Below are 144,179 nucleotides of genomic sequence, written 5' to 3'. Positions count from 1 at the left end.
TATTGCTCTATGTGCTACTGCAATATGTTGTGAGGTTGGGAAACGCCCATGGCCAGTCTTTCAGGAGGGACTAAAGGAGCCGCCATCAATGGCCAGACAGGCATTAATGGCTCTTCAAAAAGAATCCACTCTCCCAGTGACTCCTCCGAGAAGTCACATACGCACGGAGGGTGGCCCAACCCACGTCACAGCAAGGATCTTTCTAGCAGCTGGAAGAAAGTATAAAAGAGGGACAGTGTCATCATCACCTGGCCTCTCTCATCCCCCATCTCAACACCTGGAAGATCGTCTGGAAGACAAAGACTTGGAACTAGGGAGATTAGTCCCAGGCTGGAAGGGAATCCAGTCTGTGTATTGAGGAACTGTGAGCTGCCCGTGACATCCTGCAGGGTGAGAGACTGCTTGAGTCACATCTTGCTTAGTCTGTTAAAGTTAGAATTTAGACTGCATTTCTATTTTATTTCTTAGGTAACCAACTTTGATCTGTATCCCTGCTACTTACAATCACTTAAAGGCGATCTTTCTGCTTTCTTTTTTACCTAAAACAGTGTGGTTTTGGTTGAAGTGTTTGGGAAACCTTAGCTCAGATTACAACGGCTGGTGCATGTCCACTTTCCTATGAAGAAGTGGCAAACTTATTAATGAGTTTGCACTGTTCAAGGGAACCTTGGTCAGTGTAAGATGGAATATTTCTGGCGTGCAAGGCTGGGAGCTGGGGTGACTGGCTGGCGTGTGGCTCTCTGTGTGATTCTTGAGTGGCTCAGGGAGTATTCATGCAAGTTAGCTGGGTGTGTGGCTCTACATGCAGATGGCTGAGTGATCACAGCACCTGGAAGGGGTTTGCTGCTTGTCACTGGCACAGCTTTGTGAGAGACACCCCAAGTTGGAGAGTTAAGGGGGCGCAGCTGTTCCACAGATCCAGGTTGTACCCCGGAGATCCCGACACACTTATTATAGAAGCTTCTATTACCTTTTGAAACATAAGATTGTAGCTCATTTGTGTACCTGTGTTTACCTGCTTTAATCTTGTAAATCACTCTTATTTCCTTTTCCTATTAATAACTCTGTATATAGGTTATTATAGGATTGCCTACAAGCATTGTCTTTGGTGTGAGATCTAAAGTGCAATTGACCTGGGGTAAGCGACTTGTCCTTTGGGACTGGGAGTAACCTGAATATTGTTGTGATCCTTGATGTAAGGGACCATCTATCACAAAGGCAGGCTCGCCTCGGTGGCAAGATAGATCAGCCTGTCTGTGACTCCATATTAAGGCTGTTATAGTGCCTGAGGAGTTTACACTTGAGAATTGGTTGGTGAAATTGAAGTATAGAACTCAGCCAATTTGGGCTTTGTGCCCTGGTTCTTAACGGTCTGTCCGGGAGTTGGTATTCACGCTCTAAAGCCACTGCAGGACAGCTTGACACCAGTCTCCCTGTTTTGAAAACTAAAACAAATGAATAAGATCCCCTGAAATAGACGGCAGAGGAATATCTTTAAACCTGCAGGTAGTTAGCAAACTTCACTTCTCCGGTGCTTCGCTTAGGGCTGCTTCTAATTGTGATTTAAAGAAGGGTCATATTTTAATTCAGCTGGAACATATTTGAGGCACTTGCTCACTGATCTGATGGCAGAACGGAATGGTAATGATAAGCTGGCAGTATATTAGCTAAAGTGAGGCCTGGTGACATTGAAGACTGCAATGCTAGCAAGCTTTCTTATGCAAAAAAGGAAACGCATTATGGACTCCTTTCCTTTCTAGTGCACTTAAACAATTAAAAAACTGGCTACTTCCAAACAGAAAATATTATTCTCTGAAGAACAGAAGAGTAGTGGAAAAATTCAGAGCAGGTGAGAGGAATGTGAAACACGGACACAAAAAGGAAAACAGCAAGAAGTGTATTAGTCGTCTCTTCCATAGCAAGGCGTTTCTGCTGCAGTTCTAAGGAAGCAGCTGTGTAGTCATTGGTCGGTGTCTCAACTGAGAATGTTTTGTGCAACAGGAGCTGCTCACATTGAACATCTGTTAATGGGCTAACACTCATAAAACCATCACTTCTCTGGGTCTGTCAAGGAAGGGAATACACAAATGTGCAGTAAGCCCCTAGTTTAACTGGCTTATCAAAGCAGATATTCCAGGCATCTCAGGTTTGAAACGAGGTAATAGTTTGAACTGCGGCAAGAATGAAACTGTCACGAGAACTTTTCTTTCCTCTCCAATACACTGATGTTATGTGTATTGAGCAACAACAACTAAATCCTACCACAGGAACTCAAAGGGATAGAAAAGGCACTGTGTATGTGTTTTTAGGATATGAAAATTAGCTAAATCATAGGCTGAGATTGGAAATTTTCTTCTTAGATCTCCTATTCAATTAAAAGAAAAGTCTCTGGATAACAGGGTAGGAAAAGGTTGTTAGTGTTGGTGTCCTGGCCAGATTTGAGGTTGGGCAAATTTCATATTGCCTATTTCTCACGCAAACTAGATTCCAGGTAAAATTCTCAACTGCACCATTCATGTTCAATGACACAACAAGGTAACAAGATCCAGTGGTGGAGATGGAAGTTAGAAAAATTCAAACTTAAAATAAGGTGCCAATAGTTAATAGTTAGGGTAATTAAGTATTGGCGCCGATTATCCAGGGAAGAAGTATGATCTCCATCTCCTGGCGTCCTTAAATCTTAAATAAATACCAGCCTGATGTCAAAATCACGGAGTGAAATTCCCTGGCCTATATTATGCAGGAGGTCAGACCAGATCAGTGGTTCTCAAATGAATTTTGCAAACTCAGGGTGGCTGCAGTTCTGACAGTTAAAATGTTATACTAGTGACAATCTCGTCATGTGGTTATCTGGAAGTGTCATGTAAATAAAACAATGAATCATTCCAGTATAAAGAATAAAGAATAACACATACTATTAACAATGCCAGAAAAGCAGCCCTCCTACACTGTTGTGAAATGCCACTGGGCACACCTTGGCTTGACCTGCTTTTGCAGGAAGTAGACCCGGTGGCTGTGGCTGGGAGCTTAGAGAAGGGGCTCCCTGGCCCTAAAAGTTGTGGTGGTCACACATGAAATCCTTGGTAGCCTCAGGCAGCCACCATGGCCACTCTTGAGAATCACTGGACTAGATGATCGCAATGGAGGTCTGGAGATCTATGGGGCAGATCCTCACCTGGTGTAAATTGTCACAGCTCCATGGAATCTATTAAATGGAGACACAACATTATATGCAGATGACACACTAGAGGCATCATGGCCAACACAATCTCTGCCTCACCTTTGCTTCATGCATCTTTTGAAAAGGACAAGTGATGGACCAAAACCCGGTAGGACCTTGCATGAGAGATGCCAAAGAGCATACCAGCTCAGTACTGCCCTCTGGGAGCTCTCAGAAATGAAGGAAGTGCCCTCTCAAGGTACTGATGACCCTGCCAGAGTTCAAAGGTGAGTCAACAATACCCATGGTCAACTATCAAAGATGGCAGAGAGATACAACAATATCAAGATGCATGCTTGATCTTCCACCGTTGCCATGGGTTCAGCTAACACAACCCATGCTATCTCCAATGTGTACCCTGGTCTGAAACTGTACCGAATGAAGCCAGAGAACTCTGGGGACACCAACACCTGGATTCTCCACTACATTGCACCTTGGGCAGTCATTAGTACTCGTGCAAAGTTGGCGTAAAATACTGCCATTCTGACTTAGCTGCACGTTGCAAAGGTGTAAAGATTGCACCAGGTGGCAAAGTGGAGCTGGGGGACAGCCATTCTTAGTTGAGGTGTGTGGGGGCCTTCAGTCTAGGGGGCAAACAAGACACCCCCTCCAATAGAAGAATACAAAACAAACCTGCTGAGCTTCCTCTCCCTTCCCAGGGAGAATGGGGAGTCAAAGTCATTTCAGCATCAGCGTTTGCATATTTATAGGCACCATTTGCAATGACTGATATTACTCCACGTCGATCAGAAACTTTAAAAAAAGAAAAACAATCTCTTACCGCTCTGCAAGACATTAACGGCAAGCCTTCCAACGGCTCATGACTCCTTAACTCCCAACAAAATTTCACTTACGCTCCAGATTAATGAAGGGCTTATAAATGTTTTACATGCAATGGCCATTGTGCCCTGCTGGAAAGCATCTATAGTATTTATTTACTTACATAAGATTGGCTCCTCTTTGGCCCTGGGCCCAAAAACAACAATCATCATCTATGGAGGTGGCTTTGAACCAAGCCATCTTGATGAAGCATTTCTCACAGCCCCATTTACAGCTGCCTATCAGCCAAAGTACCCAGCTACAAACAAAAACACCAGTATGAATTGCAAAAGCCACTCCAGCACATCGGAAGCCAGGTTTGGCAGAAAAATAGATACAAAGACATCTTTTGTGCTGCTGTCTTTTGGGCTCCTTAGTGAAAAGTGAAGCTTGCAGGGTAATTTCAAGCAGTGTAACATACTCCTGAATAGCTATAGATAACACGGAAAAGTCAAATTAAATGAGCTTGCTAATATTAGCAACAAAGGCATTCACGGCTGTGTTTGTTATTACTTGAGGCATCTGGGCTGAATATCTGATCCATTCCCAAATTGTACGAGTGGATAACAGATTCTTTTTTAAACTCTTCTATTCTGTTTCCGTTCTTATTAAAGCTCCTTGGGAAAAATGCATTTTATTTTCCATGAAACTTTTAAAAGAAAATGTTTGTTTTATCATTTTAGTCAAAGTTATGTGCAGAATTTTTCTTTTCTTTGTTTTCTTCAAAAATATTTTTTTTTTTTTTCAGTTTTCAGTTTTCAAAAATCAAAATAAATTCAGGTTTTGGTTGTCAAAAAACCTGGAAAACTTTCATTTATGTGGGGTTTTAGTTTTTCAAAAACAAAAGCCTGGATTTTTGAGAAAACTGGACATTTGCTCATAAAAATTTCTATTTGGTCCAAAAAGCCATTTCCCCTCAAAAAATAGTTTTGATGAAAAATTTGTAACCAACCCCCCGTTCTTATACTACACACACCACCATGATCTCTAGGGTCTTGGAGTCAGACAGTGTTACTGGGACTTGAAGGGCCTGATCCTGCCAGGTGCTGAGCTCCTCCTAAGAGGAGCTAAGCATCCCGAGCCAGACTGCTCACACGAGTAAGGCTAGCACAATCAGGCCAGTGTGTTGGATGTGCAAGGACTAAGGGCAGTTGTGGTGGGGAGCGGACTGGAAGTTAGGGAGCCGGCGCACAGCTCAGAGACCACCACAGACCATTGCCAACGGGTCGCAGTGCACAGACAAATGGATGCTGGCGAAATTATTGAGCACAGATGATGAGCACCAGCTCCCACACCAGACAGCCTGCCCTCGACTGACACAGGAGGGGCAGGGGTTAGCCCATGTTTCTGGTCACTAAATAAACATGAATGGAAGACACCCGGGGGGCAGAGGAAGGAGGTGCCATTTTCCCAGGGCCCCTTTGCTGAGTGCAATCAAACTTGCAAAGGATCCACCCCACACCTAGACTCATAAACTTTAAGGCCAGAAGGGACCATCGTGATCATGTAGTCGGACCAGCACATCTCAGGCCACAGACCCTTGCCCACCCACTCCTGAAATAGACCCATAACCTCCGGCTGAGTTACTGACGGCCTCAAATCATGGCTCCAGTTAGAGAGTCCGCCATTTATTCTAGTTCAAATCAGCAAGAGACCCATGCTCCGTGCTGCAGAAGAAGGCGAAAAACCTGACCTGGGGGAAAATTCCTTCCTGACCCCAAATATGGCACTTGGTTAGACCTGGAGCATGTGGGTGAGACCCACCAGCCTAGGGAAGAATTTGCTGTAGTAAGTCGGAGCCCTGCTGAGAGGCAGGGCCGGGGGGAGGGGCCGTTATCCAGCTATCCATGGAATCCCCCTGCCTTGCTGAGTGACAGCAATACCAGATAACGTCGACAGTGTCCCCCGGAAGGAGGCTGGATGTTACCCACCGAGCTCTGGAGTGAGCCCGGATACACAACTACACTGAATCCCTGTGACACGCAGAGAGGAGCTTTAAATTACCTCCTCTCTCAAGGACACCGGGCTGTGCTCAGAGGTCAGACAAGCAACATCTGCCTGCTCTAAGCACACGGCGTCTCTTAAGCCGGATGAGGCTGGAGAGGCTGGTTGCTGGATCAAAGGGCGGGGCGGGGAGGGGGGGAGAATACTTGCTGGGATTTGACAGGATTTTCTTCTTCATTTAGCCTATTTGCGGCTCTTCCCCCTCCCCCTTATTATTTAACTTAAAAGCAGCGGAGACTCCAGCAGCACAAATCCTTCGACTTTGGAGGAGGGGGCGAGATGATGGCTGATCATTTATTGCCCGAAAAGACATGAGTGAAGGAGGGAAGTCCCTAGGATGCTAGCGGGCCTGGAGAGGCGGCTGCATGGGGGAACCGCAGCTCACTGTGGGCTCTGCGTCCGTGTGGAAGGTCCGTGAGGTGGTTTGACACCCAACGCACCATCGCCACTAACTCCAGAGGCCGATAGAGCGCCATTAGCCCCAGCCCAGGGTAACTACACTAGGAAGCAACTGGGACTGAGATGCCAAATTCCCCCTTCCTTGCCTGGGGGGCAGGGAGGTTACTTGGCCTCTTTGTGGGGTGCAGCTCATTCCCATGGGTGCCCAGACCAGATGCCTCCTACTCTCTTCCCTGCCCCGCTCATTATATGAGCAGCCCCTGCTCTCCCCAAGAGGCAGTGACCGCAGTCTGAGCAGCGCTTCCTCCGCAGGGCAGTGGCTAGCAGGGGCGGCCTAGCCCATAATTATTGGCAAAGCAGATGCTTTCTTGGTTCCTGAGCCAGTTCCCGCCTCACCTGCTCAGTGCCCTGTATCCAGCTCGTTCCGGGTTAGCTCCCTGCCCGGCGTTCTCGCCCCTTGTCCTTGTTGGGTTTAAACGCTGAGGAAGCTTCATCAAGTACTGTACCTCCATTGCCTAAGCAATCGCTCGCTCCGTGCAAGGCACACTTCAGCCCAGATCCGGGGCTGTGACCGAGCCGAGTGTGGGGCGGCTATGGGGGGCTGGGTGCAGAGGGAGCTTTAAACTATCTTTAAGCACCTCCCCCACCCCCATCACGGGTCTGTATGGCCACCCGGCTGACTCTTAGCACCTTCCCAGGGTGCTCTGCTTCACATCCGACTGCCTCTAAGGCCCCGGGGAAGAGAGGAAGGATGGCCCAATGGTTAGGGAACTAGCAAAGGCCAGGCCTACACTAAAAAGGTAGGTTAGCCCAGCTGAAAAATCCACAGCCCTGAGCAACGTAGTTAAGCCGACCTAACCCCCGGTGTAGGTCAACAGAAGAATTCTTCTGCCGAGCTCGCTACCGCCTCTCGGGGCAATGGGTTAAGTACCACGATGGCAGAATAGTGAGTCTCTATGCCGAAGCACTGCACCGCTGTACTGGCTTAAGTGTAGACATAGTCTAAGATGCGAGAGCCCTGGGTTTACGTCCTGGCTCTACCGCCGACTGCCTATGGGGTGACCAGATAGCAAGTGTGAAAAATCAGGACGGGGGTGGGGGGTAATAGGAGCCTATATAAGAAAAAGACCCAAAAATCAGGACTGTCCCTATAAAATCGGAACATCTGGTCAGCCTAGGTCTTGGACAAGTCCCGTAGGCTCCCACTGCCCCTCTGGACAGCGGTGATAAGAGCACTGCCCCAGGGGCTGTTGTGAGAAAGGCTTTAGGGATTATGAGACTCGGATACTACAATGATGGGGGGATGTAAATTCCACAAAATAGGGGGCATCTTAGTACTTGGAGCTTGGTGGGGTGTAGATGTTCCCCATCATGCCCTCCTTCCTCTATCCACATCCCCTATGCCAGGGACTGGGGGGTGAGGGGGACCTAGGAGAGCCCTATGCCAGTAGGGAGCCTTATGGGTGTGCTTGTAAGTCTGCCACGTGTCACCCTGCGCGTGTTAGACCTTGAAAACTGCTTGATCTAGAGCGTATACTACAGGCTTCCTGGTGGGGTGGCTCTTCCCCCAGTGGCTTCAGCAGCACTAACAGAGCCATCCTTGATTCATAAATTTTAAAGCCAGAAGGCGCCTTTGTGATCATCTAGTCTGGCTTTCCACATCACATGTCACAGGCCATAGGACTTCCCTCAATTGATTCCTGCTGCAAGTCCCATAGCAGGGCTCAAACCAGAGCAGATCTCTTTGAAAAACATCCAATCTGGATTTTAAAATTGCCAGTGATGGAGAATGCAGTAAGTCCTTCTCTAACTTGTGTAAAAGTTCCCTGAATGGGAGACATTGGGCGTGTGGTGCTGGAAGTTCTGCTGGCTTCAGCAGCTTCTTTGTCAAATGCACCTTGGAAAAGTGTTTGGGTGGGGGAGGGAAACCAGGGTGGAGAAGTTTGAGTTTGCATTCATGAAAGTGCCGGCTTCAAACATTTCAAACCGCCAGCTCTCAAACTTCTGCCTTGGTTTAAAACTGTCAGCGTGGCCTCGCTTGCAAAACTCTCAATGAAATATGCAAAGTAGGCTGAGTTTGAAGTTTCTGGCTTCAGCCAATTTTTTAATTACAGGAGAACAAGATTTTTGATCGGAACATATGGGAAGAGTGGAGGTTGGAACTCAGCTTTAACAGAGAGGCGGTAGCCGCAAAGACTATAAATGAGAAACCCCTTTCTTCTCTTTGCATTCATGTATTGTGAATTCATTTTATTGTGAACAAAAATCGTTAATTAAAAATTCTGAAACCAATACTCTTGTTTCCCTTTCTCCCTTTGCACTGGCTCTGCCATGGCAGCTCTGTTACTGCAGTCTGCCTGGAATAAACTTGGAAGCTCCAACTCCCTTAGTGTATGAACGTCTTAGCCTCCGTTGTCACTGTTTATCAATGCTGCAGGGCAGCTCCATTCTTCACACGCTGTGTCAGATCCCTGGAGATATTTCGTTTAATCTAGTGCAGATTTTACCCGCTCTCCAAATTAGATTTTAGCAGACATGCTGCACACTGCTTATTAGCCACACCAACATGCATACCCTCCTGTGTGTCCAAGTTCACGCAGATGGAGTCCATTTCAATCTCTCCTCGTCAGGGACAGGAAGCCTCGATTTGGAGGACGTTTCTGGAGTTTTGGGTGTGTATCCGCTCTGTATACAGACAAACCTGCCATCAGAATGGCCTTAAATAAAACATGTGGTTTGCTGTGACTGTGCTGGATCCTCTTTTGCCTTTGATTTTGTAAATATTCTAGCACATGAGCCGAACGGCAGGATTGTTCACTCCAGTGAAGGTTAGAAAATCTTACGTTTTGTCTAGCACCTGTCACTGCTGCTGTAGGAGGGTGCACTCATCCCTGCCACGCCCCCTTATGGCTGGGCCTGGCATAGCAGCGCTTTCCTGTCTGGCGCCCCCTGCAGATAGTGGCTCTGGTCTTGCGATGGTCTACCTCTTCTTGCAACTCAGCCTCTGGCCAGGTCATGGAATCATAGAATCTCAGGGTTGGAAGGGACCTCAGGAGGTCATCTAGTCCAACCCCCTGCTCAAAGCAGGACCAATCCCCAGACAGATTTTTGCCCTAGATCCCTAAACGGCCCCCCTCAAGGATTGAACTCACCACCCTGGGTTTAGCAGGCCAATGCTCTAACCACTGAGCTATCCCCTCCCGTAGTTTATTCCTCAGCCTGTCCTTGCGGCTCAGTTGTCGGCCCCATGGTGGCCTCCACAGTCCTTGCAGCAGGCTTGCACGCCCCTTCCTCAGGACTGGTAGCCCAGTTCCCCCCAGCTGGATCTAATCAAGCCTGACACACCCTCCAGGTGGGCTCACAGAGCTCTCAGATGCCTGTTAACCCTTTGTTCACCTGTGTGGGCTAGAGACCCCTTCACAGGTATCTGTTCCACAGAATGTGAATTTTGAGTTTGAAAACATGAGTAACACACAAGCAAACCTGATTCATCAAATCAGGGAACACAAACAATATCATGTGATCTATCTGCCCAATCTAAACTAACCAAGCCAGCTTGAATTTCAAACATAAGATTCTCACTATTAATTGCTCATGAATAAACTACAGACTAAGAATTCCTGGTAGAGCTTGTTCCCCAATGAATTGTGGGTAGCAAATACTTTAGCAACTATCCTGAGCTGTTATTCGGAGCTAAGTCACAGGCTGAACAAGAGACTAAATGTGTTGATTAAATTACCTGCTGTGAATTATTTCCATGGTTCTGGTGCTTTTCCACAAGAAGAGCTCATTGATTATAATAAATATTTAAAATATTACATAGTTTGGCAATGTGAAAGACTATGAAGCACCTACTCACTAATGCAGAGAATCAGTCCCTGCTTTAGCGATTGCAATGCCCTCCTTCACAAGAGCCAAGTTCTGTTTCCGAGCCCTTGTTAGCACCTATGAAGTAAACTTTAAATGATTTAGAAGAAAGCCAGATTTTGCAAGAGTTTGCAGCTGACTCCATTGAGTTAGGTGGAGGTTATTACATGGGGCGTGTGCTGGGTAACGTTTTGGTAGAAAGTAAACAGTTCTAGTGGAGAACCAACTAAATTATAGTTCAAAAGATGACATTAGGTTCACCTCTTAGGCCAATGCTGAATCGTTCCTAGGGTATCATTTTATTGCTTTGTTCCATTTTGTTTTAAATGTCTCGTGGGATAGAGGCCATACAGTATGCAAAATCCTGGGGTTAGCTTTATTAGAACAACAATCAGCTCAAACCTTCTCCCCAGGCTTGGCGCCTCCTCAGGTTCCTCTTTTGGGACTGATCTGCCCACACCCAAGATCCTCTCTCCTCTAGTGAGTCACTCCTACCTCCATTGTATCCAGGTGGGCTAAAAATTCACCTGCTTCAGTGAGTCAGCAGAGTTCACTTTACCCTTTCCCAGTGATCAACATCTACTAAGAGGGTGGAATGTTTCAGGCAAACACAGCCAGCCTGAAACAGGCTTCCACCTTTTCCCTGTTTAAGTTAATGCTATAAAACATATAGATTCCACCCACCCCCTCGGCTGTTATATTTTTCCAGCAAGAAGAGGTGTATGGGGGATTTTTAAGCATCTCAGAGACGTCTTTGGTAATTGCTTCTTAATTACATCGCTGCATTTCTCCTTGGATGCATCCGACTGAAATCTGTATTCCGACCATCTGCCCCCACCTCTCGATGGCAGCTACTCAAATCAGCTGTTCCTTCAGTTCTCATTCCTATTAGGTTAACAATCTCTGCATCGTAGCTTTGACAAAAAGCTTTTGAACTACAGCTTTTGTTTTAATGACAGAACAGCATATGCTGTCACTCCTCCGAGCGCTCTCCTAAGCAGGGATAATGCTCTCAACTTCTTTTTTAAGTGAAGCATTTTTCCACCAACGGCCCTCTGTGTCCCAGCACTCCCAATCTCATTATCTTTCAGTGGCTGTGAAGGCAAACAAGGCATGGAGGCTGGAATGATACAGGTTGTAATGTAAAAGAGACAGTAACTAGCCCGTGACAGAAGTAGACATGAAAAACAGGATTGAAAAATAAGCAGAGGAGGTTCCTGTCAGGTGCTTTGGAGCAGATAAAGAAAATACACCAAGTGTATTCAGTCCAGACTCAGCATCCTTTTGCATTTGTGTTTAGACAGTACAATGAATGCCTTCATTATAGGACTCTCTGTATTTGTTGTAACAATTACTAGAGCTGCATAAGCATCTTGTCTGCCGTCTGGTGGATGGACACGAAGGTGCCCATATGGAAGGTGCTTTCCATATGCTTTCCACAGCCAAGGGTCAAACCAGGACCGTAATGGTCACAAATCTGTGTGGTGTGTCTTCCTTGAGTGACTCATCCGTGAGAAGATAACAGCTTGCCACTGCTGCCAGCTAATGGAGTTACTCCTTTAACTCAAGTAGCAGAGGTCTGTGCTGTAGCAGAGGTCTGTGCTGTGGGGTGAAAGTCAGGGAGGCAAACCCTGCTGATGACCTGTGGTGGAGGGAGGGGATGTTGTTAGAAGAGGTTTCTAGAATGGGAAGCTGATTGAAGGGATAAAATCAGTTGGAGCATCCTGGGGAGGAGGGTTGGGGGTGGGAGGGGGAATAAAGAAATTGCCACCCTCACCTCCTCACTCTTAAAGGTTGGCACTGGCAACTTCTCATCCAGGTGAGCCAAAAGGAGCTTCTTCCTGACTGGGATGTGCACGTTTACATCTCTCTGCTGGGGAGGTCCTCTAGTTCTGAGAGCAACTGTAGTTCAAGATGGCTGTCGCTCCCAGTTGAGTCACACACACTGTGCTCTCACATATGATTTTTCTTGTTTTGCTGTTTCCCTTAAAAGTGCAATAAGATTTCAGATTAGCTCAGAGCAGTGCGAACCAATGAGGATCTATCAGTCAAATCATGCATTTGACAAAGTGTGCCAAATTTTGCAAAGAAATCATTATATACCACCCATTATATACAGGCAAAAAGAGAAGGTGCCCGGAGCCTGGGATAGGCGATTTTCACTATTTCCTTTAAAAAAACCAAAGAAGCCAACAATCCTATCACATATTTTATATTTCATAGATTTGTGTTTAAATTGATGAGGACAAATCCACTAGAAGAATTTATCAATAGCATCGCTTTCCTTATTTATGCGGGACGTGCCCCCTTCCTCGGACTGGCAGCTGGCTCCATGCAGTTGATTTATTTTAGAAAAGGATTGAATAGTAGAAGAGTGAAGACAGATAGTTTGGAAGGCTTCCAAAGGCCTCCAAATGCCATGCTTGTTATTAGAAGAGAAGGAGAATCTGTAGGGCACCGGATGAGAAAGGACCAAGTCTTTTGGAAGGAACTGAATTACCTTCATCTGCTCTGACTACTGCCTGCAGCGTTGTCAGTGCTGCCCCATATGAAATAAATGAGTGGAAAACAAACTGGCCGTGGTTTTAAGCAAGCTCAGCCATGTGGCCAGCTGGAGTGGAGAAGTTCCAGATGTGCAGATGGATTAAGCAGAAATCAGTTCTCCTCCAACTCAGCTCTCCATGGGAAGATGCAGAAGTGACGTTCACATAACGGCAGGCCTTTATTCTCCGATCCCAGCACCATTCATCATTCACCTTTCTAGCATCATTCCCTTTAATACCCTTTGCAAACACCAACTAAAACCACAATGGATATGAGGGTCTGATTCCCCATGGGAAAGAGTGCTCAATCCTCCAAGTAAAAGGGTTCTTGGGAACTATTAGGGACAGAAATAGCAGCCCTTGCCATCTTCCTGTTACACCTTGCAAACCCCAAGTGTTCAGATATCATGTGTCAGGCTCCAAGAATTCATGACCTTGGCTTTAAAAAGTCAGACTGTAAAAGGGAATAGATTTGGGACCTTTTTATTGCCCTCCTGGCTTTGGAGTCTTGAGAGGTCACATTTTCAAGATTTTCTCTTCAACCACAAGAGATTCTGAATGGAAGATGTGATTCTCACATAGTCACCTGACTCCAGGAGCTGAGGATTTAAGAAAAACACCAAATGCTGTGCGACGTGTGATCAAATCGCAAGATTTGGTGACACTGGATGTTGTGTCTCCCTGGAAGTGGAGTCTATGAAGGCGAGCATAGACTCCCCCATTCCTTCTGCTCCTTTCCAGGGTAACTGGATTCTCTCCTGGCCTGGTGCTCGTTCCTGGGGCTATAGGTGACATGGGTTAAGTGTGAACATTTCTAACGTGATCAATGGCTCCATGTCTAGTTGGCAGCTGGTTTCAAGCGGAGTGCCCCAAGGGTCGGTCCTGGGGCCGGTTTTGTTTAATATCTTTATTAATGATCTGGAGGATGGTGTGGATTGCACCCTCAGCAAGTTGCAGATGACACTAAACTGGGAGGAGTGGTAGATACGCTGGAGGGTAGGGATAGCATACAGAGGGACCTAGACAAATTAGAGGATTGGGCCAAAAAAAACCTGATGAGGTTCAACAAGGACAAGTGCAGAGTCCTGCACTTAGGACGGAAGAATCCCATGCACTGCTACAGACTAGGGACCGAATGGCTGGGTAGCAGTTCTGCAGAAAAGGACCTAGGGGTCACAGTGGACGAGAAGCTGGATATGAGTCAACAGTGTGCCCTTGTTGCCAAGAAGGCTAACGGCATTTTGGGCTCTATAAGTAGGAGCATTGCCAGCAGATCGAGGAACGTGATCGTTCCCCTTTATTCGACATTGGTGAGGCCTCATCTGGAGTACTGTGTCCAGTTTTGGGCCCCACACTAGAAGAAGGATGTGGAAAAATTGGAAAGAGTCCAGCGGAGGGCAACAAAAATGATTAGGGGTCTGGAGCACATTGACTTATGAGGAGAGGCTGAGGGAACTGGGATTGTTTAGTCTCCAGAAGAGAAGAATGAGAGGGGATTTGATAGCTGCTTTCAACTACCTGAAGGGGGGTTCCAAAGAGGATGGATCTAGACTGTTCTCAGTGGTGGCAGATGACAGAACAAGGAGCAATGGTCTCAAGTTGCAGTGGGGGAGGTCTAGGTTGGATATTAGGAAACACTATTTCACTAGGAGGGTGGTGAAGCACTGGAATGGGTTACCTAGGGAGGTGGTGGAATCTCCTTCCTTGGAGATTTTTAAGGCCCGGCTTGACAAAGCCCTGGCTGGGATGATTTAGTTGGGGATTGGTGCTGCTTTGAGCAGGGGGTTGGACTAGATGACCTCCTGAGGTCCCTTCCAATCCTGATATTCTTTGATTCTATGATTCTCTATTTCTGCAAACCACTGCAGCGTCCTGCTTCTTACACTGCCCCTCCAGGTTTTGTTTCACATGTGCTCCCCATTCCTTAGCAGGCGATTGGGAGATGTGGGAAGAAGGGTGCAGGTTGGCTGGACGTGGCTCTGGGAAGGCTGTCCCGGAATGAAAAGGGCAGTGCTTGCCTTTCAATGGGAAGCTGCTTTGCCTGCCAGGCAGAGGGCAGCCTCTTCCTCCCCTGCAGGGGGATTCAGAGGGGCAGATATAAATCAACCTCACTTGCACCATTGAAATCCACGCAGCTCTGCCCAGGAGGAGGCGCTGGTGGCCAGAGTCCGTTTCTTTTGCAGGGGCTCAGAAGGAAGTAGGAATCTACCTGCTGGAAAGTGCTCAGCCTGGGATGCTTTGAAGGACGTGACTGGTACTGGCAAGCTGCAGGAGGCAGAGAATTGCATCAAGTGCTCAGTGCAGGCGCATCTGGCTGGCGAGCTAGAGAGAGACAGCACGTGTGTGTGTGTCCGTGCGCATGCACGAATCAGGTAACTTGCTCTGCGTCCCTCTCTCTAGGATTTGACTCCCTCAGCTTCCTCGCTCACTGGGCTCCAGAGTCACTTAACACTCAGCTCCCTGGGTGCCACCTCAAAAATCTCATTTCAGAGAGTCTCAGATGTTAGGCCCCAGAACACTGAAGAAGGCTGACCGTTCACTCCCCTTCACTAGGGGAGGATGTTGCTGTAGCCCTTTGTAGTGGCCAGGGAGGGTCCCTGGTGTGCGAAAGCCTGACACCATCTGGAGAGATTGAGGGGATTTCGCCAGGCTGCTCATTTCAGGTTTTTTACAGCATGAAATTAAACAAAGTAAATAAACCACAGCCTGGTTGAAGCTTTAGCCTTCCCAAGGCAGCCGGAATTGGACTTTAACAGGACAGCATCTTAATCACATGAAGCCCCCAGCCCACGCTGAACTCTCTCCCACCCAGAAAAGAGGTGTTCGTACTTTGGCTGGATTTCAGGGCAGCAGTGGGAAATGTAACCCCCAAGGAGCAAATGTCTCCCTGCCCCTGCAACACACAAGTTATCCAGTGGAGCTGCCAGGCAAACCGTGGTGACAGAATGCGACACAGCAGTTGCTCTCTAGTGGCTGTAGCCCATAGATGATAGAAGCCCAAATGCTATCATAGCTAAAGAAGATTCTCCATTACCTCAAATGGTAAAGGCCCGTGGCTTTGGGGCAGAAGGCCTTGAGTTCCTCCTCCACTTGCCACATGTGTGGATATAGGATCTTCTGGGTGTGCTACAGGATGTTTGTCTACATCCCTTCACACACCATTCAAAACAAAGGGGTGCACTGGAACTACTAATCAATGGGATACAGTAATAGCAGGGTACAAAATATATCGGAAGGACAGAACAGGTCATGCTGGTGGGGGAGTGGCACTATATGTGAAAGAAAGCGAAGAGTCCAATGAAGTAAAAATCTTAAATGAACCAAACTGTCCCATAGAATCTCTATGGATAGTAATTCCATGCTCGAATAACAAGAATATAGCAGTAGGGATATATTACCGACCACCTGACCAGGATGGTGATAGTGACTGTGAAATGCACAGGGAGATTAGAGAGGCTATTTAAATAAAAAAACTAAATAATAATGGGGGATGGTATTCACCCAAGAGTTCTGAAGGAACTCAAATGTGAAATTGCAGAACTACTACCTGTAGTCTGTAACCTATCATTTAAATCAGCTTCTGTACCAAATGACTGGAGAATAGCCAATGTGATGCCAATTTTTAAAAAGGGCTCCAGAGGTCTTCTTATGGATTGGTAACTGGTTAAAAGGATACTCCCAGCTGCTCAGGCATGCACCCCCTCTGGAGCATAAGCCCAAAATTATACCGTTGTGCGCGGCACAGGGAACTAATAATAATAATAATTAATGGAGATATCCCATCTCCTAGAACTGGAAGGGACCTTGAAATGTCATCGAGTCCAGCCCCCTGCCTTCACTAGCAGGACCAAGTACTGATTTTTGCCCCAGATCCCTAAGTGGCCCCCTCAAGGATTGAACTCATAACCCTGGGTTTAGCAGGCCAATGCTCAAACCACTGAGCTATCCCTCCCCCCTGTAAACTATACAGCGTAAGCTCATAAAATTAAGTACAAAAAATAGATTTTAAGTGATAGCAAACAGATCAAAGCAGATTACCTAGCAAATAACCAAAAACCGCAAACTAAGCGTAATGTACTGAATAGATTAGATATGAATAGCAGATTCTCACCCCAAGGGATGATACAAGCAGGCTGCAGTTTCTTAAGGGGCAAACTGCACTTGCTTTACAGGCTGGAATCCCCAGGCGGAATCCCCAGGTGTTTCATACACAGGCTAGAAATCCCCTTAGCCTGGGTCCAGCACTTCCCCCAGTTCAGTCTTTGTTCCTCGGGTGTTTCCAGGAGTCTTCTTGTGTGGGAAGTGAAGCGCACCAGATCATGTCACTCCCTGCCTTATATAGCTTTTGCATATGGCGGGAACCCTTTGTTCCAAAGCTTGGTTCCCAGCCCAGCCTGTGCAAAAATACTGACATCCAAGATGGAGCCCAGAGACATGTGATCTGGTCACATGTCCTTGTAGTGTCATAGCAGCCAGTACTCAGAGGCTGTCTGTAGCATTCTCAGGAAGGCTCCCTGGGTGGGAGATGAGCTTCTCCTAAAGCCTGTTGTTTTTCCCTAATGGACCATTGCCCAGAATAGGCCCTTCCCCACCCACTATCTAAACTGACAGCATCTTGTCTAGTGGGCGTTACCCAGGTGTAACTACATCTGAAATACGGATACATAATCAATATTCATAACTTCAGATACAAAAAAGATACATGCACACAAATAGCATAATCTTGTTAAGCAAATCATAACCTTTCCAATGACACCTCACATGACCTAACTTGCATAAATTATAATTACCGGTATGTCATAATCATATCACTGTGAAGAATATGGGGTGCCGTGTCACACACTCCTCCCCCACTTGCACCATTATAAAAAGCAGGACATTTTTTCAACTAGACACCTGGAGGAACAGCAAGTCCCCACTGGGTTATGTGACAATTTGTTAGGGTCTTGAAGCCCAAAGGAAATGATCCAGGGATGATGGATGAAGGTGTGAAGCTGAGTTGTCACTCCACAGCCGAGGCATTAATCAACTGTCAGGATTGCTAAAGGGTCCGGCTGGGAAACCAAGAATTGGGGCCAGCCGACTGCAGTTGAAGCCCCCACCCCAACATCTGCTGAAGAAGGAATGCACCATGGCACTCTGGGAATTCTCAGCATGATGAACAAGCAGCAATGAACAGTCCCTTGATCCCTGGGCAATCAGGCCACATGAAAGCCTCTTTCATTTGTTCAGGCCAGAGACAAATTTATTCATGAGACCCACTCGGCTGTCAAAAGCCTATAACTAACCGCATCCTACACACTCTGCCTGGGCTTGTGCCAGAGCTCCCGAGCCAAGCAAGCTCAGGGCTTGCAGACAAAGATCCGTGGCTGGAAGTTGAAGTTAGACAAATTCACCCTGTACCAAAGGTGCACCAAAGACCTCCAAGTGCTTTTCACAGGTAGGCAAGGATCGTTCTCCCCATTTCACAGATGAGCCAGATGAGGCACAGAGAGGTTAGGCTACTTGGCCAAGGTCACAGAGTGAGTCACTGGGATTTAACCCAGGTGTTTGGATTCCCTGCCCAGCCCACTCCCATGTCCTCTCCGGGAAGTATGGCCGTGTCTAAGGAGCTGTTGTTTTAAGGCAGCACAGTGAAACATCCATGAACCTGCCACTTTTCGGTCTTAGAGCAGAAATAAGGAAAGGTCAGAGTAACTTAAACACACAGCTGCGCTTTTACTGGTTATTAGGTGAGGGCAGGAGGACATCTTCCTCTGAGGCCCACTTAGCATGCACCCTGGGGCTAGCAGAGAGAGGCTACAGTTCCAAGGAAGGATGTGCACTCTCTGAAGCCAGCTCTTGCGCCCTCAAATTTTGTTTCTGCATCCACAAAGGGCAGAAAGATCCCTTCCAGCCTGAATGAGCCTGATTCTGATCTCAAGACAAGCGTGAATCAGGCAAAACTCCAATGACGTCAGCTAAGCCTGTGACAAACTATATTTGTGTATAAATCCCAATACGTAACTAAAAGCTGGTGTGAGATCAGAATCTGCCCGAAGCCTTAATTTAGCTGAAGATAACAACAGAACCGGAATGAACAAAAGCAACATTTCCCTGGGAGAGCACACTGTGTGCGCACCGTATTACTGGGAGTTATTGGTATTACAGTAGTGGCCAGGGACTAACCAAGATCTGGGCTCCATTGCGCTAGGCGCTGTACATAATAACAGACAGACCCTGCCTCGAAGAGTTTACACCCTAAATAGACATGAGAGACTCCGGGGGAGGGAAAGGGTGTAACACAAGCAGCGTGAGCAGAGTGCAAGTCTGCAAACAGCATGGTTGTGCCAAGATCTCTTTTGGTGGTGCTGTGTGGGAAGGAAGCTCCAGAGGGGTGAAATCATTTCTGAGTGGGGTTTTGTCAGGAGCAGATTAGCTAAATGGAAAGACTAGGGAAGGGAGGGAGGGACAGCAGCAAGGGCACAGGGAGGGAGGTCGAGGTGAAGAGATTGTGAGGGAGGCCAAGAGGATGAAGACAGAGCAAGCGGCCCATCAGCACAGAGGAGACAGTGTCCAGAGCGAAAGCTGTAGAAGGCAAAGTGATTGCATCAGCCGCGGCTGGGGGGAAGGTCCCTTCTTAAGCTGCTCTGCGGCTTCTGTCTCTGTCCATTGCCTGCAGTTTGTTTCCTTCGTTCCCCCAGCCTGCATATCTGCAGCAGGCTGCGCTGAGGTGAGCACCGGCGGGCTGCCCGCACCACTGTCGCATCTCAAACCCAAATCCCTGGCCACGTACCATGCCACAGCCAGACTTAGTTTCCATCCGAACTTTTAAGTCAGGTGGAGAATTACCCTCTGTAGTATACAAGACGCTAGCAAACTGTAGTCAAAATAAAGGCATTCAGGACCAGACTGTGCTCTGGGCACACTGGATTATTGACTGACGGCACTGGGTAAAGATTACAAAGCATCATTTATTGGGGGGCGGAGGGGGAACCTCTCCAAAGGTAATTTAGGGAATAAAATTAACAAACATGATCTTTGCCATGTTGGATAGCTTGGTTTACATTGCCAGTGTCTCGTAAGGGTAAAACAGGGGCCTGTGCAGTAGGCTGACTGCGACGGTGGTGAAATGGTCAGACTGGCAGCATGAACAAAAAGATCATCTCAAGGGACCACTTCGTATAATTGCCAGTTTGATGTCCTGGGTGAGAATGAGCCTGTGCTGCACAATTCGTGTCTGGATCCAGATTTCAAAATGAGCCCCAAATGTGGGTATTCTAAGCCGGATGTCTGGTTCAGCCCATTGTAGAGACAGGAGCCAGTAACGGAATAGTGATTGATGTGGAACCAGGTCTGGGCTCCCATTATTCTTAACATACCTTGGGGGTGTCTGGATTAGGGAATGGGGGCTTGGTTATGGCTATTATAAAATATAAAGGAGATCTCTGTGAAATTCTGATCAAAATCCAGGTTTGGGTGGTGAATTTGACCCAGGAGTTCAGGTCCAGGGATTTGACTCATGCCTATCTCTAGCTTCAGATTTTGTTCTGAAGATTTAACACATTTAATTTAATATCTATAGCTATGGACCCAATCCGGCTCCCTTTGAAGTGAATGGGATTTTGGCTTCAGACTTCAATGGGAGAATGGGAGCAGGACTCAATATTTACTGCATATCTATAGAATATGATATCTGCATCTTTGCACACACACTAATAACTAGAAAAAGCCAATTGAAAGCTGGGAGCTATATTGCGGCATCTTTAGGTTTCCCAACCCATCTGATATCCCCTGAGCTAGCAGAAGAAGCCTGACACTATCTCACTCTGGGATATTAAACTTCTCCACCAGATCAAGGGAGATTTGAAGCATCAGATCACCACAGCTGAGCGGTTTAAGTCATAAACCTCTGCTGAGCAACTGCCCTGAAGGGGTGCTGTCAAAACAGGGGAAGATTAGCTTGCATTTGACCGGGAGTAGCCTTTACTCAATACACAGATATTTTCTGCTCTCAGACACGCAGCTGAGAAGAATGTTTCTTGTCCTTACATTCTGGACCACGTGTGCAGCAGAGTGAATGAATTTAACAGACTTCCAGCAGCAACGGTAAAGCCCAGTAGCCAGACAAATGTCCAAACCCCTAAATGACCCAGAAGCCTGGATCATGGGAAGTTCTTTGCTGGAGGTCTTAGCATGAGCAGTGTCCAATGGAATGTGCAGCAAACTTGTAAATTCACTTGCCCAGCACCTGACCTGATCAAATGTGCCATGGGGAAAGGGCAGATCCTTCCCAAGAGGCTGCATTGTGCTCTTCGGAAACGACTTCAGCCCGATGGCATAAACACCATGGGCCGTTCCACACCCATACCCCATAGGGGGAGGCCAAGAAGATTTATGTAGGATCCCTACCATTTTGTGCCCCCTACAGAAGACTCCATGCTGACCACCTATCCAGCCACCTCTATGCGGAGCACAAACTCACTGGTTTTTCCACCAACAGATGAAGGCTGGGATTTGACCCTGAAAGTACAGTAATTACTAATCACCCTTTGTGAGCCATGGGGTGCATTCTGTATCTGTGACCCAGGCCTCTAAAAACCATCTCCTACGTCTAGCTCACTAGCCTGCAGCCATGCCACCCTAGAGCTCGATGCTGGCAGAGCTCAGGAGCTAACCACGCTCAGGCTTGCTCTATGATTGGATGGGAAAGAAAACCCAGGCTGCAGAATTTAGTGGGTGGGAGGCTGAATAGACGCTGCTCTGTCTGCTAAGTCATTACAGAATCAATGCCCCATCATGGCGCTAGAGGGAACGCTGTAATGCTAACAGCTACATTTTCCAGGAATGCGTAAAAAAGGATAAAGGACCTAGCTACCACTGATCAGTACCTATGTCCATGCTATTGCTTTCTTTATGGTGTGGCCCACAATCTGCTAGGCACTTCCCAGAATGCAGGTGCTGGGACAAAAGCCCCTAAAAATTACCCCAATTTCAAATGGATACAGAATTCGTTGGCACTTTCTGAACTAAGCTGTTCTGCACATGAATACAAGATTAGTTAGATCTCAAGATCTATTACAGAAGTTAAAATAAGAAGAGATTAACTTCCACACACTCATTTGTAAAGTGTTTTTTGGATCTCTGAAGATGGAAGTGGCTGTAGAAATGCAGGATGATAATGTCGTGTTTTTTTAAACAAGACTTTAACACGTAGCTGAAAACACTGTGCTCTTGACAGTTAGATTGGAAAAAAATTCAGAGGAGGAGGAGGGTAATTTAGAGAAAATGTCAGAGAAATACTTTATGATCACTTGCTAGCATGTACTGTGATTGGCTGCTAAATAAGGCTCCCACCCGGCAAAACACACACACAACTCACATGAAGAGTCGCATTGAACTTGAGCCTTGAGTTAGGCAGATAATGTACGTACCACTTGTGAACTGGAAAAGGAAATCAGGGTGCACAGTCGCCCCTCTGGCCTGCAAAACCATGTGTGCAGGGGAAGAAAATGGCATTATTCCATTGGGGTCAGGCTTTCCCGCTCCAATGGAACAGAGCACAGGGCCCACCCACAATCCCACAAATCAGACTCTGAAGGATGAGCAGTAGACCAGGGCCATCTGCTCCGAGGCCTTGTGTCTCTGAGTCCCTGGTGCTCCTCACCATGGTAGCTGAGCTCTCCACAAACAGCAATGAAATTAGTCTCAGAACACCCTGGTGAGGCAGAGAAGCATCATTATCCCCATTTTACAGTTGGAGAAAGTGAGGCACAAAAATAAGGTCAAGTGACTTGCCCAAGGTCAGACAGGCAGTCTGTGGCAGAGCAAGGCATAAACTCCAAATGTCCAGAGCCCCAGGTACTGCATTAACCATAAAACCACTCTTTCTTCCTCCTCTGGCATGCACCCTGTTTATCGTATTTCTTTGTCTCAGTATTTCTACTGTGCTACTCTCTGTGGTACCTAGGTACCAAATCCCTAAAGCCTTAGCCTCCCCCGGAAGGACCTCTATCCCAATCTCAATGTGGCTGCATTCCATAGATCTTTGTTCTTTGGAGAGGAATCTGCAGGAAGGAGAGGACACGTGTCTCAGGAACACGCCATGGTTGTGCAAAGGTAGAAAGGTAGCCATTACAGCTGGGTTGCACCAGGCAGGGAACAAAGGCCATGATTCTGCAAACACTTATGTATGCGCTTAACTTCCCACATGCGTATAACTCTGAGGTCAATGGGACTAAGCAGGTGCATCTCTTTTTGCAGGATCAGGGCCTAACCCTAGTTCTTTCGCTCCCTTTCTTGATACTCAATAAGATCCCCAAAGTTTGACCTCTGGAGTTTCTGTGACGGGGAAAGTTTCTCATGTCTCAGCGTATTTCTGCATCACATGAGGCAGAGACAAAGGAAGAGTCTGCCTGAAGGTATTATTGCAGCAAGCAGAGTAATGGGGCCATTCATTATCTTGAATTATATTCATAATCATTTGGTGATTAGAACACAGTCATAAATTAAGAACATTTGAACACCTTTCTAACACCTAGGGTGACCAGACAGCAAGTGTGAAAAATCGGGACGGGGGTGGGGGGTAATAGGAGCCTATATTAGAAAAAGCCCCAAATATCGGGACTGTCCCTATAAAAACGGGACATCTGGTCATCCTACTAACACCTTATAGTAAGTGAACTTGTTGGGAGTAACTCGGTTGTCACCTTAATGGGGTGCAGGGGCCAGCTATACTTTGGCATGGCATGGATCTCAAAGTATCTTGCCTCTTGGCAGGGACAGAAGAACTCAAATAAAACAACTGGAAGGACTGATTGGCCTTTGCTCCAGTTACCCAGGACTGGTGTGCTGCCTGCCCCCTCAATACTGATCAGGTTTATGCTCTGCCCTGCGAAGAGAGCTATAAAGTGATAGTTTAATAGCAATAAGGCAGCTCAATAATAAAAACTATTTCTGTAACGCCTTCCATCTCAGGATCTCATGGTACCTTGCCGACATTGGGCCCAGCCCTTCATCTCTTACTTTTGCGAGTAGCCCCTTTGTAGTCAGAGGGACTGCTGGTGTAACTAAACATTACTCGCACAAGTAAGGGGTGCAGGATCAGATCGGTTAATGAACTGAGCTTCACAACACTCCTATGAGGCAGCTACCAAGCAGTAGTATTCTCCCCCTTTTCAAGTCTGGGAATCTGCCCAGGGAGGAAATGTCACACACCAAGTCTGTGATAGAGCCAAGAATAAAATCTAGAGCTTTTAACTCCCAGCCCTGCATTTTAATTGCTGTGCCATAAATTAACGAGAGGGGATGCAAGAAGCATTTCCAGAAGCTTCATCCTCAGCTTGAGCTGAACCTTCTTTGACAGCGTTCGTTCCTTTCCCACACTCCTTTTTCATGCACTTCTGGGTGGGACTTGAAGTAGAAACACCAAACTGCTGCATAGAAATGCCACTGTGCCAGTAATAAACACAATGCTGGAAAAATCAGTCTGGGTTTGAACGCTGAGAAGAGATGAGCCCCAAACCAAACCTAGATCCACACCTCCCCTGACTCCCAAACTGGTGAAATTTAACCTTGGGTTCAGATCTATCATCTGAGTCTTAGACCCTCTGTAATTTGGGGGGAAGTTTTAGGTTGGCTCTTATATCACATGAACCATATTGCTGATCCCTAGGAACACGGGTAACACTGGTCTACAATTTTTGAGAAGTCGTCTGCTTCAGAGATAAAATGTGCTATTTATTATGTATTTTGATGTGCTGAAGTCAAATATGACAATTAAAGCAACTGATTGGCTACTGTTTCTAAGATATTTAAGTTTTTACATTTTATGTCTATGTATATTGTGTAGATAGTAGAGTTTTAATCATAAATTGTAAACCTAGGTCTTTTCATGTGTTTATGGTTGCTTTACATGATAATATTTCACCTGTCCTGTTTATGTAACACTTTAAAAATCAGCAAAAGGGTTATATAAATAAAATGTATTATGAAACAAAAGGCAAAAAACTATTCTGTACATAGTTTAGTCCTATTCAGTGTCTACTCGGCGCTTCTTGGCTTGTCTCTTGTATTCATTAAATGGAGCATCTCTTGTCACTGTCCAGCAATAGTCTGCAAGCATTGATGGGCTCCATTTGCCCTGATAGCGTTTCTCCATTGTTGCAATGTCCTGGTGAAATCGCTCACTGCTCCGCAGTTCGGTGGTAAAAAATCTAGATGAGAGTGCAAAAAATGTATCTTTAGTAACATGTTGCAACCAAGGCTTTTGTATGTCTTGAGGAGGTTTTCCACCAACAACCTGTAGTTGTCTGCCTTGTTGTTTCCAAGAAAATTTATTGCCACTAACTGGAAGGCTTTCCATGCCGTCTTTTCCTTGCCACGCAGTGCATGGTCAAATGCATCATCTCGAAGAAGTTCACGAATCTGAGGACCAACAAAGACACCTTCCTTTATCTTAGCTTCACTTAACCTTGGAAATTTTCCACGGAGGTACTTGAAAGCTGCTTGTGTTTTGTCAATGGCCTTGACAAAGTTCTTCATCAGACCCAGCTTGATGTGTAAGGGTGGTAACAAAATCTTCCTTGATTCAACAAGTGGTGGATGCTGAACACTTTTCCTCCCAGGCTCCAATGACTGTCGGAGTGGCCAATCTTTCTTGATGTAGTGGGAATCTCTTGCACGACTATCCCATTTGCAGAGAAAACAGCAGTACTTTGTGTATCCAGTCTGCAGACCAAGCAAGAGAGCAACAACCTTCAAATCGCCACAAAGCTGCCACTGATGTTGGTCATAGCTTATGCACCTCAAAAGTTGTTTCATGTTGTCATAGGTTTCCTTCAGATGGACTGCATGACCAACTGGAATTGATGGCAAAACATTGCCATTATGCAGTAAAACAGCTTTAAGACTCGTCTTCGATGAATCAATGAACAGTCTCCACTCATCTGGATCGTGAGCGATGTTGAGGGCTGCCATCACACCATCGATGTTGTTGCAGGCTACAAGATCACCTTCCATGAAGAAGAATGGGACAAGATCCTTTTGACGGTCACGGAACATGGAAACCCTAACATCACCTGCCAGGAGATTCCACTGCTGTAATCTGGAGCCCAACAGCTCTGCCTTACTCTTGGGTAGTTCCAAATCCCTGACAAGGTCATTCAGTTCACCTTGTGTTATGAGGTGTGGTTCAGAGGAGGAGGATGGGAGAAAATGTGGGTCCTGTGACACTGATGGTTCAGAACCAGAAGTTTCATCCTCTTCCTCTTCCTCGTCTGACTCAAGTGAGAATGATTCTGGTGCATCAGGAACCGGCAGTCCTTCTCCGTGGGGTACGGGGCGTATAGCTGATGGAATGTTTGGATAATGCACAGTCCACTTTTTCTTCTTTGACACACCTTTCCCAACTGGAGGCACCATGCAGAAGTAACAATTGCTGGTATGATCTGTTGGCTCTCTCCAAATCATTGGCACTGCAAAAGGCATAGATTTCCTTTTCCTGTTCAACCACTGGCGAAGATGTGTTGCACAAGTGTTGCAGCATATGTGTGGGGCCCACCTCTTGTCCTGATCTCCAATTTTGCAGCCAAAATAAAGATGATAGGCTTTCTTAACCATAGTGGTTATACTGCGCTTTTGTGATGCAAAAGTCACTTCACCACAAACATAGCAGAAGTTATCTGCACTGTTCACACAAGTACAAGGCATCTCTGCTCACTTTGGCTAAACAGAAATGTGTCCCTTTGCAAAATCAAACACTGACAAATAAGAGAGCACGACACTGTATGATTTCTAGAGCTGATATAGGGCAATTTGTTCAGCAGAGTGATGTAAGCTTCGTTATGATTGCATCATCCATGACTTCTAGGAATAACATGATGCAATTCATATCATGTATGACGCAATACCAGCTTCAGATTGCATCATTCATTGTTCTGCCTAAAAAGCAAGTACTGTCCAAACCCAGTCATAGATTTATTCATAGATCCAGTCAAAGATGTATTTTAGTCATTTCTGGTTTAAATTGAGATCCCTTCCCTTTATAACTCACTTATCCTCCGCCATTCCCAAGTCAAGGGTCGTATATACTGACCCAATAGCATATCTTGAAAACTAGAGCCAATCAACAATTTTAAGCATCATTTTCGTTCTCAGTGACCCAGAATTAGTAAAGTTTGACTACATTTATTTCAGAAGCGTTTTGGCTGTAGAGCAGTGTAACTTGCTCTTTTGGTCAATGTAACCAGGCCCTTCAGTTCTTTAAAGGATGCAAAAAACTCTCCTTCAAGTGCCATATTCTGCTGTCAGCTATAGTACTGTAAAGATAGCACAACTCCGCTGACTTCAGTGGGACTACTCCAGATTTACAGCAGTGCGTCTGAGAGCAGGATATGTCCACAGGAGCTGGAGCTGGAAGGGACCTAGGTGGTCATCTATTCCGTCTCCTTCCCAGTGCAGCGCTGTTCCCATTTTAACCACGAGGAGTCCGGTGGCACCTTAAAGACTAACAGATTTATTTGGACATAAGCTAACACAGCTACCCCTCTGATACTTGTTTCCATTTTGTTTGCTGATGTTTCACTGTTAGGATACCATCCTGATTATTAATTAATAAACAAACAAACCAACCAACACTAGTTCTTACCCACCACTTTTCATCCATCGTGCTCAAAGTGCTTTACAAAGAGGTTGGTCTCTTTATCCTCATTTTACAGACGGGGGAAACTGAGGCACAGAAAGGGGACGTGTCAAGACCACCCAGCAGGTCAGTCAGCCTAAATGTTCCCTTTCTTAACTGCCTCCCATTTCTCCTCTTTATCTCCATCCTTTACTCCTTCTAGTTTGGCAAATTGTTCTGCTCCTCTGTGGTGTTTACACCATTCAAATATCCGTGGGCTCTTTCACCGCGGCTCACCCTTCGCCATCAATTCGCTTAGATAGCCATATCTGGCTCTTTCAAACACTCCTTCGAAGTCAGTCCCTCTAGCTCTCTGACAATACAGGTGGTTGCTCTTTTCTGAACTCCCTCCAGTGTGTCAACATCTTTCTGGGAACGAGGTGACTAGTTTCGTGTAACTCAAGCAAGGTAGCCGGCTTCCCTAGTATGGGCTGTCTCAGATCCAGGGTGACGGGTTGTGTGGATTGCTAAAATTTCTGCTGAAATATCCCCTCATGAGAGTGGCCTGGATTAAGAAACCAGCTGCTCTGTGGCTGTACAGAAATGGATTCCCTAAACCTCTGTTAATTTTATTTATCTTGTTATTTGTTCATATATAAATTTACCTGGCACTCAGCCCTGGAGAGCTCTGGGTGCCTCACATCATAAAACAATATATCAGCAAAATCATCAATAGGGGAAGAACTACCCGCATGGGCACCAGACAAGCTGCCGCTATTAACTTCCTCGTCTGTGCCAGAGCAAACCCCTAGCATAGACACGCCGTATTAGCGTGGTTTGGATTTAGCTGCACCTCCAAGTTTGTTCATGATCGTATTATCTCAGGCTGCTTTAACTATGTAATCCTCACTGGAAGAAATAGATAAGAAAAGCTTAGTCAGTGATAAAAAGAGTGACACCAAGGACATGACTTAAAAGAGAGATAAAAGAATGCATCTGACTGCAGTATTTTATCGGTGAATACATCCGGGAGACACAATTACTTTCAAATAGGAGAATTTCATTGCTGAGATAGGGGCCGATCTCGCTAGCTGCCAAGCGCCTTCTAGAAGGTGCTAAGGTCCAGATCCACAAAGGGAGGCAGGCTTGTGATGCATATCTTCCCTGCCTGCCGGACTGGGGCAGCAATGCACACCCTGGAGGTAGAAAGTTAGGCACTAGGGAACTTTTACAGTGAAAAATTTAGGCACTGAGTGAGTTTAGCCACCAACAGGGGTTAGGCGGCATTAGAACATAAGAACGGGCCACACTGGGTCAGACCAATGGTCCATCTAGCCCAGTATCCTGTCTTCCAACAGTGGCCAGTGCCAGGTGCCCCAGAGGGAATGAACAGACCAGGGAATCATCGAGCGATCCATCCCGTCGCCCAGTCCCAGCTTCTGGCAAACAGAGGCTAGGGCAGCTGAGCAGGTTTCATGGACTGCAGCACCTAATTCTGGGATTTAGGCAAAGTATCATTGTGGATCTAGGCTTAATTGCCTTCAATTCCCCTTGGTTTAGCCCCTGTCAGGATTGGGCCCCTGTGGATTCCTGCAGACTCATGGTGTAAGAAACTGCAGCAGAATAACGTCACCCATCAGTCAGAATTAAAATTCTTGTTACAAACTCTCTGTCTATAAATGCCAAAGCCAATTTGGAGCGTAGGGGGAAAAGAATCAATAAATCTCTCTCTCATTCTCTAGCCAAAAACATAAAGTAAAATACAAAAGCCAAACTCAGGGAGCAGCAGAAAACAATCTTAATGAGAAAATGACTCGGGTGTGTTTACTACTAAAAGAATGAGCAACTACAGGAGTCCTTCGTGACCAACTGCGTTTGTATTCTGTGCTGATTTACATGCTGCATATCTGAGAGACGAGGGTGGGGGAGGTAATATCTTTTATTGGACTGACTTCTATTGGTAAGAGAGACAAGCTTGTGTCTCTCACCAACAGAAGTTGGTCTAATAAAAGATATTCCCTCACCCTCTTTGTCTCTCTAATATCCTGGGACTGACACAGACACCGCTACACTGCATGCTGCATATCTGGCTTTTACCCTGAAATTAAGTCCCCAAAGTTGTAGGGAACCACAGGCTATTATATACGGGGTGAAATTCATGTGGCCAAGGCAGCACTTAAGTGCCATTTAAGCCTTGAAATCAATCACATGATGGCTCCCTGCACAGGGATGAATTTCACACTGACTGAACTATGCCAGGCTGAATATCTGTACTGGATTCTTCAGACATTATCTTTTCCCTTCCTTCTTACACATTTTTCTGCACGTATCTCATTGCTGATTTGACAGTCTTATAGGCCACACCAGCATTTCCCTGCTGCCCCCATCAGTTTCCGAGGACAGCATTTAGGCTTTCATTAATAAATAATATACATAAATCTATTTTAAAATACTAATTTCCTACCTAGAGCTGCTGGGAGCATTTTGGACAAAACGATTTCTTGTCAAAACATGCTGTTCGACTGAAGCCAAACTGTTTTATGGAGATGTGTCGATTTCAGTGAAGTTTTCTCCAGGAATGCCCAGAAGGGACCCTCCGGTGCCGGAGAGAGAACGAGACCCACATTGAAAACCTGCCTTTTCCGTATGAAAACGGACATGTCGGCACGATTCTGTTTTGTAAAAACATTCACGTTTTTGCTTTCGCTCTAGTCCTGTTACAACAAGTCAAGTCCTTTGACTCCCTCAGGGAACAGATGGGCAGGATCCCCTGGGAGAATAACATGAAGGGCAAAGGGGTCCAGGAGAGCTGGCTGTATTTTAAAGAATCCTTATTGCGGTTGCAGGAAAAAAACATCCCGATGTGTAGAAAGAATAGTAAATATGGCAGGCGACCAGCTTGGCTAAACAGTGAAATCCTTGCTGAACTTAAACGCAAAAAAGAAGCTTACAAGAAGTGGAAGATTGGACAAATGACCAGGGAGGAGTATAAAACTATTGCTCAGGCATGCAGGAATGAAATCAGGAAGGCCAAATCACACTTGGAGTTGCAGCTAGCAAGAGATGTTAAGAGTAACAAGAAAGGTTTCTTCAGGTATGTTAGCAACAAGAAGAAAGTCAAGGAAAGTGTGGGCCCCTTACTGAATGTGGGAGGCAACCTAGTGACCGAGGATGTGGAAAAAGCTAATGTACTCAATGATTTTTTTGCCTCTGTCTTCACAAACAAGGTCAGCTCCCAGACTGCTGCACTGGGCAGCACAATATGGGGAGAAGGTGACCAGCCCTATGTGGAGAAAGAAGTGGTTCGGGACTATTTAGAAAAACTGGATGTGCACAAGTCCATGGGGCCGGATGCGCTGCATCCGAGGGTGCTAAAGGAGTTGGCGGATGAGATTGCAGAGCCATTAGCCATTATTTTTGAAAACTCATGGCGATCGGGGGAGGTCCCGGATGACTGGAAAAAGGCTAATGTAGTGCCCATCTTTAAAAAAGGGAAGAAGGAGGATCCGGGGAACTACAGGCCAGTCAGCCTCACCTCAGTCCCTGGAAAAATCATGGAACAGGTCCTCAAGGAATCAATTATGAAACACTTAGAGGAGAGGAAAGTGATCAGGAACAGTCAGCATGGATTCACCAAAGGGAAGTCGTGCCTGACTAACCTAATTGCCTTCTATGATGAGATAACTGGCTCTGTGGATGAGGGGAAAGCAGTGGATGTGTTATTCCTTGACTTTAGCAAAGCTTTTGACACAGTCTCCCACAGTATTCTTGCCGCCAAGTTAAAGAAATATGGGCTGGATGAATGGACTGTAAGGTGGATAGAAAGCTGGCTAGATCGTCGGGCTCAACGGGTAGTGATCAATGGCTCCATGTCTAGTTGGCAGCCGGTTTCAAGCGGAGTGCCCCAAGGGTCGGTCCTGGGGCCGGTTTTGTTTAATATCTTTATTAATGATCTGGAGGATGGTGTGGACTGCACTCTCAGCAAGTTTGCAGATGACACTAAACTAGGAGGCGTGGTAGATACACTAGAGGGTAGGGATCGGATACAGAGGGACCTAGACAAATTAGAGGATTGGACCAAAAAAAACCTGATGAGGTTCAACAAGGATAAGTGCAGAGTCCTGCACTTAGGACGGAAGAATCCCATGCACTGCTACAGACTAGGGACCGAATGGCTAGGTAGCAGTTCTGCAGAAAAGGACCTAGGGGTCAAAGTGGACGAGAAGCTGGATATGAGTCAACAGTGTGCTCTTGTTGCCAAGAAGGCTAACGGCATTTTGGGCTGTATAAGTAGGGGCATTGCCAGCAGATCGAGGAACGTGATCGTTCCCCTTTATTCGACATTGGTGAGGCCTCATCTGGAATACTGTGTCCAATTTTGGGCCCCACACTACAAGAAGGATGTGGAAAAATTGGAAAGAGTCCAGCGGAGGGCAACAAAAATGATTAGGGGTCTGGAGCACATGACTTATGAGGAGAGGCTGAGGGAACTGGGATTGTTTAGTCTCCAGAAGAGAAGAATGAGGGGGGATTTGATAGCAGCCTTCAACTACCTGAAGGGAGGTTCCAAAGAGGATGGAGTTCGGCTGTTCTCAGTGGTGGCAGATGACAGAACAAGGAGCAATGGTCTCAAGTTGCAGTGGGGGAGGTCCAGGTTGGATATTAGGAAACACTATTTCACTAGGAGGGTGGTGAAGCACTGGAATGCGTTACCTAGGGAGGTGGTGGAGTCTCCTTCCTTGGAGGTTTTTAAGGCCCGGCTTGACAAAGCCCTGGCTGGGATGATTTAGTTGGGAATTGGTCCTGCTTTGAGCAGGGGGTTGGACTAGATGACCTCTTGAGGTCCCTTCCAACCCTGATATTCTATGATTCTATGATTCTATGAACAAAGCGTAACGCAGGTTGGAGCCCGTTAGTGAGCCGCCATCAGCTGGGCAGCATGGATTGCTTTGGCACTAGGCACACGATAGAGTGACACTGTGGCCACGCTGAGTTCCGGGACACGGCTGATTACGGACAGGAAAGGATTACTAAGCATGGTGCTGAAATAATACATAGCACATACACACCAAGCCCCTTTCATACAGGGATCTCACAGAATCTCAGGGTTGGAAGGGACCTCTGGAGGTCATCTAGTCTAACCCCCTACTCAAAGCAGGACCAATCCCCAGTTCCCAAATGGCCTCCTCAAGGATTGAACTCACAACCCTGGGTTTAGCAGGCCAATGCTTAAACCACTGAGCTATCCCTCAAAGGACTTTACATGAATCCCCAGTGGAGTCGGTGAGTATGATTATTCCAAATGTGGAGCTGAGGAAAGGAGGCTTAGGAAAAGGTTATGTTGCGTGTGCTCAGAGCCTCTGGAAATCGAGGTTACCTGGGAAGTCTGTAGCCACAAGCCATCACTTCTACCCATACATAGCTCTCCTCACGCTGCTCCTGAGCTGCAGGTTGAGTTGCATGGTAAAGGCAAGACGCTGCCAATAGCTTGGCATGCTCCTGGCTGCCGGACTCTCTACACATACAATGATTCTCACTAACCCGCCAGCTGGTCATTTTGACAGGGGAGAACACCACGTCGGGTAGCCACCTGCGACCCACAGACCTCCTGATGCCAACCAGCAGAGGGCACAAGGGTGCAGAAGGGTTCGAGAGATCCCCTGGGTCTGGTATTTATGTACTAGCTCACCAAAGAGTGTCATGCAAGGTCTGTACTGAAGGCCCGTGTCACACTGGTCATCATAATCTTTGAGAAATGTCTGTGCAGATAATAGGTAAGAAGACACAGGTATATATTGGGAATTCTGTTTCTAAGGCCTTGTAGCTAAAGGCAGGTCACCCAGGGGTACACGCCATAAGGCATGTTCTAGCAGACATGAGGTGGGAAACTTATCTCTCTGGCTGACCATTGTGTGTCTGACAATGGAAGTCTATCTGCATACTGAGTCAAATGCAAATCAAGAGTTGCGCGCCTTCAGGAGAAGACATTAACAGGAGGAGGTGAACCATGAGGTGGGTGTCCCTGTTTGCAGATGAAGAACAAAGGCCTGGTCTAATATATCTAGGGGTGCAGAGAGATATCCTGGTTAGGGTGACCAGACAGCAAGCGTGAAAAATCAGGGAGGGGGTGGGGGTGGGGTAATAGGAGCCTATATAAGAAAAAGACCCAAAAATCGGGACATCTGGTCACCCTAGCCCTGGTATCCTTCCTCTGGGGAGACAAGCTGCCCGTGGGGTTGATCTTATGAAAGGAGGGTCTGAGCCAGCCTGGTTGAGAAACACTGAGAAGCACCTGATTAGAGGGGCGGGCAGCTAGCTAGATATGTTTAGGCCCTAGAATGCGTGTTACGATTCTGTTCTATATGTAACCCTTTGTTGCCAATATTTCTGTTTGCTGTCCTAGGAATCTCGGTTCACTAAACTCAGGATTGTTTTATAAACAAGCCTAAATGTCATGCGAAGCTGGGGCCAAAGGTGTAACGAGCGAGCTGGGGTGTATTGTCCCTTTGGGGACAGCAGGTCGGGCAACTCTGTGAGTGCCCAGTGCATGAGGAGCTGGACACCTAAGGGGGACACTCAGAGGACTTGGGGGGGGGGGGTCTGTGCCTCTCACTAACCCGCAGAGGGACAGTGCAGCCTGTGTTGCCTGAGAGGGGAGAGCGTGTGCTCTGTGTGACTGGAGGTGCCAGGGAGCTGCCCCCTGGCAGGCACAGATCAGGCTCCCTCATGCTAAGGGCAGGTGGTAGTGAGGTGCCTCCCAACCCGGGGAACCCCCGGGAAACGCCACGCCACCCCCACACCAAGGTTAAGGTGGAAAACACTGATTAACCTGCAGCCAGCTGGCAACATGACATGGACATAGATGCATAGCAATCTAAGGCTGGAAGGGACCATCAGATCTTCTAGTTTGATCGCCTTCCAAGCACAAGCCAGAGAATTTCACCCAAATACCACTGTCTTGAGTCCTAAACTAAAGTGTTTCAGTCCTCAGGAGACTGCCACCGGAGCGACTGAGGTACTCTGAGCTAACTCTGAGGAAACAAGTATCAAAGGGGTAGCCGTGTTAGTCTGGATCTGTAAAAGCAGCAAAGAGTCCTGTGGCACCTTATAGACTAACAGACGTACAGGAGCATGAGCTTTCGTGGGTGACATGCATCCGAAGAAGTGGGTATTCACCCACAAAAGCTCATGCTCCTATACATCTGTTAGTCTATACGGTGCCACAGGACTATTTTCTGAGGAACCAGTGCTGCTGCCAGGAAGACTGTGAGGAGCAATAGATGGATGAACCTTGTCATCTCGATCCAGAAGGATTTCGATCAGGGTATAGAACTGCGCGTTCTCCGCGTCGACAGATATAAAGAATGAAACAGAAGCGGATGATAAGAGATACAGTTTTCTATTATGTTCTTTTACATAACTCCTTTTTCATGTGCGTCATCGAGATTATTTCTGAGTTTTCTAATCATATACATTTCTTGTTTGTTGCACATATGTTACGGAGTCCAGCTGAGCGAAAGATCCTATAGAAAAGTGAGACAGTTTAAATGCTCCATCTTGCAGAGAAGCATAAAAAACCCCATACTTTAAGCCTTCTGTTTTTATAAAACATTCTGAGCCATATCCTCGCCTCCTGAGATCAACTCATAGGACACTTTCTTAGGCATCTCCACCTGGATTTGAAGCCAAAGTATTCCCAAGACAACATACTCTTGGGTGGTGGGGGCATCATGGATGTCCGAGCATGCCTGTGAGCTAGGTAAGTATTATTACTGTCATTTTTCAGATCAGGTGGTCTGGGGCAGACCGAGGTTAAGTGACTTGCCCAGGAATGTGCAGAAAATTAGTGGCAGACTTGGAAACAGAACCCAGGAGTCTGGCTAACACAGCCCCTGTTCACCAACAGAGGGGGACAGAGAACCCCTTCCCTCTCAAGCATCTGCCCCTTTGGAATTCTGGGTAAATAGCTGATGCCCCGGAAGCAGCTCTGTGGCTGTTCTTCCCACTGTTCACCCACAGATGGCAGCAGAGAGCCCTTATGCTCTATAGCTTCAGAGATAATAGGGTTCTCCTGGTCTGGCCGCCAGGGTGAATCTGCAGGACAGCTCTGCATCTCTACAGGGTCCAAACCCTGTGCCTGTGTCACATCAGGTTTTAGGGAGAGCTATTGATGTGGCTGAAAGGGGATAGCACAACAGGCTGCTGTTGAGGGTTTTCAGCTCATGCCCTAACTTCACATCACTAAAAAGATTTGGAAGAGGAGCCAAAGAAAGAACCACTCACAAGCCAAGCAGCGGGCGCTCCAGGCCTGAAAAGACCAGAGAAACTGAGTGTGATGTCAGCATTTGGAACTGGCAGACAGAGCTATGTTAGAGTTACACAAAATCCCATTTGGATACCATTGACAGGGGTGACTCTAGCTTTTTTGCCGCCCCAAGAACTGCAGTCAGGCTGCCTCTGGCGGCAAGCCTGCGGGAGGTCCCCGGTCCCGCGGATTCGGCGTACCCGCCGTCGAATTGCTGCCGAATCCGCGGGACCGGCGGCCCTCCCACAGGCATGCCGCCGAAGGCTGCCTGATTGCCGCCCTTGCAGGGACCGGCAGGGCGCCCCCTGCAGCTCACCGCCCCAGGCACGTGCTTGGAGCCGCCACTGACCATTGAGCTGCCTGGGTGCTCATCCCATGGCCCCATGTAAATCTGGGAGCCCGCTCCGCATTAATATGCCCACTTTCATTTTAAAAGGTAGCATAAAAAGCGACTGGAGCTGATAGGGGAAAAAGCCACCAAGGCCTGGGGGCTTCTCTTTCCTTAACAGTGCAAGGCATTGACATTGCATCAGGGCTGGATTAGGCAAAGCAGGGGGAGTGGGATTTTTTCCTTTGTTAGTAATGATGTTTGCAGGAAGGTAATAGGAGTTAAGCACTGTAATAAAAGATGCTACAAAAACGAGGCTCTGTACAAACACAAACACACTCAAAGACATTTTCACCGCAAAGATCTTACAGGCTAAGGAAGACAAGTGACTTTTGAAGGGTGAAAATATGGTGCTGGTTGGATCTGTGTGTGTGTGGCACATCCAGAGACTGCCCCTAAAGGGCACGTCTCCTGTCGTGGGAAGTACCTTGGAGAAGCAGTTGAAATGTTGTATCTCCCCTCGGTGAGAGAGGAAAACCGTGTACCAGCAACACTAGATGCTCTGTTGGTGAACTGAGCTGGGGCCAACATTATTATTCCAGGGACTCCTGTGCTAACCTACCAAGAGAAACAATCTGCAAAAGGTGCACAGACAAATGCCTTTTTAAAAGTTCTCATTGTGAATCAGTCAAGTTGGTGCCAGCTCTCCCCATCTACCCTTCAGCCATCGCTAACTGGCTGGTGCCTCAGAGGCATCATTGGAGAATAGGGGCTTGAGGAAGGATGCTATAGAAGAGAGTGGCCTTATAGATCAATTTGGGGCACATGGGAAGTCTGGGGCACCGTGCGTGGTTGTAGGAGAAGCAGACAAATGGACAGGGGAAGCTGGCATTTGGATAGATTTAGGAATGAGGTTGGCTATGGGTTTGCTAGGGTTACCCAGTGGCAAAGTTATTTGTACAATTAGCTGGTGAAACATTCATCAGAGAATTAATGCAGAATCCGGATGAGCATTTTTGCGAGGCTGTGACTGTGTCTGACGCTGTGGCAGTGGGGGGCGGGGGGAGTCTGGCCAGGAAATGTAAGGCTGACTTACTGCTGGTGGCTCAGTAATTGGTATTTATTGCTCGGAATGTGTTGCTAACACATAGGTTGAAGCCTGATATTTCCATCACTTGTTACTTCGCTCCTCAACTTTGCAGCGATGTCATGTGCCTTGTGCTTGTCAATTACCTTCCTGAGCCAGGATTTTAATGCATGTACAGTGAGCTTTAATGGCCTGATTTGTTTTCGCATTTGAAATTTTATGGTGACAATTTGGCTCCTAGGATTTTGGATGAAATTATGGCTCTCCTTATCCTGTGGCCCTTATTCCTTTACAGATTCACTGCTAAGACCAATCTCCCTGAGTCTGCCAGGGCTACACAGACCTGGCATGAGTAGGTGATTTTGCCCGGCCTCTCACCGCAGTGGCAAACTGCAGCCCCTTACTCAGGGACAAACTGCAGTCCTTTGGCTGGCCACTTCCCTCAGCAGCCAGTGGGGCAAAGAGGGGGGGCCCATGCCCACCCACTACTCTGGGCCCTGACCCAGGGACCCGATAGCTGGCAGGCGCTCACAATTCCTTCCCCTCTGCCGCTACCTGCTTTCCCTGGGCCACTTCCCCATAGCCCCAGTACCTCCTCAGCCCCTGTATCAAGGCCACAGTCTGGGAGCCAGCCAGGCTGGAGCGCCGCTTGCTCCCCTGCCCAGCACTGCTCTGTCCCAGGTCCTTCTCCCTCAAGCTCCAGGAGGAGACTGCACTCTTCTCTGCCCTGCAGCCCTTCTTATAGGGCCCAGCCTGGCCCTGATTGGCTGCTTCTAAGCCTTCCTCTGATTGGCTGGGTTCTGTGCAGCCACGCCAAGGGCTGCTATTAACCCTTTGCCAGCCAGTGAGGGGCAGCAGCCCTGTCATAGAACCCAATAACCTCACATCTAGAATTCCAGTTTCTTTCAGCTCTAGAGTCCCAGAAGGGTGTAAATTGTCCAGCACTGATAAATCAACAATGTCACAGCTTTGTCACACGGCCTGCTCTGTTAACAGTGTTGTCAGGAAAGGACAGGGAATGAAAGCAACAGAATTTGAAGGCACAGCCAGCCAGAGTGTACAACATGCAAGAAGACAGCTTGGATTCTATAGGAACATGAGCAAAAATACCAGTTGCTGACTTTACTGAAACCAGTCAGGACCAGGCACCGTAAATAAACCCATTTAAATGTACAACTAGACATAGTAACAGTCAGTGCTACACAGAGGTCCAGCTAGTTCTGCATCCTGTCTTTGAGACTAGCTACTGTCCGGGGTTCCCAACCCCAGTGGGTTGTGAACAGGTGTTGGGGGGTAGGTCATGACCACCTGAGCCTTCCTGAATTGCTCCGCGCGAGGCGGGGGTCCCTTCCTACATGGAAGATGGGCAATCCTGATATGGAAAAGATAAAGAAGCATTGTTCAGAGGTAGGTACAGGAACCCCCATAATAGGCTGCTGGAATAATACAGAGGGGAAGTTTCTTCCTATGCCTTGTCAGTTGGTGGTTGGTTTGTGTCCTAAAGCAGGAGAGCTTATATCTTTTTCCGTCTGTCAGCATACCCATGGAGTGTAACTGGAGGTTTTCATTATCCACATCAACATCCCTACTCTCATTTGGAACCATGCTAAGCTCTTTGTCTACTGTTACATACCATAGATCTATAGGTAGATACAGATTTGAGATGTGGAGATGGACATATATTGTAATTCAATAGCTTCTATGTGTCATATACTCTATACTGGTCAATGTGTCATATGCCCTATACTGGTCACACCTAAAAGGGAGTATCCTTTAACTCAATGAGTCCTCCACTAGAAACAGGGAAGGGCAGATTTAATATTCCAAGGAAAAACAAGAGAAAGAGCCTCCCCCATGTTGCCCACTTTCCAGACCTTCTTTATACATCATAAAAAAACAAAAAAGGCACAAACCCATTTTTTCCTATTTGCTGCTTATCTTTGATGTTTTAAGACCTCTTTCTAACCATGTTTGTCTCAGAGGAGGATTTTGTTTTCATAGAAATCTTTACTTAGGAACTATAAAAATAGTTCAGAAAAAATGTTTATTGCATGTTAAAACAGCAAAGAGGTCTTTCTAAAAATCATTTATATAGGTGCTTACTGTGTTTATTCTGCCTTTGGCCCATAAATTCATTTGTAAGCAAATGACTTGTCAAAGCACAGCAGATTTCTGATCTCTGGGAGTTGTCCCTAGTTGTGAGCGGAGTAATTACTTTGGGTAAATCATTTCATCTCTGATGGAGGAGAGTCTGTTATAGTCAGGGGAGGTTGTCTTCCCATCTGGGTATAGTTAATGGGTACTCCTGGTTAATACTAGCTGGTTTCGGCATTGCTTTCAGTTTTACTTGACATGAATGAGACAGTCAGAATAATTCTTATCTTAGTAGAAATAATGTGCCTCTATCTGTGTTACATAAAAGGTCTGACAGTCACTCATTTAACTACTCTCATGCAAAGTGCCAATTGTTGATGGAAAAAAATCTTTAAGGGCATCTTGTTATGTCCCATCAATTTGGAATCATTCCCTACCATATGACTTCCAGGGCTGGATTCAGTCTTCGTTTAACTGTCCAAAGGGAAGGGAACTGTCCAGTACTTCCTTAGGGAAACTATTCTACAGTCTAATGAATCTCGCTGCCGGGGTGTTTTTCATTACGTTCAGCCTGAATTTTCTTTTTCTTAATTTCATTCCATTGCTCCCAGCCTAACTCCTCCCGTTGTGTGGTGCACTGACTTCAGATAGCTGCAAACTCACACCAGCAGCCACCCCATCCCCAAAGTAGTTTTCAACTAGCTAAGCCATGTGAGTGGCATTTTCAAATTCCTTAAATAACTTTGGAGCAGAAGTCCCGTTAAAAGTCAATCATGCTATACATTACTATACCCTACTGACAGTCACTGGGACCTGTGCTCATAAGCCACTTAGGGTCTGTCTACACTGCAATTAGACACTTGCGACTGGCCAGCGCCAGCTGACTCGGGCTTGCAGGGCTCGGGCTGTGGGGCTGTTTAATTGCAGTGTAGACGTTTGAGTTCGGGCTGGAGCCCGAGCTCTGGGACTCCCAACTCGCAGGGAAGATCCCAGGCTCCAGTCTGAGCCCGAACATCTACACCACAATTCAACAGCCCCTTGGCCTGAGCCCAAGTCAGCTGGCACGGGCCAGCCGCGGGGTTTTCATTGCCGTGTGGACATACCCTTCGAGGCTTTGGAATATCCCACCCTAGCTCTTTTAATCCTTCCCCATAAATGCCTCCAGCCCCCTGATCATTTCTGTGGCTCTTCTCTAAACTCCATCAGTGTCTTTCAGGCAAAGGTAGCACTCAGAGTGTGCTCACAGCAGCCACACATGGCCTGCCCCAAAGCCCAATGAAAGGAGTGGAAAGAATCCCATTGACTTACTGGGCTATGGCTCAGGCCAGTGGAGAGGGAATGTAGTATTCAGTGTGTGTGAGCCAGGAGGAGTAAACTGAGGGGGTGATCTCGCGACCACAAACCACTGTGTAAGGGAGAGTGGGGGAGCACACACAATGCCTGCTTCTCCTCTCGCTTCGATCAGTTTTACACCATGTAACCCCACTGACTTCACTGGAGTTGCACCTGATTTACACTCCTGTATTACCACCCCGATTTCAGAGATGGGAACCTGAGGCACCGAGGATACATCTACACTGCAATTAAACACCCGTGGCTGGCCCGTGTCAGCTGACTCAGGCTCACGGGGCTCAGGGTGCGGGATTGGAACACCGCAGTGTAGATCTTCAGGCTTGGGCTGGAGCCGGGGCTCTGGGACCCCATCAGGAGGGAGGATCCAAGAGCCCCAGCTCTCGCTCGAGTCTGAATGTCCACACTGCAATTAAACAGCCCTGCAGCCTGAGTCAGCCAACCCGGGCCCGCCGTGGGTGCTTAAATGCAGTGTAGACAAACCCTGAGAGATGAAGTGACATGGCCACGGTCACACAGGAAGTCAGTAGCAGAGTAAGGAACTGACCCCCGGTCTGCAGAGTGACAGCTGCCTCTCCAGACTGGGATTCAGGAGATCTAGGTTCAGTTTCCAGCGATGGTACAATGATGTTTCCCTGTCTCACTGGGGTGTTGAGAAGAGAAATTCAGTAATGCGTGCAAGGGGCTTAGGTATTATGGTGATGGGCTATGTATATGATTGAACCTGTTTAGCTGTTATTTATTGTAACTCGTGTAACTTTAGTATGAACAATTCACGAAACAACAAAAAGGACATCATTGTGGAACAGTGCATGTACTAACCAAACCAACTTTGCCAGCAATAAAAGGGAGGAGAAACCATCCTTGTCGGAGTCTGGTTTTGAACGGTATTTCTTTATGGTCAGATGCTGGAATCACTGATGCAATGTGCTGACAGCACATAGCAAAAAGCAATCACTGGCTCGGCTGACCTTTCCTATACCATCAAATATAGGGAGGAAGGATAGCTCAGTGGTTTGAGCATTGGCCTGCTAAACCCAGGATTGTCAGTTCAATCCTTAAGGGGGGCATTTAGGGATCTGGGGCAAAAATCTGTCTGGGGATTGGTCCCCCTTTGAGCAGGGGGTTGGACTAGATGATCTCCTGAGGTCCCTTCCAACCCAGATATTCTATGATTCTATAAGCCTTAGAGGACAAAACACTTGCTGCCAACTGAATGGACTCAAGGACTTAAAATAAAAAAGATACCATTGATTCCCTTGCACAAGATGTGTTGATGGCCAAGGTTTTAGTGGGTCAAGGCTCTACTCAGTGGATAAAAATAGATGGGCAAATGCAACTGCACGTCTACTTACAATCAGAACTTCAGAACTTCTCATTTGCAGACTCAGTCATCTACTGATTTGGTTGGTTGGTTCTGCCAACTGCATACAAATGCTGCACATAATAAAATGGGTACCTCTGGCCACTTTTTTTTTTAAATGTGGTCCTATACAATCAAACTTTCATTTCCCCCCCATCCTCCATTTTCACTGTGTGCACATGCTCTCTATGTGCACGCACAGCTGGGCTGCGTATCTTGAACCAGAGAGATATTTACAAGTCTCCCTCCTGTTATACTTTTCCAGAAGTAGACATTTAACACATTCGAAGTAGAGCTGAACAGAGACACTGGAGCAGAACATTTCTGAACTTGGACAGTGTTTGAAAGCCAAACCTGGCTCAGAAGAAATTTATGAAAGGCCCCTATCTTTCCAATGGGTCAAACCAAACCCCCCGCACTTTGGGGTGGGGGCGGGGGGTGAACTCTGCAGCTGGAGTCCCTCTGGCCTGAGCCCATCTCGGGAATCATTCATCAAAAAGGGGAGTGGATTCAAAACGCAGGGCCTGATTTGAAGCCTTGTGGAAATCAGTGGGAGTCTGTGTGCTAACTTCAATGGGCTTTTGGAAACGGTCCATAATGAGAAACATTCCAGTCCCCTAGATCCATTCCACCCTCTCCGGTGGGACATGGCACCTCTCGCTCCCAGGTCCCTGGTGCAATCACACACATGCGGGGGGGCGGGGGGGGAGTTGGCTATTTGGGTGCGTATCACACTCTCCCGCCCTGCTCCGTTACACTGCTGTGACTGCCAGTGTAAAACCAGCACGACAGAGGAGATTTAGGACCCCGGATGGCCAAACCATCTCATAGGCTGCAGCCATTAAATAGGTTCACGGGAGTTCCCTGCTTGCTGATAAATGGCTCATCTGGGTGCTGTTGCTGTGCCTTTGCCTGAGTCCCTTTCCCGTGGCAGAAGATCAATTAATTTCACAAGGAGAGCTGGAAAGCAATGAAACCACCTTTGCCCAATTCCCCATCTGGATACCTGCACCCACCTACGCTAGAGATGGTGACACATTAATTGCTCGGAGAACACAACAACACAAGGCAATTAACACTTTTTATGTGCTTTATGGCTGCGGTGGAGGCTGTTTTCAGGGGAAATTATAACTTGTAGCCTCATGACTAGCATGAAACAAACTGCTGTCATCGCTGCATATATATTTTTCAGGTCTGGATAACAGCCTGTTCCTGTGCTGTCTCTAAAAGGGAATCTGGCTGTCTGACGGGGAGGCCCTGGTTTGGATGGAGGGGAATATTACAGGATCAGACGTGATCTACTTCCTAGCAAAACTAAGGATTTAAAGCAAACCAGAAAACTTTCAACGATTTACCAGTTCAAAGTAGGAGCGGTGCATCGCATGGTTAAGGCACTGGACTGGAACTCAGGAGACATGGGTCCACTTCATGGCTCTGCCACAGAATCCCTGCATGACCTTGGGCAAGTCAGTTAATTTCTCTGGGCCTCAGTTCCCCATCTTTAAAGTGAGGGAATCCACACTCCCTTTCTCCCTACTTGTCTGTTTAGATTGCAAGGTCTTTGGGGCATGGCCCATGCCTTGCCACGTGCACAGTGTTAGAGATGGGCCATGGGCAGTCAGGCCTAGTGGACAAGGTGAGAGCTGGGCAGCTGATCCAAACTAAGGGCTAGAGCCAGAACTGGAGCCAGAGCTAGGCTGAGGAAGCTGGAGCCAGGAGCAGGATGAGATAGCAGGAGCTAGGCAGGCCCGGGACTAGGAGCAAGGCTGGAGCAAGACAGGAACAAGGAGAGGCGTAGCAGGTATAGGGAGAATCACAGCCATAGAGGGCAAATGTGTTGAGCAGCAAGAAAGCTGCTGGTGCTGGAATTAAAAGACAGCCAGCTGCCCTTCCCGACCAATCAGTGGGGCAGTCAATCAGGTAGCCTGCTGCCGGCCAGCTGTGCTTGCTGGGTTGCCGGAGACTGACTCTGCTGCAGGCCCTGATCCCTGGCACCCGGGGAGGTCCTGATCCTGGCCTCTAGGCACCAGTGCAATGCAAATCACAAATAAAGCCGCCTATTGGGAAGGACAATGCTCCTGAGAGTGAAACAGTCTCAGCTATCCAATCCAGAGATCAAAACTCCACAAGCCATTACATTTTATAAAGGTCTATAAACAGGGATCTTAAGACAGAGCTCCGGGCCATATCTTGGATTAGTTTTAGGCGAAACACCTCATTGGCAATGCTGCAAAACTGCAGGCATGACATGGCCCCATGTAATTAATCCCATAGTAAATAACTGATTCTATGAATCAACCTTTCCTCCTTCCCATCATACAACCCCCGGCCGATTGCTATTTGCTTCCTTCCCCTCCTTCTTTGTCCTTATATTATCCATTTACAGCCCAGTATCATAGCACAAAATGGGGAGTAGTGTTTGTGTGAATACAAGCACTGCTCTCACCTTGACCCAGGTACATCGTGGTGCCAACGGGCAGAGAGCACAGGGGGTGCCGATAGGTTTACAGGGATCCCCTGGGTTAGATATATGCATAACAATTCACCAAAGGGCGGCATGTGAGGTTTCTGCTGAGAGCCAGTAACCCGCTGCTCATCACAATCATTGTGAAATGTACGTACAGATAATACTTAAGGAATTATGTGTCTGTACTGAAACTAAGGCAGGTAACCAGGAGGTTCGTGTCTTGGACAGGTTCCTCTGAAGCAGGAGGTAACAGACTCTCCTCTGTCTAGTTGTGTGTGTTTTGGGCATTGTGCATCTTGCAATGGATGCCTGTTTGCATACTGAGAGGAAGTGTACAGGGAGAAATAAACAGCATGATGGGATCCCGTTTACGAGTAAAAACAGTGGATGGCTGGTGTATATCTGGGGTGCAGAGATGCACTGGGATCTGTCACCGAGGAGGCAATCTGACAGTGTGACTTGTCTCGTGAATGGAAGATCACAGCCAAGCCTGGCTGTAAAATGCTGGAAGGACTTTGGGTGAGCATTGCTCTCTTACACAGGAAAGTCTCCAGTTAAGTAAGTCTAGGAGCTAGTATGTGTGGTAGGATTTTATTTTATAGCTAACCTTTCGCTTCCAATACTCCTACTTGCTGCCATTTGAACCTCGGCGCCTCGTTAACGGAGCGTATATTTGATTTCACTGTACACCTCTCTAAGGGCTGTGTATTAAGCTGAGGGGGAACTGGGAAGTTGGACTGTACAGCTTCTCTGGAAGCAGGGAATCTGTGAATTCTGCAAGTGTCCAGTAGCACAGGGGCTGGGCACTCCAGGGAGAGGCTCGCAGGGCTCAGGAGTTGGTATGTGCCTGTCGCTAACTGCAGAGAGACAGCAGGGTCTGCGTAGCCCGAGAGGGCAGGGCTTGTGTAGCCCGTGGCCAGCGAAGTCAGGGACCTGATCCCCGGCAGGCCCGGACAAGGCTCCCTCACGCTCAGGGCAGGTGATAACGATGTCCCTCACAACGCTGGGTACCCCGGGAAGTGTCACACTTGCTTTGCGGAGTCAGAAGCTCTTGTTATTCTATGCCTTTGGGCTTCATCTAACTCGAGTAATAATAATGACTGAGGGAGAGGAGACTTGGTCTAAGGTTGACACAGGACTTGGAACATCTGGGTTCTATCCCCAGCTCTGCGTAAACTTCGCCAGGCTGTGCCTCAACTTTCCCAGCTGTCAAATGGGCAGACGGATACCTACAGACCCGGCCTGACCTATTGCTGTGGGGCTGAACTCCAGGGTGTTTGTAAAGCATTCACGGCCTTGGATGGAAGATGCTTTGCAGGCCACTTTATTTGGATTGTGTGTGTGGAGCAGCTGTCTTTGTGTTACTGCAGATGTAGGACTACTCCTTGCTTAGCATCCTCACTCTGTGAAAATTCACTGCAGATTCCAAATGGCAAAACTTGTGTAATTATAACAAGGTTCAAAAGTCTAGAACTCCTGTGGTTCCAGGGAATGATTCAATTCTAGAAGCTGTGGGGTTCGAAGCGTTAAATTCTAAAATAAAAGCTGTTCCGTGACAGGCATGCTAGATGAAGGTTTTTATGCTTGTGTCATCTTTAACTTAATGGGGCAATGCTTTTATTTGCACATCCTACTAGGAGTCTGCAGTTCTCTAAGCAAAACATGATTTAGAAGGGAAAGCCTGTGAGCTTCCTAAGCAAAGCAGTTAGCATACAAATAGGAATCTATTTAATATATCCCAGTACCAGGAAGACACGGTGACTGGGGGGAGGGGATGGTCTCTTTTACAGTTTGCCATTTCTATTTTTCTTTTTTAAATAAAAAATACTGCTTCAGGCTTGCCAAGATTTACAAGGCTCACTTGAAAAGGTTTTAGTTCAACCACAAAAAATCATCTTTGAAAGCTAAAATTGAATCATTTCCAATCTGAGAATCCCCTGCAGGACATTAAGAAACAATGGGCAGGTCACTTGCTTAAGATAAATCTTTCACTCTCTGTGGCAGCAGAGTTGCATTTGTTTTCCTATCAGGAATCGTGGCCTTTTGGAGGGCCATATCGATTTCAGACAGATTTGAGAGAGAATAATGGCTGACTAAATATACCAGTGAGGGCAGAACCCAAGGACACAGTCCCCTTAAGGGAAGGGAAGCAATTGGGTTCGAGTGAGTTCAGCCTTAGGCGGGGGGACAAAATTCATCCTAGTTCAGAAAGCCAATATAGGGCACCAGGGCTCAGAGATATACAGGCGCCATTGAGTGGGCAGTGTTTGAGGATCTGGACCTAAAGTCTTGCAGTAAGATTGCAGGGGGAAGTCAGGATAGCGGGCGGCTGCTTTGTACAGATCCATTAGCCCGGTATTCCCATGCAGAAGTGGTAGGGCAGAAGCCCGTAAGTGGCGGTAGAGGTTGAAGGGTGGGGGGCTGAGTTGCATCCTGAAGCCTGACTGGGGAATGACTCACTATCCCACCCTCTGCCCAGCCTGGGCCCTGCGCCCTGGGGCTCTTCCCTCAGAGAGTTGCATCAAAGGAGCATTTTCCTGGAGACAGACTCATGGTTCCATGGCTGTGAGAAGCTCTGAAGTTAACCATACAGGAGCTTGGGGGATTGCAACCTTCTTATCGCTTCTTCTTTTACCAATAGATTTTCTTGCCCGGAGTTTTTAAGTGAAGAGAAACAACAAAAGAAAATACAACATTTCTCCCAGACACACAGTAAGTAGGGCAACCTAAGTAACCTCAGGGGTATTTCGGGAAGGAGAGGAAGAAGAAATTTAACAAGCACCAAGCCTGGAAGGATGCACTGAATCCTGATTTGTAAACAGCTGTTAGTTCTTTATCAGAAATGAAGGAAACTGATCGGGGGTTTTGCACAGGGTTTAACCATGCAGCCCACAGTCATCCTTGTCTGAAATGCAGAGGCATTGGCCACATACACCAGAAGACCCAGTATTGTTAGAATATGTTTTGGCAATGCTAGCAGTACTGGTGCCGAGTTTGTGTACCAGACACTGACTTGCGGGCAAGCATCTGCTTTTGACAGAACCTGACTATTGCTCACAGCATAACTTTTGCTGACTTTGATTCAGGCCTCAGGCCTTGCACCAGGCCCATGCTTCAGGATCTTTCTTTCTACTACAACAGGTAGTATATATATTGTGTTGATGTGGCCCACATAACACATAGAGAGCTGCATACGCAGCCCACAATGGTAAATAGGTTGAGAACCACTGGAATAGAGTGATGCAAAATCTCCAGACCTCCTGCATGCATTAACCTGGGAAACGGGATTTGTTCTGGCTCTAGTTACGAGACAAATGAGGCCGAACAAACCTGCTGGTGTGTGTGACCCTTGAGCTAACACAGAGGCTGGCGATGGGGAGGTGGATCTCAAATGCTGGGAGCTGGTCAAAATGTTCTCATCAAAATATTTTTCCAGGCAATAATGGCTTTTTAAAAAAACAGAAATGTTCATGGAAGATTTTATGTTTCTGTGAACAATTATTAGTGTGTATTATTGGTTTCCAAAATCTGAAATATTATCAGTTTTCATTTTTTTGATGCAAACCTGAAAAAAATTGAAGGAAATTTTCAGCAAAAGTGTTTTTTTTTTCTTTTTCACCTAAATTATTTTGCAGAGGACGAAACATCATTTCTCGACCAGTTCTACCCCTCCCTCTGTCATGGCCATGAGTTGAAAGCATGTTTTCTAATCCTTTAATCATTCTCAGAGGTCTTCTTTGAACCCTCTTCAATTTGTCAACATCCTTCTTGAATTGTGGGCACCAGGACTGGACACAGGATTCCAGCAGCGGTCGCATCAGAGCCAAATATAGAGATAAAATAAGCTCTTTTCACAGTGCGTTAATTGTCTGGAGTGGAAGGCTGCATGGCCCGGGCAGTCTAACCCACCCTCCAGGGAGTTTGTAATTGGACCTCGCTGATCTTCTCGCTACTGAGAATCGAACAGCTAGAACATTTTTCAAACTTTTCGAAAATATCAGCAAAAATCTTCTGGCCAAAGGTTTGTGCTGTTTCCCTTCCAGCATGTGGAGTGAGGGGAAATGTTTGACAGTTCAACATTTCATTAAAAATTTCCTGCAAAGGTTTTAAAATCTTCTTGCAAAAACTTGTCTGCCTTTCTTGCCCGGCTTCATTAATACAATCGAAGTGTTGTTAGGAGGCGGAGATTGGAAATGGTGCTTCTCAGCTTAGGGGGAAAGAGACATGCTCCGGGGTATGAAGGTGTTAATACCGGAGGTCTCAGGACATCTGGAATCGATGCTGTCAGTGCCAGTGTGGGGTTATCTAGTACAGGGAAAGCACTGGCCTCTCCTGTTACTACACAGGCCCCTCTGCTCCTGGCACCTGCCTGCGCCACCACAAAGAGAATGCAGGTTCCTACCCATGCCACTCAGCTTGTGGTGTCCTGTGACGCAGGGGATATGGGAATGGAGTCACCACCCCATACACAACCCCATTCAGCCCTCCATTTCCCTCCTTCCGGCTTTCCCCCAGGAGAAGCCAATCCAAACCCTGCCTGCTAACTAGCTGTAGAATATTCCTCGGGGTTGTTTTTCTGTGAGACAAAGCAAAGCAACCAAGATTTAGGGAGGCGATCTCTGCGGCTCAGGGGAAACATTCCGAAGATTAAATCAATGCTCTTCCCTCAGCTGAGCTTAGCACACAGCTAGTGCTACTTAACTCCCTGGCTGTCACACTCAGGTCTTTGCAGGCTGGCCACAGCCCATTCTGGCTTTCAGTTGGGTGCTTCTGGCCCTGTGGAAGAGCAAGCACCCTTGTCCAAGCCCCGATCCGCAGCACAGTGAATGGCAGGAAATTCTCAGAGGGTGGGTAATTCTGCAGTAGGTGGCACCAGAAATGTGTCAGGGAGTCAGAAGGAATTGGGAAGATGGACAATGACAAAGCCCCAAGCCTGGCAGAAGCATAACCCAGACCTAGATGTGCAAGGCAGGGCAGGAGCGGTGACTCGTGGTTTAGTGCAAGGAACAGGCGTAGGAAAGGACACCCTTGCACATTCTGTGTGTGTGCCTTGCACTTTTGCTGGTATGGGAGCCTGGAATGATTAAGGCAGGACTGTGCATGCCTGGCTCTTGCATGGTGCCAGGAGTGGAGGGCAGGTCCAAGGAATTTATCCCCTGTGCAAGAGCCAGACACAGCTGAAATCCTTCCTCCCTACTGTGCTGCGAGCACAAACCACACCACAGGGAGCAAGGCGGAGGCTGTGTCATGGTCCCGCATCCCCTCTACCGGCTAGCAGAGCCGGCCAGGATCAGCGACGGGAGCATGCTCCAGCACTCTAAGGGATGGTGCGCTCGGCTCCCAGAAACTCCAATAGGAACTGTTCCTCCGGGGGCACTTGGAGAGCGCGTGTGCTTTGTGTGTGAGTAGTAAATTCATAGATTCATAGATTCTAGGACTGGAAGGGACCTCGAGAGATCATCGAGTCCAGTCCCCTGCCCGCATGGCAGGACCAAATACTGTCTAGACCATCCCTGATAGACATTTATCTAACCTACTCTTAAATATCTCCAGAGATGGAGATTCCACAACCTCCCTAGGCAATTTATTCCAGTGTTTAACCACCCTGACAGTTAGGAACTTTTTCCTAATGTCCAACCTAGACCTCCCTTGCTGCAGTTTAAGCCCATTGCTTCTTGTTCTATCCTTAGAGGCTAAGGTGAACAAGTTTTCTCCCTCCTCCTTATAACACCCTTTTAGATACCTGAAAACTGCTATCATGTCCCCTCTCAGTCTTCTCTTTTCCAAACTAAACAAACCCAATTCTTTCAGCCTTCCTTCATAGGTCATGTTCTCAAGACCTTTAATCATTCTTGTTGCTCTTCTCTGGACCCTTTCCAATTTCTCCACATCTTTCTTGAAATGCGGTGCCCAGAACTGGACACAATACTCCAGCTGAGGCCTAACCAGAGCAGAGTAGAGCGGAAGAATGACTTCTCGTGTCTTGCTCACAACACACCTGTTAATACATCCCAGAATCATGTTTGCTTTTTTTGCAACAGCATCACACTGTTGACTCATATTTAGCTTGTGGTCCACTATAACCCCTAGATCCCTTTCTGCCGTACTCCTTCCTAGACAGTCTCTTCCCATTCTGTATGTGTGAAACTGATTTTTTCTTCCTAAGTGGAGCACTTTGCATTTGTCTTTGTTAAACTTCATCCTGTTTAACTCAGACCATTTCTCCAATTTGTCCAGATCATTTTGAATTATGACCCTGTCCTCCAAAGCAGTTGCAATCCCTCCCAGTTTGGTATCATCCGCAAACTTAATAAGCGTACTTTCTATGCCAATATCTAAGTCATTAATGAAGATATTGAACAGAGCCGGTCCCAAAACAGACCCCTGCGGAAACCCACTCGTTATGCCTTTCCAGCAGGATTGGGAACCATTAATAACAACTCTCTGAGTACGGTTATCCAGCCAGTTATGCACCCACCTTATAGTAGCCCCATCTAAATTGTATTTGCCTAGTTTATCGATAAGAATATCATGCGAGACCGTATCAAATGCCTTACTAAAGTCTAGGTATACCACATCCACAGCTTCTCCCTTATCCACAAGACTCGTTATCCTATCGAAGAAAGCTATCAGATTGGTTTGACATGATTTGTTCTTTACAAATCCATGCTGGCTGTTCCGTATCACCTTACCACCTTCCAAGTGTTTGCAGATGATTTCCTTAATTACTTGCTCCATTATCTTCCCTGGCACAGAAGTTAAACTAACTGGTCTGTAGTTTCCTGGGTTGTTTTTATTTCCCTTTTTATAGATGGGCACTATATTTGCCCTTTTCCAGTCTTCTGGAATCTCTCCCGTCTCCCATGATTTTCCAAAGATAATAGCTAGAGGCTCAGATACCTCCTCTATTAGCTCCTTGAGTATTCTAGGATGCATTTCATCAGGCCCTGGTGACTTGCAGGCATCTAACTTTTCTAAGTGATTTTTAACTTGTTCTTTTTTAATTTTATCTGCTAAACCTACCCCCTTCCCATTAGCATTCACTAGGTTAGGCATTCCTTCAGACTTCTCGGTGAAGACCGAAACAAAGAAGTCATTAAGCATCTCTGCCATTTCCAAGTTTCTGGTTACTGTTTCTCCCTCTTCACTAAGCAGTGGGCCTACCCTGTCTTTGGTCTTCCTCTTGCTTCTAATGTATTGATAAAAAGTCTTCTTGTTTCCCTTTATTCCCGTAGCTAGTTTGAGCTCATTTTGTGCCTTTGCCTTTCTAATCTTGCCCCTGCATTCCTGTGTTGTTTGCCTGTATTCATCCTTTGTAATCTGTCCTAGTTTCCATTTTTTATATGAGTCCTTTTTATTTTTTAGATCATGCAAGATCTCATGGTTAAGCCAAGGTGGTCTTTTGCCACATTTTCTATCTTTCCTAACCAGCGGAATAGCTTGCCTTTGGGCCCTTAATAGTGTCCCTTTGAAAAACTGCCAACTCTCCTCAGTTGTTTTTCCCCTCAGTCTTGATTCCCATGGGACCTTACCTATCAGCTCTCTGAGCTTACCAAAATCCGCCTTCCTGAAATCCATTGTCTCTATTTTGCTGTTCTCCCTTCTACCCTTCCTTAGAATTGCAAACTCTATGATTTCATGATCACTTTCACCCAAGCTGCCTTCTACTTTCAAATTCTCAACGAGTTCCTCCCTATTTGTTAAAATCAAGTCTAGAACAGCTTCCCCCCTAGTAGCTTTTTCAACCTTCTGAAATAAAAAGTTGTCTGCAATGCAGTCCAAGAATTTGTTGGATAGTCTGTGCCCCGCTGTGTTATTTTCCCAACATATATCTGGATAGTTGAAGTCCCCCATCACCACCAAATCTTGGGCTTTGGATGATTTTGTTAGTTGTTTAAAAAAAGCCTCATCCACCTCTTCCACCTGGTTAGGTGGCCTGTAGTAGACTCCTAGCATGACATCACCCTTGTTTTTTACCCCTTTTAGCCTAACCCAGAGACTCTCAACACTTCCAGCTCCTATGTCCATCTCTACCTCAGTCCAAGTGTGTACATTTTTAATATATAAGGCAACACCTCCTCCCTTTTTTCCCTATCCTTCCTGAGCAAGCTGTATCCATCCACACCAACATTCCAATCATGTGTATTATCCCACCAAGTTTCAGTGATGCCAACAATGTCATAGTTGTATTTATTTATTAGCACTTCCAGTTCTTCCTGCTTATTACCCATACTTCTCGCATTTGTATATAGGCATCTAAGATACTGGTTTGATCTTTCCTCCCAGTTTTGTCCTGACCCTCCTTTCTCTCTGCCAATATAGCCCACACTCCCTCTCGTTTCCGACCCATCTCCCAGGTCTCCATGTTCCCCACTTACCTGCGGGCTTTGCTCACCTGTCCCCGTAGAACCTAGTTTAAAGCCCTCCTCACTAGGTTAGCCAGTCTGTGTCCAAATAGGGTCTTTCCCCTCCTTGAAAGGTGAACGCCAAAGCCCTCCTGACGACACTATCTTCGCAGCCAGGCATTCACCTCCATGATGCATCTGTCTCTGCCCGGGCCCCTACCTTTGACAGGAAGAATCGAAGAGAAACCACCTGCGCTCCAAACTCCTTCACCCGTACTCCCAGAGCCCTGTAGTCACTCTTGATCCGCTCAGTGTCAATGAGAATCAACGGCACTTGGCACATAGAAAATAGCCATTAGCACTTACGCAATAGTTATAGAGCATGTCTAGGAAGCCTGTCTCTGGAAGATCTCAAAGCATTTTACAACCCATCCCCTGTGAAGTGGATAAGTGTTCTATTACACATATATAGACCCCATTTTACAGGTGGGCAAACTGAGGCAAAAAGGACTCAACCGAGGTCATGCAACAAATGAGTGTCAAACTTGGATAGCAAATGCTGGGGAGCTGCTCCTCAGTCCCCTCCTCCAACCACCAGGCCACACTGCCTCTCTGCCTCCATTGGCATCACCAGAGTCCAAGGAGGGACAGGGAGATGGGGGGAGGAACAGTTGGAGCAGATTGGGAAGCAGAGCCACAAACTTCTGTGCTGTAACTGATCCTGCCCGTCTGCCATCTCTGCCCCCACCCCCTGCCATGCCCCACACAGGTATGCTCCAGTAATGCCACCCCCTCCCCGCCAGTCCCTGGCAGACTTCAGTAACACTCCCTGGGCTCCAGGCCCAGTCCTCAGTCACTACACCCAGCCAAGGAACCATGTCTAGTTTGTCAACCTGGACTCTGAGCTGTTGAACGGGAGTTCACTGATTGAGGCATCTGCAACGGGAGCTGAGCTGTTAGCACCAGTCCCCAGCAGGGCTTAATTTATGCCATGGCTTGCCAGGGCTGAGCCCCGGCACCTCTGGGCTTGGCGGTTCAGAGCCCCGGCACCGCTGGGCCTGGCGGTTCATAGCCCCGGCACCTCTGGCCTTGCTGCATCACTTACGAAAGTTAAAAAAAAATTGCTTGAGCCGGGCACCTCTTTCATACCTTTTAAGCACTGGTCCCCAGTCCCACCGCCTAGCCTCTCCTGGCCCTTCTGGGTTCAGAAGGAGTGGGGAATGCGCTGGTAATTGCAGCTCTCAAGTAGTGAAGATAAGATCTCAGCTTTGGAGTCAGCGCCCCATGCCAGCAGTCTGCACGGATCACCAGCACGCCCTCATTTAAAAAAGGTTTAATAAAACTTTTCATATTTGAGATGTTAGGCTCTCTCGGTGCTGGCACTCGCTAGGTCTCGGCTGTGGAAGTTGAGGGAGTACGTTTAATCTGTCACCTATGCATCATTTCCCCCCTCGCTGTGTGCAAACAGACTTGGAAGAGATTTGCAAGTTTGAAAACAGTGCACATTGTAGGATACCTATGTCAGGAATCGCTTCTTCAAATGACTTCAAACTTTCTCCATAAACTCTACCGGGGCTCGGACCTGCCCTGCCATGTTTCAAACCAACCTGACTTTTTGTTTTGTTTTTTTGTGTTGATTTTGGAGGTGCTGCAAAATTCAGCTTTAAGGAGAAACTGCTGCCATCCTAACTATGGAGGGGGAAAGTGCCAATCCCCAATCACAGGACAAAACAAAGCCCAGTTCTGAATATCACTATACTCTGGAAAATGTTCAGATACTGCCCCGGGGGCTTGTCTCGGTTTATATTTTTAGTAAGAAAACCTGTGGTGTAAGTAACGGATGAATCTTTGTTCTGTGGACTTCTCCTTTAAATCGCTAAGGAGCTGCAGGCATCGGCCATGTTGTGTTCATAGGAGAATGCAGCAAGTTGTAGAGGAGATAAGCACACTGTGCTCTCTCACTCATCCTTTTGTTCTGTCTTGGTTTTGTTGTTTCTCTTGATCTAAAATAAAAGGACAACATGCTCTTTGCGTACAGGAAAAAAAACCCTAATGATAGAACCCAGATCCAAGGCAAGAATTTCCTTAAAAGTTTGGGAAATTAGTTAGTTGTGCTCATGGTTTGGTTGTTCGTTTTTTTCTGTTTGTTTGTTTATGATTACAACAGCTGTGGTAATTTTTCATGTATGTTTCCCTCCCCTCTCCCCCCACAGACTAGCCTTTATAGAAGATGTCTGTACTCCACTATGGCTCGTTACCTCTATTTCACAAGAGTAAGGGAGTTCTAGAACACAGTCCTTGTCAAAAGAAAAGAAAAAGAATGAAAGGGTCATTTAAATAAACAAGGACGCATTGGTTTTTTAAATGACGGCTGCTTGTTTTCTGAGCCAGGGTCATGCACAGAACCTGCATGTTATGCAAAAATTATAAATGCATGTTGGGTTGGCAGGCCCGATAGCAGTCCCCGGGGCAAACAAACCAAAACACGTCGAGCAGGAGGTAGCAGACTAGGGGCCCAATTCAAGCCTTCCTAGTAGTCAATCTCAATGAGAATGTTAAAGGTTGACAGAGAAAAGGGTGCCCCAGTGGCTCGGGCATTAGCCTGGGAGCTGGGTTAATTTCTCTGCTCCACCTCAGCCTTCTGGTGTGACCTTGGGCAAGCTCCTTAGCCCCTCTTTGCCTCAGTTTCCCCTCTGTGCAATGGGGATAATAGCATTGCCCTGCTTCCCAGGGATGAGGTGAGCATAAATTTGTTGCAGGTTGTGAGGTGCTCAGTAACTACAGAAAGGGGGGGTGGGGCATAGAAGTACCTGGACAAAAACAATTGCAAAACTCACATGGAAAACAATGTAATCAGCAAGTCTCAACATTTATATGAACAATGAGATCATCTGTAGACAGGATAAAATAAATTCTAGGACCCTCAGGGGAACCCACCACTGAGCAACTCTCCTTGGGAAGAAATTTCCCTGTGTACATAATGGTCCATTATAGAGTATCTTGGACCTTCCTCTGAAGCATCGAGCCCTGGCCACTGTCAGAGCCAGAAGACCGGACTAGATGCACCATTGGCCTGAGCCGTAGGACAAGTCTTACGTTCCCTTGTCATCTTGGAACCTTCCGCAGGAATGATCCAAACTTATTTGTAGGCTGACTACCAAGCAGCTTCTCAGAGAATCACGGACGTTAGAGACGGAGACGCCCTGTTCTCATCGAGTCTTCCTAGAGGCCAGTGCAGGAACCGACACTGTTCCATGCTTACAGGAGGATTCTAAGATCAAGGAGAACCTCTGTGCTCCATTTTGCTGCAGGGAAGGGACCACAAAGACAGCTACTTGTCCTCGGCCCAGCTGCACTGCCGTCAGAGCGCTCCAAACATGGCATGTGGTACAGTATCTTCTAGGCAATTCGCTCTAGCGCTTTGCTGTTCCGTACAGCCCCTCAGTCATCCAGCAAGCAGCTGAACTCAAGAGAGGCTTAGTATCAGCACAGAAAAATGTGGCTGTCTGGAAACAACCATTTGGACTGCTTTTATTCTGTGGATAAACTACAGATCTCTGCTCAGGAATAAGTAGATAAAATGTCCTGAAGAGAGAAGAAATGCCTTGGTCTTAAGAGGCAGATTGGTCTAGTGGATTAGGCATTGGTCTGGGACGGAGCAGACTCAGATCACTTTATCTCTCTGCCTATGATGCCCCTCCCACCTTTCATCTGCCTTGTCTAGTCAGGGCAAGGACAACCCTTCACTAGGTGTTTGTACACTGCCTAGCACAATGTGGGCCTGACCTAAGTCAAGGCCTCTAGGCCCTCACATACTAGAACTAATACTGATGCGTGTGTCAAAACGTAACCATTGTCACATTGGCTGGATCAATCCTCCGGGCCGGATTCCAGTCTCCTGCTAGTTTTACGCAGGGGTAATGCCATTGATTTCAGTGGAATGACTCCTAATTTATGCCAGGGTATGTGAGCTCTGAATCGAGCCCATTGCCTTTAATAGATCGACACCTGATTGACATCGTCATCACGAAGAGGGCCGTGAAGAGCAGAGGGTGGCTGCACACAGCAGTTCTTGCACTTTAATGGGAGCCCAGGACTGTAGGATCAAGGCCAAGGATTGTGCCATTTGTCAGATGATGTTTGCATGGACTCCTTACCCTGATGCCTCCCCTAGAAGGACTTTATTTCCGATCAATACAATCTGCAGTCACTTTCTATTGTATGCATCTGACACGAAAAGCATATGCCTTGCCGGCTGGAGTGAAATATTTCGTTAAAACAATGCAGAGGAAGGATCCCTTTCCTCGGCACGGTCGCTGAGAGAGGGCCTGTTGTGGGCATAATCCTTGCAGTGCTAAATACTAAATAGACGGAGCTTCTTAAGTCTCAGTATCACGCAGGTTTTCCAGACTTCAAATCATTCTTCTAGCTCTTTTCTGAACCTTTCCCAGTTTTTCCACCTCTCTTTTGAAGTGTAGACACCAGAACTGGACACCGTATTCCAGTAATGGTCCCACTAATGCCATATACAGAGGTACTGCCACCTCTCTACTCCTACATGATATTCCCCTGCTTGTACATCCAAGGACTGCCTTCGCCCTCTTAGCTCCAGCATCCCCCTGGGAGATCATGTTCAGTTGGGTGTTTACCCTGAGCCCTCAGTCCTTTCCAGTGTCTCTGCATTCCAGGATATCGTCTCCCATCTTGTGAGTGGGACCTACATTCTTTCTTCCTAGATGTGCATTTGGCGACATGAAAATGCATGTTGTTCAAATGAGCCCACCTCACCAAGTGATCCAGGTTGCTCTGTGTGACTGACCTGTCCCCATCATTATTATTATTAAACTGCTCATCTTGGACATAGACAACTGACACATCCGTGAGCATCCCTGGTCGTCTGCTTCTGTTTGGATGCTGGGTCATAGGTAATCTGGTCTAGTGGTCGGAGCAGGAGCCTAGTGATTGGAGCCAGAGGTCAGACCTGGAGTCAGAGGCCGAATGCCAGAACCAAGGGTCGAGACAGAGTCAGAGCCAGGAATTGGCGCTAAGGGCCAGAACCGGAGTCCGGAAAGGCAGGAGCAGGGCTGGTTCCGAGGCAGGTGCAGGCTGGGACAGGACTGGAACAAGGCCGGGTGCAGGGCAGGGCGTAGGCTGGAGCAGGGCTTGGAGTGAAGCAAGCACAGGGTGGCAGAGAATCTACAGGTGTGTGCGCTGAGCAGCCAGCAAGCTACTGCTGCTGCTGGGCTGAAGACCGGCCTGCTGGCTTCCTCAGCCCGTCAGGCAGGGCATCCCAGCAAACAGCCCAACGGAGCTGGGAGGCTGCCAGGAGACTGAGCAGATGCAGCGGCAGGGCCAAACTCCTGACAGTTTCCAACTCGCCCCATCCAAACCCGGAGTGTCCGAAACAAGCTAGTTTGTCCATGTGGGAGGGATGGTCTTATCCAAGCCTTCACTTTCCTTCTTATTTTCCTTTTTTGATATGAACCTCTTCTCTACTCGATGCTCCAGTGAGCAGCCACGCCAAGTGCTCTGTAAACAGCCCAAGTGCATCTAGGAGCCGCTTTAATTTACCAACCCTCCTTTTCAGTCGGGCGGTCGCTTTTCAATATCCCGCTGAGCGGCGGCGCGTTCGTTCTAGCAGTGAATTCCTCATTTTCCTCTGGCTCCACGTTCTGGTGTGGCTGACACCATATCTTCCCTGGGCACTCAGGGCCAAGTTACACCTGCCATGCACAGAATAAAATGGAACATGAAGTTTTCAGGCAGAAAAAAGCTTGCGATAGAATATTTGCTGCTGACTTTGCTCCAGGCCTTCCTGTCTCGCTCAGGATCAGCCCCGGAAGTGAGATCCAACCTAAATCTAAACACCCTTTGGAGTTGTCCAATTCCCAAACCTGGATCCAAATTTTGAAAACAGGCTCCTATCATTATAATTGAGCTAACCCAAAACCTCACACCAGGACCTGTCCTTGGATTTGGGGGTATGAAGTGTTGGTATGTGTTGTGAAGAGTTAATGGGAGAAACTGGGATTTTCCTCAATACCATCAGTGGATGCTCCCCATACAGGTACAAGTTAAACACAACAGGCCAAATTCATCCCAAGGGTAACTCCACTGATTTCCATGGAGTCACACCACAGATTAATATGATCCAGGAAATTAATTAGCATTTACTGATCACGAAGCACCAAACAAGCTGTCGATTAATGTAAAACAACATGCTGATTGACATTGGTCTCACACTGATGTAAATCAAGAGGATTTCCATTGAAAACCAGGCTCCAGGGTCTCTGCCCCACAGTTTAAAATCCAGAGCAGATCAGCCCACTCAGACGCCAAATACACTAGGTGACAGGATCAACTGGAGGTGGTAAAAAAAACTTAGTGCCGTTTCTGAACTGCTTCATGGAACAAAACTGTTGGAAGGAGCACAGACAGTTGTTTGACAAATGGAAAGTGAGAGGCAGTGTCCAGTATAAAGGAAGACATGGAAGAGGCTGCCAGGCCATGACTGAGAGAAGAATTAAAGGGGACAGTTTGGGACATGTGCTGAAGATGATAAAGACTCAAGATGGTAACGTTCAGATGTGTGATTTCAGGCTTAACGCAGGAGCTGCTCAAGTCCAGATGGTTTCGCCTTTCTCTGAGGCCCTTAAAGCCCACTGAAGTCAGTGGGAACCTTTCAAAACTATTTGAATTGCGGTAGCACCTAGGAGTCTTAGTCATGGCCAGGACCCCACTGTGCTAGGTTCTGTACAAACACAGAACAAAAAGAGGATCCTTGCTCCACGGAGCTCAGTCTAAATAGAAGACAAATGACAGCAGGTGGATGCAGACAGACGGATGGGGAGTCCAAGTAGACAATATTGGTCAGTATAATAGGCTGTGGTCTTGACCTTGGTGGGCTTTGGATCTGACCCCAAATGCCTGAGCAGCTAGTTCAGACCAGAGAAGTGGTAATTTACTGTCTAAAGCCATCAGGAAAAGTTTCTTTCTTGGAAAAAAAAGTTGAAAAAGTGACTAGGAACTGAAGTGGAAGAAGTTAATCGGGTGTAGAAAGAAAGTATATTAACATTTGTATTTGAGAGACAGGTGAGTCTCACCTGTACATTTTCCTTTACATCAAGAGATTAGAGCAAATAATGAAAAATGGGAAAAAACCCTGTTATCACGAGGCAATAGATGATGCACCTTACTCTCTACATCAGAAACACCAACCACTGGGGCTTGATATTGGCACATCCCAAAGAGGAAACTGAAATGTGCTTTTTACACAATCAAAATGTCGACATTGTCAATTTTTTGTTTGTTTTTGAAAAAAATAAACTAAACAAACCCAGCAACCAAACCCCTCACTTTTCTTCATTTACCCTCCAATTTTTTATTGAAAACATTATCTAAATGGTTATTTACAATTTTTGTTCACTAAAAGCTGGTGTTTCATTAAACAAACAAATTCAATAATCATTTCAATCACATTTTGATAAAAATTTCAGATAAAATACAGCTAAAAATCGTGGGTTAAGGAACAACTAAAACTAGCTCCATTGAGAACACTTTGAAATAAAGACAATTTCAAATTTCACATTTTTTCCTTGGAAATAGCTTTTCATTTTTCGACCACCAGTTAGTTCTATATGATGGGCAGGTTATAAATGCCTAAATGGAATCAACACGCAGGTGCCATCTAGAGGGCACTTTATGCATTACAGGTACACTCGATTGACAGACTTTGTTTGAATGGGAATTTTTTACCAGTTATACCAATAAGTTATACATGTATAATAATGCCAATAAAAAACACCAGGTGTAAACTCTTATTCCAGTATAACAGATTTTTTTCCAGCTTAGTTTAAATCCATTTCCAAGCAACATAGCCCATATAACTATGTAATTGGTTTAAATTCACATCTTAGGTTATACTGGAAAAAACCTTTCCTGTATACACAAGGTCTAAAACAGAATTGCTCAAGTGTAAATAAGTGGAGAATGTGGCCCAGCAGAGACAACAGGAACTCTCCAATAAACAGCCCTACAGCACCAATGAGTTCTTGCTGGAGATTCCCATTAAAATTGGAAGATAAATCCACTAAAGAAAGCTCCCTTAACTGGAACATGGGCAAATTTGTCACTGCATCCTTAACAAAGTCTCAGGGCCACAAATGGAGGCGAGGCCTTACAAAGCCATCCAGGCAAAATGAATCAATATTCAATTTCGCAAAGATAATGCATCAGAAACCCCCCCACACACACACACACATTTATCAGAAACTTAGACAAATACACTGATTACAGATCTGAAGCCAAACATTAGATGCCACAACCAGCTGCTCCGGCAGCTGTTGGATTTAACACAACTGCAGGTGGACAATGGATCACAGGCAGCTAGCCACACTACAATGTGATGTCAGCTGCTTCTAGAGCCCAGGGAGAAAACCCTCCCTCTGCTTCTGGGGATGTGCCAGCCCCATTTGACTGCAGAACCTGTGCAAGACTGGGGAGTCTACACAATGTTATCCACCCCCCTCTGCACACCTCTGCGTTTCATTGGGGCTTCATTGTCTTCAGTGGAGAGGGGTCTTTGCTACCTGGGACCAGCTCGAACGTCACCGCAGTGGATACATTGCAGTGTTCAGTGTCTGTCCCCTAACCCCCATCGCAGAGTCTCCAAAAGTTCCTTACATGCAGCCTATTGCCTTGGGTTAAGCATGCAGACCAGGTTTGTTCCCAGGTACCTTCAGTCCCAGCACATCTCCAACCCTGACATTACCATGTCACACTGACAGCTGAATACCGACTGCCCCTGCAGACCTGGCATGAAGCACAATCAGTCCCACTGGGAACTTGCTGTCCCATTATTTTAATTCACCGAGGAAGGCAGAACCAGCTACTAAAGTGCCGTCTCTTTAAAGGGACTCAGACAAGCTAAAAATCGTGGGTCAGATTCGCAAAGTTAGTTGAACCCATGTGCACATGCCTCACTTAAACCCACAAGTGCTACGTCTTGCATGCAAATCAGAGATATGGCCAGGTACGTCTAAGTGACCTTATGCCCAAGCAAATGCATTGATTTGAACTGGCACATCTCAGTATGTTTTTTAATGTCCATCTTGTATAAAATGTCATTATCCACGTCCTTTACCATTAAGCATCTTTGATTGCTAAACCTGAAAGATTTTTTTTAATTGTTCACATTTCACTCCATTCAGATAAGGAATCGTGACTGATGTGGTTTAATCTATTTGATCCTAAAGTGCACTAGTTAGAGTATTGTTCTGTTTGGATTTTAAACAGTGCAGATTAAAGTATTCAGAACTTCGAACATACTATTTGCTTTGGTTGGGTCTTTTATTTTAATGTCAGGGTTTTTCAAAATAAATTCTTTTATTAACATAGAAGCCCAGGTACCAATGTGATAGGTGCATGGTAGATTAACACACAATTAAGTTCCTTTAACCCTCCATTTTAAAAAGAAAAGAAGATATATTTTTGTTGTAATCTATCTGGCAGCGTCTCTGGAGAGATAGTGCCAGTCATGTATCTAGTCAATTTAGTACCCGCCTCTGCACCTCTGCCAGTTTGTGAGATTTAACTAACAAACAAACAAATCAGCTCTCTCTTTGGTTGCTGCTTGAAAGACCCAAACAGATAGGAGAAACTGACTAGAGTGAAACTGATTATGCAGCTAGTGCTGTCAAATGATAAAAGAAAAATAAACTGGAAAAAACAGAGCAAAATAATGGTTTCTCTAATCTGTCTCAGGGACAGCAAGCTTTAGGTTTTACTTGTAACAATAGCAGGTGAAACAAACTTTAGAAGGGAAGTGTGATTTCAAGTTCTCAGTGCCCCTTTAAATTGAAAGAAGAACACACAATTTTATTTTGCTCTGCACCAACACAAATACGTTAGGAAACGGTAGGCAAAGGATCAAGAACACAAAGAAACCTGGGAACGCTGATTGATGAGGGACAAATCAAGGGAGCTGTTCAGAGGACACACGTGTTTGCACTTTGTTTTGGGGTAGCTGTCAGGGGATTATTTTTGTATGTGCTCGGCTAGTGGCTCCATTAACAAGCACCATCAAATGCAAAATAGCTCCTTCCCCTCAGCACTACCCCAGCAGTAAAATCCACTCTCTCATCTGTCCAAAATGCCTTTCTTCTGCACCATCATCTACAGAAGCCAGTCACATAAAAAAAAAAAGAGGTCAGAGACAGAGGAATGAGAGAGAGGCTGGGAGAGAATGAAATTGAAGCTTCCCCTAGAGCTAGTTAATCAAATGAATTAGGATTTCCAATTTATGAAGCCATTAGAGCAAAAGCAAGCCTTGGCACCCAGGCATAACTGGAGGTTACATAACAAATGTCATTTGTACAGCAAGAGGATTTCCCAAGACACTTTCCTATGAAAGACTCTGTTCCCGAGCTACAGCATTTTAGCTGCTAAAGGAATTCTTATGAATTACATCCTGTCCGTCCAATTTAAGGCTGCGCATCACATCAAAGGATGTGCTAGATTCAACCAGGGAGAAAGAAAAGGAAAATGCTGAGTTACAGTTAGCACAGTTACCTGCATCTGCCTCCCCTCGGCTCCGTACAGTGCCAGAGAGCGTGGGCTCTAGTGCTGGGCAGAGCTAGGACTCCTAGGGTTTATTCTCACTTCTGCAACTGACTTGCTAAAACCTCAGGCAAGTCTCTTAACTACCCTGCAATTGAGTTAATTAATGATTGTGCAGTGCTGTGAGATCCTCAGATGAAAGGTACTTCCTGTATGTGCAAAGTATTGTATAGGGCTTGTTACCCTGTACTTTATGATGGCCTGTCTTGCTAGAACAAAGTCTACAGTATCTACTGTCGTGGCGTGCTGGGTTACAACCTGCTGACCCCACACATGGGGAAATGTGGAATTAAGCTGCGTGAAAACCAAGAAAATAAATTGTCCACGTGTAACGGGGAATAATATTATCACAACACAGCTGGTGGATGTGTGCATCGCCGCCCTGCCCTGCCCTCGGTGTCATGGCACAGGTTCTATAGACTGCCCACAGCTACTGGGGAGTCTCCTGTGTCCCATGTGACAAGGATCTGTGCTTTCTTAGCAGGAGGATCTGAGTTTTATCCCCACCGCCGCTGTAAATGATTGCACATGGTGCAAAACTGTAGGGGATCAGCCCCTGTGTGTTTCCCTATCCTTATTGTTCCGTACTGTATTCTGCACGCCCACCTTTGCACTATGCAATGAAAGACTAATGTTGCATAGCTTAACAAATGTGTAACAAACCCGTTCAGAGCCCTTCACAATCCAGGCTAACTCTTATCAGATGGGCACCCACCCATAGGTCATGACCAGACTTTTCAATGGTCTTATGCAGTGATTTTTTTTTAAAATTGAACAGTATTTGTTTGGGAGACATTTGCTTTTCCAGCTGGCATCAAGGATTAAAAAGAAAATATTTATCTAGTAAGAAGAGGCGAAGCATTTTTCAATCAAAGGCTGCACTGCTGTGTTTTCATTTGGTGCTGGTTGAAGTCTTCAGTTGCTTTGGTGTGGTTTGGGAACTTCACTAAAAGGCACTAAAAGCCCGATCCTGTAGCAAGTGTTACCTGAGGATGGGGTAAGGATGCCAGGGTCAGACCCAGAATTCAGGGACTGAGAAGCTATAGACCAACCATTGCATCACCCAGTTTGTGGCAGCTGCATAGAACCATGGGAAAGACATATGCTCTTTTCCATCCCCACAACCGGAGCAGGATGGCTTTAGGTTCTGAGCAAATTCAGCCCATCCAGTTGTATAGGGCTTTCAGTAATTATCATCAGAGATTATTTCATCTTCTAATAGATTTTGCACCTAGAAGTGATTTGGAATATTTCGATGAAATATTTTTTCATCAGAAAATGCTGATCCATTGAAACCAAAACAGTTTGTAGAAAGGATCAGTTTTGATGAATTTCTCATTTTAAAATTGAAGAAAAAAAAGTTTTGAAATTTTCAAAACTTCACATTTTGACATTTTAGAAATGAAAAAGTTCCGGGGTTTGAGTCAAAATGACTTTTCATTTAGATATTTAAGTTAATTTAAGGTAAAATATGTAAAGACACTTTAAAAGGTCAAAATCTAAACACAATGTTTTAAAATTATTGAATGAAATGTTTCAATTAATTCAATCTGAATTTTTTTCCCCCCCAAGAGTTTTGGTTTATGAAAATTTTCTGTCCTGAAAAGGGATGGGAACAAATCTTGAAATCTCAGAAATTCTTGCGGGATTCCCACTTAGCTCTGCTTACACCAGGACATTTTCTCTGACCTGCAGTTGAAACTTTCCTGTGCACAGTTTCATCCCATTCCTCCTAGTTATGACCACTTGGAACACACCAAACAATTCTTCTCTGACCTTGATGTTTACACCCAGCTTGCAATATATCCAGTTTTGCTTTAACAAATTGACTCTCTCTTTTCTCTGTAGACCAGGAGGCTGGCTATTCCATACATCAGTTCTCCGAAGGAAGGACATGCTCCCTAAGGTCTAGCTCAGAATCATGTGGTCTCGCGATCACATGCACAAAAGACCGTAGAATGCCAAAATTGGGGATGGAAATGATCTGCGCGTGCAAACAGCATATATGTGAAAACTGGGTTGAGTGTCCTTTAAAATTTGGCCTTCCTAGTAATTGCAAACTATAGTGTATGAGTCCTGACAAAACTCAGCAATATCGTACATGTTCCAGAATGGAAAACAGCAGTGAGCAGAAAGCAAGCCCAAAGGAAGCTGCAGAAATCGAATTGGAGACCAGGGTGCAGTGGCAAAAAGTCAGGGAAGCACTCAGAGGAATGGCCAATCTTCACTCATTTTTCTGGAATAGAATTAAGTGATATTAAAACTGGGGTGTAGATACAATGATGTCACATTAAGGTACAAGTGTCCGAAAGTCTGCTGGGCAGTCTGGCTCCTTGGCTCAAGTCCTGGGCTCCCATGATGCTAGTTTGGAAGGTTGATTTATATGCAAATAGATGATCCAAGTCCTAATGAGTTGGTCCTACTTTTCTACCAGCCAGGCTCAGCCTCTGAGTGCTCATTGGAACATAAAGAATAATGATGATTCTTCAGAATGGACTCTTTCTTTTCGTTATCCTTAGAAACGTACCTCTCTTCTAACACTGGGTCTCCTCGGTTCTTGCAGAGGGCAACGTTACGAGCTTGAAAATGACATGAGGTGGGAAAGATAAAATTCTGTCCCTCTGGATCTGCTCTCTACAAAACTTTTGAACCTGTAAAGCAGTTTCCCTGAGCTCTTGTGGAGCGCGGAACAGGTAGTGATGGAAGAAGGGGGAATGAGTAAAAATGGCAGGTGCTAGTGGAAATCTCTTCAAGCAATGTTAAAGAAAAGAGTTTGGGGAGGTGTAACAGGTTTGTCTGCTCCTTTCAGGCCATGTGGCTTGGTGCCTGCCAGCCCTGCTGGATCATCAGACCCAGTTGGGAAGGGGTCAGGTGACCTTTATAAAGAGCTGGGAGAGCTCAGCTGGAAAGGAGCTGCAGGAGGGAGATGGGCTTCTGCAGTAGGCCCCGACTCAGGGGGATTGAAGGGAAAGGGGTGTCCTGCTTTCAGCACGAGAGAAGCCAGGGGAAATGCCTCTGGGAGCCAGAGCCCATGGGGGGCAGAGGAACTGCTTTGTTTGGATATTTTGCCTACGTTTTGAGATGGAGCGAATAACCTACGCCCTAAGGGAAGGGCCTGACAGACTTGGGACGGGCACCGAGGCCTTCTGGGCTGGTGACAGAGCCCACTACCCTACAGAAGGGCACAACCATCATGTTTCAGAGCATGAGTCCATCTCTAGCTAATGATCAGGAAGAAACTCTCCCTGCATGCAGGCTATCCCATAACTGCAGGGTCTCTTGCACCTTCCTCTGAAGCAGCTGGGGTCGGCCTCTGAAGGACACTGAATTAGATGGACGTGTGGTTTGATCCAGTCTGGCAATTCCTGTGTTCTCATTTGAAAGCCGTTGTGTCCTCCACCTTCAGGCTCGTTGGAACTGGAAGCACTGAACCAGAAATTCCGTCCTTTACACGTAGAGGATGAGGATGGATGGGACTGATTTCATGAGAAAACCATTCTGCCAGCTACACGAGAGTGTGGACCCCCAGCCAAATGGGCAAACAAGGCAGCATTCAGCTCTTTGACAGCCTGCATTCCAGAGACACGCAGAAGAAATTTTTCCTCAGTTGTTCTCTGAACCTCAAACTACCCTTTGTAACAGGCCAGTTGGACATGCTCTTGGGGGGAAAATGGTTCCCAGGGAGAGCACACCTCACCCAGAAACCACCAGAACCCTGAAGAGTTCAGTGTGGAAACAGACCAGGTTGTTGTCCATACAGACGAGTGAATCTCTGGCTGTACAATAATGGACAGGCCTGGTTACTGTACGTTATTGCATAAGCTAATGGGGTCTGATCACAATCCCTCTTGCACGTAACTCCCATTGTAAGCAGTGGGAGTTTGCAGTGCATGAAGAGGGCAGGTTGGTAGAGCCCAGATCTTTAGTAACACGAACACACCATGACTGAGTGTGCCGTTTGGCCGGACAAGCTTTGATACTGCTCTAGTTTGCTCCATCACACAAAGATGGAACGTTATACAGAAGTAGCGACAGCACAGATAGTAACTGTCAATTCAGGCTAAAGGTACAGGATATGTTGGGGTTGTTGCCACCTTGGAGCTTTCTGATCAGAGCCGTTTGGGTTTTACAATAGGCAGGTGATTGCTTTAAAAGCATCTGTAGAAACATCCCCATTAAAAAAAAGGAAAAAGAAAAAGGTTTAAGCAAAATAGCCCAGCTGAGGCAATCCAAAAAGGAGACTGGGCAAATCAGCCATTATCTTATAGGGACACCAAGCAGAGTTTGATTTGCCAGAGGTGGAGTGGCGAGCTGTGCACCTCCAAGAAGAGACAAATGACCATTTAACCTTTGGGGTGGAAGAGGGACCAGCCCAGCTCAGTCCTCAGTCACAGACAGAGGAGGGATCACCATATAATGTTCTGTTTGAGCTGCAGTTTCCATCAGCCCAAAGCATGAGAAAACCCTAAAGCTTACAACCAAAATGAGATAGATAATGTCATCCCCAATGACACCAAAGAGCCTGAGGATTAAACCATGGGTCGTGCGGATGGAATCCCTCCTCTCAGCCTTTGAGATGGTCTTTCCAGGCTGACACAGAGAGCCAAACGGCAGGAGGTGAGAAGATTTTGCATTGGTGCTGCTCGTGTTGTACTTGTTTGGTGGACAGGCCTTCAGTCTTCTAGGCTCCGGTGCCTTTTCCCGGTGCTAAATTCACAATAAAGGGGGTGGAGGGGAATAGTCATGGGACAAATGCATGTGTCGGGAGGACCCTGCTTGGCTGGGGACATCCTAGCTCTTTCCATCCTGGGCATAAAGAATCGATTTCACTGCAAAATGTGAGTTACCGGTGCAGAAGACCACCTAAAAATAACACCGACAGCTCCTGACTGCCACTGAGCCAGAAACAGAGCCTGACACACAATCTTGTATTCCACCAGCAAGCCCGGATAGCACAAAGGGGACAGCAGTGAAGCTGAGACATAAATAGTGGATGACATTCTCCTTGCATTGTGCCCAGTAAATACGTTTGTCTCAGAAGACAGTCAGAGCAAGAGGATGTCCGTATCTTAATATTGATGGAGAGCCTGTTTGTGTCCCATACATTAGAGAAATTATTCAAGAACAGTTCATCCTTGTAAAAATATTACTTTTGTGAGGCTGCCAAGTTCAGCGAGCACTCGGGGTATTGCAGTTTAAAGTTGCTCGGAGTATGTGTTCAACTTGCAAACTTGCTTTCAGATAAAATGTCAGAGCCCGGCTCTGCACAATGGAGTTGCTGCCACTTGCTGCATTATCCTGGCTTCACCGCGCTCTAGAGATTCAACATCTCACGCTGCTTATCCTGCATCATCTCCCCATGACACGCTAGCTAGGCTAAGGCTTCCAAAAGTGACGAGAGGCTTCTGGGTGCCCGACACGACACTCTTCAAAGGGGCTTGATTTTCAGAGGACGGGTGCTCAACCCTTTCTGAAAAGCGCCCCTCTCTTTAAGGCATCCCAAGCTGGCACCCAAAAGCACTAGCGCCTCTTGAAAATCTTGGCCTACATAGTCCTTGTTGCTGATTAATAGATATTTAAACATGCCTTCAGAAGCATTGATGGGAGAGGACCAGGAGTCAGCATGAATGAGACTTTACAGAGAATTCCTGGCTGTTAATATTTGTTTATTTTAGCTGCCCATGGTGGCACAGTCATACTCCTCCCTCGTCCGAGATCTCAGTATGCCTTGCAAGCATTGATCCATTTGGACTCAAAATACCCCTGCAGCTTATGTAAAGTAGGACTCCCATTTTATAGATGGGGAAACCGAGGTCCAATGAGTTTGAGACCACTTGTTCAAGGACACACACAATGTCAGCAGCACATCTGGGAACGGAAGTGGCATCCCTGCCTCCCAATCCTGTGGCTCAACCACAACGCTGCCCTGAGTGGACACTAGGTGTGAATTTCTCTCTGGGATCTTGTCTGCCCTCTGGCATATCCCTGATCCTGGTGTCGCTGGCCAGCAACGGGCACAGATGTACCACTGCTGACCCCTAAGTGGCAGCAAGTTCAAGTCAGAGTTTGTATCGATTTAGCTAACCAGGATCCAGACATTCCCTCTACAGCGACAAGGCTGGATAAAGGAATGTCACACCTTTGCATACTGTCCCTGAGGCTGAGCGTGCAGCACTCGCTGCTGCAGTCAACGTGAGCTCTGTTCAGATGAGCTAGTCCTCAGGGGTTGCAATAAAAACATTAATGCCATCTCTGTTCCTCTGCCCCCCGTCCCCCAGGAGCAGTGGGTGGGTAAGGGCTGGGGAGAGAGCCCAGGCACGCATCCTTCTAGGTGAAAAATAAAGAGCTGAATTCACCTGAGGTGTTTCATACCTTTTTGTCCCTGGGGAGCAGTCTTTGTATAGTTCCTGCAACCACCTCCTCCCAATAGCAGCCGTTCCAGACATATGCACAGCTTTACAAACCCCCTCGTCATATGGTCTTGCCAGCACACTGCATCAGGCTACGCCGCCTCTCACCTGTGGGAGCTCCCAACCCATCCTTCATGTTCAGCTGCAAAGGAGGAGACAGAATTCTGGAGCACGGATGGCTGGCGTGCAGAGACCTATGGGAGGTGGCATCTCTAGGCGCTCTTGCTAAGGTCACCAGAGCCTCCTGTCGCAGGTGACACCTGGTTTATTTCTGAGGCTGCTTGAGATCTTTGTAGGGTGTGATGTGAATGGCTCAGCCTGACACTGCACTGCATTTCAAACTCAGGGCCCGATGCTGAGTTGCAGGCACTCAGCACTTCTCGGGCTCAAGTCCCAGTTCCGTCAGAGTATGTCTTGACAGCAAAAAGGGGGTGGTTTTCAATCTAGGCTTTTCTGGCTAGGCGACAGCACAGCCAGCGAACATGGCTTCAGACTTAGAAGCCTGCCTCTCAGCAAGGCTTTCCAAGCATGCTACGCCAGCTCAGTGGAGCTAACGCCACTTAGAAATACACTGCAATAGCCTCGGATTGACACGGCCAAGCCTCCCGCAAGAACTAAAGAGGAGAGTTTTCCCAGCACCGTGCACCACGTTAGCGGTAATGTTGCCTGGAGGCAGGCACAAGCTCAGACACTCTGGGACGGGCACGCCTGTAGTACAGGCGAGATTAGCGCAGATAAATTGAGGCCAGGTGGTGGTTCCCGCAGCTCCCCACATGTCAGCCCGTCTCAGTGTATGAACATCAAAGAACTCAATGGTGAATCTCTTAAGGCGATGAGGAAAGAGAGGGGCTGGGTTGGAGAGCCCAAGCCTGGGGAGGATCATGGCTCTTAGCCATGGGACTATAGGCCCAGAGCTCATAGGGACTGGAGCACCCGGCTCCCAGAGGCGCTGTCTTTTGTTTTCGCCAGTGGGTGCTTTCCACCTTCCAATTTCACTGGGCGCCATGTACGTGCTTCTGCCACCTACTGCTGGCTCGTGGGCGCTGAGCACCCCCTTATTTTTTTTTTCACTGGGTGCTTGAGCTCTGGAGCGCACACAGACTCGGTGCCTATGCTGGCTCCCATTGATTTCAATGGAAGTTAGGTGCCCAAATACCTTTGAGGATCTGGGCCCTAGGCAGGGCCGCCCAGAGGGGGGGGGGAGGGGGGGGCAAGTGGGGCAATTTGCCCCAGGCCCCGGGCCCCATAGGGGCTCCCATGAGAATACAATATTCTATAGTATTGCAACTTTTTTTATGGAAGGGGCCCCCAAAATTGCTTTGCCCCAGGCCCCCTGAATCCTCTGGGCAGCCCTGGCCCTAGGACTCCCCTTGACAGACCAGACCATTAGTCCATCACTCAGAGAGCTCATCATACACATAAGAACAGCCAGATTGTGTCAGACCAATGGCCCATCTAGCCCAGTGTCCTGTCTTCCAACGGTGGCCAACGCCAGGTGCTTCAGAGGGAATGAACAGAATGGGGCCATCATCAAGTGATCCATCTACTGTCAGCATCTGGCAATCAGAGGCTTAAGGACACCCAGGGCATGGGGTTGAGCCCCTGACTATCTTGGCTAATAGCCATTGATGGCCCTATCCTCCATGAATTTATCTCGTTCTTTTTTTAATCCAGTTATAGTTTTAGTCTTCACAAAATCCTCTGGCAATGAGTTCCACAGGTTGACTGTGCACTGTGTGAATAACCAAATAGGGTAGGGAGAGAGGACAAAACAAGGACCCTTCCTTCTTGGCAGCGCATCAGGTGACCTCCTTGTATGGTAGAAAGAGAAGTGAATGCTCTGTCATATAGCCTTCTTCCTGGAGATGACAATTATAAGATCGAGGCAATATTTTCAGCTGCTATTTCTCCCCGACTTAACACACCCAGTTAGCACCTCTGAGACACCATCAATCAAAACTTTTTAAAGGAAGGAAGAAAGGAACTTCTCTCTTTAGGCTTTATCAGTGAATGCAACAATATTCTTTTTGTTAGCTTGACTCGAAAAGCACATTATCATCATCTCTGAAGTGTTCACGTCAAAATTAGTGGAGTACAAAAAAGCTCAAATAACCACTCTCAGCTGAGCTATGAAAGTAGCGATTTAGCTCAGCCTGGGGCTAGCATGTATAATAAAAACAAACTTTCCCCCCCATGATGTAATGCAGATAGTCTTAATGGACTCCCTCCCGCCCCAACCCCTTTTACTTTTAACAGCTGCAGCAAAGCAACTTGCAATTATATCTTCAATTAAACATACTATGGAGCTTTTGGGGGTTCTGGTGTGGCAATGTTGTCTGGGCAATAAAATTGCTAGTGCTAAGTTAATTAAGTGATGGGTGCCAGATTTTAAGGGAACACAAAATAGCAGTGGAATCCCTGGATTTTCTCTCCAGATAAATTCCTCTTGCTGAAGTTGAAGGTGACATGGAAGAGAAACCATCAAAAGTTACTTTACTTGGTGGGGCCACATCAGGGGCTCTGCTAGATACGGTTAGGTTCTTACTGGGCTCAATCTGTCTCCCACTGAGGCCAATGAGGGATGAATCAAGCTCATAATGCGTAGTCTAGTACAATAGAGAATGAATCGGAAGACATTTATATTAGCAAAACTGATATAGGGGCTTTGGTACTCCAGTAGTGAGCATGGTATTAGCACTTAGAGAGACAGACAGATGTCTTTAACGATTACTTTACTCTCTGCCAGCCAGATCCTCCCTTTGTACACTGCTTCATCTCAACTAACCCTCCTTCAGGGAGTGATAGGGCTACTTCACTGCCCCAAATCTCCAACGAGACTGAAGATAACAATTTCCCACCATATTGCCTGTATCCCTGTCACCCCAGGCTGTGATCTCGTCTCTATTCTCTTACTATTGTGGTGGCACCAAGGGGCATGTCTACACTCCAGTGTAAGCCTGGGGTTTGGGGGGCTTGAGTCAGCTGACCCTGGGTTCGCGAGCCGAGGGCTTAAGTGTTACACTGATCGTTAGCCTTACATTAAGAATTTTCTAACCCGGGCTTCTGGCATCCACACTGCAGTCCACAGGCCTGAATCAAACCGGCCATATCCCACACTCCCTAGCGCCCTCCCAAAATGTGGCCACGACACATTCCGGGGAGCAGTCCAGACTGGTGAGGGGTTGTGTCACCGCCTGCCCTGCAACCTTGGGGGAGGGGTTTGGCTCAAACCTGAGCCTGACTCCGGGCTTACATTGCAGTGTAGACATACCCTAGAACGCCCAGCTTGATTGCACCCGGCACCATACAAGCATATAACGAAAAGTTGTTCTTGGTCTCAAAGAGGAGAGCACTAAAGCATATGTTTAACTGAAATCACATACTCAAGTGCTTTCTGGAATTGCAGCCTAATTAATCTTCTCAAGGTAATATCTTAGAGATATGGCAGCACAGAGCATGCACAGTCTGTTCTGCAACCTATATGGAAAAAAACCCAACTCGTTAAAAAATAAAAGCGACGAGAAATTTCCTTTCCTGTGTTAGTAACAAGCCCTGAGGATGTGAAAACACAGAATCTGGGTTGTGGATTTATTTGTCACTTTTTATGCTCTCCGTTTATTTTTTGCATTTTTCTCCACTCGGCCCATGAAATCAGATACATTGGTTTCCATTTAGTTTTTAGTCAGTTTCACTTTTTGGTTCTTCTCAGTCACTGTCAACATGCTGCAAAACATGGATCCCTAGATCTGCTCCGAACACAGGTACCTCCTATCCTGCATGATGGGCACAGGGTGGGGGAAGACATTGGGGTAAGCGGTCCTTATGTCACCGGCAACACACCCTCTCTTGCATCCCCTCATACAAGCATACATTTGAGAGGGTGGGGGGCAACACCATGGAAATGGCTGTTGTCTTGAGGCTGCTGAAGCAGCGTAGACTGGCTCCGTTGCCTCTCCTGGAAGCCCTGCACACAGCCCCATTGCTTGAGCTGAGCATTTGGCTCTTAATGAAGAACGAATGCAAAGGAACCAAGCTGTCAAATAAACGAACGGTAACTATGTCAAGGATGGAGTCAAAAGTAATAAGCCCATTGAAGGAATCGCTTTCTGCACCAATATGTCAATGCAGCACACTCTGTGGGGACAATTATTACTTTAATTCAGCCACACCATGCATTATTAATAGGATCTTCCAACCTCAAATCCCCAGGCAGTCTTAAAACAGATCTATGATACACTCCTCAACAGGAAATAGACAACCATTCATCATGGGTGTTGGACTGCACAGGTAAGTCAATGTCCCTTTCAGACTGGATTTGTTCTGGCATGCATACAAAAGTCCCACTCTCCCCCACTCTCCCAGCTCCCTCCTCCAAATATCCTGTCAGGTCAGGAGCAGCATTTCCATAACTCCAGCAAACAAGCAGGGAAACCACTTGATGGCTGCAGAAAGTTTCCAGGTGAGTCCTGCGGAATGCACCTGCTGCGCTGATGAAACATATCAGGTGTATGCCAGGAATCCAACAGTGTAAGCAGAATGGCCACAGAACAGGTGGTAACTTGGCAGATCGGAGGATAAAAGGTTAATAATTGTGAGGGGGGAGGGGAGGCTCTTTCATGCGTTTACTGTTGTTGAGTAGAAGTAGGAGCTTTGTACTTCCTCTTGGAGTTACTCCTTTACTTGTGTTAATACAAAGATAACACCAGTTTACCCAGTTTCTGATTTAAAACCTTAGCTTAAGTGTCCTGGCCAAATTCAGATTTGGGTAACTACATGCTGCTGCCCTAAATTCCTTCTGCAGTTTTAGATGCAGTAGCATATTTCTTTATTTCTTGTCCTCAGCTGTTGTGTAGTGTTGTTATATGCTGTTAAACTGCTGCCAGGTCCACTCCAGAAGTGGGTGCATTTCAGGAGTAAGTGATAGAGAGATGGGCCAGAGCTGGGACTCCCCATATTTTGGGGGAAGACAATTCTGACTCCAAACCAGGATCCAGATCCAAATTTAATGGCTGGCACTTATAGGGTAAAACAAAACCCTTGCTTCAAACACCCCAAATGTGTGTTTTCTTGGGGGGTTGAGGGAGAAGAGGGAAGGTTAGAGGATGAGGGATGTCAAACTTTAAATCCAGATCTCAACTCTGCAACTTGGGCTCATCACAAACTGTGCATATATTATGGCGCGCTTTAGGGTCTTCCCTGATGACGTATGAATCAGTTTTGACTGATTCAAAACACCGAACTGACCTGGTAAATGTAACCGCATCTGAGCCTGGCCTAAGAAATGCTGCCAAATGAAACAGGGTGACAGAATGTTTGCCATGATGGAGACGTGTGGTTAACGTGTTACAGAAAACCAGACAATTAGACAATATTAGCCCAGGTATAATAAAGGCCTTCATCAGAGAGGCAGGGGACAGCGCGTGTGCGTAAGGCCACAGTTGATTCTGACTGCTCTCAGAGAGGCTGCACGTGACCCCAGTGCAGTTCATTTGTCTAACGCATACAGCTGGCCTGAAAGACACAGTTGTCGAGCCGGCTTGCAGTGAAGGACGCCCCTTGCACTTCTGTTTGTTGCTGGGAAGTCTACACTATTTGACATTTGTTATCATTAAAAATGAGCACGGAAAGTTTCTGCTCACTGGGTTTAGAAGATTCTGGAGGAAACATTATGCGGCATGTAGCTCCGTTAAGAGGAAGCCAGGCACCTAATGTTAATGATACGTACAGCCACATTCAGTTCATTAACTCATCTTCAGCTCTTTTCTTTTACCGAACAGCTTTATGCTTTCTGCCAGTCCTAAGGGACAGATCAAAATTTGAACTAAAAATTATTATTATTTTTTACATCCTTCTCATGCCAGGGCAGAAACTAGTCTCTTCCATCCATTCGCTGTTGCTTCCATCTCCTCTATGGTGTTGAGATCCACAATTCTGCCCTCCCTGCTAAGGGTTGTTTCTCTGGGGCACCCTCATTTCCTCACACCAGTTGGCTTCCACTAGACAGGTTCTTGGGGGAGTCTGGGTGTTGGCACCTGGAGTACATGCTCCAGTTATGTCCAACAAGTCCTTCTAATTCTAGTGGAGACAAGTTGCTGGTTGGGACTTCACAGATCTCGCCATCCAAAACACACGATCTTTCAGAGACACTTGTTTTCAATGGCATCTCATTTCCTGTCTAACATTTGAATAGCTCTCCAGCTCTCGCAGCCGTAGATTCGTACTGAGATTATGTTTGAGTGGAAAATTTGGAGTTTTATTTTGGCACGCTCTTTAATTTCCATGCATTGTTGAGTTCAGCGAATGCCGTGAACACCTTCCCTATCCTTGATGTCACTTCTTTCCTGAAGTCTCTGTTGGCCAGGATGGTGCTGCCCAGGTAAATGAACTGTTCTACTTTCTTGATGTTTTTTCCTTCTGAAATCGCCTAAAATTTAGATTGCGTAAAAATAAATATAACATTAATATTAACATTAACAACTCTCAAAAACAACCCCCCCAGGAAAAATAGAGCCCTACAAGCAAATAAAAAATGTTCCCAGGATCTGATTTAATTACTATATAAAACATTTTTTAAAACCCTATAAAATCATTCCTTGCTGCAGCATTTCTAGCCAGAGCATTGCAATGTCGTGTCAGAGCTTGAAAGTGAAGCTGACGAGAAAAGGGCTATGAATTCAAAGTGAAACTGAGTAGGTCATTAGAATTATGCAAATGAGAGAGAAGCAAAAAATCAAAGACCATCAACAGTGAAAACAAATGTTTCTCTTTTTATAGTGTTAATAATCTAAGATGTTATTAGCAACCGATCATTTCTTTTTATTTAACTTTTTTTGGTAAATGGTTATTAAAGTATAATCAAACCCAAGCGTTAAAAACCCATGGAGTCAGACCCCCAGAATCATGAGATTGGCTTTATAAGTATGAGATTGAAAAGGAAACAATACATTTTAGGTTCTTTTTATTTGCATTTTGGGCGTTTAGGACGCATTTGGGTCACATTTTCAAGCTTTTCTCTGCAACCACATGTGACCCAGGAACCTTCTGATGCCAACTGGCGAAGGGAATGCATATGATTTCACAGGCATCCTATAGGTCCAATATTTACATAATAGCCAAAGGGCAGCATGTAAGATCTCTTCCAGCACTCAGTAATGCACTGGTTCTCCTAATCATTGCAAGATGGATGGATGGATGGATGATATTTAAGAAGTTATGTATCTGTACTGAAAACTATGTTCTTAAGCCAGGTCTTTAGGTGATAAACAGTTTCCACCAGGCAGAAGGCCATAGACACTTAGCTCTCTGGCAGCCCATTATATACTGTGTCTCACAATGTAAGTCTATTTGCATTACTGAGCCTGAGGCTAATGAAGAAAGTATGACATCATGTGAGAGAAGATCTGCGGGGGGGACGGGGGACGGACGGACAGCAGGGGGTATCCTGTTTATAAGTAAAGACAATGGATTTTGGGGAACACCTGGGAACCTTCACTGAGGAGATGAACTGCCAGCATGTTCAGTCTCATGAAAGGAGGGTCACAGCCAACTTGGCCGGAAAATGCTGCAAAGATTTTGGGTGAGCTTAACTTTATTAGACAGTGGAATATCTTGTTAATTAAATCTAGGCTCTAGCATGAGTTATGATTTTACCTGACAAGTAACCATTTGCGTCCAATACTTTTACGTGCTACTTCTCCAATCTTTCTACTTTGCTAAATAAACGTTGACATGATTTCACTATACACATATCTAAGTGCGGTGTGTGAAACAGTTGTATGCCGTGTGGTTATAGTGGTATCAGTCCCAGGAGATTATTGTCAAGGAACGGGCCACCCAAATAGCCCAAGAGAACCTGCTTCAATACAGAAATAAAACCCCCTCTGACCGCAGACACCTAGTTGTCACCTGCCACTCCACACTGGAACCCAGACAGGGTATCAGCAAACAACTGCAACACATGCTCTAGGGGGACCCCATCCTGAAAGAACTCTTTCCTGAACCCCCTCTTTTGGCCTTCAAACACCCCCCTGTGACACTGGGCCAGAAAGGGTTAAGCAACCAGCAGGCTAAATGACCCAAATTCAACCTTTAAAGTCATATTAGAAAAGTATATACATGGTAATTAGGGCCATTGCTGATAAATAGCTAACAAAGCCAGGTTAGATCGACTAGCGCTTTGAAATGTAAACCTGTATTGGCCACACTTCTTATTTCTAGAGCACCATAAGTTGGCACGATCCTCTAGAGACCCATAAAAGACAACGTCTCTACCCCATGCGCTTAGTCTTAGTCCCACTGAAGGCACGGCACGAAGGGATATGAGGAGTAGTAATGGTTTGAAAGATCAGGTTCTAAGGTCTGAGGGCTAATGGACACACCCCTACAGCTACAGCAATAACATAGCGCCGCATCTTGCACCAAGCTGAAGAGCTACTGCAGACATCTTGCACCCTGACAGCTTGACAGTTAACTTGGTTTTTCTAAGTGTATTTTTAACCTGACAGTACCAGACAAAAAAAGACTATTTTGGTTCGGCTTTGATTCCTGGGCGTTGTTAGACCTTGGGGGAGTGGAGAAGAGAAGAGAAGCTGCCCTCAAAGCCTTCTTTCTTTTGGGTTTATATCTACCAGCCTTGCTGCTTATCATTGCGCTATTTAACTCCCTCTCTACGAAGCAAAAAGGAGGAGAAAAAATAGACGTCGTCTAGCCGACCCTTGAACTCCTTTGTACGGGAGTCAGGCAGAGCTCAGACAGTGAGAGGGTCTGCTGGGATAAGCACCATCAAGTTGAGATACTTATTTAAGCTGGCCAAACCTTTTTGAGACTGAAAAATGGGGCTGGTTATCACATAGCAGCAGCCTATCTGGAGGGCTCTCTAGGCACGACAAACCGTTGTGTCCATGTACCCTTTTGCTTAGTCACCTTTTAAGAGATCTCAGAGCCAGCCAGCGATAGCCATAGGACAGGATAACTTTCCGGCTTGCAGCTACTGAATTTTCGCTCTGATTATATAATAAAAGGCATTCACCCATCTCAGTATTTATCTAGGTTTTGTCTCACTCTAATCTTATCCCAAGGTTATTCCATGCAGTCGAGGGGACCGTGCTAAGATAAAGGGGCACCCTTTTGGAATGTTACGCTCAGTAATTACCTGCTTTGGTGTCTAATTATGACCCAGCTACTAAGTCTCAAAGCAGGTCAGGGTTCAGCCTGAGTGTGGGGGAAAGATTGGGGTGGGATTAGTGCTCGTGAAGACCTTGTACCAAAATGCGTGACCCTCTGCTACCTGAGCTTAGGAGAGGTGCTCAGACTAACAGCCTCCTGGCTCGAATGGGAGGGCACTGATCATGATCAGTGCCTGAGAGGGCGAAGGGTGCTTAGTAGAAGACACCGTCTCCGTCCTGAGGAGGGGACAAGCTAAATTTCAGACATGACAAGGGAGGTTGGCAGAACGAGGGCTGTCGGGGGACAGACCATGCAGCTCCTCCTCTGTGGAGGTGTATGAGCATCGTGGGGGGGTTGTGTTCAGGGTTTCTGCTCGTTTCTTTTTATAAACGAGCAAAGATTAAGCTCCAGGACAGAATGTTGGAAACTCATTTATTGTGGGCCCTGCCAAAGGACTGAGAGTTGCCACGAGGGATTTAGAGACAAAATCGAACGCTGACCGAAGTCAATGAAAAGGCTCCGATTGACATCAGTGGGCTCTGGCTCGTGCCCTAGCGGAGAGGAGAGTTTGCTGGAGCAGAGCGAGAAGGGTGTTCCATGGAGAAGAAATTAAACGCATGGAAAACACGAACGCACACACAGAAGATGTGGGGGAAATGGACCAATGGGGCATCAGGGCTCTTGCTTTGGGCTCTCACTGCTCCCCTTGCTGCAACTACCCCCAAACCTGTTCCTCTTCAGTGCACTCTGCAAATCATTAGCAATGTCCCTAGACTTGTGCAGAGAGGGGCGTAAAGGGGAGAAGGGGCGGGGGTGCCAGGGGATTGGGTAGGAGGGTGGAGTTTGCACACTGGTTGAATTTGTAATTTTTGGTGCACATTTTACACACAAAGTTGCCCGTGGTCCCAGCGTGTGGGCGAAGTGACAGAGCTAGAGCCCTGGCTCCGAACATCCCAGCACTGTGGGGCAGCCGAGACCTGGATCTAGAGCTGAACTCTGAGGCTCTGGCCACTCTCTAGACTGGGTTCTTGTTTTATCCAGATTGGTTTGTTATTTGCTTCCGTGCCGTTCCTCTATTGTGCCGGATGCCTGCTCTGTGGGGAAAACCTCCGCTGGAATTTCCCAGTTTGGCTTCATGCCCTGATTTGGGAATTGTGCACGCTAGATTCCAATCTCGCAACTTCTCCGCTTCTGCTTGAATTAAAGCCCCGCTAGAGGGGATATGTTAGATCTCATCCGTTCCGGTGAGAGCCACAGCTGCCTCTTTGACCTTGTGTCCTGACAAAAAAATTCCCAGAGGTCCAGGTGCTTGCAGCCACTTATGGCCTTGCAACCCCCCATGCAGTCATTGGCCCTGCCCTGCACACAGCAAGGTCACTGAAGCAGTCAGTGCCAGGTCATGTCCTCTGACCTTCTCTCACTATTGGGCTTGCACCTTCTCAGAGGCAAGGCCACGTTTAGCAGCCTTCTCTTATACTGTTTTGTGCTGTGCTGCTCACTGAACTGCAATGAGTTTTTGCTGGGGGTCTCTACCTTGCCCAAACTACTGCAGAAGTGGTAAATGAGGGCTCCAAAGAGTCAGCGACATGCTGTTCTAAGGGAAATACTGGCTCCGGCTGAGTGGTTCTGATTCCTTTATTCATCTAACGGGCGCAGAGGGAGAGAAGAGGCTCATGGTGTTCCACACTTTTTCTAATTATAATAATTTTACAGCTAGCAACTGAAAAATCCCAAACCAGCTGATAGAAAATAATCATGTGTTCTACCTCGGTGTAATGCAGCCATTGCTGGGGTGGAGGATGACGGCCAACAACAGACAGCACAATAGCAGAGGGGAAAGACATTTTAGCTTTGGAGCAAACACCCACTCTTACAGCGCTGCACTTGCTGCGCTCAGGGGTGTGAAAAAACACCCCCCCCCCCCGAGCGCAGCGAGTGCAGCACTGTAAAGCACCAGTGTAATCAGCGCCTGCAGCGCTGCACGCTCGCTCGCAGCGCTGCAAGCTATTCCTCTCGGAGAGGTGGAGTACTTGCAGCGCTGCGAGAGAGCTCTCGCAGCGCTGGCGGCGCGACTACACTCGCGCTCCACAGCGCTGCCGTGGCAGCGCTGTGAATCCGCGAGTGTAGCCAAGGCCTTAGGAAAAGTGCCTTGAGTTTGTGAATGTCCACAGAGAACAGACAGGACCTTGGGTGATCCTGGGCCTAAACCCCCGTGGGACGCAGGGGCTGCAATACAGAAAGATAAAACGCTATGCTAGCCCTGTCATGTTTACAATCTGTGGGTCCAAGGAGTGCAGTGGTTTCAAACCTGAAGCTTCGACCTCTAAGCTATCTGCTCCTCTAGTTAATTGCTAGTCCTTTTTCTGCTCTGTTGAAAGAGAAGGCAATGCTCACGTATCGGGGAAGAAAATGAAAATGATCTGTCTGCCTGGCAAGGTGAGTCATTCACTTAGGACAGCAGGAACAACAATCTCTTGTGGCCCAGCATAGTGAGTCTAGGAGGGATCCAGTATCCACGTGAGTAAATATTTAGTGTTTTATTATGCCACAAATTAGGGCTGTGTTCCCTCCTACAGGGAATTAACTGAACGCTCTGCAGTTTTAGGGGAAGCCTTTTCAGATTTCTACTGACCAGACCTGCAATTACCCTGTCCCCATTTAATTGCTCAGTTTGATAAATAACACAGTAGATAGATTTTGTGTGTTTGACTGGTGGGTCTATAGGGGTGGAAGGATCAGATTTCTGCTACACATGCCACCTGGGGCTTTTGTGCTATTAATATTCCACTGGCACCTTGAGTTTCCAGCGGAGAGAGAGCACCCATTGTGCTAGGTAAGATTCAGTCCCTATTACAAAGAGCTTATAATCTAAATAGATAATACAGACAAAGGAAGCACGATTATCCCCCTTTTACAGATGGGAAACTGAGGCACAAAAAGATTAAATGACTTGCTCCAGGTCACACTAGCAGTCTGTGGCAGAGCCAGGAATTGAATCGAGGCCTCTTTACTCCTTGTCCAGTGCATTAATCTTTACCTGATTGGAAATGTACTATTATTTTTCCTCTATTTTCACTGTGTTTTTTACATGCTGGAAAAGGGTCCATAGACCATCAAAGAGATGCTCTTTAAAGATGTATTTAAAACCTAATAAATGTGTTGCACAATAATTTATTCTTGTAATTAAAAGATTTAGTAATATTTTACATATATTTAAACAGCACTTTCCCATGGAGTAAAATATGTTTCCGGCTTCCAAGAGTTCCTAGAGTAAATATCTCCAAGAGCACAAGTATTTGTATAAAGCTTGAATGCCTGTCTCTGCAGTGTTTCTATTGGCTAGAGGAGTGACTGGGAGCAGACTAAAAAGGATACATTGTTTCAACCATTGTTCTAGTCTGCACTTATCTGTAATTAATCCGAGGCAGAACTATAGCAAAAATCACTTTGAGAGCTACATAGAAGGGAGCTATGTGGAAGCTACTTTGGATTTCGTGACTAACTGTTCTGTTCATCTTTAATAGAGAGAGGCAGCAACTAAGGAGAAGTATTTGATAAGGAAATCCAGCTGAGAGGTTGCTGGTTTTTTTTCAGTCCATATCTTTAAATACTGTTTTACAGTCGATGGCTCCCTGTAGAGGTCCAGACTCACCCCTGCGGCGCCTCCTGCTGGTTACTCCGGGGAATCAGCTCAATCCAGCCTCCGGAGCGCCCGCTGCAAGCCGGTGATCTGCCTGTCCTCTTCTGGCCCCCATGTCCCTCCCAGGACCCGGTGCCCCTATTACTAGGATGCTGCTCCCTGGCAGTACCCAACAGATCTGGGTCTCCCCTTCCTGGGGAACCACCACCCACTGTCCCCACCTTGCCTCAGCACTAGGCCACTGCCAGTCACCAACTAGCCCCCACTCCCTGGGGCAGACTGCAGTATAAGCCACTCATCACTGGCCTAGTCCTGGGCTGCCCTCTGCAACCCCCAGTACCCCTTGGCCTCCTACTAGGCCACAGCCTGGGGCTATCCAGGCTGGAGCTCCCCAGCTCCTCAGCCTTTCCCCAGCCCTGCTCCACCCAGGTACTCTATGTCTAGCTCCCTGCAGCCAGGCCCTTCACTCTCTGAAGACAGAGAGAGACTACTGAGCTTCTAGCTCCCAGCCTCTTTATACCGGCCATCTGGGCTCTGATTAGGGTGTGGCCCAGCTGCAGCCACTTCCCCCAATCAGCCAGGGTTTTACCTTGCCCAGCCCCAGCCCTCTGCAGGGCTTTTCCAACCCCTCAGGGCAGGAGCGGGTGTCCACCCCGCGACACTCCCCTATAGACTTAAAAGGATTTCTAGAAAAGAGAGTGCAGGAAATTAAAAGAAAAAGCCACAGGAATGTGGAATTAGACAGCCTGAGTTTGTTAATTTCCATAGAGGCCTCACTGTTGCCCATCACACCAAAAACCAGCGCACGTCTCCTTCATGGCAGGAGCTGCACTTGCTCCATATCTCACCCCTACCTATGAAACCACAAAGTGTGCTTTCAGCATCTCTGAGCCCTCACAAACAGCCCCCAGGAAGCTGAGCCACCCCTCAACTACCCCGGCCACAGCGTTTGCTATATAACCTTGTGCAGCTAGCCTGCCCGTCCCCTGGCCAATCGCAGGGCGACAGCAATCATGCCGTGCAGGTGATCCCAGGCACTGCAATTAAGCCTAATCAGCTGTACCCTATAAATTAACTTCTAGAGCAACTTTCACTGTTGGGTTTGTAAATTTTGATTTTAAAAGCTAGCTAGAGAAAACCCAGCTCTCCTTCCTTCTTGCAGTTTGTCCTAAACAGCCACAAGCCAGGGAACACTTAGACCTACAGGGATCTCACAGACCTGTTTCCCTGAACCAAGACTCCTAATAAAACCCTGATTTCTGTGGCCCCGAGCCAAGATATTGCAACCCTCAGCGTCATGAGGCCGAACTTTTAGGCTCCTAGAAATACCACAGGAACACGCTGCTAGCCACAAAGCCTCCTAGGCTCCCTGAACAACAAGTACGGAGATACAGGCACCTCAGACTGCGATCCACAAAGCCGGCATGCTAGGGGGGGTGTAGTCAACGATTTTAGTTTATTGTTCATTTCTTGTGGGATGTTATGACTAACTAACTTGTTAGGACACATGTTCCTAGAGACTCTCAATCTGAAGCAAGGAGCAGAGGTGACTTTCTCTCTGTTCAGCTTGAAACTGTAGCCACTGTAGATCCAACCCACGGAGGTGTAATACCACATTGCTAACTTCTCTTTAAATAAAATAAAAGGCTCCAGTGGGGAGCCACCTAAGCTAGCCAATGGGCGATGCCGATGAGCTGGTGTGTCCAAAGCACCCTGCCCCTCTCTGGGAGTTCGGTGCCTAAGTCCTGGTTGCTGGAGGCACCTGGCTCTGTCATGATGCAGGAACCAAAACAGGGAAGCAGCTGCCTAACTCATATGTGGGGCCCAAGCCGGTAGGCATGTTCAGAGGCCTTCTAGCTCCATACAAAAGAGCTGGGAGGAGAGGGTTAACCTAGTGGTTTAGGGGCCTCACCTAGGAGCTGAGATATTCCCACCCTTCAAGACCTCCCCTCTGCTTGCTGAAGAGAAAGGATTTGACTAGGGACCCACTACCTCTCAGGTGAATGCAATAACCACAGAACTATAGGAAATTCTGATGCAGGGCTTCCCACAGTCTCTCCTGCTGTAGCTGGGTAATTGAGTATTTATTGGTCCTGAGAAAGAGCGTGAATGACTCTGTAGGCTACTGCAGTGTTGTTCTAGCCATGTCAGTCCCAGGATACTAGAGAGACAAGGTGGGGGAGGTAATACCTTCTGTTGGACCAAGGTCTGTTGGTGAGAGAGACAAGCTCTGGTGCTTACATAGAGCTCTTCTTCAGGCCTAGAAGGCTCACCTGAGAGGGGGCAGAGCCTGTTCAAATCCCTTCTCTCTAGCAGGCAGAGTGGGGACTTTAAATTAATGGAGATATCCTATCTCCTAGACCTGGAAGGGACCGTGAAGGTCATCGAGTCCAGCCCCCTGCCTTCACTAGCAGGACCAAGTACTGATTTTGCCCCAGATCCCTAAGTGGCCCCCTCAAGGATTGAGCTCACAACCCTGGGTTTAGTAGGCCAATGCTCAAACCACTGAGCTATCCCTCCCCTTGCTGGTCACCTACATCCCAGAGCAGTACCCTAATTACTGGGATAAAGGTTATAAGCCAGGTCCTTCCCCTGCTGGATGTTTTGTGTGGAGTGAGGGGGTCTCCGAATATGCCGACCGGATCGGGCTCTGCAGGCGAGACAGGTGCTCTTCCACTCACCTTCCCCGGGTACTTGGGTCGCCTGGAGTGAGGCAGCAGTGCCGATGCTCACAGGCAGGAACATTTGCAGTGGAAATGTCGGCGCTGAGTGAGTTTTGGTGCCTACGGGGCTAGGCAGCAGCAGCTGAGAGAGGTTTTGTGGATCACAGGGGTGTCTAAAAACAAGATGTAGGTGCCTAAATCTGGGGGTTGTGCACTTATGTGCTTTCGTGGATCCAGGCCTGTCTGTCTATCTAGGTTTTATCCATATTGGAGGACTGCTCTTACAGCTGTGCTGTTCTAGGGTGATTCTACAGAAGATAACTCTGGATTTACAGGGGTGGAAATCTGATTAGAATCCGGCCCAGTAATGGCACATGGATATCTTTGCATACAGTAATGTAGAATAGATAGGGAGAGGAGTAGGGCTGGGAACGGGGAGAGGGGGAGTGTCAAACATTTTAACAGGATCTTGGTTACTGAGGAGACTCAGAAAAAGCAAGAATGTGAAAATGGGCTGGATTCACAAATGACCCTTTCCTCCCATTCCTTAGCTATTGAAATCAGACCATTTGATTGATGGATGAACTTTCTATTGAGTGATTTAGGGGAAACAATCAATAGCTGGCAATTCTATGTGAAGCAATTCTAAGTGAATAGTAATAATATCAGGGATAACTTTTCAGACAACTTGTACAGCAGAACTTTTTTCTTGCAAAGATGTCAATAAATGCCACAATCTATATAGCCTAAAAGTCCACGGATGGTCTGTAATAATAGTCCAAACCACTGTCCCTGACAATGGAGCTTGGGGCCACTAGTGTTTTTGCAAGGGTACTGTAGGCCGGTTCTATTGAGGCTGGAGGGCTGAGTGCCATATGGAGACATCATTTTAATGCTTATGCTCAAGGAGGTGAATGCTGCTTGACTTCATTGTAGGGGTAATGTTGCATATTTGCAGTATACAGCTCCTTCCATCCAAGGAACTCGAGCACTGATTAATTCAGTGCTGCAATACCCCTCACAAGTATTAGCCTGTTTTAAAGATAAGGAAACTGAGGCAAAGAGGAGGGAAGTGACTTATCCAGCAGCAGACTGTAAGTCAGTGTTAGACCTCAGGTCCCTTGATGCCTTAGTCCCATTTTTAATCACTTGATCACTGATCCCCTGGCATCCCGTAACTGAGATGAGCAAGGAGTCAGCTGCTGCCAGCCTGGGAGATACTAAGCCGTACACGCCCTGCAGGGCACCACAGATTTAGCAGTGAATTAAACTCCTGAAGTGAAAAGCTCCCCAAACGCACTCACTGCGTAGAGTGGCTAGATGGGGAAAAGACCAAAAGAGGAATACAAATAGAAGGCTGAAATGGAACAGAGAGCGGAGAGAATGACACAGAAATCCTGGTAAAGGGAGCAGAGAAAGGGAAATGCTGATGAACAAATACGTGCCACACACACAAATACATGCCTGAGATTGGGTGCCCTGCTTAGGGAAGCCTATTTCCCTTTCCCTGGTGTACAGTACATGGCTCCTCTGGGTAGACGAACAGCTTTGGTTTTGTTTAATAATGAACGTATTTCCCTTGGAATAAAAGTGATTTTACATTCTAGAGGGAGGTAGATAACGGTTCCCAAAGTCAATGTAGTTTTGCAACCCCCAGGCGATAGGTTGACAGCTTTGCGAGATCGCCTACTCCACAAGTTCCCCTAATTCTTTGCACTTTGGCAGTGATTTCAGGTGCTGCCGCTCAGAGTGACACCTGCACCAGCCACCCACGGCGGTGCCAGCAGGAAAGAAGTGACAGCTACACATTTAAAGGGGGGAGAAGTGAGCAGTGGGGTTTTTTTGCAGGAAACAATGGTGCTCATGGTGCCCTGGCACCAGTAAGTGTCCATTCCAGGTTGGTGATCCTAGGAGATGATACGTTTTGAGTGCTCCTAAGGCAAATCCTGGAGTCGATCGTTACACTCCTGAGAGAAGCTCTTTTAGCTTAAGTGCTAAAGACTTTTGATTTTGGAGCTGATTCAATCCCCAATCCTGTCCACTTGTGGTTTAGCTGCTGGCTGTGTTGCCTGCATTTACAAAGCCACAAACCTGATATGCTGTGTGTAGTAACACTTGGAACATTTCTGTTCTTCGTTGTCCAGATACCCATCAGCACTGTTTCCCCTGGCCCAGTCCAACCAGAAATCCACCCTCCCAGGCCTTTTTATACAGTCTGGAGCAAGAACTTGGCTCCCTATCATTGCAGGTAAGTCTCCACCATCCTTCTTAGTCCATCAGGACAGAATTAGGCCCAAAGGGGATTTGCTTCTAGAGATTCTCCAGAAGCCAACTTTCCAAAACGCAGCTCCTGCTGATGCATCACACCAGCTCTGCTGACTTCCTTTAAAAGCCTGACCTAGGAACATAAATTACCATCAAGGCTGACAAGGATATACCCTTTGTGGCAATAACTAACGCCGCTGATGTTTCTTTGTACAGAACATCCTTTTCGCTTTGGCATTATGTGTATATCATTGAGATTATTAATGCATGAATCTCTCACTGATATTAATGAGGCTGATGCACGCATGCATGGAGGAATAGCCCCCTTTTCCTTGTGCATTTCCCACTCGCTCTGCAGTGATCAGATAGTGATCACCAGCCTCCTCTTTGTCAGGAGAAAGGGTGATTTGTTGCAAAGGACTCATTTCTTAATGTCTTCACTTTCAGCAGAAAGCTCAAAACAGCATTACTCATCCCTTATATTACAAGAAATATCCTAAAGAACAGTGTCTGCAGCTACAGCAGCCAGGATGGAAACACCTGTCAGGGATGGTCTAGATAATACTTAGTCCTGCCATGAGTGTAGGGGACTGAACTAGATGACCTCTCGAGGTCTATTCCAGTCCTACAATTCTATGATGGCCATCAATTAATCCTAATGCTTCATGGCACCAGCTGGAGTCCAGAAGGAATCTCTCTTCTATGACATAGCTATTGTAAAAAGGGGCATGGTATAGTGATTTGGTGACAGGAGGAGCAAAGGGAACCATGCTTTGACATATCTAGCATGGGCCACTGCTGAAGACGAGCTACTAGATATTACAGCAGACAGTCATAGGCAATCCAAAGAACATTAATACAAATAAAGTTAATATAATCTTCTCACCCTGTCCTCAATGCTCCGTCCTTCATAAAGCAATCCTAGAATTCAAGGTCAATGTTATTTTTTTTATACAGGAGATTACTGCCTTTGGCCATTTTTTAAAGGCACAGACTTGTTCTAATGTGTTACGTTAATTACATCTAAAAATATTCCCAACATTTTTCCAAAACCTAAAGTCCAAGCTCTACTTTGCTTCAATGAAACTTTTTCCAGAATAAGGACAGAGGGTACGTCCAGACTACCCGCCGGATCGGCGGGTAGCGATCGATCTATCGGGGATCGATATATCGCATCTCGTCTAGACGCGATATATCGATCCCCGAACGCGCTCCTGTCGACTCCGGAACTCCACCAGGGCGAGCGGCAGAAGCGGAGTCGACGGGGGAGCTGCGGCTATCGATCCCGCGCCGTGAGGACGGGAGGTAAGTCGAAATAAGATACGTCGACTTCAGCTACGCTATTCCCATAGCTGAAGTTGCGTATCTTACATCGTCCCCCCCGCCCCGCAGTGTAGACCAGGCCTCAGTGGTAGCAGGGTCAAGCTCGCCATCACTCCAAGTAAAAGATGCTCATCTATTCCTAGCACACTGAGACGTTCAATAATTCCATGCTCTCATGGAAATGAGAGTCTCACAGGAAACTCTCTGCCTTTAGCTCCCTTCCACTTAAACCAAAGATACTTTTTGCCTGGGTGCCTCAGCTGATCTCCGCTGCACCTATGAGTTCAGGAAAACGGTGTGACGGTTCTCGGTGCACCCAGGACTGTTGTTACTCCCTGCTTCTTGCAAGAGGGAGTCTTTCTTGTGGTAGCTCCCCTGCCACTCAAGCATACATCTCGCAATGATTACGAGTTTTGACAAGTTATGAGCTTTCTGTCAATATCTTCTATGTTACTCTTTTGGGATACCCTGTGCTTGTTGTAGTGAGTTTGTCAGGTGCGAGGTGAGAGCTGTTTGCAGAGAACAGGGGACCCTTTGCCAGGAGGTCTTTGTGTTGCAAGTGGATTGAATCCAGGCAGATGGGAACCACGTTCCTCAGAGCTATGGCATGGTAAGATTCAGGGGCTATTTAGAAGCCTGAATCTGGATGCACTGCTGGGTCAACAACCCTCTCTGAAGTTCAGCTCACGTGCACATCCTGGTTTACTTGTAAAAGTCTTCCAGTTGGGGCACTGATCTGCTCATTCATTTTCAGTGGACAAATGAGTCCTTTGGAGCTACCATTTCTCATGTTCTGAGTCCTAGCCGTCGGCCTGGAGCTGGAAAGGTTTTGCAGTTTGCTTGGTGCATGACTCAGATTTTATTGGCACTGTAGCGCTGCAGTTAAATACTTAAAATAATTTTATAGTGCAATTGCTAAGTGACAATCCTGGAGACTGAGGTCCTTGATTTATTCACAGGAAAGGTACAACACAGGTGGAAGTGCTGTAAGCATCACCACTTCTCCCAAACCCAACCCTCATTGCTGTGCCTTTCTTTTGCCCCGGTGGGACCATCTCTAAGGGGGGAAAGGAAAGTCTGGTTTCCATGCTGATCTCAAGACTACAACAGGGTACCAGTTAGGATAGCAATTTATATGATGCAGACAATTATTCGCTGGGTGCTGTATTGAAACAAGCACCTAATTCCCCACAGATATTGAACATACCCATCAGCAAGCAACTTGTGTCATTCTGAGCCTGGACTGGATTCAACCTAATGAGCTAGAGGAGAAAGGATGTGCATTCCACCCCCCAGTCACCAGAGCCAGCCAGTGCTCCCAGAACGCACGGCTCTGAGATACAGTCACAGAGTGTTCAACCCTGAGCCGGGGCTGGGAACCCGGTACCGTAAGATAGGAGGGCATACAAGCTGTGCTGCATGAACTACTCTCCTCCCCACAAAAGGGTTGTCCTCCATTAATACAATTAATGACACAGTAATATTGGTTAGTGTATCCTAAACTAATTAACTATCCAGCAAAGACTACCTATGGAGATTTAAGCATTAAAAACAGGCAGCCAATTAGAAAGCCCTGGAAACATTTTGCAATAACATTTCTAGGGCCATTGGCCAACTGTTCAAATGTGCAAGTCTGCTGATGTATGTCAAAGCAGGATGAGAAGGAAATTATGTGGAGCAAATAGTGTATACTAGAGACCGATTATTATTGGTACCACAGAGGCCCTATTCACTACCAGAAAGAGAGATCAACCACCATTACAGAGAGAGAGAATTAGAACTGGTCACAAGATGGTAAACATTTTCCATTAAAAACATTAAAACGAAAGTTTGGTTGTTTTTTCCCAAAAAATTCAATTTTGGCTGTTTTCATTGAAAAATGGGGACATTTCTAAAGACGTTTAAATGGTAGTTTAAAATAAAGATAATTTTTCATCAAAAATGTTTTTTTTAATAGAAAGTTTTGAACAAGTCCAGCTACACCCCTCTTGAACCCGGTCTGAATTCTAGTCTACACTAGAATTGCTACAGAGGTGCAGCTGGCAGATGCTCTTTCTATGACGACAGGAGAGAGCTCTCCCGTCGGCATAATTACTCCACCTCCCCGAGCGGCGGTACCTATGTCGGTGGGAGAGCGTCTCCTGCCACCATCGCGCTGTCCACACTGGCGCTTAGGTCAGTGTAACTTACGTCGCTCGGGCTTTTCCACACCCCTGAGTGACTTAAGTTATACCGAAGTAAGCGCTAATGTGTACAAGCCCTAATGCCATGTGGTCTTTGAGGGATTTCCTTGGACCAGTTCTAGAGGCATTGCCCTTAAGCTCTGCACTACAATGCAGTTTTGTAATAATGATGTGATTATGCAACCCACTGGTCAGCGTGTGACATCTCCCCTTATGTGCCTGAGCCACATAGGACACAAGTCTGTGACAGGCAACAGCAGCAAAACTTGGTTCTTTAGCTCACGCGGTAGAGACTGCTGCTTTCAGCTTGGTTCAATCCCAGCGATAGCCAAGCCCCCAGCCTCATTCATGCAGAAGTTGGGTGGTGTGCAACGAATGACAAAGGGGCTTGTGAACAACAAGGCAGGGGCCTCGTGGATCGGTGTCCTATTGTTGGTCAAATTTCACAATGTAAATCTGGTGTAAATCTCACCAGTAGAAGTGAGAGGATGTAGAGGATGAGTCAGGTGTCTGAAGGTTACCATGCCCACTGGGAGGATACAGCCCCAAAGATGTCTTGTCTGCCATCTGGGGGCAATAACTAAGCCCCCCGCTGACTAGCAAATTACTTTTGCCTGACCCCCTATCAAATGTCATATGAATATGGGGTAAGTTGGTTGAGCGTTCTCATAAGTAAATGTCTTTCTTCTCTCCATGTGCAGTAAATGCGTGACAGCGTCTCTCCAAGCTAATCTGTTGGCTGTGTCAATGGGATGACCCATTGCTTAGACAAACAGCTGCCTTTTTAACCAAGGATTGAATAGGTCTTGAAGAACAAAGGACTTTTTTAATCTTTACAGGTGGTCACTCCAGAACTGGACGCTGGTGAGGCAGAATGGGGAGATTGCACTCTGTCTTCCTAGACTCTACCTGCTTTTTGGGGAAGGAAGAAACTTTATTCTCCACAGTTCTCAGTCCAGCCCTGAATTCACTATTAACTAAGTATCCACATGTCTTTCACTAACAGGAATGGCCGGCAGAAAAACAAGTTAGCAATTCCTTGAGACAACCTCATCTACCTCCTGAACTCTGGGCTGAGCAGTCATCAGTTTTGCTGAACATAGAGGGGAACAAAGCGAGTCCCAGAAGGACAGCACAGGCACTTCTCACCACCTCTCTCTTTCCAGTAGCCCCTGTTGCATTCTGCTCTTGGACTCGGAAGCAAGGGAATGGGAGTTTACGAGAACATCCAAGAGCAGAGCTGGCTGCAGCCATGCATTTGCTGAGCCAGGAGAGAAGAAAGACTGGACCAGGCTGTGACAGCTGCCACAAGAGGCTGTTGAGTCCAAGACTTTAGTAAGGTTCAAGGAGGGATTGGACGTTGCTACGGATAACAAGGCCACCCAGAGTTATAACAGTTAATGCCGACAAAGAGTTCTGGAAGAAATAAAAACGTCCTGCTTCAGGTTTAAAACCAACACTCACGGCAGGCACATTATCCCATATCTCCCTACTGCAGGGTTTTACACTTTCCTCTGAAACATCTGGTACTGACCACCATGAGAGCCGGGATATTGGGATACATGTAGCACAGGTCTGACCCAGTCTGGCAATTTCCTGTGTTTCCTATGAGCAGCAGCCAGGCCCAGAGGTCTGATTCCCTGACAGCGGATGCAACAGCTCCTTTTGGCTCCGTGTCATTTGCACAAGGTTACGCTCCTTTATACAAATGCAATCTGCTTTGAATGACATTCCAATTCAGCCGCCAGCTCTCACTTGGTGTGACTGGAAGATGCAAATCAAATAGCTTGTGTGACTGATTGGCAGAGATGTGCGTGACTTTTCCCTCAGAAGGTTGAAATGGGGAAGGCTGCATTTCCCACCCCCCAGCATCTCCAGGGCATTTTCCATAAATTTTGCTCTAAGTGAAACTGTCATTACAGCATCGTGTCAGAGAGGCTGTTAGAAACGGAAGGTCAAAGGTCAAATTTAGCATGCTTACATCACTGTGGCCTCACTGATGGTGGTTTTGAATTGGAGATTGGGAATCAGTTTAAACCAGGGTCTAGCTAAATCAGTTGGGACCTTTTTAAAAAAATGATTAACCCAAAGCATGGAAAGTTTTAGGGGAGATTTTGAGGAAGCTTAGAGTGTACATAAAGGAGAGACTGATAAGGGAAGTTGGAGTATTAACTCGAGGTGATGCAGTTATAAATTCACACTCTCCCTATCTCTTTCTTGGATGGGTTATTACAACAATCAATAAATAAAACTAAAGAGATGCGACAGGCTTCCAGGAAGCATTTCACTTTCAGTTCAAGAGCAGTAGCCTCAAGCTTCTCCAGCTGATTTTTAATTAAAAAGTGAAAGCCCTTTGACTTTTTCATCTCTGAAGAGCGGGGAAGAGTTTCAAACACACAAATGGCCATTCGGCACCCAAAGCCTTTTGAAAGTTAATAGGAGTCGGATCCTAAACCCCTCTGATCTGGGCCTTTGGAAATCTCCCTTATGCGCTGTCATGAACATACAGCTAAGGGTAGCATAAAATCCCTCCTTTACCTGTAAAGGGTTAAGAAGCTCAGATAACCTGGTTGGCACCTGACCAAGAGGACCAATAAGGGGAGAAAATACTTTCAAATCTGTAGGGGAAGGTTTTTGTTTTGTGTTCCTTTGTTCTCTCCGGGTCAGCGAGGAATCAGGGAAGGGATATTTTGGGGAAACAGGAACTCCAAGTGGTCCTTTTCCTGAATCTTTGTCTAACTCACTTGGTGGTGGCAGCGATACCATCCAAGGGCAAGGAAGAATTTGTGCCTTGGGGAAGTTTTTAACCTAAGCTGGTAGAAATAAGCTCCCTGAAGCCACCAGCCTCTGGCAGCACAAGCCTGGCCAGGCCTCCACGGGCCCTTATGCTCCATACAGGTAGCGTTACCAACCCCCGAGTCCTCGGAGTGGTCCTGCAGTGTCCAGTCGGCTCTCGACTGAACACTCACAGAATGACCAGACCAGCTGTTCCCAAAGGCACAGGACTCACCAGCTCGTCACAGTCACTCAGGACCAGCACTTTGCTTAGCACTGCAGCTCTTACATATACTTACAGTGAAATCGAGAGTACGTGTATTATCAAAGGCTGGAGATGCAAGTGATGGTGAGTAAGAATATTGGAAAGAAATGGCTACATGCAAAACAAAATCAGAACAGGCTTTTTAGAGACTAAACTTAACTAACAAATTATGCTCGACTAGGCTAAAGAAGCTTATCTCACCCACAGTTCTCGCCAGCATTTTCAACCAAGCCTGGTTGAGATCCCACTTTCATAAAGCAAATTCACTGTCCGTTTACTTCTTATGTAAGGGATGCCAGGGTGTTTTCTCTCCTCCCCCCCTTCAAATACAGTAGAGCAAAACTTCAAAGTGCACCTGAAGATAAGGTTCTCCCCCCCCACACACACACACACACACCCATGATGCTTTTTCAGGGTGCCCAAAACCGTAAGCTAGGGTTACTTCTCTGTCTCCGCAAGGGTGAGCTTTGCTGGGACTTAGCCTGCGTGTCAGCGTCCTGCCACACCCGTCTGTCTGCCGCACCAGCAAACTCCTCCAGCCTCTGCCAGTCGAAAGCTTGCAGGGAACATTCAGTGAACTCAGAGATGTCTCCCTGCAATCTCCAATCCCTCTCCCTGGCCACTCACAGAAATTATTACATCCGCTGTCTCCAGAGAGGCTGAGTGCTCACACTTTAATTCAGGATAACAGCGCTGAGAGGTTTTACTGTAAACTCAAACCAAGTGTATTAACAGCGAACGGAGGTTTAAGTGATACCGAGACGAGACAGCAGAAACAGAAAAGGGTTACAAACAAAACAAAATAAAACATGCTCTCCAGTGTCTACGACTTAAAGTTATTAAGCTACAATCTTCACCTAACCAGTTTCCTCACTTACATCAAGCTCCCAGCATCTCCAGCCCTTCTGGCAAGAGGATCAAACATTCGCAGACTCAGAGGGTGCTGTCCCCTTTCTCTCCTAAGTGGGGGATGGAGCTTAGGTCATGTCTACTCTGCAACTAGACGCCCACGGCTGGCCCGTGCCAGCCGACTCGGGCCTGCGGGGCTCAGGCTGCGGGGCAGACTTCTGGGCTCAGACTGGAGCCTGGGCTCTAGGACCCTGTGAGCTGGGAGGCTCCCAGAGCTCCAGCTCTTGCCCGAGCCTGGAAGTTTACACAGCAACGAAACAGCCCCGCAGATGGCACGGGCCAGCCGCAGGTCTTTCTTTGCTGTGTAGACAGATCCTAAGGGGTTCTCTCCCATTCTCTGTCTTCTGCTGAAACGCACCCCCAGGTAAGGTTCTCCTCCCCTGCTGTTTCCCCGTTGACTCGTATGTAAATGTAACTTCCATTGTCTCTGGCATCACCTTGTTCAATTTACATTGGAGATGGACCAAACAACTTTCCTTTGTCTAGGGCAAACTTGTTTATCAAATTTGCCCCCAAAACGTATTTTAAGAACATATTTCCAGGATACCTACATAACTCTTTACACACCAGCTGTACATACCTCACACAATTACATTAATGATCAGCATGTTATCAGTTTTTACGTGATCCCTTACAAGTCATGGTTTGGCTAAATATTCATGACAACAGTGTGTGCCCTTTGCCAGTTGGCATGAAGTGGCTCTGAGGGTCACCCCCCTACACACACACACACACACAGTTTTTCTCTTCCTATTAGTTTCCTTCTGAAGGTCTCACAATCCTTCATTTGCATTCAGTTCGGACTTGATAGGAGACCCGTTGTAAACAAGACACTACTCAGTTTACATGTAAACGGATGGATAAACTTCTCTTGTCTGACAGGAAACCTCTGTCACCTCTGCTGGTGACCAATCCCTATACACAGACTGTAAGAATACATTTTCAATGTATATAGACAACTCCTTACACAACTGCTGTATGTGCGTTTCACAGTGATAGTGGTGACCGATGTGATGCGTCATTTATTTGCGACCTCATACCAGACTTGGGTGATTCCTGGGAAGTGGTTCCTGGGTCTCTTAAACACACACACACACACACACACACACACACACACACACACCTCTATACACGAGTGATTCTAATCTCACACTGTAGCTGATTCTGCTTGATCCTGGTGTAAATCAGGAACAATTCCACTAATGTCAATAGTCAAATCCATGTGTGATCAGTGTAAGATCAGAATCTGGCCCACTGACTTCAGACTGCAAATGTATGCCACTGTACTGTATATGACGTCAGAATCAGGCCCACAATAACTATGTTAAGAGCATAGATGAAATACAACACACACACACACTGCATTGTGTATACTCAGCAATGAAAAGCTTGCAGTTGTCTAGTGTATCATTCCCTAGGAGAGCAAACTCCCCGCCGCCCCAGCTGGCTATAGACCTACAGCTACCTCCTGGCTCCTGAGTTCTGCCCCGTGTCCCTGGGAACTCCTCCAGTTGCATGAGCATGCAGGTGATAATAGATTGGCAGACACACGGCAGGGGCTTTGCCTCCTCTGGGAGCTGGTGACTAAAGTCTAGAAAGACTCAGAGCCCTGTTTTCTAAGTTAGTTTCTTGGCGCTAGATGGGGAACCCCTTACTCACACGAGTAATCCTGAAGTCAGCGAGGCTATGCATGAGAGTGGGTTGGAGGAGCGGACAGGTTGCTGATACAGAGCAATCCGGATCACTTGGTACGCTGGGCGAAAGCAAACAGTATGCATTTAACTCAGCCAAATGCAGACATCGATCTAGGAACAAAGAATTCAGGCCGTTCTTGCAGGATGGGGGACTCTATCCTGGGAGGCAGTGACTCTGAAAACGATTGGGGAGGGGGAGAAATCGGCTGAACATGAGCTCCAGTGCAACGCTATGGTCAAAAGGGCTAATGCAATCCTTGGATGTATAAAAGTGGGAATCTGGAGTAGGAGTGGAGAGGTTATATTATGTCTGTATTTGGCACCGGTACAACTGCTGCTGGAATCCTGTGTCCAGTTCTGGTGCCCACATTCAAAAAGGATGTTGTTAAATTGGAGAGGGTTCGGAGAAGAGCCATTAGGATGATTAAAGGACTGGAAAACCTGCCTTATAGCGATAGACTCCAGGAGCTCAATCTGTTTAGATTAACAAAGAGAAGGTTAAGGGGTGAGTTGATCCCAGTCTGTAAGTATCTACATGGGGATGAAAACTCGGATAAAGGGCTCTGCACGCTAGCAGACACAGGTATAACAAGATCCAATGGCTGGAAGCTGAAGCTAGACAAATTCAGACTGGAAATAAGGTGCACTTTTTTAATAAGCAGGGCAATGAATCATTGGAGCTGCTTGCCAAGAGCTGTGATGGATTCTCCAGCACTGGCAATGTTTAAATCAAGAGTCAATGTTTTTCTAGAGGATCGGCTCTAATTCAAATGAGAATAAATTCAGGGCTATGTCCTGTCTTATGCTGGAGGGCAGACTCGATGCTCGCAGTGATCCTCTGGGCCTCAGTTCCCCATCTGCACAATGGGGATAGCAGCATTGCCCTGCACCACAGGGGTGCTGTGAGGATCAATACACTGGGGAGTGTGAGATACTTCAGCAATGGGGGCCATATATACACCTTAGATACATAAATCTATCCAGTTTGGACCCGAGCTTATGTCAGTGCACGGAGATTCCAGCCCATCACCCCCAACCTCCCTAACTGTCCCCATCTCTCTCCAGTCCACCTTCAACCTCCACGCAGTGGATCCCTTCTGTGCACCACTCCCCCACTGCCCTGAGACTCCCCCCACCCCATCCTCAAAAGCCAAAGCAGTGGCAGAGTGCCGGTTTGGCCTGGCTCCCGCTGCGGCTTCTTTAAGATTCTCCAGCGTCCTGGGGCGTCCCCATTAATCTTGTGCCAGAGAGCGTCACGCAGCTCAGACGGGAAAGCCCCAGTTTGTACCAGATATGAAAGGCACATCCGACTGACCTAAAATCTTTACTGAATGTCAAATTCCTCTGGCTCCTTCCCGCCCAGATCATGATTTGGAATGCATCACTTGCTCCCTGCCAGAATTAACCTATGTTAATCTTTCGATCATCTCCCATGCTGTCCTACCTTACATCCCCTTTCCAGCATTTTCTTTAATCAATATTCCCGCCAGACACACTAAGTGCATTTTTTATAAATAAACCTGTACCTGGTACCTAGAAGATCTGACATTCAAACAAACCAAATGACCTTCTTTGGCTAAACAATGGAAGAGGTTTGCCTCCCTTAGCAAATACTAAAAGTATCAGCCATCACCAACACAAGACACTTGTATTTTACTTTGATTTATATTTAATGTGCATTCACTGCTTGTCAGAAGTGCTGCATAGACAGCCCTGGAAACTGAAAGCCTCTCCACAGAGCAGATGTACCACAAGCGACGGCAATGCAAGATTTCATGGATTTTAGGACCAGAAGGGACCTCCACAGAAGTTTGACCTTCTGCATCACACTGGCCAGAGAACCTCACTCAGTGATTTCTATATCAAGACCATATCTTGTGGTTGAGCTACAGCATATTGTTTAGAATCACTCAATCTTGATTTAGAGACTCCAAATGATGAAGGATCCGTCACTGGATTTTGTTTTGCTGCCTTCTGCTAAATTAAAGAGGCCTCTACTACCATCAAATCAACACTGGATGTTTTTCTAAAAGATACAGTGTAGGCATTATTTTGGGTCAGGTCTCTGGCCTGTGAGAAACAGGAGGTCAGACTAGATGATCACAATGGTCCCTTCTGGCTTTGGAATCTATGAGTGTGAGCACCAGAAATCTTCTCCCCTATAGGTATTTGTAGATCATGATAAAATCACCTCGTAACCTTCCCTCTCATAAATTAAATAGATTGAGCTTCTGAGGCCTCTAACTATAAGGCAAATTTCCAGCCCTCAAATCATTCCTGTAGCTCATTTTGGAACCCTTTCCAGTTCTTCAACATCCTTTTTAAAGTATGGACACGAGAACTGGACATACAATTCCAGTAACAGTCTCACTAATGCTAAAGACAGAGGTTTCCCACAATGCCCCGCTCATGTGCCTCAGTCCTGACCTACAAACGCCATCTCCAGGGGGTCTTCATGCATTCCTCGATGGAGATGGAGACCAGACCATGGCTGGATCTGGATCCAAACTTCAGGCCTTGCCCCTTTCTCTATAATGTGCTGAACCCAACCAGGACCTGAACACCCTGGGACTTCGGATCTGGATCAGAGCTTTGCAGCCTGGATCCGTGTCTATTGCCTGGCCTTTCTGCTGAGACTTCCAACAAGGGGAACCAATTAGTGCCAGTAATGTACGTACAGGTGCAATGGATGGGATGCTCTGGGGGAACGGTACTGAAACCATCATTCCCTACCAGGAACTGCACATCACTGATCAGCCAGCTGAAGGTCATAACTTTCACTTACAAAATGTAAAGTAATGCACATTGGAAAAAATAACCCCAACTATACATACAACATGATGGGGGCTAATTTAGCTACAACGAGTCAGGAAAAAGATCTTGGCGTCATCGTGGATAGTTCTCTAAAGATGTCCACGCAGTGTGCAGAGGCGGTCAAAAAAGCAAACAGGATGTTAGGAATCATTAAAAAGGGGATAGAGAATAAGACTGAGAATATATTATTGCCCTTATATAAATCCATGGTTCGCCCACATCTCGAATACTGTGTACAGATGTGGTCTCCTCACCTCAAAAAAGATATTCTAGCACTAGAAAAGGTTCAGAAAAGAGCAACTAAAATGATTAAGGGTTTAGAGAGGGTCCCATATGAGGAAAGATTAAAGAGGCTAGGACTCTTCAGTTTGGAAAAGAGAAGACTAAGGGGGGACATGATAGAGGTATATAAAATCATGAGTGATGTTGAGAAAGTGGATAAGGAAAAGTTATTTACTTATTCCCATAATACAAGAACTAGGGGTCACCAAAAGAAATTAATAGGCAGCAGGTTTAAAACAAATAAAAGGAAGTTCTTCTTCACGCAGCGCACAGTCAACTTGTGGAACTCCTTACCTGAGGAGGTTGTGAAGGCTAGGACTATAACAATGTTTAAAAGGGGACTGGATAAATTCATGGTGGCTAAGTCCATAAATGGCTATTAGCCAGGATGGGTAAGAATGGTGTCCCTAGCCTCTGTTCGTCAGAGGATGGAGATGGATGGCAGGAGAGAGATCACTTGATCATTGCCTGTTAGGTTCACTCCCTCTGGGGCACCTGGCATTGGCCACTGTCGGTAGACAGATACTGGGCTAGATGGACCTTTGGTCTGACCCAGTACGGCCTTTCTTATGTTCTTATGTTATGTTCTTAAAATGGCATGGGCCAGACTGAGCCTCTTTTCCTTTCTTCCCTTTTTAAAAAAAAATTCCTCTGCAGGTTTTTTGCCACCACAATCACAGGGACATCGCTCTGGGCTGGCAGTCACTGACCAGGGATCCATCTAGTTCATTATCCTGGTTCTGACAATGGCCAGTAATAGGAGGCAGTCCCAGCTACTTCAGAGGAGGCTGGTGCTCATTGAAATTTCCTTCCTATCCCCCATTAGTCAGAGATTGGTTCCTGCCCTGAAGCAGGGGAGTTTATATCCTTCCAAAACTCTTGGCCTGCAGGTTTTTCTGTTTTCCATAGAAGTATCCGAGTGCCAGAGAGTATCCAGAGAGATAGTAACTGAACCAGGCAAAGAAGAGAAATGTTCTCTAGTGCGTTCTCAACTCCCTGAGCCATCCAGCACCACCAGAGGCCTGCCATTTCATCCCAGTTTCACCAGAACAATGGGCGGCACTCTTCCAAGCAATGCCTAGGGAACAGAAATGGGAGAACAAAGAGCCATGCAAGCCTTGCCTTGCCTTCTGTCTCTATATTACTAACCAGGGCGAGAGACTGGCTGGCTTTTCACTGCCCCCACCCTGACGTCCTGAGAAGCATCTAGGGGCTTATAAAAGTAGAAGACCTTCCTTCATGACTGGGCACCATGAGGACTGTATAGCTAATTCCAATTCACTACTATTAGGGAAAGAGAGCTGTTGCCGTCTAAACTAATAAGGAGATTTTTCACCATGTCATTTATCTAGTGGAAGGAATTGTAAAATCGCTCCGTGACAGATAGCAGTGCTGCTGGAGTTTCCTTCGTTTGTCATTGCAAACAAAAGAATCTCAGCAACCATAAAATTAACTTCCTCCACACTGCAAGTGCTCAGCAGTGAGATGAACCAAATTTTCTGCTAATTGAATGCACCGAGCTAGTTATATATTCATACTGAGCCGGCGCTTTCACCATCACTGAGTTCTAGCTCTGCAGGGAGCCTTCAGGAGAGCAAAACGTTACACCTTGCAACAACATTGACTTTTGCTAGGCTCAGTGGGTGGGTTGGCATTGCAACCAAGATAGCTAGACACCAGCCAGAAACAGAGGTGTGGTTTGAAGACAATAGTGCACATTCTGAAAATGCAGTGTTGCCACTCTTGGATTTTATCACAAGTCTCGTGATTTTTAGTGTTTTTCTTAAAGCCCCAGCTGCTGAAATCATGATTCTGTATGAGAATCTCAGCTTTCATTTTTTTTAAAAAGTAAGTTTCTTGCCCTCATGGTTTGCAAAGAAAAGCTTGACTCCATGAAGTAAGTGGATTCTAATGTTTCAAAACCAGAAAGCAAAGCAAAAGAACCCAACTTTTTTTTTTGTTCTTAAACTCATGAGTTTTAGGCCAGTATGATGATTCCTGGTGCTCAGACACAGGATTTTGGTAGGCTTGGTTTTGGCAATACAGGATCTTATTTTGGAGGGGAGGGGAGGGTGTAGCTAGGGTGGACAATGAACGTATGCAGCAGGAAGTGCAGAGGCAGGAGGAAGTAGAAATAGGGAGAGACGGGAAGAGAGAGTTTAGAGATTCTCAGCGGGAGACACTGAATCCAGCTCCATCCCCTGTGCTGTTGATGGAGTAATTAAATAAAAGCATTTCACCCAAACCTGAGAGTCCCTACATCCTCAAGAACTCAACAGCTTGGACAGACAAGAGGCCATAAATGCAGCATCCTGACACTAGCACATGGCAAACGTGGCATTTCATACACAAAGAGGGGAGTTAAAACACAGGCATGTGAGTCAGCACTCTACCCCCTCTTTGACCCATTATGGACATGTCACTTGACCTCGTAACGAAGGAATCTCTAAACCGAAGCCCTGGTTCCCGCAGCTGTACGATAGAGATCAGAATACTTGCTCTGAGCTTAGCAAGCTCTCAGAACAGAATTTGTGTTCATCAGGGAAGAAAGGACAGGGTCATTTACTGAGAAGGAAGCTGATTCCATGAATTTGCAGCTACTGCTTACATAGTGGATGTGCCTTCTGCTGGCCCTCTGCCCAGAGATTAATTTGACCCTGAATGTGCAAGCACTCTGGTCATCCTGAATCTGCTCAGGCTTCTGGAAATGTTTTCTTCTGCGCATGCATCCCAGGCGTTAGTTTAGTCACTCATAACAACATAACGTTCGCTTATTTCAATAGTAGCTCCTATGTTAGTAGCTTGCTACCTCACCTTACCCTTCCTACATCACAGGGGTGTTGTGTGCTCCTCACTGTAGTATATAGGCAGCACACTGCCAGTAAATACAAATGGATAAAGGATGATCAAGAAGTATAAAATATTCTGTGTGATTAACTATTTTATTTTATCTAGCATCAGAGCTGCTCAAATGTCCCTAATATAGTTTCATTGAATTTTTATTTTGCAGTAAAATGACTTTCAGCCCTACTTGCCTTCCTCAGAGCTTAACAATCCAAGTCCTTATTCACTCCCCTATGCAGAACGTCACCTAGTTCCCATCCCCCAAGCTTAGGCATGTTTTAACTGGTTTCTGATTCACAGTCAGGGGCCTGGTAATTATGCAGTTCTGACGGAAACCCTGGATACCCGCACAAACCTTGTGCCTTGCTCAGGGCATCTCAGTCAGAGGTCAACATTTATTCCATGCAAGGGTCTCCCCATGGGGAAGTGGGTGCTGCATCTCAGACATTGGCAGGGATTTTGAGGCAGTGAATCCAAGAACCTACTGACTTCACCCCATCTCTCTCTCCTGCCATGAACCCCTCCTCAAGGAAGACACAAACCAGGACCCTACAGTGTGCTGGAGCCATAGAATCCTACTGCCTGGCTTCTTCATGGCCTTACTCCCATGTTATCTGAGTGCCAGTTCCTGATAGAGATGTTGAGCATGAACATGGTGCATGTCCAATTTTTGCAGGTGCATCTTGGGATGACTTTGAAAACTGGACTCCTAGGGCTGGACGGTGAAACCCTCACACTGGTGAGCTGATACTCACAGGGGCATATCCCTTGGCTACCTTCCTCACAGACTGAACATGCACAAGAGCATCACAATCTGGCCCAGAATATCTTTCAGCCTGATTACGTCCTCATCCCCTTTTCCCATGCGGAATACAGTACACAGTCCCGCACGGCTGTAAAGCAGGACCGGGAACCCGGGATATGTTTTATTGATTTGACATGTTATCTTTCTAAAGCAGCCAGATCACGTAGGTTCATTATACATCATTCAGCAGTTTTAAGACCTTTGGGAGCAGATTTCCTTTGTGAGAAGATTAACCAATGCAGAGAGGAGCTTGGCCCTCTGCAAAAGGATCTGTTGTTGCTGTAATCTCTTTGAGGCAGAGACTGTAGGTGCTGACGTCTGGTCAGTACCTTGCACATGTTGGGAGCTACCAGAATACAAATTCATAATTCTAATCTTCCTAACAAGATTCAATTTTCTAGGCAAAATGTCTACTTCTTAGTAACAAGTTCTCTTTGGACTTCTACTGCTCCTTTCCTCCAAGGATCGCTTTTTACAATGGTAAACTGAGACAATTAGCGGTTAAGGCCTGAATGCACAGAAGTGCACCTCAAATACACAAGCAATCATTTGTTGCTGGGACCTGGTCTTTGAGTTGGCTGCTGTTCTAACATACCAAGCTTTCATGGTCTCCCTGCAATCAAATAAAGTAGAAATACACAGGAATGACCCTAGCAGGTGTCCTCCTAGTCAGTATTCAGTCCCATACAGTGGCTGTACCAATACCTATCTCATAGAGCTGGAAGGGACCCTGGAAGGTCATCAAGTCCAGCCCCCTGCTATCACTAGCAGGACCAAGTACTGATTTTTGCCCCAGATCCCTAAGTGGCCCCCTCAAGAATTGAACTCATAACCCTGGGTTTAGTAGGCCAATGCACAAACCACTGAGCTATCCCTCCCCCCAGCTGCCTCAGAGCCAGAATCTCAGCAGTAGGAAGTTCCTGGGTAACAGCAGTGGCTGGCCCAAGATGACAGTGGCTCAGAGAGCGATGATGGGTAACTGCCTCTGCCCCACCTCTCCAAAGGCCCTCACCTGCGGGGTCCTGCAGGGATCCCAAGCACTGGGAGATAGAATGAGCCAACGTGGGCATAGCCTCCAGCAGTGTCCCAGCCCTCGGCTGTCCATCCGACTCTCAGCTGGTGCAACCCCCACCATGACTGTGCTGCCAGAATGCCCACGAGAGATCAGCGCTTGGACAAAGAGCAGCCGGCTCAGGCTGAAGTGACACTGATTGGAAAGGGGCAATGCCTTGAACAGCTGCCAAGATGTTGTCTCCCCCCTCCCCTGACGGCTCGCAGCCTCCATTCATCAGAGCGGTGCGAAGCCTCAGGGTCCCATTTGACTCCTCGCCAAACCTGGATGACCCGGGAACATCCGTTTCCAAATGTGCCTTCTTTCACCTCCAGCCTGCCAGGAAACTTGGTCCCTTCCTCCTGAAGGAGGGAATCTCTGACAGCTCAGCCCACCCCTTCCATCAACTCAGTGGGAAGAGCACCACCTCCTGAGTCACTGCTCCAGGAATTCCTCGGCAAGCACCCACCGCTCAGGCCTTCCCCGGCTTAGTGTGTGAGAGCAGGGAAGAATGATCAGGCCTTCCCCGGCTTAGTGTGTGAGAGCAGGGAAGAATGGCAGAGCCGCAGCAATCCTCTCTGCCGTGTGCCAGCTGATTAGCTGGCTGTCAGTGCAGCTTTCCCTTGACTTCCCTTCCTTTATGCAGACAGGCAGCAAACCCCTGCAGTCGAGGTGAGGTCTGAAAGGCAAGGGGGAGCGACGGGGCTTGTTTCAGCACGTGCCTGGGCTGTATTAGCTGGGTTCAGAGCCTCTCTAGGGCAGCTGGCGAGGCAAATTGAGCCGCGCTCAAAGAAAACCGCCTCCAAGCTGCAGCCAAGCTCCCCCTCCCAATACTGGAGCGTCCTAGTAGCTCGGTTACTCTGGCAGAAGCTCTGCACTCAGACGTGTTTCCAACATACAGGCTCAGAATTTGGCCTTCGTTCTCCTGTGCAGCTTGGGGAAGCAGCTTGACAGTGGCTGCCAACCTACCCCCACCCCCCCAAGGTTCAGTTTAGCCGCAGTTCACAGAAAGGAAAAGCGAGCAGAATAAAATCCGGGGTTGGTGGTGGGACAGGGTGGGGGACCCGAAGGGGTTGCTTCTGTTCCGTCAAATGTCTGCTGGGTCTGAGGACCCAATACTCTGCCTGTGCAGTTTGCGCAGGGTCTGGCTGGCTGAGACAAGCCGCTGGAATGGCAGAGCTCAAGCTGTCTGTTCCAATGTGTCAACCGTGAGGTGTCTGAGTCACTCCCACACATGTCGTGTGCTGCTGGGATCATGCCAGGCAGGTCTCACCTCTCCCTGCTCCGCTTCACCACCTTTGCCATCCTCCCTAGCAATGTCATTCACTGCGAAGCCGGGTTAGAGACTTGTTACATTGCAGTGCATCGGGGCAGGGAAATAAGCAGCTCGTCGGCTTTCACGGCATGGTCTGGCTCTGTGAAGACTATTGCCTTTAGCACAAATGGGTCCCTGTTTCTCAGACTGTCTGAAGTTCAGTGTTAGGATATTTATGTCTCCTGCCACCACAGTAACCAAGCAGAGAAACAGGAGTATGGGTATGTGTGGGAGGGCTGGGAGGTGGTGGAATTAACATGATACTCACTATAAATACTAATTTATAGCCTCTTCCAAGAAGGAAACCTTTTCGGATTCAGCCCTTCCTAGCAGAGATGAGTCCAGAGCCCTCGCTCCCTGTGACCTGCACACTTTGGAGTGTTTGAAATCTAGAGCCCAACTTTTTAATTTGGCCAGAATCTCTATTTATGAACCAGAGGGGTGATCCTGTAACCCTTGGCAACACAAGTTGCCTTCATTCCCCTGAGGAGTGGCATTAAAGTCAATGGGGTACTTACTGCTCACCTGCATAGGGACTGCACGCGTGAGCAAGGCGAGCAGGCTTAGCCTCAGAGGCAGCCTTACATCATTTCTGTCCCACCATACGAGAGTTGTCACGGCCGAGCAGGTGCTTGAGAAGTGACTGGCTCTCATAAACTCAGAGAAACTCAGAGAGGAAAGTATAGAACAATGCCACTGACTTTACATATTGAACAGCTGGGCTGTGATAGTCAATGGAAAAGGGCAGAGAACCTGTGTGTATCCTGGTTGAGTATCAGAGGGGTAGCCGTGTTAGTCTGGATCTGTAAAAGCAGCAGAGAGTCCTGTGGCACCTTATAGACTAACAGACGTATTGGAGCATGAGCTTTCGTGGGTGAATACCCATGGACATGCATCCGACGAAGTGGGTATTCACCCACGAAAGCTCATGCTCCAATACGTCTGTTAGTCTATAAGGTGCCACAGGACTCTCTGCTGCTTTTATCCTGGTTGAATCATTCCTTATTATGTGACGAAGGACTGGATGAATCACTTGAGTTTCTCATTAAGGTTCATCGGGAATTAACAGGACTTCACTGTAACCCAGATGCTGAGCGTCTCTTGGTAAAATTATATATAAACAGCAATAACATCTACTATAAGGGTCAAACTAATAGATGGGGGTAGGCTTCATTTTCAATACACAGCAGCTGTTGCTATAGGGGGAGTGGAAAGAGCTAAGCAAGGCCTGAAAACTCAGTTATGTTGTCTGGCTTTTGGATGCTCTTCCCTTCTGGCTCCACTTTGCTCCACACTGATAACATCCTTTAACCCACAAGCTAAAGTCATTCATCTTCCGATGCCAGCTGCTGGCCACTGGGAATTGGCCACTGCAAGCAAAGAGGCAGAGTCTTAGCAACCCTCCCTCCTGTAGCTGTTTTCTCCTCTCTTCCGCCCAGGTGCCCTCCCCTTGAGATCCAGGAGAGTCCCCCGGGTGGCTGAGAGGCGCCGAACTGGGCTCATGGTGTAGCCCTGTGGGTGAAAGGTGCTAGAAAAGGGAAGGCGCTAGAGGGCGCCGGTTCAGCCTTCATACCCTGCCACGCCTCCTGGACTGTGTTCTGCCTGTAGCTGCATTTTGCAAACCCAGAGTCCAGGTTGTGTGGGTGTAAAGGGAGGGCCCGGAGTGGTGCTCTGTGCGTGCGCGTTGGTGTGTCCCGTAGAAAGGGAGAACTGGGCCCGGAGTGGTGCTCTGTGCGTGCGCGTTGCTGTGTCCCGTAGAAAGGGAGAACTGGGCCCACAAGCTCTGCTCCCAGTTGCACCAGCGTATGACGGGTCAGCCCGGTATAACTCAGCGCATAAGCTGACCCTTGCTTGTAAAGGATCCTGGCTTTGCCCTGTTTAATACATGGAAATACTCACTGGCAGCAGGGGCCAGCAAGTCATTTTAGAACAGCCTACACATTTCTCTCTCTTCTGTCGAAGGCAGCTGGTTCTGTGTGTCTGTGAGGAGGGGAATTAGCCCCCTATTTTTAATGCATTTATTTTCCAGTTCTCACCCTCCTCCCCACCAAAAGGAACTGAACGTCAATGAGTTTGTCATTTTTCTTTTGAGTTCTAAGATCTCTGGGGCTGCGGCAGAGCCGCTGCTGGCGTGACACACAGCAATCCCAGCACCATTCTTGCAGCTACCCTGATGAAATCCTGAGCAAATTAAGTCAGCCAACAAACTCCTTCCCCGGTGCCGAGCGGCCAGAAACCATTAGATAATGAAAGGAACAGGCGAATGGGCTTGCTCATGGAAATCTCTCAGACATTCTGCCTCGGAGACACGCCTGGAAGTGTGACCCCCAGAGCTCCGCCAAGGGAGGGAGGGCGATTACTAATAGGAGCTGGGCAGCTGAAAAGTAAATGCAGCCGAGGACCCAAACCCTCGAGGCTGGAGCCCCTTTCGGGCTCAGACAACGGCCACATTCTTCCCTCACTCGGCGTTTCAGGCAGGTGCAGCTGTGCCAATTTACACCGGTGTTGGGGAGAGGAAAATCAGACTCAGAATCCACCCACCCCACACAAATGAACAGCTCTTTCCACGCTGAGAAAGCCACCTTCTGCCTCTGCCTCCCGGGCATGTCTCCCGCTTGCCAGGGCCTCCATTCTGTACATGCCCCAGATTCCCCCTAGAATTCACGGCAGGACACACAAAGACGGCAGGGTCAGCTCCCCAGTTTGTCCTCCTCTGCCTCTGCTCACCTCCTAGAATGTGCCTCCTAGAGCATCTCTTGGCGAGACCCCCGTTGTGGGGAGCGTGCTCCTGACTACGCAGAATGGGGGGAAACCCGCTCTGTGGCACCAGCCTCACTCTTCTGCCTCGGCTCTATGAATGGAGAGGTGAGGATCTCAGCACCGGGGGTCAACTGGGGAAATCTCTGGGAGGGTGGATCCAATGGGGCTGAGAAGAGGGCCTTGGGGCCCAGGAGCCAGCGTGGGTGGATTCCCTTCCCCTTCCTCAATAAGGACAGTTCATCCTGCCCCTTCCCTACCACCACCTGCATGAAAAATATTCTTCTGCCAGCCAGCGCCCGGAATCAGCTACAGGGTGATACAGGCAGTTACAAGAAGCCAGGTATTTTCTTTCCTTTCTGAGACCTGCTGTGAAAACAGCTAGTGGCCAAGTTTGCTTATCCACAGGTTGGGCCTCTTAACTATGTGGTGCCACTGAGCTGTCATCAGCACCTCTCCCTGGAGCAAATGAGAACAGGTGTGAAAGATGGAAGCACCAGCTGCAGTAACCCTGCCAGAAAGTCACCCGGTATCACACAGCTCATAGCTATCGATTGAGTCGGAATCAGGGAGCTGTCTGACAACAGGTGCTGGCAACCAGCAATGCTGCCTAACTCACCTTCCAAGGGCAAGCCTGGAAAACAATCTTTCCAAGGTGCTGCAAGCACTGATCAATAAAGAAAACAAAGTGTTGTGTTGCTCCCCTCGTCCTTCTCTGCGTCCCCTAGCTCCGCTCACAGGAGAACATGGTACATCACTGGACAAGGTACATTTTGCAGCACAATCTGTCATGAGGACTGAAGAGACAGCAACAACAGTAACACTAGGGCAGCAGCTGCAGCCACAAACAACCGGGGAGACCTCCCTGGTGGGCCTCCCAAGTTGGGGGGAGAAGCTGGTTGGTTGGGGAAGAGATCTGGAGAGCACAGCAGGGTGAGGACTAGGCCCTATGGTTGAGGGAGGTATTCTCAGATTGAGACGCAGCCTCACACCAAGCATTGTCCAAAACACACTCCTCTAAACCTGTGATCAGGCAGGGCCGGAGTGCCAGATGTCTCGATTCCTAAATGAATAGCGGGAGGGAAGTGAAGAGTGCCTGGAGGTATGGCAAAGAAGTGCGCCAGCGAGGGAAAGATCTTAGCAGCTGGCGTGACTGGGATGTGGCTCAGCATCCCAGGGCAGGTGGCCAAGGCGCCCTCACTGCAGATATGGACCAGGAGGGAGGACGCTCGCTGGAATGATCTAGAAGCCAGTCCTACAGTGAGCTCTGCACAGACAGGCACCTACACCTGTGTGGAGGTCAGTGCAGGACCGGGGCCATACTGGTCCTGGTCCTTCAGGCTATCGTGGTTCACACTGGACCCCCCCCCCAGCCCCCATGGTCTCTGGTGGCCTCGAGTCATTATTATTTATTTGGATTACAGCAGCACCTAGAAGCCTCAGCTCAGGGCCCCATTGTAGTACGGGCTGTAGAGACCCACAGTGCGAAACAGTCCCTGACCTGAGGTGCTCACAACCTAAATACAGGACAGACCAAGGGAAACACAGACACGCAGCATGTTAAGTGACTTGGCCAAGACCAAGCAGCAGAAACTGGGACTATAGCTCAGATCTCCGGACGGCCAGTCCAGTGCCCTGTCCTTGCACCTGACTAGCTAAGATCTCATGGAGCTGTTGTGTTTTGAAGACTTGGAGGCAACATTTCACTTGGTAATTGGATGGAGACTGTGATGTCTGTCACCGCGAGTGTGATGAGCTGTCACTCCAGAATCTCTCACCCACACTAAGCTAAACAAAGTCCATTATAAAGGAAGTATATAACTTGGTACCATGGACACGTACCTACTGCCCTGAACGATGTGCGAGTTCAGTAACCACAGCCCCAGGTATAGAAAGGCCTATTCTTCCAGAAAGTTCAAGGCAAAGTGAGACAGTTTCTGACAGACACGTTTTAATTTTAAAAACATAACAAAAATCATAGAATCATAGAATATCAGGGTTGGAAGAGACCTCAGGAGGTCATCTAGTCCAACCCCCTGCTCAAAGCAGGACCAACCCCAACTAAATCATCCCAGCCAGGGCTTTGTCAAGCTGGGCCTTAAAAACCTCTAAGGATGGAGATTCCACCACCTCCCTAGTAACCCATTCCAGTGCTTCACCAATCTCCTAGTGAAAAAGTTTTTCCTAATATCCAACCTAGACCTCCCACACTGCAACTTGAGACCATTGCTCCTTGTTCTGTCATCTGGTACCACTGAGAACAGCCGAGCTCCATCCTCTTTGGAACCCCCCTTCAGGTAGTTGAAGGCTGATATCAAATCCCCCCTCATTCTTCTCTTCTGCAGCCTAAACAAGCCCAGTTCCCTCAGCCTCTCCTCGTAAACCATGTGTCCCAGCCCCCTAATCATTTTCATAAATATATTCTCTCGCCATGCCCCCACCTGCCCTTTCCTCCTAGCTACACAAATGACAAGACAAGCTCAGAGAGAGACACACCTTCACGATGAATGAGGAGTTCAAGTGGAATAAGCATAAAAGGATTTTTCTTTATCTGTAAAAAGAACAGGAGTACTTGTGGCACCTTAGAGACTAACAAATTTATTAGAGCATAAGCTTTCGTGGGCTACAACCCACTTCTTCGGATGCATATAGAGTGAAACATATATTGAGGAGATATATATACACACATACAGAGAGCATGAACAGGTGGGAGTTGTCTTACCAACTCTGAGAGGCCAATTAAGTAAGAGAAAAAAAACTTTTGAAGTGATAATCAAGATAGCTCGAAGAAGTGGGTTATAGCCCACGAAAGCTTATGCTCTAATAAATGTGTTAGTCTCTAAGGTGCCACAAGTACTCCTGTTCTTTTTGCGGATACAGACTAACACGGCTGCTACTCTGAAACCTTCTTTATCTGTCTTATTACTTTAATTTGGCCCCTAACAGAAAGTCCAAGAAAGACAGAAAGAAACCTCATCAAACGGCAGAGTGCTTGACAGAAGTTGACAGGACCGCCTGGTTTTTAACTGTCTCTGTCAAGGGCTGGAATGCTTTCTTTCTATTGTTGTTAGGAAGTCAAAATATCCTCTGTCCTGCCTCCATGAGAACTCCCTCTTCCCCAAAGGCTTGAAGCTGGAGCTGCATTTCCCAGCATGTGACACGTACACGGGATGTGTTGTGGAGAGAAAAGGCGGAGAAGAGAAATTAGGGGGAATCGCAAGGCAATTGCATAGCAAGACATATGCAGTCTATGGTAAAAATTATAAGAGGACTCCATTGGTAGGAGCTCCCCACCCAAAGGAAACAGTTTTTCACAACCAGGCCTTCCTTGCAGTCCCATACAACTGGTCTGCTTCTTTTAATAGTGCATGTTAAAAAAATAGGGAAATTTTCTTTTTCTATAGCATCTTGCCGCCTCCCCAAAAAAGTCAAAGGAAAAAGTCGAAAGGAGGAAAAGGACGACTAATTGCTGGAATTGTCTGACTGAACAAGTCAGCTAAGATTAAAACAGGCAAAAGAGAGACATAAAATAGACACTAGCTCTTTCTCGCCACCTTCAGGGATAAAAACCTGGACGAGAACGACAGTCCAATATCAGAGCAGTGCAATATCACCTATTAGCCATCTCAGAAAAAGTTGACTATCCACTAGTTTGGCAATGACATAGATATTTTCCAAACCACAAAGTCAGAACCCGATTCAAAATTCTGCAAAGCTTAGGTCTGGGGTTTGAGGCATTATCAATCATAGCAGCCACAAGGCTACTGCAGCTTGGCCAGGGTGACCAGCCAGCAGCACCGGGATCAGAAAAGTGAAAAGGTTTTAAACCTCCTTTGTGTGTGCAGATGCACACACTCACACGCACGCACACCAGGACATGCTGCACGTTCAGAGAGAGGGCTTATCAATCCCTCCTTAACTAGTCATGCTAAACAGAATCACAGAAATGTAGGGCTGGGAGGGAACTCGAGAGTTAATCAAGTCCAGGCCTCTGCGCTGAGCCAGGAACAAGTAGACCTAGACCATCCCTAAGCAGCACCAGACCCCACCAGAACAATAGAAGCAAAACCTGCAAACATACCTCCATTGCTACAATGACCAACTCCCTTCACAACACACCTTTCAAGATCCGTGGGTCCTACATGTGCCTATCACAACATGTGCCGTACCTTATAAGAACAGCCATACTGGGTCAGACCAAAGGTCCATCTAGCCCAGTATCCTGTCTTCCGACAGTGGCCAATGCCAGGTGCCCCAGAGGGAATGAACAGAACAGATAATGATCAAGCGATCCATCCTCTGTCGCCCATTCCCAGCTTCTGGCAAACAGAGGCTAGGGACACCATCCCTGCCCATCCTGGCTAATAGCATCCGAAGAAGTGGGTTGTAGCCCACGAAAGCTTATGCTCTAATAAATTTGTTAGTCTCTAAGGTGCCACAAGTACTCCTGTTATTTTTGCGGATACAGACTAACACGGCTGCTACTCTGAAACCTGATTGATGGATCTATCCTCCATGAATTGATCTAGCTCTTTTTTTAACCCTGTTATAGACTTGGCCTTCCCAAGATCCTCTGGCAAAGAGTTCCACAGGTTGACTGTGCGTTGTGTGAAGAAATACTTCTTTTTATTTGTTTTAACAAAAGTGCACTAAATGCCCCAATAACAACAACGTGGGTGAAACCAGACAATCACTGTTCTCTCGAATGAACTTGCAGAGGAAAATAATAAAAGAGAAAAACACCCTATCACCCGTGGGTGAACACTTTTCCCAAAGCAATCACTCCCTATCTGGTATCAGAGGGGTAGCCGTGTTAGTCTGGATCTGTAAAAAGCAACAGAGAGTCCTGTGGCACCTTTAAGACTAACAGATGTATGGGAGCATAAGCTTTCGTGGGGGAATACCCACTTCGTCAGACCTACCTGACCTCTCAGTCCTCAGCCTCAAAGGAAAGCTGCACAACACCTTCAAAAGACAAGCCTAGGAGCTTAAATTAACTACTCTGCTACATACTACAAATCATGGACTGAACAGAGACACTAGATTTATGGCTTATTACAACAATCTGTAACCTCTTTTTGTCCTGTGATTACAGGGGTGTTAACGAGCCACTTCACTTTGAATGGTCCCTTAGAATATGTGCTAATTACTTATGCTAAACTATCTGCTCCACCTTGTAATTTGCTGTGGCACTCTGAGGCCTTGGCTACACTGGCGCTTTACAGCGCTGCAACTTTCTCGCTCAGGGGTGTGAAACCCGCCCCCCCCCCCCCCGAGCACAGCAAGTTACAGCGCTGTAAAGCGCCAGTGTAAACAGTGCCCCGGCCACGCTCCCAGCGCTGTAAGCTAATCCCCTCGGGGAGGTGGAGTACCTGCAGCGCTGGGAGAGAGCTCACCGCGACCACACTCGCACTTCAAAGCGCTGCTGCGGGAGCGCTCCCACGGCAGCGCTTTGGAGTTTCGAGTGTAGCCAAGCCCTGAGTACCTTTCTCACCAACAGAAGTTGGTCCACTAAAAGATATTACCTGACCCATCTTGTCTCTCTATTATCTTGGGACCAACACAGCTACAACAACACTGCATAGACCATCCCTGACCGGTGTTTGTCCAACCTGTTCTTTAAAACCTAAAATGGTGGAGATTCCACAACCTCTCTTGGAAGCCTGTTCCAGATTAACTGTCCTTAGAGTTAGTTTTTCCTAATATCTAACCTAAATCTCACTTGCTGCTGATTAAGCCAATTACTTCTTGTCCTACCTTCAGTGGACATGGAGAACAATTGGTCACTGTCCTCTTTAGAACAGCCCTTAACATATTTGAAGACTTATCAGGTTCCCCCCTCAGTCTGCTTTTCTCAAGAATATTTTTTTTTAACCTTTCCTAGTAGGTCAGGTTTTCTAAACCTTTGATCATTTTTGTCGCTCTCCTCTGGCCTCTCTCCAATGTGTTCACATCTTCCCAAAACTGCAGCACCCAAAACTCGACACAACACTTCTGCTGAGGGACAATTACCTCCCGTGTCTTACACATGGCATTCCGTTACTACACCCCAGAATGATATTAGCCTCTTCTGCAACTGCATCACATTGCTGACTCATATTCAATTTGTGATCCACTACAACTCCCAGACACTTGCTAGTAGTACTATTGCATGGCCAGTTAGTCCCCATTTTGGAGTTGTGCATTTGATTTTTCCTTCCTAAATGGTGTACTTTGCGCTTGTCTTTATTGAACTTCATCTTCTTGATTTCAGACCTGTTCTCCAATTTACCAAGGTTGTTTTGAATTCTAATCTGTCCTCCAGTCTGCTTGCAGCTCTCCCATGTATAATACTCCAGGAGACTTCCTATTTTAGCCTAGAGGATGTGAAGTCAGGAATCCTGGGTTTTGTTCCCAGATTTGTCACTCATTATTCTGTGTGTGACCTTGAGCCCCAAAACAGCAAAGCAGTTATGCTTTAAAAAACACGTGCTTACGTGCTTTGCTGGATTGAGGTCTTGATCTGTCTTTGACTCAGTTTGCCTGTCTGTACGAGTATAGCTCCATTAAACGTTTCTGGATTACTTTGAGACCGTAACCTCAGAGGAGTTATAGACATTCAACATATTAGCATTAACTGCTGCCTGAAAAAGAGAAGGATGCCATTCCAAATTATGAGGCAGACAGTTCAGGGACATGTCAGCAATGGGGGGAAATACAGTCTGTCCCCAGAGTTTTTTAGGAAGCCCTGCTGTCCATAGGTACTTGTATCGTTTTCTAACCGTATATGGGCCATGTCTGTTAACCAATGTGTAACTCAGTGCACAGGAAGAAGTTATGCTGGGGGTTGCTCAGAAACTCGACACGTTTTCAACTTGCAATGTGAGTAGCTACATGCACAAGGTAATTAGTGTAACGTCTGAGAACATTTCCCATGCTGAGGGTGGGCTGGATGCATTCATTTACTGTTGGCTTCTGCATGCCACAGCAAACCCTCAAATGTAAACCTCGCAGAGCTGAAATTCCGGGGGCACAACCCACACTGGGAGAGTTACGGAACCCTTTAATTTGCAGGAGAGGCCGATGTTTCCAAATGAAGAGAGTGTCCTGAAAAATCCTGCCACCTTCTGTCAAGGAAAAGCCGAAGAAACTAGAGGGGAAAGGGAGTGGATTTGACACAATCCTTCCATTTCTTTTCCCCGCGGAGGGAGGTTTCTGTTCTAAGTGGCGGTGGTGGGAGGGGAATAGAGGGGCTGTCACGCACTGAAAGTGGAAGTCTCATTTGCACAACAAGAGCCGGGCTCAGTAGTAGTGCAGCAATTCAGCCTTGAGAACATGGAACATACAATAATACTGCATTGCACCAGGGATTGCATTCGAGAGATAAGTGAGGTACGGATAATAGACAGCTCAGGCTAAGCAGGGGCCTGACTCCGGATGGGAATAGACTTTCCAACTGTTGGCCAAATAGGAAAACAAACTATCAAATCAAATCAAATCAAATCAAATCAATATCCCCAGAAGAAAATAGATAGAATTTTGATAATGCAATTATTACAGCAGTGCAGGAAGCAAAGAAGAGCAGCTGGATGCTTTGATATGGTTAGGTTCCTATCAATGTAGATGTTGTTATTAACGGCCTGTCCTACTAAATACAGTTGTGGCAAGAGGAGGATTTATTTTTTAACCCAAGCACACAGATATATGCATGCTGTGTTGAGGGCCTGATCCAAATCCCACTCAAGCCAATGGCAATCTTTCCATTGACTTTGATGGGCTTATATTAAACACTTATTGATCATAACAGCACCCCCAGAAATCTTTTTAGAATGCATAATATTTATATTAGTCTTGCTATTTATTGATATGACTGCAGCACCGTGGAGCCCCAGTCAGTGAGCATGACCCCATGGCACGGTGCGCTGTACAAACACAGACCAGAGAGATGGTCCCTGCCCCAGGGGACTTACAATCTGAGTAGAAGGGATGGATTTACGCTGACGTTGTTATTCCAACTCACCTGTAGAGGGAATGCCATTGAGCACAGAGCTCTAGAAACAGGTATTCCCAGGCAATGCATCATAGAATATCAGGGTTGGAAGGGACCTCAGGAGGTCACCTAGTCTCACCCCCTGCTCAAAGCAGGGCCAATCCCCAAACAGATTTTTGCCCCAGATCCCTAAACAGCCCCCTGAAGGATTGAATTCACAACCCTGGGTTTAGCAGGCTAATGCTCAAACCACGGAGCTACCCCACCCCCCCCAGGCTCCCCTGGACATGTTCATGTGGCTATGGGACAAGGAGCACCCTCAGCTGTGTTTTTGTAATGGACCCCATGTGGGCTGCAGCAGGACCTGCCGAGTGACAGTATGAACCACTCAATCTTGAGCTGAAGGACGAGATCCCTTCACCACCAGCTGTATGAGACTTACTAGCCTGGTAAGTGCATAAGCTACTGAAGGGAGACAAAGCCCCTGTCTCCTAGTGTGGAGACTGGTCTGGGAATCAGGAGACCTCAGCCACTTCCCCCTGGGGACAGCCGGACTTACTGTTGTAGATAGACCAGACCAAATCATCTCATAACCATGTTAGGTGAATCATGCATGCAAATACTCCTTCCCTTGACAAGTGGGTGCACAGATACCTGATCTGTATGAAAAGCCACAGTAATTGTGCGCACATATTAGGTGTGCAATTGCACAGCTCTTCTATGAAAACAGTGACACGCTTTTCTTTATTAGTCTGACTCATAATGATTTTGTGACTGTTCTGACAAGACTGCGGGGCAATCCATCTGATGAAATACTAAACCTGATACAAGGAATTACATATATAACCTTTTAAAAACATGTTTACGATACCTAAGTCTGCATGGATCTTATTTTATAGCACGTGCCTCGTAAATGAAGTGCCTGACAAGCCCATTAAATGAGTAAAAATAAGGTTCAACTGTGGTAAAATATGACAGCCATCAGTTTTGCTAAAAGAATGTATTTGGTACATGAACAATGCTGCTTGGTGCAAATGTATATTATATTGGCAGCACTCCATGCTGTGAAATTGCCTGACATTAATGCCTGAGAAAGGAATAAGCCCATTACCACAATACTGTGTATTGAGGAGATGTCTTTAAAAGGCCGCCACTGTATTACTAGGTGATAAACCCCATAATCTAATTAATTCTGTCAGCCAGAGAACTCTACGCATCTTCTCCTTCACCCAGAAAGAAGAATTTATTGTACATCCCTTAAGCTTATTAGTAAATATTTTGCCTCCCAACTCAGAAGAGTTTTCAGAACCCGTGCAGCTGAGAATTGTTGGTATGCCAAAGAAAATGAATCCTTAAAGTTACAGGCTGCTTATCCCTCCCCCTGTCTTCTCTGGAGATGCATCGTGATACTGTCACTTATGCTTGTGGAGGCTTTCAAGTTTCTGCTTCTCCCCAGCCCCACCACACCAAACTGTGGCACCAAGGGCCTGCGACGTCCACTGACTTCAGCGGGATCTGGATCACGTGGTAATCTGGGCTCAAACAAACATGCATTTTAATATGGCTAAATGTAAATGGAAACATCCAGGAACAAAGAATGTAGGCCAGACATACAGGATGGGGGACTCTATCATTGGAAGCAGAGACCCTGAAAAAGGTGTGTGTGTGTGTGTGTGTGTGATCAGATGAACATGGGCTCCTGGTGCGACGCTGTGGCAAAAGTGCTCATGTGATCACTGGATGCATAAACGGAAATCTTGAGTAGGAGCAGAGAGGTTATTTTACCTCTGTATTTAGCACTGGTGCGACCGCTGTTGGAATCCTGTGTCCAGTTCTGGTGCCCACTATTCAAGGAAGATTTTGATACATTCGAAAGGTTCAGAGAAGAGCCACAAGAACGATTAAAGGATTAGAAAACGTGATTTATAGTGATAAGCTAAATAGATTGAGCTCCTTGAGTCTAACAAAGAGAAGGTGAAGGGGTGACTTGATCACAGTCTATAAGTATCTACATGGGGAACAAATATTTAATAATGGACTCTTCAGTCTAGCACACAAAGGTCTAACCAGATCCAATGGCTGGAAAGTTGATGCTAGACAAATTCAGATTGGAAAGAAGGTGTAAATTTTTAACAGTGAGGATAATGAACCATTGGGACAATTTACCAAGGGGTGTGGTGGATTCTCCATCACTGGCCATTTTTAAATCAAGAGCTCTGCTCTAGGAATTATTTTGGAAAATTCTCTGGTCCGTGTGATACAGGAGGTCACACTAGATCAGAGGTGGGCAAACTACGGCCCGCCCGCGGGACCCTGCTGCCCAGCCCCTGAGCTCCTGGCCCGGGAGGCTGGCCCCCAGCCCCCCACCCCGCTATACTCCCCCCCATGCAGCCTCAGCTCGCTCTACTGCTGGTGCAATGCTCTGGGTGGCAGCACAGCTGCAGAGCCTGGGCCTGACCTGGTGCTCTGTGCTACACCATGGCGTGGCTGGCTCCAGCCGGGCAGCACGGCTGCCTGTCCTGGTGCTCTGGGCGAGGGCAGGGGAATTCAGGGGGGTGGTCGGGGTCAGAGGTGTGGATAGGGGGTGTGGCGATCAGAGGGCAGGGAACAGGGGGGTTGGATGGGGCAGGGGTCCCGGGGGGGGCAGTCAGGAATGAGAGGAGGGGTTGGGAGGGGTGGCGGGGGGCAGTCAGGGGCACCTAGGGGCGGTCAGGGGACAGGGAGCGGGGGGGGGGGAGATGGGGCAGGAGTCCGTGGGGGGCCGTCAGGAGGCGAGAAGCAGGGGGGGTCGGATAGGGGGCAGGGGCCTCCCCTAACCAGCCCCCCATACAATTTTGGAAACCCGATGTGGCCCTCAGGCCAAAAAGTTTGCCCACCCCTGTGCTAGATGATCACAGTCGTCCTTTCTGGCTTGGGAATCTACATAGGCTTTTACACTGGCCCATTGTACACAAAGCTTTGTACACAAAGGCAAATTTCACCCTAAATGGCTTACTCCAGATCGCTCAGTAAGCTGGTGGCAGGGTGGAGAACAGAACCTAGGACTACCGAGAACCTGTTTGGTGCTCTAACCACTAGTCTATCCCCCCACACTGATTTTCTAACAAGGACCACAGAATAAGTTAATAATAGTGACGAGCCTGAGAACTCCATTTGCGGGCTCCCTATAAGTAGCCATCTATTATGAACGCCATACCCTGGAAACAGAGCCATTGAAATCTAGAGATAAAACTGTAGCAGCTTTATCCCAGAGAACTGAATAATCTGTCTAATATAGTTAATTTGGTAGTAAATCAATGAATCACAAGGAATAAATTTGAAATATTACAGGAGAAGGGGACAAGCCACTATTGATTTATAATCTGTAAACAACATGCATCTTCCAGGAGTCAGCAGGGATGCATTTGCCGCTTGTGATGGTGTGTCATTGTCTCGGAGCTTTTAATTCAGCTCTTTGACCAAGTTCTTTTCATTAACCGCACACTCCCAGCCGGAGCAAAATGAATCACTCCTAGTGCTCAGAGAGAAAATTAACCCCCACAGCACCTTCCCCTACATTTGTGTCCCCTCCTGCTCCTTCAGCTGCCTCTTCCTTTTTATGTGTGACTACACGTCAGCAAAGCCACCACACCTAGAGCACGTTGAGGGTAGCATCAGCGGGCTAACCTTCAAGCACCCAATGCTCAATCCCGAGTGCCCCCTTGAGTAATGGGTCCATGCCTGTGAGTAAGGGCTGCAGGAGAGCTACTTGGAATCACAGCTCTGAATCTTGGCAGGCTCCACTCAGCCCTTCATCTTGAAGTCATTGTTTGTAGGCCTGGACTGACATTAAACATGTGGGAGGCCTTAATTTTTGGAAGACAGGATTAGGGAGGTAAATAGATCAGCAGGCTGAAAACAGAATGTTTGTGCTAACTAAGATAGGTCAATGGGTCAGCGAGCTAAGAGACAGAATGAACTAGCTAAGACAGGGGAATGGAATACCCAGGGCCGACGAGAGGGGGAGAAGGCGGTACAAATTACCGGGGCCCGGCGGTCTGGAAGGGGGCCCGGGGCCCGGCTTCCCCAGCTTCCCCCTCCTTCCCCCCCCCGTCGTTGGCCCTGTTTAGCCGGTCCACCCTTGCTGGGGGGCCCGAAAAAAAAATTTTCACCGGGGCCCGAACCCGCTCTCGGCAGCCCTGGAATACCCATTTGCAAAGAACAAGATGGCAATGGACAAAATAAGCCGGGAATGTAAAAATAAAGCGTAGGTTGAACATGGACTGTGCGAGGACAGAGCATGCAGTACAGGAACCGGTTCCTACAAATTGACCAAGCCAATTCCAAACTGTGTAATGCAATGTATAATAAATGCAATGAAAGGTGTAAATGTAGATAAAGGGAGAGGATTTCTATGTCATGTGAATCTGTAATGTACCCTGCATCCGACCCCTATGCTTCAGTCCGATCACTTCAGCGTGGCTTTGCTGGATGCCACATAAAGGAACCCGAGTAACAAGAGTGGCGTGGAACTGAGTTCTTGGGGATCTGAGTGGAAGAGGTCTCAGGGGGAACCCCAACAGTTACGAGAGCCACAGGGACTTTTTTCTCTCTCAACAGAGTTTGGACAAAATGTGCCTTTTCATTGAAAAAGAAAAATTTTGTGGAAAAATGTCAATTTCGGTTACGCTTGCTATTTTTTTGAAGAAAAAACAGCAACAAATTTTTAACTGAAAAGCTTTTTTAAAAATGTTTTTGACTTTTATTGAAATGTGGGACATTTTGATGAAAATATAAATAATTTTTTTCATTATTTCCCACAAAGAATAATTGGTACCATTCAGTTTACTACCTTGGGAACTTTTGAACAAGACGTGCTCTGAAATGTTACTATACCATAATGGCCCCTTCTTACTGTCTGGCTCAACACTGCGTGTTCAGAGTCAGACCTGCTGACATTAGTGACTAACTATATTTCTACTACTGCAGACAGCCCAGGAAAAGTGAGCTGGATTCTATCCTCCTTGTGCCTCACCCACAGCATTGTATACTGAGAACCAGTCAGTTGCACCTGTGCAAACCAAGTATCATAGAAATGTCAGGCTGGAAGGGACCTCGAGAGATCATCGAGCCCAGCTCCTTGCACTAAGGTAGGAACCAAGTACATTTAGACGATCTGTGACAGGGCTTTGGTCCAACCTGTTCTCAAAAACCTGCAGCGATGGGGATTACACAACCTCCCTTGGAAGCCTCTTCCAGAGCTTGCCCACCCTTATAGGTAGAAAAATTTTCCTAATATGTAATCTAAATCTCCCTTGTTGCAGATTAAGCTAGTTACTTCTTGTCCTACCTTCAGTGGACTTGGAGAACAATTGATCACTGTCCTCTTTAGAACAGCCCTTAACATATTTGAAAACTGTTATCAGGTCCCCCCTCAGTCTGCTTTTCTCAAGACTACATAAAGCCAGCTTTTAACCTTTCCTCATAGGCCAGGTTTTCTAAACCTTTTATAATACTTTAGCTGTCCGCTGGACTCTAACCAATTTGTCCACATCTATCTTAGAATCATAGAATATCAGGGTTGGAAGGGACCTCAGGATGTCATCTAGTCCAACGCCCTGCTCAAAGCAGGTCCAACACCAACTAAATCATCCCAGCCAGGGCTTTGTCAAGCCTGACCTTAAAAACCTCTAAGGATAGAGGTTCTACCACCTCCCTAGGTAACCCATTCCAGTGCTTTACCACCCTCCTAGTGAAATAGTGTTTCCTAATATCCAACCTAGACCTCTCCCACTGCAACTTGAGACCATTGCTCCTTGTTCAGTCATCTGCCACCACTGAGAACAGCTGAGCTCCGTACTCTTTGGAACCCCCCTTTAGGTAGTTGAAGGCTGCTATCAAATCCTCCCTCACTTTTCTCTTCTGTATACTAAATAACCCCAGTTCCCTCAGCCTCTCCTCATAAGTCATGTGCCCCAGCCCCCTAATCATTTTCGTTGCCCTCCGCTGGACTCTCTCCTGGATTTGTCCACATCCCTTCTGTAGTGGGGGGACCAAAACTGGATGCAATACTCCAGATGTGGCTTCACCAATGCCGAATAGAGGGGAATAATCAATGCTCCTACTAATACAGCCCAATATGCCATTGGCCTTCTTGGCAACAAGGGCACACTGCTGACTCATATCCAGCTTCTCGTCTACTGTAATCCCCAGGTCCTTTTCTGCAGAACTGCTGCTTAGCCAGTCAGTCCCCAGCCTGTAGCGGTGCCTGGGATTCTTCCTTCCTAAGTGTGGCACCCAGATCTGGATGCAGTACTCCAGCTGAGGCCTCACCAGTGCCAAGTGGAGCCGGACAATTACTTCCCATGTCTTACATGCACTTCTATTAATACACCCCAGAGTGATATTCACTTTTATCTCACCTGCATCACATTGTTGGCTCACATTCAATTTTTGATCCATTATAACCCCCAGATCCTTTTTGGCAGTACTACCGCCTAGCCAGTTATTCCCCATTTTGTATTTATGCATTTGATTTTTCTTGCCTTAGTGAAGAACTTTGCATTTGTCTTCACTGAATTTCATCTTGTTGATTTCAGACCAATTCTCCAATTTGTCAATATTGTTTTGAACTCTCATCCTGTCCTACAAAGTGCTTGCAATGACTCCCAGCTTGTCATCATCCACAAATTTTATAAGCAAACACTCCACTCCATTATCCAAAGCATTAAAGACAATATTGAATAGTACTGGACCCAGAGCTGACCCCTGTGGGACCCTACTAGATACGTCCCCAGTTTGACAGCAAACGACTGATAATGACTCTTTGAATACAGGCTTTCAACCAATTGTGCAACCACCTTACAGTAATTTCACCTAGACCACATTTCTCTAGTTTGCATGGGGAACTGTGTTGAAAAGCCTTACCAAAATCAAGCTATATCATGTCTACAGCTTCCCCCTAGGCACTAAGCCATTAATCCTGTCAAAGGGAAATTAGGTTTATTTGGCATGATTTGTTCTTGACAAATCCATGCTGGCTGCTCCTTATAACTATATTATCCTCTAGGTGCTTACAAACTGATTGTTTGATAATTCCTTCCAGCATCTTTCCAGGTATCGAAGTTAGGTTAACTGGTCTATAATTCCCTGGGTCGTCTTTGTTCCCCTTTTTAGAGATCAGTACTAACCCTTCTCCAGTCCTCTGGGACTTCACCCATTCTCCATGAGTTCTCAACGTTAATTGCTTCCAACTCCAAGATTACTTCAGCTAGTTCCTTAAGTGTTCAATTAAGTATTCAATGTTATAAGCAAAGTAATACACCTTGCATGGAATAATTTGATCTACTCCTACACTGTACTTGAGTACTAAAGTAACTTTCAACTCAGGAAAAGGCCCCAGCATCACTGTCGACAGCATAACATGCATCAATGGTAAAAACACAAATCTTACGGTATGCCAGGGAAAGGCCTAGAAAACACAGACGGCATTACACAAGACAATCGTTCACTCTCACACAGATAACCGGCTTCAGCACTTGGCGCTGTACAGCACAGAACAGAAAGACAGTCCCTGCCTCAAAGACCTTACAATTTACATCAAGAAACAGATGGATACCGACGTATAGCCTGGACCTGTACTGAAGATGGTTGGGGTTGCACAGGTGTGGGTGGGAGGATGTGCACAGAGGGCATAACATGAAGTCAATCGAGTTGCACAAGTGTTCTGAGAGCAGAATTTGGTCTGCAGAACCTTTCTTGCTGGGGATGATGTAGGAGAAGAAAAAGACCCAGCTTGACTCCCAGGTTCAATGTGCAGTGCTGGTAGTTAGAAAAAAATAATTTTACTTATAAACTGAACACATGTGATCTGGAGCCAATGAGCCATAATAAACATGGAATCCCACATTGCCATTTATACAGTTGGTCAGATACTCATTTGCCTTCACGTAGGCCAGGCAAAGCAATGGAAAAGGGAAAAGGGGACATTTTTCACTCTTGGTGGAAGCTTGGGGACCTATCCCACTATAAAAATAGGGTGTGGATTTAAATCTGTGTAATGCTACCTGACTGCCTAGTGACAACAGCTGGGAAATTTGAACTTCTTAGTCACCTCTTTTCCTGGGGAAAGAAAAGCTGAGTTATTTTGAGAAAATTCAAAAATTGTATGCAGTGCAAAGGTTTGGGTCAAGCTCTCCAAATCCCCAAGTTCATAGAATCATAGAAGATTAGGGTTGGAAGAGACCTCAGGAGGTCATCTAGTCCCACCCCCTGCTCAAAGCTGGACCAACCCCAACTAAATCATCCCAGCCAGGGCTTTGTCAAGCCGGGCCTTAAAAACCTCTAAGGAAGGAGATTCCACCACCTCCCTAAGTAACCCATTCCAGTGCTTCACCACCCTCCTAGTGAAATAGTGTTTCCTAATATCCAACCTAGACCACCCCCATTGTCTAGTTCCATTGTATTTTTGGCTTATCTACAAATTTTGTGACGTGAATGAGACTTACACTTACATGGGAGATCTCTCAGCACTTTATACACTGACTTACAAATGTATTCACAGGGAATCACTTCCCTCATTGCTGAAATGCAGCTGTCTCTAGGGTGGCACATAGCAGCTGTTAAACAGCTTACAACAACATGGCACTACACTTTTTAGGACACAACATGAAGAACAGAAACAACCCTTAACTGAAAGTAAAGGCAGAATCTGAGCTAGGCAGAATATAATGAACTCCACTGGAATATGTCCAATGAACATCTTATTCTTGGGGAAAGTGCCAGGCAGTCTTTAATGCCCCCAAAGTCGGGAAGGTCTCCGTTTTACAGCTCATCCCAAAGCAAGCATCTAGGCAACCAGAGAAATATCCTCATCTGCTAAGAGATACCCAGCTTAGTTACTAAATGTATTTATGGCAGTGATGGAGAACTGAGGAAATGGAAGACTCTTGGATGTGCATGTTATGGGTAGCTCCATCTTATCTATCATGACATCCCCCATCTGTGTAATTCATATCAAGATGCCAACCCACCGTGCAGAAATGTAATGAACTTCTAGGCTGGAGCCTTGCAATAGGTCTGAACAATTAAACTACAATTAAACTGCCAAGTCTATAGGCAGAGGTTATGGGAAGCAATATACCAGCATCGCCATGGCAACATCACACCGTGACTTTGATTTTTTCAAGGCCAGGACAATGTATGCATTTTACAGAAGCCGCTAATTGTCTAGCTCTCTGCTTAATGCACACCAACACAGCAGCATATTTTTGCTAAATGTCTCGCTATTTGAGTTTGCTGCCTCCAGCTACCATTAACATATTTTGCATTCATGCTTTGTATAAATTCCTGGTAATGCTTCCAGCTAAGGTTCCTAAATACACATTTAATTTATATTTAATGAGACAGTTAGCATGAGTTAAGCAAATGAGAGCTGGTTAATTAAAGCATATGTAGAGAGGAATGTGAGGATTAATCAGTTAATATTTGCAAAGTGCTTTGAAAAATATATGCACCTAAGTTTTGTATTATTATTATTACTGAGTTCAAACGAAGAGATGCAGTCTATCACATAGCTGTTCATCTTTAATCAATCCGTTTCTCATATGATAATCTCTGTGGTGTCTAAAGGGTTAGGTGTAATAAGACATTAAGTACAGGTTATTTGAACACCTGGTTTCTCAGCTGCTAGGTTGCTATTCATTCTTAATGGGCTAAATCATGAAGTATTAAATAATTTTACATGGCAGTTTAACTGAGTTAAGACTGAGCAAAAGTTGACTCAGAGCCTGAGAATTCGGCCCTAACTTAGCTGCGAGAGGCAGCGTGCTCTAACGGCTCACACCTGGGCTGGGAGGAAGGATTCCTTGTGTTCTAATGCCACCTACGCCGCAGCTTTACTGCGGGGCCTCAGGCAAGGAGGCCAAATTCCTAATGTAGCCACAGGTTGCAGGCGACTCAGTGTTTGTGTGTCCAGGGCCCGATGGTCAGAGCTGTGAGCACCTGAAGCTCTGATACACGTCAGCCTGGAGCACTGGGGGCGCAGCACCTCGAAATTCAGGCCCCACGTATCTCAGGAGCCAAAAACGGAGGCATTAGTTAATGGACACGGGACCTTAGCTATGCCAAGCCTCAGTTTTCCCATCTGTAAAATGAAGCTAGTGATACGTCCTTACCTCCGAGGGGGGTTCATTGGTATTCTTAAAACCCTCTGACTTTGAGGAGCACCATATGTACCTGTAATGCCTATGTGTTGTTATTTCACGATACGGTAAGTGAAATAGCAGAAGGTACAGAGCACTGGACTGGGACTTGGGAGACCTGAGTTCTATTCCCCGCTGTTACCTGGCCTGCTGGGTGACCTTGGCAAGTCACCTCCCCTCTCTGAGACGTGATTTCTGCATTTGTACAATGGGGACGTCCTTTGTAAAGTGCTCTGAGATCTGCTGATGAGAAGAGCTAGGTGATATTATCGCCCGTCCTCACAGATGGCCCCCAAACACCATCGGTATCCAATCCCAGCACTCCCCTTCCACAGGGGCCAGTCCCAGGAGCAATCAGTCACTTCCCCCACCCCACTCTCAGACAGTCACCTGAGCCCTTCCCCCCAAGTGACATCGCTGAGACGCAGCAGCACAGGCTGTATGGGGCTCTTGGGGGGGGGCAAGCGTGGGGCAAGTCAGTGGTGTGGGTGGGTGTATTCCTGAGCGGTATCAGGCTGAATGATGGTGCACGGAATCCTTACGCCAGGTCAGGCAAGCAGCACTCAGAGGACCTAACAAATTCTCTGGGAAGTCAGTGAGATTATTCATGTGCCTAAGAGCGTCATGGGATCAAGGCCTGGCGCCGCTGGAATAGAACACCAGATTGAGAAGCCCTGGTTTGCCTTGTCCGACTCCTTTTCCCTGGCTGTGTTTGGCACACTCCATGCCACCATACGGGCGGGGAATGGAATTCTCCTCTGCCATGCAGCCGGGGCTGCATTCATTCTAAAAAGCAGGGTTCCCCAACCCGGTCTCCTGCTTCTCTTAATACCAGTCCTTTAAATCCCCGTGGGTTTGGAAAGCTGCCTGGCAGAGTGAATAAAGAATAACTGCTGTGAAGGGGGGCAAGGGAGCTTTCTCGCCGAGTCTGCCCAGGGAAACAAAATCTGCTTGGTCAGTGTTAACTTGCTTGCGTACACACAGTTAGATCGGCCCTCAAAAACACCCGTGGGACCACAGACTGTCCTAGTCAGCTAGGAAATGACAACACACACATCTGGCTGCATAGCTGTATGTGTCCCACCTCCGTCTTTCATGCACCAGGGCTGGATGACAGGATGCAGATGTACTAGAGAGAAATCCGCAGCACAATGAAGACAGACCGTCCTGGACCCCCACCCCATTCCTCACTTGATACGAACCAAACTACAGGAATGTGGGTGTTTAAAACGTTCAGTGCTTAAGTCGGATGCACTTTTCAGGTCACCCAGCAAGAGCATGGGACGGAGCGAAGCACAGAAATCTCCACCACTCCATCAGACTCTGAACTAGGTTTAATTGACACAAATCGCTCTCTGGGGTGGATCGCCTGTAAAGCAAACAATCTACTAATGGCTAAGTGCCACCACGTGGCAGACTCCATGCATTGCAGCTAGTGCAACAACTGCTACCTGTGAAGGATGGAGGATTATTAGTGTTATTTCCAGGGTTTATTTTCAATGTCATCAGAGGGGAATACCTGCAACCCTGACTGATGGCAAAAGAATTTGAGCCAGTGCTGAGAGATGTGCAGGCTGCTGCCACTCATTCCATTGTCAGCCAATGATAGCCAGGGTTTAAAAGGGTCACAGCAAGTCTGGCCAGAGCTGGATGCTGATTTGTTCCCATTTCTTGCAACCGGGTCAGACAAATGCCCCCTGCCTCCAGTGTTTGGTTTTTGTGTATGTGGGGTCTGGAGCCCGAACTGCAATGCACAGAACCTTAGCTGCCTCCATCAGGGAGTCCAGTTCTGCATGCGGGGGCTCCAGTCAGCACTTCCCACAGGCATCCGAATGGCTAAGTGCCAGCTGGAAAGCCCAGCTGTGGAACTGCACAGCCCTGAAAGTACAGTGTTAATCATAAATTGCTCATAATAATAATGATTATTATTAGGCAGGTCAGACAGCTACAACTTAAGACCATGTAGTCCTAAGAATAACATGTCTGCAGTTTGTGCGGCTACTCTCTGCTGTAAAAGCAAAACAAGGAATTTTATTCTTTTGTAACTAGGCTGGGCCCGAGACTCTATTTACTCTCAACAGCAGGCAGGCCAGTGCAGGCTAATAAATGCTAGGATGGTATTTCAGTCCGTCTGCATGCTGGGTGGCAGCAGTGCTGTTGCACCGGGAGAAAGAGAGAAGCAGTCGTGTGGCAGTGGGGCCCGATCCGGCTCCACTCGGGCCTGGTTTTCAGAAAGGCAAGCAATACCGTAGCACACCGCCTTTGTATGTGCGTTTACTCTGACTGTGCATGTAACTCAGGCAACTGTGTTTGCCAATAGATGTCATGGTTCCTCTCAGGGATCATGACCTGCCTGCACACGAGCTGCACCCTGAACATGTCTGACTCGGAAGCCCAGAGTTTCTGAAGAGAAAACTCATCTCCCCCCAGCAACTACCCTGGACGCTGCTGGTTTGCAGGCGGCAAGAGGTGCACATCTCATCTGACGTTCCTCAGGTGCCCAACACATTTGACAGGATCCCACTTCATAAAGGATCACTCGCTAAGCAACTGCACCTGTCAAGGCTGTATCCCCACTTTGAACTTTAGGGTACAAGTGTGGGGGCCTGCATGAGGACTTCTAAGCTTAACTACCAGCTTAGTTCTGGTCCGCTGCCACCATTCCCTACCCTGGGAAGCTTTTAGAAACTTTTCACCAATTCCCTGGTGAATACAGATCCAAACTCCTTGGATCTTAAACAAGGAGAAATTGACCCTTCCCCCCTCCTTCCTTTCACCAACTCCTGGTGAATACAGATCCAAACCCCCTTGGATCTTAAAAACAAGGAGAATTTGACCCTTCCCCCCTCCTTCCTTTCACCAACTCCTGGTGAATACAGATCCAAACCCCCTTGGATCTTAAAACAAGGAGAAATCAATCAGGTTCTTAAAAAGAAGGCTTTTAATTAAAGAAAAAGGTAAAAATCATCTCTGTAAAATCAGTATGGAAAATAACTTTACAGGGTAATCAAACTTAAAGAGCTCAGAGGACCCCCCTCTGTCTTAGGTTCAAAGTACAGCAAACAAAGATAAACACTCTAGTAAAAGGTACATTTACAAGTTGAGAAAACAAAGTAAAAACTAAGACGCCTTGCCTGGCTTTTACTTACAAGTTTGAAATATGAGAGACTTGTTTAGAAAGATGGGGAGAACCTGGATTGATGTCTGGTCCCTCTCAGTCCCAAGAGCGAACAACCCCTTAAACAAAAAGCACAAACAAAAGCCTTTCCCCCCCCAAGATTTGAAAGTATCTTGTCCCCTTATTGGTCCTTTGGGTCAGGTGTCAGCCAGGTTACCCGAGCTTCTTAACCCTTTACAGGTAAAAGGATTTTGGAGTCTCTGGCCAGGAGGGATTTTACAGTACTGTACACAGGAGAGCTGTTACCCTTCCCTTTATAGTTATGACAGCACCTTTCTGCCGAGTGTCTTCCTGCCCCCTCCGAGATACCTAACGAGTCGCAATGGAGGGCAACGTTCTCTTTGCTGATTAGAGAATACTCATTTACAGACGGGTGCTCCATCAGTTTAGGCCTTTTGAATATGTCACGCCAACGGGCAATATAAATACAGATATGGGGTATATTTTTCCTTGTGTCACAAACAAATGGGAGTGAACCAGCCTTGGCCAGTGGGCTGTGGGCATGTGGAGCGGTGATGGTGGTTACTACTTCGCCTGGTTTCAACTCAATGGACGGAGCACGAGCAGTACATTCGGAATTTGCGCAGGGCAGGCTGCTGGTCTGGGGTGTGATTTTATTGAACATGAATAAAAGTTGGATCCCTATTCTGTTACCTGGCATCAGATGGCTCATTTTTCAGTATTTTATTTACTGTTTATAATGAATAGTGATCACCATTGACAAAACATGGGCTAGATCGGAACCTTAAATGACATCTTACTAAAGCTCTCAAACCACTTCACGCCCAATGAAAGCCTTACCACAAACCTGTAAGGGACCATAGGCAAGCGCTGTAGTTCCCGATAGGAAAAGTGAGACATGACAATTCACTCTGCTGGATTTATCAAATATGCTTCCGCCTCTGTGTCTGAGCGTATCGGCAGGCTGGCAAGAATTCAGTGCAAAAGAAATTCACCAACGAGGAAACTCAGCTTGCTGGGGCAGTTTAACTGGAAAAGGTCTGATAAAGCGCATCTACAAGAGACCCAGCCAGCGGCAGGAATAGGACCCAAGTGCCCGAGTCCCTTTCCTCCAGGGTCTGATCCAAAGCCCAATGCAGTCAATGGAAGTCTTTCCATTCACTTCAATGGGCTTTACATTAGGCTCTTCCCCACCAGACCACACTCCCTATCAAGATAACAGTGAGCGCCACACGCAGATTTGCATTCAGTAAGATATTATGAATGACTGCTCACTGCCTGCTCTTTAAGATTCCCAGCAAGACACTGTACGTATCGTAACACAGATCAGTCACACGGCACATCAGCTCTAAAGAGCGGGACCAAACGCCATAGAAATCTTTTCTCTGTTCATTTCGTTGGAAATTATATTCCCTCCAAATGACCCAGATCATTTAGATTGCTAAACCGAACAGCTATTCCGACTCTCTGGGTTGGCTGAAGTGACAAAGTGGGGATTTTCTGTAATACTTTTACCATTCCTGTGTGCGCTTCAGTTTCCCTCTTGCTTTGCATTGCTGCACATGGAGTGTAAAGGTTTTAAAGGTGGTTCTTGTGGCAGAGACGGAGACAGGAGATGTTGGTCACAAAACTGTCTTGGGGGTGCTATGAATAGGTTGGTAAACCGCCCCTATCCACGGAGGATCCAGAAAGGCAATTTCTGGGAACCCAAGGACTGAAGCGTCGACACCTAGCCCCTCTGGGCAGGCGGAACATGTGAACTCAGCATGGCTCAGCAGGAGGAAGACAATGGACCAAGAGGTGACAGGAGGGTGGGATAAGCAGCTTGGCTGGGTGGAGCCTGACACTGGCTAGCTGTCTGAACCTTTGCTCCTCTCCGCTAACCTGAGGGCTGCCGACGCTACCTTCCCTGGACTAATAAACCTACTCGCTATTGAAAGGCCGCCTGGTGCCCCTGCAAATACTCGCCGAGATGCATTGATCCCTGAAGAGGGCAAAAAGTCTCTGACCAAGAGTCTGTCTCAGGTGGACTCACCGGGCAGAGCTCGAGGTTAGAAACAGGAAGACTGGAGCCTAGAGGGTCAGTCTTGGAGGCGTTGGGGTCTCATGGTCTATCGTTAAAGAAAAGTGGGGCTGCTTGGGGGTCTGACACACAGAAGGGGCTCCTCCACAGGGCTGTTTAAAAGCTGGGACATAACACCGATCTTGGGGATCTGTGATCGCTTCCATTCCCTGAGATCAGCCTCTTTGTATCAGACAGGCCCCGTCATCGGAAATTGTTTGATGCAAGATGGGTATTGTTCAGGTCTGCAGGTGCTTTAAGAGGACAATAGCTGGCTTGGCTTCTAAAAGAAGCCACAAAGGTCAGAAGCACTTGCACAGTCTTGGAGGGAACTGCTATGTCCCAAGCCAGAGTGGAGCTAATTTTCACAACAGATAATGTATTGAACTCATCCCACCGCTTTCTCTTGGAGAATTCTCCATGGATGGAGCACGAGTCTCTCACACACATCTGTTATTCAGAATTATTTGCCAGATCGTTTCTTCATGGCCCCCTGGGCTCCTTTACAAGCATTTCACGGCATACCTGAAAGGTGAGCGGGTTTGAGAAGATGCAGAGGTCACCTGGTATGGCTTCCGTGTTCCTCGGCCGGTGTCAATCAGCATTGTTCTGTTGAAGTCAATGGAATTCCACCAATTTACACCATTGAGGATATGGCACCAGAGGTTTAGATGTAGGATTTTGCTCCAAGCCAATTACTACTTTCTGTCTGTGATGGGCTGCAAATGACTTGGAGGACGGGGCAGGAGATACCTTCGTCTTTTATAGAGTTTATCGGCTCCTCTGGGGAAATTGCAGGTACCCGGAAAGCTCAGTGTGAGCCTTTTGTCACAACAGCTCCTGCTCAAGTCGCCCTGGGGCTGTGCAGCACCTGCTCAATGGAGCTGTTTTATTGCAGCCTCTGGCTTCCTGGTTCACCACATTCCTCACTCCTGACTCGCTCTCAGAGTTTCCGAGGCGCTTGAATAGTACACACTCTACAACCTTTAAAATATGCATGCGTTAGAGGATCCAGCTGGAGAGCCGATAACAAGGTAAGACGAACAGACTGCTTCCGATAAAATAAGAACCAAATAAGAACCCAAGCCAAGACAGAACCTTTTATGAAATTGGAAAAAGGTCGTTCACTCGTTTTAAGAATTATTTTTCATTCTCAGGTGCCTCTGTGCGTTTTGACTAAGACAGTAATAGATTTGCTGCTGCACCACGATAAAGCCTTTTGCCTGGGTAATTGAGGCCCTGGAAGAAGCAAGATTTTAAGCTTTTCAGGACAGGGCCAGTCTTTTTGTTACGTGTGTTTGCCATGCCTAGCATGGTGAGCGGTGGTCTCTAGGCACAACCGCAATACAGGTTTCAGAGTAGCAGCCGTGTTAGTCTGTATCCGCAAAAAGAACAGGAGTCCTTGTGGCACCTTAGAGACTAATAATGAGACTGGAAATTGCCTATCCTGAGACATTTGCAGCCTGGTTTTGTAGACCCAGAATGGCATCACTTCCATCTTATCTGGAATGAGCCACATTCGACCCCATCATTTTCCCAGCCTCTGCCAGGCACAGGGAGAGCACAGAAACACAGCATATGGCTTCAGCAAAGAGGAGATGTGGATCTGAATGTTATTGGCATATGGAACCCCTGTGGGAGAGCACCTAGCCCCTGCGGAATCTCAGAGAGGGCATCTTTCTCCATCTACTCCCAGCAGACTCCTCAGGTGAGTCAACAAAGCCTTACAGCCAGTGGTATTGAAGACGGCTGACTGATGTAACCAGATGGTCAGGAGTAGATTATTAATCACACTCCACCAGCACCAACACTGTCCTCAACTCATTCCCCAAACCAAACCAGTAGGTACACACATGAGCATAAGATGCGACTGGAGCTGTTTCAATAGCTCCTTCTTAATAACATCCCCCTAAAATGATGTCACAGACTGGGATGTAACCAACAAAGCTGTTCGTATCAAGACTTTGTTTGGGTAACTGGTTTTGTGGCACCAGGACAATTGGTGCCTGGTGTCTGACTTACCTACGGCTCCCCCTTCAGGAATACCAAGGGCACAGAAGTAGGCACTCTAGATCCTGGACATTTCTAACAAAAATAACTTTGCATATTTTGCCTGTGCAATATTGTACGTGCATTGTTTTTCTCTAGCTATTCGCTTGTTTTTTATTTTTGTCTATGGTGAGTAGCATGTTATATAGAATTATGGAATCACAATCTTTTCTTATAAAAAAAATCAAAACAAAGATCAAACAAAAACACTACACACACACACACACAAAACTAAGCTCCCACCCAGCTCTAGTTCCAACCTGAGCTGGCTTTGTTTACCAAGGATCACACCCTACCTAGAACTCTCTGCAGCAGACAGAGACATCCAGTGCTGAGTGATATAATTACTTATATACACTACCATTACAGGGAGTTTGTCCATGCAGGTTTATGAAAACAGTGGACACACTAAATGAAGCAAAATCAGACCCCAGCGTTTAGCAGCACCTGCTCACAATTCAGCATGACACAGCAAAAGATCAAATTCTACCCCCCACATCTTTATTACAGCTAGATTACACCTGATCTCAACCGGCTCCGTAAATCTTTTATTTTCCTCATTTCCGTTGCTGAATCTGAGCTCATTTTAAAAAATACACACACACAGAGAGTTGGGCAAAATTTTTTGACCAAAACTTTTTTTTTTTTTTTGCCAAAAAATGCAGATTTGGGACAACTGAAACCTTTCACAAATTTGTATAGAATTCACTGAATTGTTTCGGGGGGTGGGGGGATCACCAAAATATCAAAACATTTCATTTAATCATTTTCAAAACAAAATATTTCAATTTTTCAGTTCAAAATGACTTGTCCTTTCAAAATGTACTTCCATTTTATTTTAAAAAATTTAAAATCTTTCAGAAAGCTCAAAAGCAAAATAACACATGTTGTTTGGGGTTCAACCCAAACCAAAAAAAACTTTTTTTTTTTTTTTTTTTTACTTTTTGGTTCACTGAAAAATTCAAAAAAAATTTATTTAGGGTCAACCAGAAACAATTTTCTTTCAGTATTGCCAACGAACCAAATAATCCAATATTCACATAGTGCTAGAGTCCTGATGACTTTACGCCCCTGCTGTGAAGAGAGCGAGGGCTTTCCACACACACTGGCCCTGATCCTGCAATTGGGCCCATTACAACAACTTCTGCAACTCATTGGGGCTCTGCACTGGTGCGGGGACCACCTGCATGGATCCATTTGCAGGACCAAGGCCGTTGTATGGTTCATTCAAAGAAGATCTTACTTACCTAAAAAACTGACTGTGTGACTTTATTCCCTCTTCTCTCCCCGCTCCTCCCTCCCCTAGGAAGTAAACCGGTTTTTCCTGAGCTCTTGCTACACTGTTATCAGCAACACAAAACAAACCAGAAGAAAACCCTAGAAAACATGAAAGTCATTTGCTATTGTTGCGATCTTGGGAAGAAACCTCTTTTTCTTCGGGAAGTCTGAAGGCCTTTCTCAGCAAAGCTCTCGTCAGCAACTGCCTCTTCATGAGCTTCCAACTTCTAACCATAAAGAAGTTCAGCTACCGACTTCAGTGGAAAAGCCATGGGATCGGCAGATGCTGGTAGGTCTGAACTCTGGTAGCCTGTGTGCTGAACGGGAGATCCTGGGAAGGGATGTACCAGTTGTGGAAGCCTCATATAGCTCTGTTGGACTCAGCAAAACCTTCTACCTAATGAGCTGGCCCAGTGGGATTTTCAGCAGCACTGCGTTAAGCAAGGTTAGGCTGTATGAGGCAATTGGTATGTGTGTGTGCACAGAGCCTGGGGGTCAGGGCTAGGGCTTTTAAAATGTCTGACTCCAGCAGGTTCAATTTAATTCAATTCATGACATTAAAATTAAAACATTCAATGTCTTGGCAGATTAAATATTAGAAGGAAGAAACACCAGGGCTCTGGCATTAACATTGGTTTTAAGTCTAGCACATCCGTTTTCCAAACCTTAAAGCCCTTGTGACTCCGGAATGTTATTCACTGTTATTGGATATTATTAATATAGCACCCACAGTGCACCAGACGCTTACAGGCGGGTATGAAGACACGGTCCCTGCCTGAAGAGCTTATTCTCTGAGCAGACATTGTGCCAATGGAGGCTAGGAGAAGGGATTAACCAAAACCATCCGGAGCCAAATCTTCTTGGACTCTATTTCTTACTTGGACATAATGGGTGAGATGTTACCCTGCAAGCTACTGGGGCCAAGGGAGGGAGGTTTGTGGCTGCACTGCAGCTGGAGCGCCTGGGAGGATGTCCGCCACGTGAGCCAGAATTGTAGGGCGCATACGTTAGAGCCGTCCTCTCCCACCCGAGAGGTGCAGTGTCTAGATAGCAGTGTGGGCTGCCACAAAAGGGAGGCGCTCATGGCCCTGCTCTCCTGTCTGCTGCCCCCTTCTGGGCAGCTAGTGCTACGGGGGTGCAGGGGGAGCGGGGACTGAGCTCTTGCAGGATTCTGACCCACCCAGGCCATAGGGATGAGCAGGCACGCCCCTCCTGTGTCCTCTATCCCTTCACACATCCATACAGCGGCTGGCCAGAGTCTGGCCCCATATTTGCCACGTTTGATCAGTACCAAGTGAATTCAAAAGCAGCTACCTCCTCTAACCCTAAAGAGGCAGAAGCCCAGAGTAATCAGACAGCGGCTAATGCTTCCCCATGCCTGTGTGCCATGCAGAGGTTTACCATGTTCTGGGAGATGGTTTCCAAAAGAAAGGAAGGGACTTTAGAGAGCAAACGAAGTGCCCAAACTGCAGGCTGACGACACCCATGTTAAAGGCAGAACTCGATGGCTCCGGATTTAGCTGCCTTCGCATGATCTGAGAAGTGCAGTGAAGGGGAAAAAGGGAGATTAACATCTTGAAATCTGATATTGTCCCTAGGCATTAGTTGCACAAAGGTTCCTGGGGAGCGCGGCACTCAGAGCCCCACATACATGGGGACAGTAGTACTCCTTTAACCCCGACTGCCTCAAAAGAACAACCAGTGAGACAACAGAGAAGGGGCAAAAGACTGTGTCAGCCAGTGACTGTGAATATACTGCAGAAGAAGGCGCATCGGAAGGGAGCTTGGTCCTGTGAAAAAGACACCAGTGCAGGAATCAGGACCCCTGTGTTCTGTTCTCTGAACTCCCCTTTGCATCATTGGGTAAGTCATTTGAATCACTCTGTGCCTCGGTTTCCCCATGTGAAAAATGGGGATAATAATACTTGTACACCCTTCTGAAACACTGTAAAAAGTATCTAGTTATTTTTTTACAAACCTAAATATCTCAGCTCAGTTGGCTTATGAATTTACAAATCACTTTGCTCACCACTAATATGCAGCCACCTCTGAGGTGGAATATGGCAGCTGTAACAGCAACACTCCACAACAGGCTGCGGGGTGGGGGAAAGCTGAGATGTGCCCTATCCAGCAGGACACAACACAGTGTTCTCCCGCACTTCATGCAATCCACTCTGCTGAAAACAAACATTGGCTCAGTCTATTCCCACTAGATCAATTAACCCAAGGAGCTCTTCTGAGGGTGAAGCCTGCACTCCCAGGGCTCGGCTGCTTCTGCAGCACCATCCGCCCCTCTTCTGGGGCCCACCGAAAATGCCTGGTAGGGATAAATTCAGCTCAGAGTCTTCTGCCAAGGGCCCTATGGCAAGCAGCTGACAAAACGGCAGACGCAGAGAGCAGCTTTACTTTTGTGAATACCAAAGCGAGACAGCCCCACTAAACTCAAAGGACTATTGTCCCTTGTGTATTTCCGCTTGGAATAAAACGATGTTATTGGGGACAATTAATCTTCAAGATCAATTTATTGGCATGAGGCTAAATTTCAGTTGTCAGAAATGATGGTGCTGCGCTGTGAAGTGTTGTCTGACTAGGTGACCTCTGAATATGCCGCTCCTGCTGTGTTTTATATCCATAGTTTTTGCTACTAACCGTGTGTCTTTTTATGTCTCGTGTACCAATGGATCCGGCGTATTTACTGTGTCACACCCAAAATGCCCTTAATTAAGCCAAAACCTCACTGAAGTCATTTGATGGGACAAGTATCATTGTCCCCAATTTGTTGCTTGGAAGCGGAGGCAGGTGCACTAAGTGACTTGACAAGGATCACCCAGGAAGTCTATGGCACAGCTGGGAGTTGAACCTGGTGCTTCTGAATCCCTGGCCTGGGCATTGAACCACTGGACCATCCTGCCACCCACCCCCTAAGGGGGAGAAATTCTTGACTTCTCAGCAACACAAAGGCGCTGCTGGAGCTATGTCCAGCAAGCTAAAGGAATCTCCTGAGCTGGACAGCTGTAAAGTCCCCGTCGGCTATTTATCTTCCAGTCAACCCAACTGATTTCCACATAATCCAGTGAAACTAGGTTACTAAATTCCTCTTTGCATGGAATGGATTTTCCTTACTGCCTGGCACACGATAGACACCCAGGGATACAGTAGATGCTGAGATCTTTTAAAAACAGTTATAAGTAAGGGGCTTCCCTGGAGTTCTTCTGGATTAACAGTCTGGCCCCAAACTCCTCATTTAAACAGGCAATCACTGCCTGTGTTATTGTCCAACCAGCGGGTTTCACTAAGGGAGGTTACTTTGTATGTTAAAACACCATTGCAGTCATTGCTTTGAGAAGCAAATCCTCAGAATACTGGGGTTTCCCCTGTACTCTAAATATCTCCAAGAACAGTCCATTTCTTTCTTGTCCCGCTGGAATGAATTCTGAGCTGAATCGTGGTGTTGCAGCTTCAGGAAAAAGCTCTTACAAAAAAATTATATTTTTTGTGGATGTTCCTTTTTTCTTCCTTTTACAAAAAGTGAAGAATAAACTTTTCCTGCAACTGAATAACTTTTCTTCTAATGACAATGGCTGTAGCTACAGCCTCAGAAGAACGTGGGTGGCAAGGGGGGCAAAATCAAAGGACCCATGAAGTTCTCTCTCATTTAGTCACACTGGGTGAAATTCCTATGCAGCAGGCTAGACTAATAATGTCTGTGTACCACTGAGTCTCCCTTACGTCCTCGAAGTACAACTTGCGTGGGACTTAGGCAGGGCATGGGCCTTGTACTGACCTGCACACGGGTGAATTTCATCCACTATGAAAGAGTGTAGGGTCTGCTGGGAAAAAAAATCTGAAAGATTATAAAACATGTTTGAAAATCAGGGTATTAATGTCTGATATGCCCCCTCTAGTTTTGTGTTTTTGCAACGTTTTTGTCTTTATGTCGCCACCCAGTGGTTGTCCCGTGTAACTACACATACTATAGAGTAGCAAACAATTAAAGTTAGTTGACTAAAGCTCTCTGGCACAGCAGCACAGTGTAGACTGGTGTCAAATTTCTTCTATTAGGTATGTCACCAAGTGGATGCCAATGGTTTTAAGCTCTTTAGAGCTTCAACCACAAGAGCAGCCCTTTACCCTATTCTGGTATATTTTAAAGACGTGATGCATATTTTACACGGTCAAATGGAAATGAAGCAGATCTCGCGTGGGCTGGGAAGGTGTACGGTGCATTGTGTTTAGTTCCCTGCACTGAGATGAAAATGTGACCCCAGTTATGTTCTCATGCACCTCAGGTTACACATAAGAAATACACATAGTAATTTGATGCAAAACCAATTCTGTTACAAGGAAATCCCTTTAGCCACATATGTTTGGGCTGCTATAAGCCACAGTGTGGTCCATGAAAAATTAAGGAGAACACAGACCACAAATGTGTCATGTGCTGAGAGACCCATTAGGTTGATGCATGTTTTATGTGCATTTAGGGCATAATTCAATGCTCATTCATTTTAGATCACTGCCTCGGTGAAGTAACGGCACTGGACATAAATATTTCAATGACACACTCCGCTGACCTTCTAAGTAGCAGGCTGCCTTCCGTAATACGATGCCGACATAATCCATACCAGGTAAATACACGTGCAAGAGGGAGAACTGGAAGTTGTGGTGCTCAGCTCCACAGTTCACAAAGCGCAGGGTCATTCTGAACCGTCACTGCAGCCTGGTCCACCCCCCGCACTGCACAGACAGGAGCAGAGCCCACCAGCCCCTCAGCTCTGGAACAGTTGCTTTCATGTGCCTGGGTCTTGCCAGCCGTTAGGCAGAGGAACAGGCAGCTCCAGGAGAAGTTCAGAAACACGTGTCCTCTCTGATCTCTGACCATCACAGGAACCCGGCTGTCTCTTGTCTTAGAGGGTTAAAAATTTGGGGCCATGAGCATTTTTCTGTCCTGTGTTTGTACAGCGCCTAGCACAACGGGGCCCTGAGCCAGGACTGGGGTGGCAAGGCACTACTGCAATGCAAGTAAACAATAAATAGCAAGAATGCTGCCTTCTGTCTTTAAAATAGTGAGAATCGTTCCCAGCGGGCAGTTTAGCAGAAGGCTCATTTTAGACACTGCTGCCCATTTCTCATCAATCTACAGCAGCAGGTTGTAGCTTTGTCATGGGACGTAGCCCGGGGAGGGGTAAGAGGTAGGCTGTAGCTCACCAAGAGTGTTTGAGATGGTGATCTGCAATGCACAGCCGCTGGAGGGCAGGGAGGGATCTCTGAAAAGGTCCTTACTTCAGTCTGGATGAAGGGGGAAAGGGTGGAACCACCGGCTGATCCCAGCACAGAACAACATGTTGGGTCTGCCTACAACCAATGTAAACCAAAGCCAAATCGCTGGATACGGGGGGAAAGAAATGTGGCCCTTTGATAACAAGGCGGGGATGATTCTGAAATCCCCACCCAGGGCCCCATTCTCCCAGTGTGGGAAGGAAGCCCTGTCTGGAGGGGGCAGCCAACCCACTTCAGGCTTGTAGGAGCTGTGGGACCCTCCAGAGCGGATATCGGGCAAGGTGAGATGCAAGATCCTATCACTGCCTGTTCCAACCAGGCAGTCTCCTCCCCAGGCTCACATGTGGAGGGGAGACCGGATCCCCGGGGTTCACACGGGCAAACGCCCAGCCATGTTTTGCCTGCGTAACACAGAGAGAAGCTGAATAAGGCTTTGGAGCAATAACAATACATAGCAAACAAAACACCGGGTCACTGGCCGCCTCAGTGGAGAAGCCAAGAGTTGAGTGGACGTGGGGACTGAATTCCCTTCCCATCCCTCCAGGTCAGGAGTGAGGCATGCTCGGGTCGGGGCGGGGGGGGAGGTTGCACTATCCCCACTCATGCTGTACCTGCTCTGTGGATCGACAGAGGACTTCACTCCCCAGGGTGATCAGTCAGCACCTTTTCCCAGCTGCTTAATTATCATGGCGGTAATTGGTTAAAGTGCATGTGCCACGCTGCCCTCTCCTGGGTGGAATGAGAACTGCTCAACTGTGCCCTGATAAGCCCTATGCTGCTAACAGCAGTTCTCCATCCGCTCATACGGTAGCGGCGTGTGCATTTGGAGCAGGAGTGGCTGCGTTCTATACCCAGCTGTCTCTGGGAGGTTCCAAACGGCCACGGCACGCAGCACATTCCCAGCCACACAGGATGGCAGTGCACTGCAGGAATCCATCAGCGGCCCTTATTTGCAACACTTACGGCATTATTTTAACAGCACTTTGTATTCTCAACACACTGTTCCTTTTGCAGGCGTAGCGTGTTTGCTGCACAGCACCCAACATGTCTGGCGATGAAACAGCAGTGATGAGCCGAGATACAGACCCTGCCTCTTGGTGTGAGAGACGCGACCTGATTCTCTCTCCGAGATCTGAGATTGTGCATCCACCTCACCTGAAACCGTGCCTGGAATGACATCAACCAATTTCAGTCACTGTTTCTGGTGGAGTGGGTAGCCCTCTGCGTCACCTACGACTTGCTGTGCCTGGTGGCTCTCGTAACACATCCAAAGTGCACCCCCGCTCAGGAAACCTGCTTTCTTACCGGATTACGAAGGACCAAGCCAATCATTAGAGTGTGAGCCAAACTATGCTGGCTTGAGATACTGCATGCTGCACTCTCCGAATTGCATAGTAAGTACTGGAGGCAGCCCACTGGAATCTGGCCCAGGTCAGAGGAATCTAAACACTATCATCTGATGACTGGTTGGTGGTCCCTATGCAATACGTCTGGTGGACTCTGCCCATTTCCGGGTGGGTAAATATCCACACAACAAAACCCACCCTCACAACTGTCAGGGTCAGTTGTGAGGCCAAGAACCTAATGGTCATGGTAGCCAAGAGGTCGTTCTAAGTGAGGGTAGAGGCATATTGGCAGAGAATGTTGTGGAGGAAGCTTCTATTGCTACACCTATTCCATGGTTAGAGGGCTTGAGTCTCCAGCGCTATCCGGAAACTAAAGCAAATTGCCATGTCCCTTTCCAGATGATTTTTCCTGTTCTCCGCAGATTGCGAGCTCAGCAAGGGGACTCATTCCAGGACGGCTGAGCGAGGCTGCAGGACTGGCAGGTCGAGAGCAGGGACTGGACCCTAACTCTGCTCTCAGGAATAACTCAGAAAAGTCAATGGAGGGGCCTGGGTGTGAAGCTGGTGCCGGGGGAAACCAGGCCCATCAGGCCTGTAACTTGCTGGAAAGGTGGAAGGCAGAGAAAGAAGAAGTATGTGTAATGTGGCAGCAGCTTGATTGTCCACTGACTGCACCGGATACCCAGAGAGAGGTGAATGCGACTATGTGAGAACTCGCAATTACTTTGTAAATAACAATGCAAAGTGAAAGACACGGGGAGAGCCAGCCCCATGGTTTTGGCTCAGCGTCCAACCTTGCAGCTGCCCCAGGTAAATCTCAGGTAAATCTCTCATGGACTAGTGTTTTCCCCAGGTCTAAGCAGAGTCAACACCGGGCCTGTCGTCCAAGGTGCTGTGTGCCAGTCACTCTCCCACCATTCGGCAGCTGTTCATTTCCCTGACGTCTGTAGGTCCATCAATGGCATCTGAGAGTTCTGAATACGAAGCAATGGGCAGGAACAGGTGCTACTCTGGGTAACCCATTCTTGGTGGGCCTTCAGGAATTAGGGGGAGGGATAGCTCAGTGGTTTGAGTACTGGCCTGCTAAACCTAGAGTTGTGAGTTCAATCCTTAAGGAGGCCATTTAGGGATCTGGGGCAAAAAAAATAGTTGGGGATTGGTCCTGCTTTGAGCAGGGGGTTGGACTGGATGACCTCCTGAGATTCTATGATAATGAACATGTTGCATAATAATCATGGATTCTCCACAGTCTTGCACCTTCTGTAGCCAGAGGGGCGTGCAGCATGGCTATGAACTCCTCCCACTCCCATTCAGTGTCAGGTTTGGTCTACACTTCACAAGTTTTACTGCCATAAGTGTATCAGTAAAGGGGGTGGTGTCTTACCAACACAGCTGTGCTGGGAAAAGTCCTGGGGTAGGCACATTATACTGGTACAAGATCCTTTAAACTGGTCTAGCTCATTCTGCTTCAGAACAGAGTGAAGGATGCCAGCATAAGCATTTTTGTACTAGCACAGCTGCATCTACACTGGGAAAGTTTTGTTGTTCTAACTGAGCCAGCACCATGAAAGCAGCAAATCTTTTAAATGTAGACAAGACCTTGGTAGAGTTTTGGAGCCTTTTATCTTCACTCCCCAAGGGTGGGAATGGCTATGGGAGGGGCACAGAAACCTTAATAGTCTCGGTAGGAATATGGAGTGACACTGAGTTCTCATCTTTCTCTCTCTAGGTACTGAGGTAGCTCCAGTTCCCTGAACACAGCAGCACAAAAACCAGTTGAGAGAAAGCAGACAGTATAACTCGTACTAGTCCAGGATACAGTCATACACAGTAATAATAAAGGTTAGTAATAGTATAATAGTGAGCAGTTAATGCCAAGTGTGGTGGACATCTTATTGTAGAAAACAGAGCTGGAACAGACCAACTCTCTGTATTAGACCGCTTGGGGCAGGAAGTTTGCCCATTCTATGCTCGGCATGCACTGAGCCCACTTTCCCACTCATCAGCTAAAATACTCTTGCTCTAGTAACTTATCTGTCTCCACAGCCTGGGACAGAGCTTTTCCCTACAGGATCTTCTCTAGCACTTTTGAACAACAGGGCATCCGTCATCTCTCAAGCAGTGGTGACAAGACCATACCATTCCCTGGCTTCTTCTCTGAACAATGAACGGAGTCAAACAAGGAACAAAGCACACCTTGCAATACAATGATTTGGTTTTACAGCTTCATGTGTAACAAACCCAACCAGATGAGAGCTGCAAACAATTCCTCATGAGCACCCTCTCCCATTGCAAACCCATTTCGCTCCAG

Source organism: Emys orbicularis, chromosome 9 (assembly GCF_028017835.1).
Source record: "Emys orbicularis isolate rEmyOrb1 chromosome 9, rEmyOrb1.hap1, whole genome shotgun sequence".
In the NCBI taxonomy this organism is placed as follows: Eukaryota; Metazoa; Chordata; order Testudines; family Emydidae; genus Emys; species Emys orbicularis.
This window is presented reverse-complemented; position numbering follows the sequence as displayed.